The 144,179-nt window shown below is 44.1% G+C and overlaps 2 protein-coding genes across 2 annotated transcripts in view; one reads left to right on the top strand and one right to left on the bottom strand.

Annotated features, from left to right (window-relative positions):
- The first annotated feature begins 27,702 nt into the window (after positions 1 to 27,702).
- Positions 27,703 to 131,943, top strand: DLL3 (delta like canonical Notch ligand 3). The gene is made up of 9 exons (XM_069746512.1): positions 27,703 to 28,150; positions 29,240 to 29,479; positions 36,529 to 36,586; positions 60,453 to 60,710; positions 86,505 to 86,866; positions 119,756 to 119,975; positions 120,065 to 120,695; positions 124,859 to 124,970; positions 131,355 to 131,943. Exons 1-9 carry the CDS (start codon positions 28,100 to 28,102, stop codon positions 131,358 to 131,360), a joined length of 1,938 nt encoding a protein of 645 aa, XP_069602613.1. The 5' UTR covers positions 27,703 to 28,099; the 3' UTR covers positions 131,361 to 131,943.
- A 3,811-nt stretch (positions 131,944 to 135,754) lies between these two features.
- Positions 135,755 to 144,179, bottom strand: part of LOC138666226 (adenosine deaminase domain-containing protein 2-like) — a 16,436-nt gene continuing 8,011 nt past the window's right edge. The window contains exons 7-8 of the mRNA XM_069754461.1: positions 142,423 to 142,546; positions 135,755 to 136,022 (exon numbers count right to left, since the gene is read on the bottom strand). Of these exons, the coding sequence (XP_069610562.1) occupies positions 135,855 to 136,022; positions 142,423 to 142,546 (292 nt within the window). The 3' untranslated portion in view covers positions 135,755 to 135,854. The remainder of the gene's footprint in view (positions 136,023 to 142,422; positions 142,547 to 144,179) is intronic.

Here is a 144,179-nt window from a genome sequence, read left to right as displayed (position 1 = left end):
TCTGGATTAATCATTACTTAAAGAACTATTTCCCACCTGGCCCTGGAGACCGTTCATAATCTATAGGAGCCAAACGTGAAAAGTACTTTTTTTTTTTTTTTATACAATATGTCCCTGCCCCCGTATGTATGTGTATATATAAATAACATATTTTATTATATATAATTTTTTTTTCTCTTTCCTTTTTACAATTGACCTCAAATAGGAATTTTCATTATATCTATAATGAAAATTTCCTTAATTTGATGTTAATTGTTCAAAATAATTAAGTGTATTTGTGTATAATGCACACACGTGTGTGTGTATAATATATCTGTGTGTATTTATTTATTAAATTTTTTATATTTCGCTAAATCCAGAATTGAATATCTATCTATATATATATATAATTGTCTAAGGGTTTTTCCGTCTGTCCTGGAAATCCCTGCTCTCTGATTGGTCGAGGCCGCCAGGCCTCGACCAATCAGCAACGGGCACAGCGACGATGATGTCATAAAGGACATAGACATCCCGCGTCTCTGATTGGTCGAGGCCGCCAGGCCTCGACCAATCAGCAGCGGGCACAGCGACGATGATGTCATAATGGTTGCCATGGCGACGATGTCATAAAGGTTGCCTCGACCAATCAGCGATGGGCACAGTCTGCCGTGAATTCTGGAATCATCATTGTCCATATACTACGGGGACATGCATATTCTAGAATACCCGATGCGTTAGAATCGGGCCACAATCTAGTGTGTATATATATGTGTATATTTATATATTATTTTTTCTTTTTTTTCCTTATTTCCCTGGTGCAAAATATTTATATTTTGTACGACTTTCATGATTCCTATTTATTTATTTATTTTTTAAGTGAAGATAGATTTAAAAATGAATCTAATTCAAATGACATTTTAAAAATAAACTTAAAATGTTAAATGCATAAAAAAAAAATCAGCAATTTCTGAGAAAAAGATTGACATTAAGAAGTCATATATTTTTCTCCCAGTAATTTTGTTTACCAGTCTGTAGTTTCCCGGCTTCTCCTGTGACCTCCGCTGCATACAGCTGCTTCACTCTAATTTACTCAATTAGTTAAAAAAAAAAAGTTAAAAGAACAAAAAAAAAAAAAATAAGGATCTGAATGTGAGCGCGGAGCCCAGGGCAGGTTTATAGGTCTCTATGGTCAGAATAAATTTAGGAGTCAGTGGTAACAGCTGTCCCTCTATTGATGCAGGGGCTGAGGGTCAGTGTGCCGACAGCTGGACCCGGCTCCTTCTGTTTCAGGCCTGACATGGAGGGAGGCCGGGTCCCCAGAGGCAGATAATACGCTCATAGTTATCTGTGGAGGCTGTGGGGTCCAGGGGTTTAGGGATAAAAAGGAGGGGAACGGCCAAACTCGGGGTCACTGCACCTCTACTGGGGGTGGGTGTCATTACTCCATTATCTGGCTGATCTGTGTAACCCATCTCCTATCCTCCCAGAGGACAGGTGAACACTTGCAGACCGTTCCCGAGTCCTTCTCTACACGATTGCCGGTAAAAACAATCCCACAGAGAATGGAGCGGAGGTGCAGCCCCCGCTAAAATTCAGATGGGGGCATTTTAGAGACCAATTCTTGGAATCGATGAGGGTCCAGTAGTGGGGGCCACCACCACCCAACAAAATGAATAGGCAATAACTTTCAATGACCGGAATAGTACACATTAGGTTATTGTTGGTGGGATGGGTACCGTCTGGATGTATTGGGAAGGGTCTCCTAACTCTACCACCGAAAAAAGATGAGGGGAGAGAAGAGTTGAAATTAAAAAAAAAAAAAAAGCATTTTTCCTTGCCAAGATGGGTGCGAAATCCTTCAAGGTTAGTAGCAAAACTACTTCCATACAAAAACTCCAAATTAAGGGTAGCTCTCCAAAATCATACGGTGATAAGAAAAGACTCATTCTGGGCAAAAACGTGACAAGGGCTGATTAAAATCTTTTTTTTTTTTTTTTTTCATTATCTGACTTTGGAGAGCTGGTATGTAAAAGTTTGGACACCCCTGGTCAACATATTACTGTCATTTTGAACAGTTAATCAAAGTTGAAGATGAAATTATCTCTAAAAGGCCTAAAGATGACACATTTCATTTGAATATTAGTCAAGAAATATATATATATACTAGATGGTGGCCCGATTCTAACGCATCGGGTATTCTAGAATATGCATGTCCACGTAGTATATTTCCCAGCCACGTAGTATATTGCCCAGCCACGTAGTATATTGCCCAGTCACGTAGTATATTGCACAGCTACGTAGTATATTGCCCAGTCACGTAGTATATTGCACAGCTACGTAGTATATTGCCCAGTGATGTAGTATATTTCCCAGCCACGTAGTATATTGCCCAGAGACGTAGTATATTGCCCAGTCACGTAGTATATTGCACAGCTACGTAGTATATTGCCCAGCCACGTAGTATATTGCCCAGTGACGTAGTATATTGCCCAGCCACGTAGTATATTGCCCAGTGACGTAGTATATTGTCAGCCACATAGTATATTGCACAGCCCACGTAGTATACAGCACAGAGCCATGTAGTATATTACCCAGCCACGTATGTCACAGGTTAAAAAATAAACATACTCATCTAACGATCTGAGGGCCCCTTGTAGTTTAACATACTCACCATTCTTGTTGCTGCTCCTCAGCGTCCCGTCTCTCCGCCTCCTGGGATCCAACGGTGCTGTGTCGATGCGCGCGGCTGCCGCCATCTTCCGTTTCCAGGATGCCTTGCGAAATTACCCAGATGACTTAGCGGTCTTGCGAGACCGCTAGGTCTTCTGGGTAATTTCGCAATGCATCACTGGGAAAGGAAGATGGCGGCAGGCGCGAGCGTCTCAGCGGACAACGGAGGGTGAGTATAGCAGGTTTTTTGTTTTTTTACTATTTTTAACATTACTTTTTTTTTGCTATTGATGCTGCATAGGCAGCGTCAATAGTAAAAAGTTGGGGACACACAGGGTTAATAGCGGCGGTAACAGAGTGCATTACCCGCAGCATAACGCGGTCCGTTACCGCCGGCATTAACCCTGTGTTAGCGGTGACCGGAGGGGAGTATGCGGGCGCCGGGGACACTGACTGCGGGAAGCGGAGCGCCGGGGACACTGACTGCGGGGAGGAAGGAGCGGCCATTTTCTTCCGGACTGTGCCCGTCGCTGATTGGTCGCGGCAGCCATGACAGGCAGCTGGCGAGACCAATCAGCGAATGAATAACCGTGACAGAAGGACAGACAGACGGAAGTGACCCTTAGACAATTATATAGTAGATGCGTATATTTTACATTTTAAAAATGGCAAAAAGGAAAATGGGCCGATGCAAAAATTTGGGCACCCTTGGAGATTTGTGTTCTCAGATAAATTTGACCAAGGTTTGAAACCTTAATTAGCCTGTTAGGGCTCGTTCACACTTGAGATGTAAGGCTCTGTGCTCACGATGCGGATTTTGCTGCAGATCCGCAACAGTTTCCCGTGAGTTTACAGTACAATGTAAACCTATGGGAAACCGAAAACACTGTGCCCATGCTGCGGAAAAAAGCGCGCGGAAACGTAGCGGTTTACATTCCGCAGCATGTCAATTCTTTGCGGAATCTGCAGCGGTTTTACACCTGCTCCATAATAGAGAACCACAGGTGTAAAACCGCAGTGGAATCCGCACAAAAACCGCGGTAAATCCGCAGGAAAAACACAGCGTTTTTACCCTGCGGATTTATCAAATCCGCTCCAGAAAAATCCGCAGTGGACCATTCTACGTGTGCACATACCCTAATTGGACGAGTGTAATCTGATCAAAAATGGTAATGACCCTCAGCTCCTGCTCTGCGCTTCAATCCTCTTGCACGCGAGAAACCGTGCACAGCTGCTTTGGAGATTGAGAAAGTAATTTCTCCATCTCCATTGCCGACACCCGCGGGAAGTGCACTGCACTCAGGTGACATCCGAGTGCAGTGCGATGTTTCACACTCACCCATCGGCTTATATTGGGGCGTGCAATCCGATTCTCAGATGCAATCACAGTATGTTGCCAAATCGGCAAGAGAAAATTATCACAGATGTGAGCTGCCCCATAGGGTAACATTGGGCACAGTGCAATCTGATTTTTTTTTTTTGTGTGTTACAACAGTAGAGAAATGTTTCACCACCACTCCTGGGACACTTAGAAGAAATGGCCGCACCACTCGTTCGTTCCACAGCCAAACCTATGGAACACTGAAGCTGTTCGTGTACCAGGAATGAAAACTAAAGGGGTCCGGCTGCCATACATTATTCACCATAGTTCCAAAAGTACGTAGAATCGGTGAGATGTTCTCCAGACCAATCATCGGGTATCATTCAGACGAAAGTGAGACTCGTCTCTCATGAAGACAGACCTGCAGACCTACTCAAGCCTCCATTGCTGTCTTGCATTGCACATTGATAGCCATGGACGTCTGGCTCGTAGCTCAATGTTGTGCAAGTGCCTTTTGATGGTTTGAAGGGGATAATGTGTCACAATTTCGGCTTGGTATGTGACGACCAAATTTCACTTGTACAGGATGGACCAATCCTGCATCCAGTGTTGCAACCATTTCTCCAAAGTGCCCCAGGAGCCGTTTTCTCACAACTCCAGGCCTCATGTTGGTGGTGCCACTGTGAGCAGCCAAAACGTGCTATCATGGTCTACAGCGTCTCCGGACTCCCTCCCATTGAGATCATCTGGGACGTCATGGGTTGTTGATCACAAAGGAGCTGCCAGCAGAGGATCTCGATGATTTGCCCAAGTGCGTTCAGCTCCAGAACCTTGCTCAAACGACCAATAATATCCTCAGTGATAACAGCCGAGGCTGGAAGTGCCGGGATTTCTGCACAAGGCTCAGACTCCAGACTGAAGAAACTGAAGGGTACTGCAGGGGTGACCACAGACCATTTCTCTGTTCTCATCCTTTTTGGCAGTTTTTTTAGTCACTTTTGGATTTTGTCATTGCTCTCACCCCTAGAGGTTCAGTAGAATGAGGTGGTGTCTACAACCCACAGAGGTTGCTCAGGTAGTGCAGCTCATCCAGAATGGCGCATCAATGCGAGCTGTGGCAAGAAGGGTAGTTGTTAGTGATGAGCGAGTATACTCGTTGCTCATGTCTCCCCGAGCACACTCGGGTGATCTCCGAGTATTTGGATGTGCTCGGAGAATTAGTTTTCGTCGCCACAGCTGCATGATTTACGGCTGCTAGACAGGCTGAATACATGTGAGGAATGCCTGTTAGGGAATTCGCACATTTATTCAGGTTGTCCAGAAGCTGTAAATCATGCAGCTGAGGCCACAAAAACTAAATCTCTGAGCACATCCATATACTTGGAGATCATCCGAGCATGCTCGGGGAGACACGACTCGCCCATCACTAGTAGTTGTGTCTGTCAGCAGAGTGACCAGAGCATAGAGTAGATACCAGGAGACATGGAGGGGGCCGTAGGAGGGCCACAACCCAGCAGCAGGACCGCTACCTCGTCCTTTGTGCAATGAGGAGCAGTACCAGAGCCCTGCAAATTGACCTCTAGCATGTTACATCCATGTGTCTGCTCAAACTGACAGAAACAGACTCCTTGACAGTGGTATGAGGGCCTGACGTCAAGTGGGTGCTGTGCTTACAGTACATGGCGATTGGCGTTTGCCAGAGAACACCAAGATTGGTAGATTCAACATTGGCACCCTGTTTTCTTCACGGATTAGAGCAGGTTCACACTGGGCACATGTGACAGACGTGACAGTCTGGAGACGCCGTGGAGAGCGATCTGCTGCCTGCAACATCCTCCCGCAGTAACGGTATGGCAGTGGGTCAGTAATGGTGTGGGGTGGCATTTCTTTGGAGGGCCGCACAGCCCACCATGTGCTCTCCAGAGGTAGCCTGACTGCCATTAGGTGCCGAGATGAGACCCCTAGTGAGACCATATGCTGGTGCACTGGGCCCTGGCTTACTTCTGATGCTTGACAATGCCAGACCTCATGTGGCTGAAGTTTGTCAGCAGTTCCTGTTCCAAGACATTGAAGCTATGGACTGGCCCGCCCGTTCCCCAGAACTGAATCCAATCGAGCACCCTCAAGGGAACATCCGCCGCCGCATCAGGAGCATGCCCAGGCATTGTAGGGAGGTCATACTGGCACGTAGAGGCCACACACACTACTGAGCATCATTTCCTTGTTTTAAGGCCTTTCCACTGAAGTTGGATCATCCTGCAATTTGATTTTCCACTTTGATTTTGAGCATCATTCCAATTCCAGACCTCCATGGGATATTAATTTTGATTTACTTTGATCATTTTTATGTTTTATTGTTCTCAATGCATTCCACTATATAATGAATATAGATTTGCAACTGGAATATTTCATTCAGTGCCATCTTGGAAGTGGTAATTTAGCATTCCTTTTATTTTTTGAGCAGTGTATGTATGTATGTATGTGTGTATAAAATATATATATACAGTATGTCTGCTGGACATGAAAGGAACATCTTTAGCGATCATTCATTATCAGCCATTGTCACAGTCCCCCTGTAGTCATCATTAAGCAGTACATTTACACTAAACCAAAATGTTAGGATGTTGCTGGATAATTTCCCCTAATTCATGTGCTGTCTACAGTGTGTCCGGGTGTGAAGTGTGCACTCAGCAGTAAGGGACAGTGTGACATCTAACGCCTCACCAACATGGAGACCTGCAGTGACAAACTTCCCAGGATGTGCCGTGTAATTCTCTTGTATTGGCAAATGGGAACGTGATTAGATAGATAATAGCTAAGATAGATGATAGATAGAAAGATAGATAATAGATAGATGATAGAAAGATGGATAATAGATAGATGAAAGATAGAAAGATAGGTAATAGATAGATGATAGAAAGATGGATAATAGATAGATAATAGATAACAAGTAATAGATAATAGAAAGATGGATAATAGATAACAAGTAATAGATAATAGAAAGATGGATAATAGATAGATGATAGATAGAAAGATAGGTAATAGATAGATGATAGAAAGATGGATAATAGATAGATAATAGATAACAAGTAATAGATAATAGAAAGATAGATAATAGATAACATGTAATAGATAGATGATAGATAATAAATGATATATAGATAGATAAAAGAAAAATAGAGAACAGCACCTGAAAAAAATAGTCAAAGTTGGGTGCAAAGCTTCATAGTTACATACCAGTCTCTATAGTAGAAAAAAAAATTAGGAAGTGGCACATCATAGATTTAGGTTTTTTTGCGCTGTTTTAATGGCCCATTTATGCGACGTTTCGAGAGTAAGCCATCTTCAAGAAGACGACTCTCACAAAGAGCCGAAACGTCGCATAAATGGGCCATTAAAACAGCTTTTTTTTTGCACTAAATCTATGGTGTGCCGCTTCCTCATTTTTTTCTACTAGATAGATTATAGATAGATAATAGATAGATTATATCTATCTCGGATATAACAGGCCCTTGCTCTTCTGGGAAAGATTTCTACAAGATCTTGGAGGCGTCTATTGGAATTTTTGCCCTTTCATCCAGAAGAGATTCGTGAGGTCAGACTCTGTGTTCTAGGACTAGGTCATCCCAACGGTGTTGGATGGAGTTCAGGTCCGGTCTCTGTGCTGCCGGTTGTTAGGCTCAACTGCTGAGGTGAATCCACTAAGCCTCAGGTCAAGGTCGGCACACGGATCCCATGCATTGGTGCAGCAATGTACATGTGTACCAAGGTCTTGGCACGCTGGAAACAACAACAGGACAGGTACAGAAAGGCTGCGGGCAAGTCCGAAGCAGCAATGAAAGGATTCAGACAAATCATTGGTGCAGTGCAGGAATGATCAATATGAAGAGAGTCCAGCAACACCTCAGTAGTCCACTGAAAAAATCAAGGTGGTGGATGGCAATGTTACAAAGGTCCAGCAAGGCAAATATGACCTGAAGATGAAGTCTAGATCCTAACAGGTTTCTTGCGGTTTCTTACACTTCTTCATAATATCACTCACTGGTGATGCGGAAGATTCAGAAGGAAGAAACGTCATGAACGGACTTATTATACACAGATTTTACACACAGGGAGGCAAGGGGTGAGATGCTATACACCGGACTCTATAGTATAATGCACCTCCCGTTGGCAGACTCTATATAGTATAATGCATCTCCATAGTCAGACTCTATAGTACACTGCTCAAAAAAATAAAGGGAACACTCAAACAACATCCTAGATCTGAATGAATGAAATATTCTCATTGAATACTTTGTTCTGTACAAAGTTGAATGTGCTGACAACAAAATCACACAAAAATCATCAATGAAAATCAAATTTATTAACCAATGGAGGCCTGGATTTGGAACGATACTCAAAATCAAAGTGGAAAATCAAATTACAGGCTGATCCAACAGACGAAATGCCTCAAAACAAGGAAATGATGCTCAATAGTGTGTGTGGCCTCCACGTGCCTGTATGACCTCCATACAATGCCTGGGCATGCTCCTGATGAGGCGGCGGATGGTCTCCTGAGGGATCTCTTCCCAGACGTGGACTAAAGCATCTGGCAACTCCTGGACAGTCTGTGGTGCAATGTGACGTTGGTGGATGGTGCGAAACATGATGTCCCAGATGTGTTCAATCGGATTCAGGTCTGGGGAATGGGCGGGCAAATCCATAGCTTCAATGCCTTCATATTGCAGGAACTGCTGACACACTCCAGCCACATGAGGTCTGGCATTGTCCTGCATTAGGAGGAACCCAGGGCCAACCGCACCAGCATATGGTCTCACAAGGGGTCTGAGGATCTCATCTCGGTACCTAATGGCGGTCAGGCTACCTCTGGCGAGCACATGGAGGGCTGTGCTGCCCCCCAAAGAAATGCCACCCCACACCATTACTGACCCACTGCCAAACCGGTCATGCGGAAGGATGTTGCAGGCAGCAGATCGCTCTCCATGGCATCTCCAGACTCTGTCACGTCTGTCACATGTGCTCAGTGTGAACCTGCTTTCATCTGTGAAGAGCACAGGGCGCCAGTGGCGAATTTTCCAATCCTGGTGTTCTGTGGCAAATGCCAAGCGTCTTGCACGGTGTTGGGCTGTGAGCACAACCCCCGTCTGTGGACGTCGGGCCCTCAGACCATCCTCATGGAGTCGGTTTCTAACTGTGCAGACACATGCACATTTGTGACCTGCTGGAGGTCATTTTGCAGGGCTCTGGCAGTGATCCTCCTGTTCCTCCTTGCACAAAGGCGGAGGTAGCGGCCCTGCTGCTGGGTTACTGCCCTCTTACATCCCCTTCCACTTCTCCTGGTGTACTGGCCTGTCTCCTGGTAGCGCCTCCTGCCTCTGGACACAGAAAACCTTCTTGCCACAGCTCGCATTGATGTGCCATCCTGGATGAGCTGCACTACTTGAGCCACTTGTGTGGGTTGCAGAGTCCATCTCATGCTACCACGAGTGTGAAAGCACAACCAACATTGAAAAGTGACCAAAACGTCAGCCAGAAAACATTGGTACTGAGATGTGGTCTGTGGTCCCCACCTGCAGCACCACTCCTTTATTGAGGGTGTCTTGATAATTGCCAATAATTTCCATCTGTTGTCTATTCCATTTGCACAGCAGCATGTGAAATTGATTGTCAATCAGTGTTGTTCCTAAGTGGACAGTTTGATTTCACAGAAGTTTGATTTACTTGGAGTTATATTCTGTTGTTTAAGTGTTCCCTTTATTCTTTGAGCAGTGTATAAAGCACCCCCCATAGGCAGACTCTATATAGTATAATGAACCCCCCATAGGCAGACTCTATATAGTATAATGAACCCCCCGTAGGCAGACTCTATAGTATAATGAACCCCATAAAAAAATACAATACTCACCTTTCCTGCTTCTTCCCCCTCTGCTCCCAGATTCAGCACATCTCCGAACAGTGGGAGATAAGTACTGACGTCATTGCGCCCGCTGTCAGTGTCTGAGTCACTGACATCAGAGGCTGAGAGGGGGAATGATGGGAGAGGAAATGTAATGCTCCCTGTCTCATCAATGCGTCAACTGTATTAGCATCTAGCCGATACAGTTGAACTTGCGATGACGGGCGGGGGGGCCCACTGTTGGCACCGGAGCTCCCCTCCTGCTCAAGGGACCCCATAGCAGCCAGGTGGAAATGCAGGAAGATTGATTCTCCCTGCTCTGCTGCAGAGGGTAACTGTATGGGTGCGCTGTGCACGCTGATACAGTTACAGTAGCATAGCCCCGGGTAGCCCCCTCCGAACGTGTAATTGGGGCGACCTCCCCCTCTGCCTTTCCGGTAGCAACGCTACTCACCGAATATTATACTCCGGGAGCAGGGGGCTGAATGCTATGCAACGAGGGGGCAAGAGGCCAGATGTTTTACACCAGGGAGCAATGGAGCTGTAAGTTATACCTTTGGTTAATGGAGCTGGATGTTATACTCCGTGGGGGCAATGGGACTGAAAGAAAATTCTGAATTAAATTATTAAGATGCGAGTCTCAAAACATTTCTCCGTATTGTATAGATGGATATGCAGCGCCCCAGAGATCTGGTCGTTGCAGTATGACGCTCTGCCACTAAGGGGAGTGATGGTACGTCTGATGGCACTGAAGGAATTCTCCTGACCAGGTATCACCAAGCACACATTACACTTCACACTCCGGCCACTAGGGGGAGAAAAAGGCTTTATTTATTGGGCCACTCCTCACACTGGTAAAACTAGGGGTTGGATAGGAAGTTAGTCAGAAGCTGACTGGGTTGGATTAAGGCAACATCCCGTGGCAGGGGGTGTTGCAGGGAGAAGACACAGGGGGGTCCCTGTCAGGCGTGGGAACCTGGCAGGTGCCTAGCGAACAGAGCAGAACGTTACGGAACCGCGCCTGCACACCCCGCGGCGGTATCCTAAGAAAGTGACACGAAGGGAAGGATATTGTGGAACAGTGAGAAATTAGATCAAGCACAAAGGAGAACCAGTAGGAGTCGTGCCGTGAGATCGAGGCAACATCCTACTGAGGCGCGTAGCCGGTGGCTGGAACACCGCGGGAGTAACTGACTCTAGGCCTTACTTCGAACTCCGCAGGACAGTTAATTATAGGTTGGCTGTCTACCTTAAATTTCCTACGAAGACATAGGGGGCAACGCGTGGAGAGGGGCGTCTCTAGGGTCCCGGAAGAGCTCCGAGCCTTCCCATCATACGGGTGCGTCCTAGCCATAACATATCTGGGGGACGAGAAACTAGTAACATCTGAAACAAGCGAGAGAGAATTAGAAAGAACGAACGAACGAGAACAGCAATTGTGAGCACTATTCCGAATGCTCAGCAGGGTAGCACTACAACACACAGGCGCTAGTGGTAGGCAACGATTTTCACCTTATATTAAACCAATAACGACCCTTTATGTACAGTACTAATGATAACACAGATAAAATATAGCTTTTAATTAATATACCAATTAAAACCATGCCACAAATACAACCAGATAAACACATAAAACACACAACCGTGCACTCTAAATAACCCTGCCAGACAAAACCTCTAAGTGCTACCTACCTAGCAGTGAAGGTTGGCACCCTAAACACAGATACGAGATTGGCGCCCCCACTCACCGTCGGCTGTCCCTATATCTCCTAGTATGGATCCTAATATAGGTGTCACATATAGAGCAGCACTTATACTAGACAGGAAAGAGATAGGCAGACTAACTGACTGATTGTATATATATATATATATATATATATATATATATATATATATATATATATATATAATAGTTATATATATAAACTAGGTTTGTGGCAGGGTGAGATACACGGACTAAAGAAAAACAATGTGCATAACAAAAAAGTGCTCGTGTATTAAAAATGGGCCTCACTACCTCTGTACGCTACTGCTGTGCATCCTGTCTAGCTGTGGAGGTTGGCACCCTACTGGTCAGCGGAAATGGCGCCCCCACTCAGCGACGACTGACCCTGGGAAGCCCTAATATTAAATGCCAGACTGATAATGATCAGACTCAAGTGTGTGGATACACAAAAATGGCAAGGCACAAAAACATATATGTATAACTGCAGTAGAGAATAACGCTTATCTTCAGCCGAAGATAGCCTAGTGCTTAGATGTATGCATGGTAAACAGAGGGTGAGACCGATACTTAACAGTGTTGATATTTCAAATGCCTCTACGCGTTTCACCCCAGCGGATCATCAGGAGGCCTTGATATGTAGATGCACTGATTTCCACCTGCAAAGGGAACTCTGGAAGTGCCCATCGGACCGGCCGGTCTCTGATAGCCCTGTTAAGCGTGCTCTGGATTGCGGATCCTGAAGTCTTCAGTAAAGAGGTAAAGAGACTGCAACCTTGTGTCCTCGTTATTGACTGCACCTCGCACCATCTACCTTACTGGGAAGCCCTGGGGACATACTTCACCTGTGGGAAGGTATACCATCCAGCTGCCATTCCATCACCCCAGCGGACCCCATAGCAGCGTCGGTCACCCTGACCGAACACCACAGGTGGCGTCACGAATCCCTGACAGACTGTACCACCTTTATTGGACGCCCCTTAGCAGGGTCGCAGACCGGGTCTAGCCACCGTGACAGCCTAAGAACCAAACCAGAGAGGCCCGGTACCGAGAACTCGTGGCCCTGTGTCTGGGGGCGATCCAACTTGGCGTCACGAACAGGATCGTACTTAAGCCTGAGAAGCAGGTCATGTGTGCCTTGGAACTGTGATTGAAACGTGTTTGGACTGTGGTTATTGCAAAGACTGTGTATTGCAATCTGTCGCATGATTCCCGCCAAAACCGCTGCCATTGCAGCGCCACTAGGAGCGCAGGAGAAGAAGAAGGGCGTGGAAGTGGGCGTGAAAGAACTGAAGAGCACGAAAGATAATGGCCGCCCAGTCTAAATATTTCTGTACCTTGAGGACGTGTCCGTCAGCAGCTGAGATCCGCCTCCTGATCCTCAATGGAGGGCAGAGAAACAAGAAACGAAACCGCCCACGAAGGAGAGAGCGGGATAGAGACCAGGGAGTGACCCACGTGGAGGACGCCATGGCCGGCCGCTCAGACCCAGACTGCGGGGTTGAAGCAGAGGGCTCCCCCAGCTACCCGGACGAGCACAGCATCCAGAGCCTCACATCTGGGACCGGTCTCCTGCAGGGTGAGATGGAGGATCTTGTGGAGCAGCTTCTCCAGTGGCAGCTGGAGACCAAGGCCTCGTGCCAGGAGGCACCAGCGGAGGAACTCCCGACCCCGGATCCTTTGCCATCCTTGGAGTCGGCTGCAACGGAGGAAGTCGTGTCGGTCGGCGAGTCTGCTGACCCCGTCCCGCCGGCGGAGGATCTGCTGATAGGCCTCGTTGCGGCGCCCCCTTCCCTCGGGCCCCATGCTCGCAGGCCTCTTTCACACTGGGAACGGGCCACCGGCATGGAGCATTTCTACAAGGCCCCGATCTCGCCGATCGCCATGCCAGGCGATGTCTATGCCGAGCACACCATATGCTGCTGGGTGAACCTGGGATCGAATATCATGGGGTTCCCCGGGGTGAAGACGCAGGAAGGGGAAATGGTGGAGGCCCTTAGCTGGGAAGAATACCAGGCCCAGCTGGTTCGGCAGTGGGAGGAGCAGAAGAGACAGCACCAGGCCCAGCGAGAAGCCCACTACCGGCGGGACCTCGAGGTAAAAGATCGGGTCCGCAAGGTCCGCACCGCCCACCAGGACCCGCGCAGGCGGGGCACCGTTGTGGACTTCAAGCTCCGTGGGGGATGGGGCTTCATCAAGGAGCCGGATGTGTATTCCGAGGTTTTCGTTAACTGGAGGGATGTGGAGTCCCATCTCAGGGAAGGTCACCCGGACCGGGTTCACTTTCAATCTTTCCTGTCCTCAATCTCTATTAACATTATCAAACTTTTCTAAATTTCAACATTATCAACATTCCAACCTTTCCTAAGGCAACATGTAAACATTCCCTTTAAGAGGGAGCCGAGTCTCTAGGAGGTAGTGCAGATTCTCTCTGTCTGCAAGTCCAATGAAAGCAAGACCTTCTGCGTCATGTCCAGAAGCATTATCTTCGCAAAGTCTTCTTTCTTTTGTAAAACCAGTAGGGAGCACCTTTAAGAAGGTGCGAACTATATACAAAACAGTTTTGGAATCATTCACTGTTCATGATCCGGCAGTCTTTGAAAAACAATGATAACTTGTGCAAAAAAATAGAAAAAGAAATGTAAAACAATAGGGATCCCGGGTAAATGTAGGGGCCCCTTTAAGAGATAACCGTAGACGGGTTTAAAGCAAAGACAGGAAACAGTTAACTATTTACATACTCGGTTCTTCGAGGTTTATTTCTTTGACGTTGGTGGTTGTGACAACTCCACCAGCAGCAGTGGGCGGGGCCACCCCGCCGGATACTCGCGGGCACTCAGAGTGGTCATTGGAGATCCTGGGCTCCAGTCAGGGGTCTGTGTGGCAATTGTTCTGAACCTCGCAGCAACCGAGGTGCCAACCACTCCTGAGCCTGAGCTTTCTGCCACCACCGTAGTGGTAGTGTCCACGGTACAAGTGGTGGTTTTCACGATGGTGCATGTGGGGGTCACCACCGTAGTCTTAGTGATAGTCGTGGTCCGGTCACAAGGGGGCACCCTCGCTATGGGGGACGGCTTCTCCGACGCTTTGTCTGGCGATGTCATGGGGACTGGCCGCTTGCGTACATTCAGGGCGAACCACCCCCTCTCCCCAAAGTGCCGGGTGTAGGTGACCTTGTCCCCCGGGTAGAGATCCCGTAGGGGTTAGAGAGAGTCCTCCTGAGAACCGTAGAACGACAGTTGGTTGTTGAAAGAGAGACAATGACAGTAGGCCCGGCCCAGGAGCTAGGCGGTCCTGCATTGGTGAAGCTAGAAAGGGAAGACAAGTTGAGCTATTTTATAGTATTTTATAGTAGGCCTTTAGTGGGTTCAGCTTATACGCCCTTAAAGGAAAAGTTAAATTATTGTTCAGAATTTGCACTTAGTAGAATACCCGGCTGGGCAATGAGAGTTATTTATAGTATGTAGAATAGGATGTTATTTAAAAATATTTAAACCTTGTTTTGTTTGTAACGTTCAAGTGTCCTCACCTCCCATAAAGGGAAGCATTGTTCTATTTACTTGTTTTAAGCATTTCAAAAATTTTGAAATGGGGGGGTGCAGCGTCCCAGAGATCTGGTCGTTGCAGTATGACACTCTGCCGCTAAGGGGAGTGATGGTACGTCTGATGGCACTGAAGGAATTCTACTGACCAGGTATCACCAAGCACACATTACAGTTCACACTCCGGCCACTAGGGGGAGAAAAAGGCTTTATTTATTGGGCCACTCCTCACACTGGTAAAACTAGGGGTTGGATAGGAAGTTAGTCAGAAGCTGACCCGGTTGGATTCAGGCAACATCCCGTGGCAGGGGGTGTTGCAGGGAGAAGACACAGGGGGGTCCCTGTCAGGCGTGGGAACCTGGCAGGTGCCTAGCGTACAGAACAGAACGTGACGGAACCGCGCCTGCACACTCCGCGGCGGTATCCTAAGAAAGAGACACGAAAGGAAGGATATTGTGGAACAGTGAGAAACGAGATCAAGCACAAAGGAGAGCCAGTAGGAGTCGTGCCGTGAGACCGAGGCAACATCCTACTGAGGCGCGTAGCCGGTGGCCGGAACACCGCGGGAGTAACTGACTCTAGGCCTTACTTCAAACTCCGCAGGACAGTTAATTATAGGTTGGCTGTCTACCTTAAATTTCCTACGAAGACATAGGGGGCAACGCGTGGAGAGGGGCGTCTCTAGGGTCCCGGAAGAGCTCCGAGCCTTCCCGTCATACGGGTGCGTCCTAGCCATAACATATCTGGGGGACGAGAAACTAGTAACATCTGGAACAAGCAAGAGAGAATTAGAAAGAACGAACGAACGAGAACAGAAGTTGTGAGGACTATTCCGAATGCTCAGCAGGGTAGAACTACAACACACAGGCGCTAGTGGTAGGCACTGATTTCCACCTGCAAAGGGAACTCTGGATGTGCCCATTGGACCGGCCGGTCTCAGACAGCCCTGTTAAGCGTGCTCTGGATTGAGGATCCTGAAGTCTTCAGTAAAGAGGTAAAGAGACTGCAACCTTGTGTCCTCGTTATTGACTGCACCTCACACCATCACCATCCACCTTACTGGGAAGCCCTGGGGACACACTTCACCTGTTGGAAGGTATACCATCCAGCTGCCATTCCATCGCCCCAGCGGACCCCACAGCATCGTCGGTCACCCTGACCGAACACCACAGGTGGCGTCACGAACCCCTGATAGACTGCACCACCTTTATTGGACGCCCCTTAGCAGGGTCGCGGACCGGGTCTAGCCACCGTGACAGCTTCAGAACCGAACCAGAGAGGCCCGGTACCGAGAACGCGTGGCCCTGTGTTTGGGGGCGCTCCAGATACACACAGCTTAGGAAACGTCACAGCTTAGGAACGCATCCATTATATGGACCATTCACAAGATGATCTTGTAGTAGATGGAGCCGTTTCTCGTAAAATGTATGATTATTATATCTATATAATCTTCTCTTTGTTATTATATCGGTATAATATCCTCCTCAGTGATTATTATATCTGTATAATATCCTCCTCAGTGATTATTATATCGGTATAACATCCTCCACAGTGATTATTATATCGGTATAACATCCTCCTCAGTGATTATTATATTGGTATAATATCCTCCTTAGTGATTATTATATCGGTATAATATCCTCCTCAGTGATTATTATATCTGTATAACATCCTCCTCTGTGATTATTATATCTGTATAACATACTCCTCAGTGATTATTATATTGGTATAATATCCTCCTCAGTGATTATTATATCTGTATAACATACTCCTCAGTGATTATTATATCGGTATAACATCCTCCTCGGTGATTATTATATCGGTATAATATCCTCCTCGGTGATTATTATATCTGTATAATATCCTCCTCAGTGATTATTATATCGGTATAACATCCTCCACAGTGATTATTATATCGGTATAACATCCTCCTCAGTGATTATTATATTGGTATAATATCCTCCTTAGTGATTATTATATCGGTATAACATCCTCCTTCTCTTCAACATATTCATTAATGATCTGGTAGAAGGTTTACACAGTAAAATATCGATATTTGCAGATGATACAAAACTATGTAAAGCAGTTAATACAAGAGAAGATAGTATTCTGCTACAGATGGATCTGGATAAGTTGGAAACTTGGGCTGAAAGGTGGCAGATGAGGTTTAACAATGATAAATGTAAGGTTATACACATGGGAAGAGGGAATCAATATCACCATTACACACTGAACGGGAAACCACTGGGTAAATCTGACAGGGAGAAGGACTTGGGGATCCTAGTTAATGATAAACTTACCTGGAGCAGCCAGTGCCAGGCAGCAGCTGCCAAGGCAAACAGGATCATGGGGTGCATTAAAAGAGGTCTGGATACACATGATGAGAGCATTATACTGCCTCTGTACAAATCCCTAGTTAGACCGCACATGGAGTACTGTGTCCAGTTTTGGGCACCGGTGCTCAGGAAGGATATAATGGAACTAGAGAGAGTACAAAGGAGGGCAACAAAATTAATAAAGGGGATGGGAGAACTACAATACCCAGATAGATTAGCGAAATTAGGATTATTTAGTCTAGAAAAAAGACGACTGAGGGGCGATCTAATAACCATGTATAAGTATACAAGGGAACAATACAAATATCTCGCTGAGGATCTGTTTATACCAAGGAAGGTGACGGGCACAAGGGGGCATTCTTTGCGTCTGGAGGAGAGAAGGTTTTTCCACCAACATAGAAGAGGATTCTTTACTGTTAGGGCAGTGAGAATCTGGAATTGCTTGCCTGAGGAGGTGGTGATGGCGAACTCAGTCGAGGGGTTCAAGAGAGGCCTGGATGTCTTCCTGGAGCAGAACAATATTGTATCATACAATTATTAGGTTCTGTAGAAGGACGTAGATCTGGGGATTTATTATGATGGAATATAGGCTGAACTGGATGGACAAATGTCTTTTTTTGGGCCTTACTAACTATGTTACTATGTATTATTATATCGGTATAACATCCTCCTCAGTGATTATTATATCGGTATAATATCCTCCTCGGTGATTATTATATCGGTATAACATCCTCCTCGGTGATTATTATATCTGTATAACATCCTCCTCGGTGATTATTATATCGGTATAATATCCTCCTCAGTGATTATTATATCGGTATAATATCCTCCTCGGTGATTATTATATCGGTATAATATCCTCCTCAGTGATTATTACATCGGTATAATATCCTCCTCGGTGATTATAATATTGGTATAACATCCTCCTCGGTGATTATTATATCGGTATAACATCCTCCTCGGTGATTATTATATCGGTATAACATCCTCCTCGGTGATTATTATAGCGGTATAATATCCTCCTCAGTGATTATTATATCGGTATAACATCCTCCTCGGTGATTATTATAGCGGTATAATATCCTCCTCAGTGATTATTATATTGGTATAATATCCTCCTCAGTGATTATTATATCGGTATAATATCCTCCTCAGTGATTATTATATCGGTATAACATCCTCCTCGGTGATTATTATATCGGTATAATATCCTCCTCGGTGATTATTATATCGGTATAATATCCTCCTCAGTGATTATTATATCGGTATAACATCCTCCTCGGTGATTATTATATCGGTATAACATCCTCCTCGGTGATTATTATATCGGTATAACATCCTCCTCGGTGATTATTATAGCGGTATAATATCCTCCTCAGTGATTATTATATCGGTATAACATCCTCCTCGGTGATTATTATAGCGGTATAATATCCTCCTCAGTGATTATTATATCGGTATAATATCCTCCTCAGTGATTATTATATCGGTATAACATCCTCCTCAGTGATTATTATATCGGTATAACATCCTCCTCGGTGATTATTATATCGGTATAACATCCTCCTCAGTGATTATTATATCGGTATAATATCCTCCTCAGTGATTATTATATCGGTATAATATCCTCCTCGGTGATTATTATATCGGTATAATATCCTCCTCAGTGATTATTATATCGGTATAATATCCTCCTCAGTGATTATTATATCGGTATAATATCCTCCTCAGTGATTATTATATCGGTATAACATCCTCCTCGGTGATTATTATATCGGTATAATATCCTCCTCAGTGATTATTATATCGGTATAACATCCTCCTCAGTGATTATTATATCGGTATAACATCCTCCTCAGTGATTATTATATCGGTATAACATCCTCCTCAGTGATTATTATATCGGTATAACATCCTCCTCGGTGATTATTATATCGGTATAACATCCTCCTCAGTGATTATTATATCGGTATAACATCCTCCTCAGTGATTATTATATCGGTATAACATCCTCCTCAGTGATTATTATATCTGTATAACATACTCCTCAGTGATTATTATATTGGTATAACATACTCCTCAGTGATTATTATATCGGTATAATATCCTCCTCGGTGATTATTATATCGGTATAATATCCTCCTCAGTGATTATTATATCGGTATAACATCCTCCTCGGTGATTATTATATCGGTATAACATCCTCCTCGGTGATTATTATATCGTTATAACTTCCTCCTCGGTGATTATTATAGCGGTATAATATCCTCCTCAGTGATTATTATATCGGTATAACATCCTCCTCGGTGATTATTATAGCGGTATAATATCCTCCTCAGTGATTATTATATCGGTATAATATCCTCCTCAGTGATTATTATATCGGTATAACATCCTCCTCAGTGATTATTATATCGGTATAACATCCTCCTCGGTGATTATTATAGCGGTATAATATCCTCCTCAGTGATTATTATATCGGTATAACATCCTCCTCGGTGATTATTATAGCGGTATAATATCCTCCTCAGTGATTATTATATTGGTATAATATCCTCCTCAGTGATTATTATATCGGTATAATATCCTCCTCAGTGATTATTATATCGGTATAACATCCTCCTCAGTGATTATTATATCGGTATAATATCCTCCTCAGTGATTATTATATCGGTATAATATCCTCCTCGGTGATTATTATATCGGTATAATATCCTCCTCAGTGATTATATCGGTATAATATCCTCCTCAGTGATTATTATATCGGTATAATATCCTCCTCAGTGATTATTATATCGGTATAACATCCTCCTCGGTGATTATTATATCGGTATAATATCCTCCTCAGTGATTATTATATCGGTATAACATCCTCCTCAGTGATTATTATATCGGTATAACATCCTCCTCAGTGATTATTATATCGGTATAACATCCTCCTCAGTGATTATTATATCGGTATAACATCCTCCTCGGTGATTATTATATCGGTATAACATCCTCCTCGGTGATTATTATATCGGTATAATATCCTCCTCAGTGATTATTATATTGGTATAATATCCTCCTCAGTGATTATTATATCGGTATAATATCCTCCTCAGTGATTATTATATCGGTATAACATCCTCCTCGGTGATTATTATATCGGTATAATATCCTCCTCAGTGATTATTATATCGGTATAACATCCTCCTCAGTGATTATTATATCGGTATAACATCCTCCTCAGTGATTATTATATCGGTATAACATCCTCCTCAGTGATTATTATATCGGTATAACATCCTCCTCAGTGATTATTATATCGGTATAACATCCTCCTCAGTGATTATTATATCGGTATAATATCCTCCTCAGTGATTATTATATTGGTATAATATCCTCCTCAGTGATTATTATATCGGTATAATATCCTCCTCGGTGATTATTATATCGGTATAATATCCTCCTCAGTGATTATTATATCGGTATAACATCCTCCTCAGTGATTATTATATCTGTATAATATCCTCCTCAGTGATTATTATATCGGTATAATATCCTCCTCGGTGATTATTATATCTGTATAACATCCTCCTCAGTGATTATTATATCGGTATAACATCCTCCTCGGTGATTATTATATCGGTATAATATCCTCCTCAGTGATTATTATATCGGTATAACATCCTCCTCAGTGATTATTATATCGGTATAACATCCTCCTCAGTGATTATTATATCGGTATAACATCCTCCTCGGTGATTATTATATCGGTATAACATCCTCCTCAGTGATTATTATATCGGTATAACATCCTCCTCAGTGATTATTATATCGGTATAATATCCTCCTCAGTGATTATTATATTGGTATAATATCCTCCTCAGTGATTATTATATCGGTATAATATCCTCCTCAGTGATTATTATATTGGTATAATATCCTCCTCAGTGATTATTATATCGGTATAACATCCTCCTCAGTGATTATTATATCTGTATAATATCCTCCTCAGTGATTATTATATTGGTATAATATCCTCCTCAGTGATTATTATATCGGTATAACATCCTCCTCAGTGATTATTATATCTGTATAATATCCTCCTCAGTGATTATTATATTGGTATAATATCCTCCTCAGTGATTATTATATCGGTATAACATCCTCCTCAGTGATTATTATATCTGTATAATATCCTCCTCAGTGATTATTATATTGGTATAATATCCTCCTCAGTGATTATTATATCGGTATAACATCCTCCTCAGTGATTATTATATCTGTATAATATCCTCCTCAGTGATTATTATATTGGTATAATATCCTCCTCAGTGATTATTATATCCGTATAATATCCTCCTCAGTGATTATTATATCGGTATAACATCCTCCTCAGTGATTATTATATCGGTATAATATCCTCCTCAGTGATTATTATATTGGTATAATATCCTCCTCAGTGATTATTATATCGGTATAATATCCTCCTCAGTGATTATTATATTGGTATAATATCCTCCTCAGTGATTATTATATCGGTATAACATCCTCCTCAGTGATTATTATATCTGTATAATATCCTCCTCAGTGATTATTATATTGGTATAATATCCTCCTCAGTGATTATTATATCGGTATAACATCCTCCTCAGTGATTATTATATCGGTATAATATCCTCCTCAGTGATTATTATATCGGTATAATATCCTCCTCAGTGATTATTATATCGGTATAACATCCTCCTCAGTGATTATTATATCTGTATAATATCCTCCTCAGTGATTATTATATCGGTATAACATCCTCCTCAGTGATTATTATATCGGTATAATATCCTCCTCAGTGATTATTATATCGGTATAACATCCTCCACAGTGATTATTATATCGGTATAACATCCTCCTCGGTGATTATTATATCGGTATAACATCCTCCACAGTGATTATTATATCGGTATAACATCCTCCTCAGTGATTATTATATCTGTATAATATCCTCCTCAGTGATTATTATATTGGTATAATATCCTCCTCAGTGATTATTATATCCGTATAATATCCTCCTCAGTGATTATTATATCGGTATAACATCCTCCTCAGTGATTATTATATTGGTATAATATCCTCCTCAGTGATTATTATATCGGTATAACATCCTCCTCAGTGATTATTATATCTGTATAATATCCTCCTCAGTGATTATTATATTGGTATAATATCCTCCTCAGTGATTATTATATCCGTATAATATCCTCCTCAGTGATTATTATATCGGTATAACATCCTCCTCAGTGATTATTATATCGGTATAATATCCTCCTCAGTGATTATTATATTGGTATAATATCCTCCTCAGTGATTATTATATCGGTATAATATCCTCCTCAGTGATTATTATATTGGTATAATATCCTCCTCAGTGATTATTATATCGGTATAACATCCTCCTCAGTGATTATTATATCTGTATAATATCCTCCTCAGTGATTATTATATTGGTATAATATCCTCCTCAGTGATTATTATATCGGTATAACATCCTCCTCAGTGATTATTATATCGGTATAATATCCTCCTCAGTGATTATTATATCGGTATAATATCCTCCTCAGTGATTATTATATCGGTATAACATCCTCCTCAGTGATTATTATATCGGTATAATATCCTCCTCAGTGATTATTATATCGGTATAACATCCTCCTCGGTGATTATTATATCGGTATAATATCCTCCTCGGTGATTATTATATCGGTATAATATCCTCCTCAGTGATTATTATATCGGTATAACATCCTCCACAGTGATTATTATATCGGTATAACATCCTCCTCGGTGATTATTATATCGGTATAATATCCTCCTCAGTGATTATATCTGCACACTATCCCCTCGGGCGGACGCCACACTGTGGCTGCCATATTGCCGGGTGTTGTCGCCCGTCTGTGGCCGCGGACACGTGTTGCCCGGTAACCTGAGGCCCTGCTGCCGCCCGGTCCAGATGCTGGCGCTGGGCCGCTGGCCTTTGTTGTGGGGAGGATGGAGGAGGCCGCAGCTGAGACACGCGTCCCTGTCATTACCATTACAATGGGGACTTGAGAAGAACAACAGTTTGTCAATCTGCCCCCTCCCCGCCATGTGTCAGAGCTCCAGCAGCAGCCATGTGGCCCAGGGGACATCAATACCCCCCATCTCCTATACACAGGGCCAGACAAAAGACAGCGACCCCCCTGCTCCTCACCTCCTGCTACATGAGGGGGCTGCCCACCAACACTTACTACATGATTATATATATATATATATATATATATATATATATATATATATATATATATACCCAGCCTGTCATGGCCACGTCCCCCACATCAGGGATCACAGGATCGCTGCACCTTCCTGCAAAATTTACTGACGACTGGTTGATTCTCACCGAGGCCAAAATTACATAAATCGCAGGTAACCCGGGCCCGGTCGCCTCCTCAGGTGTTCTCATACCTCCCAAAAACTAAGCACGCAGAATTGGGGACCACCTCAAAGACTAACCATGCAGAATTGGGGACCACCACAAAGACTAACCAGGCAGAATTGGGGACCACCACAAAGACTAACCAGGCAGAATTGGGGACCACCACAAAGACTAACCACGCAGAATTGGGGACCACCACAAAGACTAACCACGCAGAATTGGGGACCACCACAAAGACTAACCACGCAGAATTGGGGACCACCACAAAGACTAACCACGCAGAATTGAGGACCACTACAAAGACTAACCATGCAGAATTGGGGACCACCACAAAGACTAACCATGCAGAATTGGGGACCACCACAAAGACTAAGCACGCAGAATTGGGGACCACCATAAAGACTAACCACACAGAATTGGGGACCATCACAAAGACTAAACACACAGAATTGGGGACCACCACAAAGACTAACCATGCAGAATTGGGGACCACCACAAAGACTAACCATGCAGAATTGGGGACCACCACAAAGACTAACCACGCAGAATTGGGGACCACCACAAAGACTAACCACGCAGAATTGGGGACCACCACAAAGACTAACCACGCAGAATTGGGGACCACAACAAAGACTAACCACGCAGAAGTGGGGACCACCACAAAGACTAACCACGCAGAAGTGGGGACCACCACAAAGACTAACCACGCAGAATTGGGGACCACCACAAAGACCTCACTGATTGGCTGCAGTGCTGCCACAATAACATTAGGGTTGCTTGCAGATAATAGCAGACACTGGGAGCAGCAGCAGAGTATTGGACCAGGTGAGGAGGAGTAAAGCAGCAAGTTTTGGAAAATCGCTTTCTGAATGAATAAAATATGTTTATCAGGAGGAATCGCTGTATTGACAACAAAACATTTTTTTAAAGTTTTCTTTAGGAATTTAGAGAGGAAAGCAGAGAAGGGGCCCCCTGGGAGTCTGTTGATCAAGGGTCCGCGTAAATCTGTAGTTGTCGCGGAGAGAGCACGGGGGTCTGCTGACGATGGCGTTGTGAAGGGTTTCATATAATGATAAAAATTAATGATCGCCGATCATCTTCCTACATTGTTGATCAGGGAAGGGGATCCTTACTTGGAGCCCCCCATAATTTAATGGGTGCAGTTTTAATGAATCCATGAGACCAAGTTTTGTGGGGGTCCACATTTGAGTTTTTTGGATAGGCTGAATATATCGGATCAGTACTTTGTGATGCAGCCGGGGAGCGATCTGATATAAGGACACCAGGAATAATCTGTCATTTATATGCAAACAATTGACTTTGGGGAAGGGCTCCACCACATATAGATGAGGGAGGGGGCTGTATATAGAGGGATTCCTCCCCCCATCAGGCGCACGTCCGGATAATTAATATTCAGAAGTTGGTCTGAGCTCTTTCTCTCTTTAGGAAACTAAATCGATCCCTATTATTCCCCTTAATCCCATTTTTAAGGCGCAGTGATAAACATAAGGGGACGACATGGAGGGGTCCCAACTTCATTTTGTTTTGTTGATCTAATGATGCAACATTATGATGCAACAGCAGGAGGGGAGCAGATTGTAGGTGTCGTTGAGGGGTACACTGTGGGTGGTGGCATAGGGGTTCAGCTCAATATTTGGGGTTGGAATTGAAGGAGCAAGAACCTGTGTATCTGGGGTCGGGGGTTTAGAGTTCATGTTCGGATGGGCTGTCACTGACATTCTAGGGGGCCCTGAACCCTGTAATAAGAGAACAAAAGGGGGACGCAAGATTTGCAGGGGCCGGGACAAAGACAAAGAGACAGAAGGAAGGAAGCAGGATGCTGGAGAAAGTGAGGTGAGACACAAGAAGTGTGCTGGGGTGAGAGGGACAGGTGCCCACTATTAGCATACAGCTGATACCCCCACCCCCATCCCTCTCATCCTATTCACTGGCTATAACAAAAGACCCCCAGCCAACCATAACAAGTTCTCTCCATTACAAAGAGTCCCCCCCCTTCATACACTCACCTCATTAACAAACACACACACCTTAATAATGGGGAGGTGAGCGTGACACACGTCAGGGGGAAGTGTGCGCATTGTGTAAGTAACGGGATAGGTGCAGCTCTTATGCATTATGGATAGTATCTGACATACGCCGTATAGATAATACGAGGCCGACAGTAGCCACAATGAGGCCGGGTTATGCGATATCCTATAGGAAGCTTCACCCGATACCTCCATCCTATACTACATATACTACTGATGCTTGTATAGTTCATGGACAACCCCAGAAACGAGCGCACTGTCCGGCGTACACCATATATACGTTCTCAGAAGTGCGGGCTATTCCAGAAGCGAAGGAGGCATGTTCGTCATCGGTCAGCCGAACCTCCAACCTTCTAAGTAAGAGGGTTTCCTCAATGAATGGAAAGGTCGGGCATGTTGGATCTCAATTTGCCCAATCCTTTTGTGCTCACTAGATAAAGCCAGTGTACTTGGCAGAGACTTATTTTACCTTTCTGTCTACAAAACATATGCATGTTTGAGAAGATTAGATGTTAACGTCAGGACTATCGAAGGTTGTATGGCCGGCTTTAGACTCCTTTCCCGGTACCAGAATGGGGTTAGGTCAAGCTTTCTGGTATAGCGGTCTGCAGTGTCCCAAATACCTGGATACTTGATGGATCCCAATAAAGTCAACATGGTCTTTTAAAAAGTAGATTGTGTGAACAAAAACTTAAAAGGGGTGTCCTGACCTTCCGGGGTTATCCGACCTGCCGAGTACTTCTGGAGAATAGCAGTTAATGTGCGCTATCTGGCAGTGGCCACTACACATTGCATGGTCACATATGGCTAATAATGGCTGATCGGGGCGGCTGCCACATGTCGGACCCCCTACTGATTAAGATATTAATGATACTTCTTCAAGAAAAGGTTCTAAACATCAACCAGTGTAAGAGTCTGATGGAAGGTTCTGTAAGGAAGCCTTCTCACCATTCATTCCGTGGAAACGACGGACCCCTCGGTAGAAAGTGATGGACAACAGGGTCCATCAGTGGGCATCGGTGCTGTTTATAGTGACACAGATCCAGCACCATATCATGGTATTTATTCAGAACAGAGCCTAGTAGAGGCGTTATGTGGTTCTAAAATGATGCCCGGAGCCACCGGTCCTATTTTTGTCAGGGTTCTCAATTCGGACCAATGTAAAAGACACTGATTTCTCCTACATCCAAGAAGGTAGAATTTTTCCTTAGGAATATCTTCCCCATTATTCACTTTTTGAGCCATATACAATCTCCCCAAAAATGAGGTCCCGATAAAGTGAAATGTTGGCACATTTTTGGGGGACGACTTTACATCGGTCAGGTTTCAACTTTTCACTCCAAAATTTCCAGGATTCCCTTTTTGCGCCGAAAGATTATGAAGCTCTTATTTTTAATGTTAATAATTCTGCAAATTGTCACATAGGAGGATAATATTACATCACGGTCCCATTTTTAGTCAATGCTTTGGCTTTGGATCTTCTGACAATACAGATCCCCAGGAGCTGTGGTCCGGGGTGAAGCCATTGCTCCTGTTGTTTAGGATAAGACTTTAATTTGTTTTCTTCATGGTTTTCGGAAAGCTGATCAAAGAAAAGTGTGATGTGAGGAGGAAAGGATGGAAAGGAGGGAGGAGGAGGAGGGGAGGCTACATTTGCAGGGGGGGGGGTGAGGGAGGGGGCTATGTAACACCAGGAGGCTCTGTATAAAGCCCCAGGATTGACTTAGAAGAACTTTAGTCACAGCCAAAGCAGACAAGCTCTGAGGACAAAAGACCACACAGGATTCAATAGAGAGCGTGCCCATCAGCGATGCCTGCCTGATCCGGAGGCATCACTTCTAAAGGAAAACTCATCCTGATGCCTACAAAGCCTGCCAGGCTGATATACTTTCTATTTCATAAACTTTCCTAGGCTGAGATATACTTTTGCCTGCCTGGCATTTATACCCTCTAGGTCTACCACCAGCTTGGATAACTCTTGACATTTACAGAAATACTCTTTATCCTTTTTTCATTACACGTTGCTTCGTGGAGACACCTGCCTTTAGTTCCTAATTCTTCAATTCAATCCCTCTAGTAGGACTACATTGACTTCAGCTTCAGCCCTGAGATTTACACGTGAACGTCGATACCATGACAGAAAACACTCCACTGTTCCTGGTGGTGCTACTGTTCCTGCCAATGGTGAGTACCAACCATCCCGAAATATACATACAACAGGGCAACTTTTGTAAGTTCAGTCGGTCTTGCCTGGTTACATCTACTCTATGTGATGATTTCATATTGAATACTTGTAATAACTTCCCCCCAATCGTCTATCCCCTTGCAACGTAGATGGTTTTGGTCCATATGTCCTGTGATCTAGATTAAATAGCTCCGGTGCAGTATATGGTTTGGCACTGTACACTGTAGCAAGACATGAGTAACAACTTCGACTAGTTGATCTTCAGTGTTTCTTATCTTGAAGAACCATCATCAGTTCTTGTCACTGACTACCTGGTGGTACAATGCATGGGCTTCAATTTTGACTAGTTGGTTTTCAGTGTTCCTTATCTTGAAGAACTGTCGTCAGCTCTTGACAATGACTACCTGGTGGTGCAATACACGGGGAACAATTTTGACTGGTTTGTCTTCAATGTTCTTTATGTTGAAGAACCATCATCAGCTCTTGTCTACGACTACCTAATGGTCCAATACAAGAGTAACAATTTTGACTTGTTGGTCTTCAGTGTTCCTTATCCTAAAGAATAATCATCAGCTCTGGTCAAGGACAACCTGGTGGTCCAATATATGAGTAAACATTTTGACTGGTTGGTTTTCAGTGTTCCTTATCCTAAAGAATCATCATCAGCTCTTCCCAAGGGCGAAGTGGTGGTCCAATACATGGGGAACAATTCTGACTGGTGGGTCTTCAATGTTCCTTATTCTAAAGAATCATCATCAGCTCTTCCCAAGGGCGAAGTGGTGGTCCAATACATGGGAAACAATTTTGACTGGTGGGTCTTCAATGTTCCTTATTCTAAAGAATCATCATCAGCTCTTCTCAAGGGTGAAGTGGTGGTCCAATACATGGGGAACAATTTTGACTGGTTGGTCTTCAATGTTCCTTATTCTAAAGAATCATCATCAGCTCTTGTCAACGGCGACCTGGTGGTCCAATTTTTGACTAACAATTTTGACAGTTTTTCCTTTAATGTTCCTTATCTTGAAGAAGCATCATCAGCTCTTGTCAATGACTACCTGCTGGTCCAATTACTGTCTCTATATTCCCAGGTGGAGGCAGCTGGAGTGTTTGAATTGAAGGTCCATTCTTTCAGCAGTCCCCGAAGTGTTTGCGTAGCTGGTCGCTCCTGTCACATCTTCTTCCGAGTGTGTCTCAAACATGCCCAGCCTGTGGTGTCTCCAGATCCTCCTTGCACATTTGGAACAGCCCTGGGCGACTTGATGGCTGTGGATCCAGCGGCCATAGCGGCCAGTAGCCCTGTACGAGTCCCCTTTCACTTCAAGTGGCCGGTGAGTAACATTACAGCTGTTGGGGTATTGTGATACTTCATGTAACGTCCCCTGTTTCAAGGCCAGGAGGCAGCGACATTGACCCGGCCAGGTGGCTTCTCTGCTGTTTTGTTCCTTTCTAGTTGACAGCTGGTTGCAGAAGTGGCAGCTGCTGACAAAATAAAGATTGATCTTTGACCCGCATAAAGTCTTTATAGACACTCGTAAGATAAATGCGATGTATTCTGTAGCCCAAGAAGTGATATTTAAGATGAACCGTAGAGGTACAGAAGTATCCCTTCTCAACTGGAAATTACATTTCCATCTTCTAGTAATGGGTCCTTGAGTCACTGGTGGTGGACTCTGTAGGATCTTCATCTACTACTTCCATTAGATTCCCATCTCCTCGAGCTTTTGGCTTGTCCTCACATCCACAATAACCTTTCTATATTAAAATGACCCTCGACCCCGAGACTGTGACTATACATTTATCGCGTATACCTCCTACAAAAATTTCCGTACTTTTACACACATCATCAATAAAACATCTAAGCCCCAATTCATCATTGTCTTTGAGCCTTTTTTCTGGTGTAAATAGTTGTTTTAGTTGCTTTACGTTTTATTCATCATTTATTTTGCGGCCTTTTTTTAAGTTAACTTTACCTGGTTTTGTCCTTTTTTTAATCTTTTATTAATTCTGTATTATGGGCGTAGTTTTGGTTAACCAGATGTTATAGCCTAATTCAACTTTTGCAACTTTAAAAGACGCAACATTTTTTATACACAACTGTACGCCAGTACCCTAGTGGTGGTAAAAAAACCTTTAGAATTTTATTTTTCTTCTAAGACTAACCTGTGCTGTTTTACAGGACAGTGCGACTTTTTGGTCACAAAAAATAGACAATAATACATAAAAAAAAATAGAGCATCTTTAATTTAGCCAAAAAATTCATCAAAATGGCTGAGCCACTTTAAAGAACTTGGCGTAAAAAAATAAATAAATGGCAATACCACAAAACAAAAATAAAAGTCACTGAAAAAAATGCAAATGATGAATTGAACCCTTAATTTTATTAATCATAGACTACAGTTATGCTTTATTAAAAATGTGTGGTAGTGCAGGACTCCAGAGATTTCGGAATATAATATTGGAAGTTTCTACCAGAGATTTACCATACATTTCTGACTACAAGATGCACTTTTTAGCAAGTTAACATCTTGCTAAAAATTGTGTGCAGTCAGGAAGGACAGCAGTGTCCGTCCTCTCCGACTGCTTCCTTAAAGGGAATCTATCACTAGTTTTTTGCCACCTAGTCAGAGAGCAGCATAATTTAGAGAGAGAGACCCTGATTTCACTGATGTGTTACTTACTGGGCTGCTTCCTGTAGTTTTGATAAAAGCACAGTTTTATCAGCAGGAGATTATCACTACAGGACTAGTAAACCTGCTGCCATGTAGTCCTCCATATACATGAGCTCTGTATAACCCTGCCCCCCACCACCAGCTTTCTACCTAAACATGTTGTACACAGAAAGCTGCTAATCAGTGGTGGGGGGCTGGGTTATACAGAGCTCAGCATTCAGAGAACTGGCAGATCTGAAGCAGAGATAACAGAGACTTTATCAAAATTGCAGCAAGCAGCCCATTAAGTGATACATCACTGGAATCAGGACATCATGGAGGACTCTATACCTTTTTGAGATGGTTCTAGTCCAAACATATAAATGGTACCTAGTGAATATAGAGGTAGTCATACTTGTCATGTATAGTCATCTTACCTGGTGCCCTGTTTACCTCTCATTGCCCTACTAAGTTCCTCCCGCTTCCAAGATGGCTGCTGCAGTGGCACGCGGAGTGCAGTAGTAAAGGCCCACCATGCACTTAAGTCAAAATTGGGCTGGCTAGCAATTGTTCACCTGTTGAAAGAGCATTTGTTAAAAAAAAAATCTCCGACATACCAGCCTTGATAAATTTTTTAGGTCAACAATCCAGCCAGTTCTTATCACTGGTGAAAAAAATCCAACATGCTCAATCGCAGTTTTGAAAGATAATGATCCCTTATCAGTCGGGCATCAATGATTCTTTACTATCAAAATTAGTAATTTTCACTCACTTTATGTGTATGGGGTATTTATGTCTGAACAACACCTTTCCTGTGCTGGGCAAATAGCCTCTACAGACAAACAGGGCAGAGACTCTGGAGCCACCTATTGGAGGTACCAACCCTAAAAGTCACCATCAACTCTTTAAAGGGCCTTGCCACATGATCGAAAATAGGAAGCCAGACCAGAAGATCCATTCTCAGCCATGTGTTTCTGAGTTTTTGCCCTTCATTAGTGCAAAACAAGAGGACTAGCTGGTTGGTCTCTGACGAGGCTATCTGAATATTAAAATTCTCAAAGGGTCGCTGCATGGGCTATAAGTCTCTCTACACCAATTTGGCGGTCTGTTCAAGGAGAAGTGTTACCCCTTATGCCCTTGTCATAAGTCTCTCACTCAGCCAAACAGTTCTCGTACTTTGCACAGACTAGGGGCTAAAACCCAGAAATATGTGTCTGCAAATGGATGTTTTGGTTTGGCTTCATATACTAAGTAATGTCCCAAGGGCCTTGACACATGACCAAAAATAGGACGCCAAACTAGAAGATCCATTTACAGACACGAGCTTCTGGATTTTTGCCCCTAATCAGTGCAAAGCAGTCTCTGAAAAGACTATCTGCATATGAAAAAATTCTCAAGGGGTCACTGCATGGGTTATAAGTTTCTCTACACAAACTTGGCACTCTGAACAATGAGACATTTTACCCCTTAAGCTCTCCGTCATAAGTCCCTCACCCAACCAACCAGTTCTCATCTGTCATGCTTTGCACTACTGAGGGGCAAAACCCCAGAAACATGTGTCTGCAAATGGATCTTTTGGTTTAGCTTGCTATACAAAGTCACGTGGCAAGGCATTTTAAAGGGTCAATATTGGCTTTTATGTTTGCTACCCCCAATATGTGGCGCTTGAATTCCTGTTGTCTTTCTCACTGAAGGAGCAATTTCCATATTTACATTTTCAGGGAAACATTGCATGGCCTATAAGTCTCCCTACCTCAATCTTGGGTTTTTCATAAGGAGAAATTTTATAATCTTTTGATTCTCTGTCCTGCGGAATAGGGAAGGCATGGCTTAGGTTTACCAGTAGAGTGCCCTTGCCACTGTGGTAGCTATATTACAAGCCAGTGAAAAGAAATGTCGATGTGAACAGAGGAGACAGGGGAAGCAAACAGAGGGCACCAGGCAAGGTGCAGTGGTAAAAGTCACTATACACATAAGACAAAGGTGGGCCGGCGAACGACACATCTTATACACAGCAGCCATGTTAGATTTTGTCGGTCGATTATACAGCCAGTGCTTATCATAGGGACAAACAATTTTGATCAGCGTTTTCAACGATAATGATCATTTATTCAGGCATCAGGCATAAGTTACTTCTCTCAGGTCAAAATAGGCTATTTTGGCTCATTTTTCTATTGTGTGTATGAGGTTCTCAAAGAGTTAACATCATTGAAATTTTAATAAAGTCAATAATACACATGGAAATAAGAAACTTTGTCATATATCTTATCAGAGAAATCTGCTTCTTTCTCCTTGTGTATGTATCTTTCACTCTCAATTCATGGGTAAAATCTGTATTCAATGAAGTCAGATTTTACCATTGATTAGATAGGAGATGGCAATTGGTGCCTTTAAAATTCTATGGAAGGGGAGGAGCTAGAGGAACACTGACATTCTCCTGCAAGTTCTCTTGACACAATACAGTTCTCCATAGAACTTTATGAGCACCGTCTGTCATCTCCTATCTCAGTAATGGGGAAATCTATATTCATTTAGGACAGATTTTACCTGTGAAGTGAGGATTTTGAGAATGAATATTCGGTCCAGGAGGAGAAAGAAGCAGTTTTGTCTAATAATACATTTTACAAAGTCATTTATCTTCACTTTAATTATCAATTTCTGAAAAAAAAAAACAATCACAACGACAATTACTTTATAAGGCTAAGGCTACATGTGACCGTTGCGTGACCGAAGTTTGTTTAGTGCTGCTGCATTGTACTGCTATACAAGGGAATAAGTCGCATTGTGATATTTACACTACCGAGACTGTGACAAGCAAGTTGGCAAAAATCAGACTCAGTTGGATTATTTGTGACTTGGTTGTTGCGGTAGCGTAGGTGAAGGGTCGCAGTGCGACTCCATGCACTTGTATAGTGTTGTAGCACAGCTCCGAACAAACTGTCATGCAACGTCTGTGGTGGCCACAGTCGCCATGTGGCCCTAGCCTTAAGGTACCTTCACACATAACGATTTCGTTAACGATATCGTTGCAACGTCACGCTTTTTGTGACATAGCAACGATCCCGCTAACGATCTCGTTATGTGTGACAGCGACCAACGATCAGGCCCCTGCTGGGAGATCGTTGGTCGCTGGGGAATGATCAGGACCTTTTTTTGGACGCTGATCACCCGCTGTCATCGCTGGATCGGCGTGTGTGACGCCGATCCAGCGATGTGTTCACTTGTAATCAGGGTAAACATCGGGTTACTAAGTGCAGGGCCGCGCTTAGTAACCCGATATTTACCCTGGTTACCATTGTAAAAGTAAAAAAAAAAAACAACAGTACATACTCACATTCCGATGTCTGTCACGTCCCCCGCCGTCAGCTTCCCTGCACTGACTGTCAGCGCCGGCCGTAAAGCAGAGCACAGCGGTGACGTCATCGCTGTGCTCTGCTTTATGGGCCGGCGCTGACACAGAAAGTGCAGGGAAGCTGACGGCGGGGGACGTGACAGACATCGGAATGTGAGTATGTACTGTTGTTTTTTTTTTTTACTTTTACAATGGTAACCAGGGTAAATATCGGGTTACTAAGCGCGGCCCTGCACTTAGTAACCCGATGTTTACCCTGGTTACCCGGGGACTTCGGCATCGTTGAAGACAGCTTCAACGATGCCGAAGTCGTTCCCCTGATCGTTGGTCGCTGGAGAGAGCTGTCTGTGTGACAGCTCCCCAGCGACCACACAACGACTTACCAACGATCACGGCCAGATCGTATCGCTGGTCATGATCGTTGGTAAGTCGTTTAGTGTAACGGTACCTTTAGTCTGAACCGCGCTTTCCCTGTGCTGTGCAGATATGTATAGACACTTTCCGGTTCCAGAATGGAGGGTCCCTTAACTCTTTAAAAGCAAATTGATCACTTAGTTGTCCTCCTATTATCTTCCTTTAAGGGGTCTTACCATCTCGTACGGTTACAACATATTCACGGAATATGCCATAAATGGGCAACAGATGCGAATCTCACTAATGGAACCCGCATCGGTCTCGCGAGACGGATCATAGGAGGGGTCTGAATTCCCAACTACTTACATGGGAATTCCATCCCCCACCCCCCTGCATTAACAGCGGCTCACAACGGGGTCCCGCACGAGAGAGAGATGCAGGTCCGATCGGTGGGATCCGCACCTACCTAACATTTATGCCAATTTTTGAGGCTATGACAGCAATTTAGTTGTTGGGAATAGCCCTTTAATGTATCGCCCAGTTTGTGTTTTGGAGACCAGACAGACGTTTCGCCGTCTACGAGGCATCTGTGTGGCATTCTAGTAAAGTTTCATAATTGACTATTTAGACTACTCCGCGATCCCAACATATTTACTTTCAGCCCCTAAATACTAACCGTCCTATAGTTCTCATTACAAGATGCTCTTCAGCTCTGAAAGTTGCCACATGGCACAAATGGTGGATCCAGAGCTTTGTGAAGGAATATCAGAGATGCTTCAAAGGTTTAGGATTAGATACCCTATATTACATTTCACATTTAGTAATGTATTATTTTATATATATATTTTCCTACCGAAGTGACGTCTTTAAATGAATGTTTGTTAGTCTTACGTCCGGCAGCCATATGCAAGAATACACTGTGGTGCCTGGAGGTCCAGGTAGTACAAGCATCACACAACGTATGCCTTAGAGAAGACGATGGTCAGAGCACTGATGGCTCATCTCGCAGTCACAGGGTTGAGTCCACTCTTTACCATTAGTCAGTCCATTAACAATTTGCAACTGGTCTTGGAATAAATCTCAAATTACGATTTCAGATGCTCGATACCAGCTCAGTGCTCTGGTCTTCACCAGGTTTGCTCTTGACTTTCATTCGGCCATGGTGACATTTTCTTATATATCCAAATTCTATCCCATGTAAAGACCTAGACAGTCCACTGACCATCTTCACACTATTTTACAAAAAGTTAATAAATGTAGAAAAACTATAATTCAGGACTAATCCTTTCCTCTGAGGGTTCCAGTCTCCGACTTTTCCTCTTGACCTCCATCGCAACACTATCCCCACTTTACCTTCATCTGGCATCTTTTTAAAGGTCACCCTCAAAATGGGATTTACCAGACCTGTAGAGGACTTAGACCCCATAAAACTCACACATGCACTACAGATTTACTTCTTTAGTTGGACGGAAAAATGATTTTATTTCATGTCAGTGAAGGCTCCATGGTGCACCCTGGTATTGACTTAGGAGGCGGAACCGTTCACTGAGCTCTTCGGCCACACCAAGGGTGCACAGAGGTCTCCACATTTGCATATGAAATAAAACCGTTTGTTCAACTAAAGAAGTAAAATCTGTACTGCAGGAAAGATATTTATAGAGGACTGAGTCCCCTACAGGATCCAGCAATGTATAACCTACTGGGCTGCTTTCTGCAGTTTTAATAAAATCACTGTTTTCTCCGCTGGAGATCTAGCAGTTCTCGGAATGCTGAGCCCTATATAAACCCCACCCCTATCACGGGTTGGCGGCTTTCTGTGTATATCGAAAGCTGCCAATCAGTGTCGGGGGCGGGGATATACAGGGCTTATGAATATGGAGGACTACATGGCAGGAGGTTTATAGTCCTCCACTAGTTTTTGGTTCTGCAGACGACCTCCATATTAAATTTTATAGGTCCCAAACACAATATCCATCTAGTACATGCCTGTGTTGTACTGACTCGGACACTTGTTTCGTTGCAGGGTGTTTTTTCACTTATCATTGAATCCTGGAGCACACACACAGCAGAGAAGTCTACAGGTAAGTGCACTTTGTAGAGTTACCCATATATCACAATGTCTAGTTCTATTGGTATTTGCATACCTCCCTCATTTTAAGGGGTTCAACTACCATCTTACAGGGGAAATATTTGTCCATTTTTTTATATGATTTTTCACTGCCAATATTGTATTTGTCCACTCTATGTCCTAAGGGAACCCATCAGGTGCCCGTAGGCTTCATTAAGATTAAATTGGTCTATTGCTATGTTACAACAGAGTCCTAGGCATGCACCGTGCTGAGATGAAGTGAACTCATTTCACTCCGCGAGTTCTGGACAGGATGCTAAGAGTAGACGTAGCACTGGAAAGATGTCAATCACACCCACAGGGGAATAATTACAGGAACTAAGACCCGAAGAGTTTCAGGGAAGAAACGCCCCACTGGACTAGTGTATGCGGCTTTCTTATTTTCCCCAACGGATGATATTGAAGGGAGCAATGAACGGGCACGTTGAATTTCATTCCCCGATTTTTATGTTCTCCCAAATAAGCCACTGCCTAAGGTTTATGGCAGCGGCCTACTCCTCTCTTTCCATTCAGAGCACATAGATGCCTAGCTGAACTGATCGTGCATGTATGATGGTCGGAAAGAATAGCTGTCTGCCAAATAAGCTCTCAGAGGAGAGACTCTGACCATTTACTGCTACATTAAATAGTGGACTGCATGGTCGAATGATGAAAGGTAGACACCTGAAAATTGTTGACAAATTAGACTCAAAAATTAAAAAGAAGTAGATTGTTGAGATTTACTACTTATATAAAGTAAGTTCTCAATTTCCACTCTCTTCTCTGTCCTATAGCTATGTACACTGCTTTCAGTCTAGTACCCATTATTTTTTTACCTATATTATATAATCGATCAGATCCATACAATGAGGTTAAAAATGATTGTCTGATATTGGGCAGCCCCAAATTACTTGGAAAAGAGTCCAGTCACTCATAGTGAAGGGTTGTATACTCTAATAAAGTATTTGAAGACTAAATTTCAACAGAGCCTAAAGTGTCTGCCATGGGGTCCATAAAGAGGCCTACCCCTTCCTAAAGCTGGCCCCTTCCCACTTTCCAATTGGCACCGTAAACTTGCTCCGGACTCTCTAAGGAAGAATTGAAATGAGCTATTATCTTTGCCTCATCTTTGTCATGTTTTTTTGTGTATTCTGTGATGCCAGCTTTGTTGTGTATAGGGATCCAGATGAGAAAGCTCTTGGCTAACAGCAGTCTAATGTATTTTGGGCTTCGAGGCCCCCATACACATTAGACTAACATTGTTCAAACCCGATATCATCAGGATCGGCCAACTTTTTAATTTGTATGCAGGCCTCCTGACTCCCCCAACAGGTGATGTCAGAAAAAGAAAAGATCTGGCATGCCAGATTTCTTACAGCTGATACTTTTGTTCTTTGTTAAATAAGCCACTGCCACAGTAGTCTGGCAGTGGCTCTATCATGGAAAACACAAACGCGCTTAGCAAAGATGAGGGTTCCCGTACATGGGGGACTCAGGATTGATAGCCAAACAATCATTTTGCCAACAGATATCTACTCTCTATGGGGCGCATTAAAGAGTCCTTTCAACCCTCAGTTACCTCAGGTCTATAAACTGAGATCAATTACTGGTACTTCTAATCCTTTCCATTTAATTAATATCTGATATTTATATAACAATTTCCCCAACGCCTATCATACAAGTTCCAGCAGTAATTTGGTATATGAGGTGTCTGGCTGTGGCTTTTTCCCAGAGTGAATGGCCATGTAGATTAGATAAAAGTTGGCCAAACCTGATTCTGGAAGGATTGGCCAACCATCTAACATGTACGATGAACCCTTAACTCTTCCAGTGATGTCGTTGTAAAGAAAGAATCGTTCTGCTGAATTTCATAAGTTCATCAGGGAAATAAGCCTCTGCCAGTAGTGTCTGACAGCAGATCTCTCATGGAAAACAGAGGAACACTTAGCCGAGTCGATCGTTACTGTGTATTGGGGAAGGGGGAGACAGATGTTGGCTGAATGATCATTCGGACAGGTATATAATGTGTATGGAGGGACTTAAGGGTTTGTTTACAGTACATTGAAGACTGGAACCTTCACTGTCCCCATTGTTAGAACGTTAATTTACATTCTTTTGGCTTATATGCCCAGAGATGTTACATCAGACTTTACTCATAGTCGTATTGTACATTTAAAAAAAGTAATTTTCATACACCCTATTAGGAAATTCACAGTTAGATGGCTATGGCCCAAATGGTAAGGTGCTCCATATCACCGTCTTGGTCAAACTGGCCTATGGTCTTTGGATGTTTCAGTCCAGACAGTGACCCGGATCAGCCAAAGGGCTGGAAACAAGGCGCTGTGCACCATGCGGCCGCTCTCCACCTGGCGTCTTAATTATCTGGCATCTCCACCTGATATCTCGTCTCGAGAGGCCATTTGGTATCTCGATCCATCCTCAGGATGTAGATACAGTGGAATGCAATGGTGGACCATTGGTTTCCTGTTCCACCATTCAATCTATGCATGGAGTCTCAGTGCAGCAGATACGATGATATCACTACATCGCGCCTGCTGGGCGGAGTCTCAGTCCACAAGCGGCACAGAGCGGAACAGTGCATTGAAGGAACAAGCCTAGATGAGGGTTTTTGTCAGTCAGTACTTATGGGGGGAAACTGTGAGGACATCTTACAATTTGGAGAGATGTGGGGGTTTCATACAGTGTGTTGGGACATCATAATGTTTGGGGTACTGTGGGTTCATCATAACGTGTCTGAGGATCCAGGGGTATTACCATATACCGTGTGTGAGAGTCAGTGGGCTCTACATCATACTGTATGTGGGGGTATGACACTGTGTGTGGGAACATCATACTGTGTGTGGGACTGTAAGTTCCATATTTGTGTTTGTGGGGATGTGGGTGTATCATACTGTGTGTGGGGGCACCATACTGTGTGTGGGGGGCATCATACTGTGTGTGGGGGCACTATATTGTGTGTGGGGGGCATCATACTGTGTGTGGGGGCATCATACTGTGTGGGGGCATCATACTGTGTGTGGGGGGCATCATACTGTGTGTGTGGGGGGCATCATACTGTGTGTAGGGGGCATCATACTGTGTGTGGGGGGGCATCATACTGTGTGTGGGGGGGCATCATACTGTGTGTGTGGGGGCATCATACTGTGTGTGGGGGGCATCATACTGTGTGTGGGGCTCATCATACTGTGTGTGGGGGGCATCATACTGTGTGAGGGGGCATCATACTGTGTGTGGGGGGCATCATACTGTGTGTGGGAACATCATACTGTGTGTGGGGGGCATCATACTGTGTGAGGGGGCATCATACTGTGTGTGGGGGGCATCATACTGTGTGTGGGGGGGCATCATACTGTGTGAGGGGGCATCATACTGTGTGTGGGGGGCATCATATTGTGTGTGGGGGGCATCATACTGTGTGTGGGAACATCATACTGTGTGTGGGGGGCATCATACTGTGTGTGGGACTGTGAGCTCCTTATTTGTGTGTGTGGGGATGTGGGTGTATCATACTGTGTGTGGGGGGCATCATACTGTGTGTGGGGGGCATCATACTGTGTGTGTAGGGGGCATCATACTGTGTGTGGGGGCATCATACTGTGTGTGGGGGGCATCATACTGTGTGTGGGGCTCATCATACTGTGTGTGGGGGGCATCATATACTGTGTGAGGGGGCATCATACTGTGTGTGGGGGGCATCATACTGTGTGTGGGGGGCATCATACTGTGTGTGGGAACATCATACTGTGTGTGGGGGGCATCATACTGTGTGAGAGGGCATCATACTGTGTGTGGGGGGCATCATACTGTGTGTGGGGGGCATCATACTGTGTGTGGGGGGGCATCATACTGTGTGAGGGGGCATCATACTGTGTGTGGGGGCATCATACTGTGTGTGGGGGGCATCATACTGTGTGTGGGGGGCATCATACTGTGTGTGGGGGGCATCATACTGTGTGTGGGGGGGCATCATACTGTGTGAGGGGGCATCATACTGTGTGTGGGGGGCATCATACTGTGTGTGGGGGGCATCATACTGTGTGTGGGGGGCATCATACTGTGTGTGGGAACATCATACTGTGTGTGGGGGGCATCATACTGTGTGTGGGGGCATCATACTGTGTGTGGGGGGCATCATACTGTGTGTGGGGGGCATCATACTGTGTGTGGGGGGCATCATACTGTGTGTGGGGGGGCATCATACTGTGTGAGGGGGCATCATACTGTGTGTGGGGGGCATCATACTGTGTGTGGGGGGCATCATACTGTGTGTGGGGGGCATCATACTGTGTGTGGGAACATCATACTGTGTGTGGGAACATCATACTGTGTGTGGGGGGCATCATACTGTGTGTGGGGGCATCATACTGTGTGTGGGGGGCATCATACTGTGTGTGGGGGGCATCATACTGTGTGTGGGGGGCATCATACTATGTGTGGGAACATCATACTGTGTGTGGGGGGCATCATACTGTGTGTGGGACTGTGAGCTCCATATTTGTGTGTGTGGGGATGTGGGTGCATCATACTGTGTGGGGGGGGGGCATCATACTGTGTGTGGGGGGCATCATACTTCGTGGGAGGCAGTGGCGTCTATCATACAGTGTGGAGGGCTGTGGACCCACATTACACTATTGTATGTGGCTTTGATTAGCTACTACTGATAAGAATAAATGCTACTACAAGCGCCATTGTAACATTTACTAACAATAGCTGTGAGTCAACATACTTACCGTATATACTCGAGTATTAGGCTTCTTTCACACTTCAGTTGTTTGGCGTCAGTCTGCTCCGACATCGTGACGGATCGACGGATCCGTCAGAATTGGTAACGAAACGGTTCTAACGGATCCGTTTTTTTTTATGGATCCGTTACACGAATGCGTCAAAAAACCGGATCCGTTAGAACCGTTGCGACCGTTTTTTACATCCGTTGGAACCGTTTTTTGACGGATCCGTTTTTTAAAAACCGAGGATCTCAATGTGATTGGCTAATACAAATTACTGGGAAATGTGACTGGCTACTGGAAACTACTGGGAAACTATATATACTGTGTATTTACACCACATCTTTGAAAGGAAGGTTGTAGAGAAAGTGGCAGAGATGGAAGGAGTACTGGCGAATATTGTGAAGATATGTGCGGATTTCACTTTTGAGGCTAATCGGTTGGCAGTCATCGTTCGGGACAAGGCGGAAGAAATACTGCGCATCCTGCGGCAGCGGCGGAAGAGAAGGCTGTGGATCCATCCTATCACAGCCCTGCTGGCAGGTTCTGTCTTGCTGGCTGGCACTGTGTTCTCTCTCTGCTTGATGGCACATTGAGGAATGAAGCCCACCTGTCCTGTTTATATAGTTTTGGGGTTGTCTGGGAAAAGTATCTACTTTTTGGAGCATGCTCAATTGACAAAGCGGATTGGGGCGACGGATCCGCCAAATGACGGATCGCGACGCATCCGTCGCCCAGAGGCGCCCATTCTAGGAAATGGCAGACGCGATGGATCCGTCGCGAACCGCCATTTCGGCGCAGACAAAAAAAGTTACAATGTCCGTCAATGTCTAGATGACGTCTGCCAAATTTCAACGGAGCCGTCACATGGCGGATGGAACGGACGACCATCCGCCACAATCCGTTGCTAATGCAAGTCTATGGGAAAATAGCGGATCAACAAAAAACAATGGCGGATCCGCTATTTGACGAAAACAGCGGATTCAAACTGACGCCAATAGACTGAAGTGTGAAAGAGGCCTAAGCCGACCCAAGTATAAGCCGACCCTCCTAATTTTGCCACAAAAAACTGGGAAAACGTATTGACTCGAGTATAAGCCTAGGGTGGAAAATGCAGCAGCTACCGGTAAATGTAAAAAATAAAAATAGATACCAATAAAAGTAAAATTAATTGAGACATCAGTAGGTTAAGTGTTTTTGAATATCCATATTGAACCAGGAGCCCCATATAATGCTCCATACAGTTTATGATGGCCCCATAAGATGCTCCATATTAAAATATGCCCCATATAATGCTGCACAAATGCTGATTATGGCCCCATAAGATGCTCCATAGAGATATTTGCCCCCATATAACGCTGCACATGGCCACATAAGATGCTCCATAGAGATATTTGCCCCCATATAACGCTGCACATGGCCACATAAGATGCTCCATAGAGATATCTGCCCCATATACTGTTGCTGCGATAAAAAAAAAATCACATACTCACCTCTTGTTGCTCAGGCCCCCAGCACTTGATATATTCACCTGTCCCACTTTCCACCGTCGGCGCCGCTCCATCTTCCGCGTTCTCTGGACTGATGGTTCAGGCAGAGGGCGGCGCGCACACTAATCGCGTCATCACGCCCTCTGACCTGAGCGTCACTGCAGAGGACACGGAAGATGGAGCGGCGCCAAGGGTGGAACGTGGGACAGGTGAATATGCCCCCGTTATACTCACCTGCTCCTGGCGCGGTCCCTGCAGGTCCCTGGTTCTCCAGCGTTGACGGCTTCTTCCTTTATTGAGCTCAATACAGTAATGAATATGTGGCTCCACCCCTATGGGAGTGGAGTGGGGTCCATATTCATTACTGTAATGAGCGGTACCATGTGACCGCTCAATACAGGAAGAAGCTGCCGGCGCCCGGAGAACCAGGGACCTGCAGGGACCGCGCCAGGAGCAGGTGAGTATGATTAGACAGCCCCCGCTCCCCCTCCCCTGCCGACCCCTGGGAATGACTCGACTATAAGCCGAGAGGGTTACTTTCAGCCTTAAAAAGTGGGCTGAAAATCTCGGCTTAAGGTACCGTCACACATAACGATTTCTTTAACGATATCGTTGCTTTTTGTGATGTAGCAACAATATCGTTAATGAAATCGTTATGTGTGACAGCGACCAATGATCAGGCCCCAGCTCGGAGATCGTTGGTCGCTGGGAATGATCAGGACCTTTTTTTTGGTCGCTGATCACCCGCTGTCATCGCTGGATCAACGTGTGTGACGCCGATCCAGCGATGTGTTCACTGGTAACCAGGGTAAATATCGGGTTACTAAGAGCAGGGCCGTGCTTAGTAACCCGATATTTACCCTGGTTACCATTGTAAAAGTAAAAAAAAAACACTACATACTCACATTCCGGTGTCTGTCACGTCCCCCGCCGTCAGCTTCCCGCACTGACTGTGAGCGCCGGCCGTAAAGCAGAGCACAGCGGTGACGTCACCGCTGTGCTCTGCTTTACGGCCGGCGCTGACACAGTGAGTGCGGGAAGCTGAAGGCGGGGGACGTGACAGACATCGGAATGTGAGTATGTAGTGTTTTTTTTTTACTTTTACAATGGTAACCAGGGTAAATATCGGGTTACCAAGCGCGGCCCTGCGCTTAGTAACCCGATGTTTACCCTGGCTACGTGGGGACTTCGGCATCATTGGTCGCTGGAGAGCTGTCTGTGTGACTGCTCCCCAGCGACCACACAACGACTTACCAACGATCACGGCCAGGTCGTATCGCTGGTCGTGATCATTGGTAAATCGTTTAGTGTAACGGTACCATTATACTCGAGTATATACAGTAATTCTGCTGAACATTTACGAGAAACTGTCGGCAGGATTTCACCCCACATACTGTTTATATGCACACGTAGCTCTTTCAAAGACAAGTCCAGCAACACCTTTACATGGCCGGTCCGTTCCTCCGTTATTGAGAAATCAACATTTGAATTGACACGGTGGCGCAGTGGTTAGCACTGCAGCCCTGCAGCGCTGGAGTCCTGGGTTCAAAATCCCACCAAGCACAACATCTGCAGAGAGTTTGTATGTTCTCTCCGTGTTTGCGTGGGTTTCCTCAGGGCACTCCGGTTTCCTCCCACATTCCAAAAACATACTGAAAGGGGAATTTATTAGAATTTAGATTGTGAGCCCTATTGGGGACAGCGATGATAATATGTGTAAAGCGCTGCGGAATATGTTAGCGTTATATAAAAATAAAGATTATTATATGCAAATGAGACTAAAGAGCTATGGTAGATTTGAAGCCCCTGTCACTCCAGCTCTATTTTCCCAGCCAGCGCCTCCTCCTCCTGTGTCAGTGACAGCTCCTTTGCCTGAAGTCACAGAACATAGAGGCGGACTGTCACAGTCAGGCAGGAGCAGGCGGCGCTGGAGTGACAGAGGCGTCAGATCTACCACAGCTCTTGAGTCTCATTAGCATATCAATACAAAAACTGATTTCTCAGTAATGGAGGAACAGACTGGACATGTAAAGGTATTGCTGGAGTGTCATCTGGAGTCCGGAAGAAAATGGCCATTCCTTACTCCCCGCAGTCAGTGCCCGGCGCCCGCTCCATACTCCCCTCCGGTCACCGCTAACACAGGGTTAATGCCGGCGGTAACTGACCGTGTTATGCCACGGGTAACGCACTCCGTTACCGCTGCTATTAACCCTGTGTGTCCCCAACTTTTTACTATTGACGCTGCCTACGCGGCATCAATAGTAAAAAAAGTAATCTTAAAAATAATAATAATAAAAAAAACCTGCTATACTCACCCTCCGTTGTACGCTGAGCCGCTCACGCCAGCCGCCATCTTCCTTTCCCAGCAATGCATTGCGAAATTACCCAGAAGACCTAGCAGTCTCGCGAGACTGCTAAGTCATCTGGGTAATTTCGCAATGCATCCTGGGAACGCAAAATGGCAGCAGCCGGGCGCCTATCGCCGGAGCTCTGCTAGACCCCAGGAGGTGGAGAGACAGGATGCTGAGGAGCAGCGACGTGAATTGTGAGTATGTTAGACTACAAGGGGCCCTCAGATCGTTAGGTGAGTATGTTTATTTTTTCTTTTGTAACCTGTGACATACGTGGCTGGACAATATACTACGTGGCTCTGTCCTGTATACTATGTCGCTGTGCAATATACTACGTGGCTCTGTGCTGTTTACTACATGGCTGGGCAATATACTACGTGACTGGGCAATATACTACATGGCTGGGCAATATACTACGTGGTTGGGCAATATATTACGTCACTGGGCAATATACTACGTGGCTGTGCAATATACTACGTCACTGGGCAATATACTACGTGGCTGGGCAATATACTACGTGGCTGGGCAATATACTACGTGACTGGGCAATATACTACGTGGCTGTGCAATATACTACGTCACTGGGCAATATACTACGTGGCTGGGCAATATACTACGTGGCTGGGCAATATACTACGTGGCTGGGCAATATACTACTTGGCTGGGCAATATACTACGTGGCTGGGCGATATACTACGTGGCTGGGCAATATATTACGTCACTGGGCAATATACTACGTGGCTGTGCAATATACTACGTCACTGGGCAATATACTACGTGGCTGGGCAATATACTACGTGGCTGGGCAATATACTACGTGGCTGGGCAATATACTACGTGGCTGGGCAATATATTACGTCACTGGGCAATATACTACGTCACTGGGCAATATAATAATAATAATATAATAATAATAATAATTTTTATTTATATAGCGCCAACATATTCCGCAGCGCTTTACAAATTCTAGAGGGGACTTGTACAGACAATAGACATTACAGCATAACAGAAATCACAGTTCAAAATAGATACCAAGAGGAGTGAGGGCCCTGCTCGCAAGCTACAAACTATGGGGAAAAGGGGAGACACGAGAGGTGGGCGATATACTACGTAGCTGGGCAATATACTACGTGGTTGGGCAATATATTACGTCACTGGGCAATATACTACGTGACTGGGCAATATACTACGTGACTGGGCAATATACTACGTGACTGGGCAATATACTACGTGACTGGGCAATATACTACGTGGCTGGGCAATATACTACGTGACTGGGCAATATACTACGTGGGCTGTGCAATATACTACGTGGGCTGTGCAATATACTACGTGGACATGCATATTCTAGAATACCCGGTGCGTTAGAATCGGGCCACCATCGAGTACACATATAAATAGGGGGCTGAAATCCTACTGTCAGATTTCCCTTTAACCCCTTCACTCCCAGAGCCATGACTTTTATTTTTCTGTCCACATAGACATATGAGGGCTTGTTTTTTGCAGGACGAGTTGTTCTTTTGAAAGACACCATTCTTTTTACCGCATAGTGGGAAATAAATTTCAAGTTCAGAGAAATTGTGAAGAAAAAAAAAATCGCAATTCTGACTGTTTTTTGGAATTGTTTTTAAGATGTACATTTTGTGCTAAACATAACCTTGCAATACGATTCTCCTCATCAATATGATTACGGCGATACCCAACATGGCCAGTTTTATTAATTACGTTAGAGGTGAAAAAAGCTTTGAAAAAAATAATTTGGGGGGTTGTGACGCCATTTTCCGAAACCCGTAACATTTTTATTTTTTCAGCCGGTGGAGTCGTGTGATGGCTTATTTTTTGCAGGGCGAGACCATGTTTTCTTTAATACCATTTTTTAGCACATCATAGGTTAAAATGAATGGTGTCATTCAATACTCATCCTGCAAAAAAAATAAGCTTTGTTGACAAAAAAATAAAAGGTTTTGGCTCTTGGAAAAGGGGAAGAAAAAACAAAAGCGCAACAATGGAACATTTCCTAGTCGGAAAGGGGTTAAGGTGGCCACACACCTTAAGGTACCTTCACACTGAGCAACTTTAGAATGATAACGATAGCGATCCGTGACGTTGCAGCGTCCTGGATAGCGATATCGTTGTGTTTGACACGCAGCAGCTTTCCTGCTGTGCCATCGTTGGTCGGAGCTAGAAGGCCAGAAATTTATTTCGTCGCTGGATCACCCGCTGACATCGCTGAATCGGCGTGTGTGACGCCGATTCAGCGATGTCTTCACTGGTAACCAGGGTAAACATCGGGTTACTAAGTGCAGGGCCGCGCTTACTAACCCGATGTTTACCCTGGTTACCAGTGTAAATGTAAAAAAAACACAAACACTACATACTTACCTTCTGGTATCTGTTGCGTCCCCCGGCGTTCTGATTCCCTGCACTGTCAGCGCCGGCTGGCCGTAAAGCAGAGCACAGCGGTGACGTCACCGCTCTGTTTTACGGCCGGCGCTTACACAGTGCAGGGAAGCGGACACCGGGGGACGCGACAGACACCGGAATGTAAGTATGTACTGTTTGTTTTTTTACTTAGTAACCCGATGTTTACCCTGGTTACCCGGGGACCTCGGCATCGTTGGTCGCTGGAGAGCTGTCTATGTGACAGCTCTCCAGCGACCACACAACGACGAAACAGCGACGCTGCAGCGATCTACATCGTTGTCTATATCGCTGCAGCGTCACTTAATGTGACGGTACCTTATGATAACGATTGGACATTCACTTCACTTGGGATCATGGGGGAAGACCTACCGGTTAGCCCTCCATGATCAGTATGGTATCTCCTATTCCATTGACCCCAGGTGATACCAAAATCAGGGTTCAGGAGCCCAAGAACCAGACTCTCTCATCGTGAATGGACCTGAGTTGAGCATACTTGACTCCTGCTCCACTCATTGTCTATGCGACTAGCAGAGAAAAGCCAAGTACAGCGATCAGCTATTTTCAGCAGCAGGGCCGGCTCCAGGTTTTTGAGGGCCCCGGGCGAAAGAGTCTCAGTGGGCCCCCCCTTTAACACATACCACGATTCATGATCGCATATAACACAGCCATGTAGTATATAACACAGCCCACGCAGTATATAGCACAGCCACGTAGCATATAACACAGCCATGTAGTATATAACAGCCCACGTAGCATATAACAGCCCATATAGTATATAGCACAGCCACATATTATATAACACAGCCCACATAGTATATAGAACAGCCATGTAGTATATAGCACAGCCCACGTAGCATATAACAGCGCATATAGTATATACCACAGCCACATAGTATATAACAAGGCCCACGTAGTTTATAGAACAGCCATGTAGTATATATCACAGCCCACGTAGCATGTAACAGCCCACGTAGAATATAACACGGCCCACGTAGTATATAGCACAGCCATGTAGTATATAGAACAGCCATGTAGTATATAGCACAGACATGGAGTATACAGCACAGCCCCCCTCCCCCCAAGAATGGCCCCATAGTCCAGGACCAGTACTCACTGTTATAGTTCCAAAAAAAAAAAAAAAAACACTCCTCACCTCTCACCGTTCCCGCGCCGCGCTGCTCCCTCCCTGCTCTGGTCTCGGCGGCTGCCGCTGCACTGCCTGACACACAGAGGGAGCGCGATGACGTCATCGCGCACCCGCAGCGGCAGTGTCAGAGGCAGAGTGGGGAAAGATTATTATTATTATTATTTATTATTATAGCGCCATTTATTCCATGGCGCTTTACATGTGAGGAGGGGTATACATAATAAAACAAGTACAATAATCTTGAAAAATACAAGTCACAACTGGTACAGGAGGAGAGAGGACCCTGCCCGCGAGGGCTCACAATCTACAAGGGATGGGTGAGGATACAGTAGGTGAGGATAGAGCTGGTCATGCAGCGGTTTGGGAGATGGGAGAGAGAGCGTCAGGTGACGCTTTCTCCTCCATAATTTGCTTTGAACTTTACCGGCAGATGCCGGTAAAGTTCAAAGCAGCGGCGGGGGGAGTTGGCGCTTGTGACAGGTGGGCCCCCCTGCCTCACAGGGGCCCCATAGCAGCTGCGTGATGTGCCGCTAGCTGAGGGCCCCTGGGGGAGTGGGGGCCCTAGGCACTAGCAGCTGCCTGCCCCTAATGTCGGCCCTGAATGGGCCCTCCTGTCTCGCCAGGGCCCCGGCACTTGCCCGGGTGCTGACGCCGACCCTGTTCAGCAGTCTCTAAGAGAATGAATGGGGAGGAGGACAAGTTTGCTCAACTCTGCTCCATTTAGGCCTCATTCACACGTCAGTATTTGGTCAGTATTTTGCATCAGTGTTTGTATTCCAAAGCCAGGAATGGAACTTACAGAGAAAAACTACAATTGAAAGATTAAAGATTAACATAGTAACATAGTTAGTAAGGCCGAAAAAAGACATTTGTCCATCCAGTTCAGCCTATATTCCATCATAATAAATCCCCAGATCTACGTCCTTCTACAGAACCTAATTGTATGATACAATATTGTTCTGCTCCAGGAAGACATCCAGGCCTCTCTTGAACCCCTCGACTGAGTTCGCCATCACCACCTCCTCAGGCAAGCAATTCCAGATTCTCACTGCCCTAACAGTAAAGAATCCTCTTCTATGTTGGTGGAAAAACCTTCTCTCCTCCAGACGCAAAGAATGCCCCCTTGTGCCCGTCACCTTCCTTGGTATAAACAGATCCTCAGCGAGATATTTGTATTGTCCCCTTATATACTTATACATGGTTATTAGATCGCCCCTCAGTCGTCTTTTTTCTAGACTAAATAATCCTAATTTCGCTAATCTATCTGGGTATTGTAGTTCTCCCATCCCCTTTATTAATTTTGTTGCCCTCCTTTGTACTCTCTCTAGTTCCATTATATCCTTCCTGAGCACCGGTGCCCAAAACTGGACACAGTACTCCATGTGCGGTCTAACTAGGGATTTGTACAGAGGCAGTATAATGCTCTCATCATGTGTATCCAGACCTCTTTTAATGCACCCCATGATCCTGTTTGCCTTGGCAGCTGCTGCCTGGCACTGGCTGCTCCAGGTAAGTTTATCATTAACTAGGATCCCCAAGTCCTTCTCCCTGTCAGATTTACCCAGTGGTTTCCCATTCAGTGTGTAATGGTGACATTGATTCCTTCTTCCCATGTATATAACCTTACATTTATCATTGTTAAACCTCATCTGCCACCTTTCAGCCCAAGTTTCCAACTTATCCAGATCCATCTGTAGCAGAATACTATCTTCTCTTGTATTAACTGCTTTACATAGTTTTGTATCATCTGCAAATATCGATATTTTACTGTGTAAACCTTCTACCAGATCATTAATGAATATGTTGAAGAGAACAGGTCCCAATACTGACCCCTGCGGTACCCCACTGGTCACAGCGACCCAGTTAGAGACTATACCATTTATAACCACCCTCTGCTTTCTATCACTAAGCCAGTTACTAACCCATTTACACACATGTTCCCCCAGACCAAGCATTCTCATTTTGTGTACCAACCTCTTGTGCGGCACGGTATCAAACGCTTTGGAAAAATCGAGATATACCACGTCCAATGACTCACCGTGGTCCAGTCTATAGCTTACCTCTTCATAAAAACTGATTAGATTGGTTTGACAGGAGCGATTTCTCATAAACCCATGCTGATATGGAGTTAAACAGTTATTCTCATTGAGATAATCCAGAATAACATCCCTCAGAAACCCTTCAAATATTTTACCAACAATAGAGGTTAGACTTACTGGCCTATAATTTCCAGGTTCCCTTTTAGAGCCCTTTTTGAATATTGGCACCACATTTGCTATGCGCCAGTCCTGCGGAACAGACCCTGTCGCTATAGAGTCCCTAAAAATAAGAAATAATGGTTTATCTATTACATTACTTAGTTCTCTTAGTACTCGTGGGTGTATGCCATCCGGACCCGGAGATTTATCTATTTTAATCTTATTTAGCCGGTTTCGCACCTCTTCTTGGGTTAGATTGGTGACCCTTAATATAGGGTTTTCATTGTTTCTTGGGATTTCACCTAGCATTTCATTTTCCACCGTGAATACCGTGGAGAAGAAGGTGTTTAATATGTTAGCTTTTTCCTCGTCATCTACAACCATTCTTTCCTCACTATTTTTTAAGGGGCCTACATTTTCAGTTTTTATTCTTTTACTATTGATATAGTTGAAGAACAGTTTGGGATTAGTTTTACTCTCCTTAGCAATGTGCTTCTCTGTTTCCTTTTTGGCAGCTTTAATTAGTTTTTTAGATAAAGTATTTTTCTCCCTATAGTTTTTTAGAGCTTCAATGGTGCCATCCTGCTTTAGTAGTGCAAATGCTTTCTTTTTACTGTTAATTGCCTGTCTTACTTCTTTGTTTAGCCACATTGGGTTTTTCCTATTTCTAGTCCTTTTATTCCCACAAGGTATAAACCGCTTACACTGCCTATTTAGGATGTTCTTAAACATTTCCCATTTATTATCTGTATTATTAGTTCTGAGGATATTGTCCCAGGATATTGACACCTGTTCTGTGTTTTGAAGACATTTCTGGTTTTGGCATACAAATACTGATGAAGTACTGACGGAGAAATACGGACGTGTGAATGAGCCCTTAAGATGAGAGATTCCTGGCCTCCAGATGTCAGGTTGGCAGGGGAAACAGGTGGTCAGACCCCAGTGATCAGTATGTTATCCCCCATCCTTTTGGATATAGGATAACTAAGGTCCCTTACACACTGGTGTGTTTCAAGTATGTGTGGTGACAGTTTTTACACATATTGGAGACTCTTACACAGGTATATCCATTAAAATGTATGGGGGTGTGCATATGTTTGTGTTTTCACACACACCGTGGGTCCATCTGACCCACACGTGGACATGTCCATTTTTTCCCGCAGCACAGACGTTAATATGTCCCGCACACGTGCACATGGATATCACAAAGTATGACATCCCTGTGCCGTCCATGTGACACGCACTGGAATAGAGTGCAGACAAGAAATGACGAGATGTTTAGGTGTTAGATGTGCAAAGATAGATAGATGATAGATAATAGATAGATAATGGATAAATAGATATGTAGGTAGATAGATAGATAATAGATAGATGATAGATAGAAAATGGATGGAAAGATAACAGATAATATAGATAGATAATAGATAAATAGATAATAGATAGATGATATATACATATGGTTTAGATAGATAGAAAGATATCCATGAGATATATAATTAGTGTCGTGTGTGTAGTTTACTGTGCTTGTATTTAGCTAATAAATAAATAATGGAAAAAAGCGATGTAAGGTCCCCCCTATTTTTGATAACCAGCCAAGGTAAAGCAGACAGCTGCTGGCTTCTATTATCAGGCTGTGAAGTTCCATGGTTATTGGGCTTTTCCCAGCCTAAAAATACCAGACTGCAACAGCCCCAGAATTGGCGCATCACATTAGATGCGCCAGTTATAGCACTTTGCCTGGCTCTTCCTGATTGCCGTGGTGCACTCGCAATCGGGGTAAAAAAATTTGGGATTGATGTCAGCTGTGTAATGTCAGCTGGCAAACAGTCCAAGGGTTAGTAATGGAGAGGGGTCTATCAGACACCCCAGTACTAATATGGTATGTTAAAAGAAAAGAAAGCTCAAAAATATGTAAAAAAAATACTCCCCGACTCCCTGGTTCACCAATTTATTAATTTAAAAAAAAGCCATGCTGGTTCAAAGTAGTTCAAGGATTTTGATGTAGTCCAAAAAATGGCAACCTGAAAGACATAAAAAGAGAGAATTAAGTAATTAAATAAAGACAAGAGACAGTTCCTCGATCACCAATTTATTAACTCCCACAGCTCCGACATAATTCATGGCGTTCCTATGACGTCTGCTGATTCTGTAGTACAACCTATGGAGGTTTGTCCCCAGAACCAAGCTTCCTAGGTCATTCCTGGTCAGGCTGTACTCTGTGTGACCCAGCAAGGGCGATGATGTCAGTAACAGTTCTGACGTCCACCACCGCTTTTGCTGGATCTGGTGGAGTGCAGCCTGACCGGCAGTGACCTATGAAGCTTTGTTCTCAGAACGAGGTTCCATAGGTTGTACTACAGATTCAGTGGATCTCATGGGAATGTCATGGATTACGTCGGAGCTGCAGGGTTAATAAATTGGTGATCGAGAGACGGTCTCTTGTCTTTAGTTAATTCTCTCTTTTCGGTATGGTGGAACGATGGTTAGTATAGGTTGTAGGCTTGTCGGAAGAGGTGGGTCTTCAGGTTCCTTTTGAAGGTTCCCATGGTAGGTGATCGGGAGACTAGGTCATAGATGTATGGAGGAGACAGGTTGTGGATGGCTTTGTACGTCATGGTTAGGGTTTTGAACTGGAGTCTCTGGGTAATTAGGAGTCAGTGGAAAGATTGACAGAGGGGAGAGGCCGGGGAATAGCTGGGGGACAGGTGGTTAGTCGGGCAGCAGAGTTTAGAATAGACTGGAGAGGTGCAAGAGTGTTAGAGGGGAGGCCACAAAGTAAGAGGTTGTAGTAGCCAAGGCGGGAGATGATGAGGTCATGGACTAGGGTTTTTGCAGATTTTTGTTTTAGGAATTTATGGATCTGAGAAATATTTTTGAGTTGGAGTCGGCAGGAAGCAGAGAGGGCTTGGATATGTGGTTTGATTACATAGCTAAAGCCTCCTGACAGATTCCCTTCAAGGTGGCCCAAAAATATACTGCCCGTTACATGTTAATATTTCCAGCAGGGAACTCTCTTTTGTAGAGGAAGGATTGGTGGCTAGTAGGAAAACATGCTGCTCTATATCCCAGTAGTCACATAAGTACAAGAGAATACACACTACAGGGGTTGTCTCATCTTCTGAAGGAGCTCATTGATCCTGAGGCTTCCTGCTTGTACGACAGCTGGGCCAGCGGCGTGACCACAAACTATGTTCTCTCCAGCCTCGGATCGGCAACATCAAAGAGACGCAGGGGCTCTGAAACTGGCTGGGATCTGGAGGTAACAGTGCACTCCAATGATCCGGCGAGCTTCCGAGCAGCGCTTACAAGCCCTATTGGCAATGAGCAGTAAACAATAAGAACAAAAATCACTACATTCTTCAGAAGTGAAATGTGCAGTTTGCAATTTTATCCATTAGCAAACATGCGAATAAAGCCGGCCATACACATTAGATGGCTGTTGGCCGAACAATGCTTCAGTTTGGCTATCGGTGATCTCGGAGGTTTCTCCCATTCTCAGGAGCACTCACATGGAAGAGCACTCCTGTGTTCTCTATGAGAAAGTTGCCGACAAGCAACACTCTCTGATGCCGGCTTATCTCCGGGAGAGTGAGGCGATTGACAGTCCGAAACTGGACATGTCGGATTGATATCTTCCCAACGATCAGTTGGCCGGAGCCCCCATACACATTAGACTGTAGGCAAAACTGGTCGATATTGGCAGGTTAGGCCGACATTAGTCTTATGCGTATAGGGGGCTTTAACTATTTAAATGACTTAACCTATCATTTTTTAATCTATCATTTTGTGCTACTCCAATGAGGGTACAATTGTAGTAGTTGGGTGGTAGCATCAGATGGAAGAATACAATCAGTTGACTTTAAGAAGGGGTAAAGTTGATCAGAGAGATGAAGGAAGGGCTAGTTCAGGGCTAGCTTCATCAGAAGATGGAGGGAGGGCTGAAGTCTATAGAAAAGTTGAAGAAGTTCCAAGCAGAAACAAGAAAAAGGATTAACAGTGAAGGCTTTTGTTGGTGTCCATAAACCTGAAGACAAATGTAGTAGACAAAAGAGTGAATGACTTGGAGGTCAAAGGAAACTACTGAACACTGCAAGAACAAATAAAGGGGAGGGAAAGAACAAAGTGAAAAACATTGGAAAGTCCTGTGAGCAAAAAAACAAGATGGAATAGAGAACAATGAAAAGTTTTAGGCTACTTTCACACATCAGGTTTTTGCCGTCAGGCACAATCCGTCGAATGTTGAAAAAAACGGATCCATCGCAGATTGTGAAAAACTGATGAGACGGATTTGTTTTTTTCGACGGATCCGACTACCATATCCAGATAATTGGAATAAAAAAAAATAAAAAATTGGAGCATACTCAGTTTAAAAAAACGGAATCCAGCATCGGAATCCATCATTTTCCGGATTCGGCACCTTCTGGCTCCCATAGGCTTCCATTCTAGCAAAAAGCCCGGCGCTTCCGGCTTTTTCGCTGGAGACAAAAAACGTTACTGTGTACATTTTTTTCAAATGCCGGAAACAACATTTTTGCCGGATCCGGAAGAAACGTAAGGTCATCCAGCGCAATCCGGCGCTAATACAAGTCTATGGGAAAAAACTGGATCCGGCAGCATCTTTCGCCTGATCCAGTTTTTAAAAAATTTGCCGAATTGCCGAATTGAGCCTGGCGGCGAAAGACTGATGTGTGAAAGTAGCCTTAGCTGCAAAGTTGAAGGATTATCTGGAATGAGGGATCCTAGAAGTTGGACAGATCACCCAACGAATGAGCAAAACACTTGTTTGTTGGCTGAAATGATCTTTTGCTTTGCCTAAAATTTCATTGCGTTCAGCAGTACATCGCCCTGTGTAAACTGGACCTGTGCTGCCGAGAATAAATGACAGCCTATGTGTACTGGACATCTGAAGTGGGGTTGGCCAGTGTAAATGTAATAATACATCCTATCCTATCCTATCTAATAATACATCCTATATTGATTCTTATGAGTGATCACAATACCGGGCAGATGCCGACAGTGTTTCATAGCAGGCATCTGCCTGCAACTGCAGCAACTGGAGTTTGCTCTGATTGCTGTAGTTTAAACAAAAATATACAAAAAAGTGAACTACACCTTTTTCCTCCTATTAAAACATACAAATAAAAATATTTAGTATCATAGCATCAGCAAAAGACTTATCTATCAAAATAAAAAGCTAATTCAGTAAACACCATCAAGAAAAAAAATAAAATGCCAGTTTTTTTTTTCCGATCTCTGCGTCTACACCAATAAGATCTAGCAAGTAAGAAGTGATCAAAGCTTCAAATCTACCCTAAAATGATCTCCATGCAAAAAAACAAGCCTTCACACAGCTTCATAGACGTAAAAATTAAAGTGTTACAAGACATGGGAGCTTGCTCATCTTCTCTCTAAATCACACCTCACCACTTGTGCGCTTAACCCCATCCCATCCCACCTCCTCCCCAACCTCACCACCACACTAATCCCATCCCTAACCCATCTCTTCAACCTTTCACTAACTTCTGGTACCTTCCCCTCAGCCTTCAAACATGCCACAATCACACCTATTCTCAAAAAGCCATCCCTAGACCCAAGCGCTATGTCCAGCTGTCGTCCCATATCTTTGCTCCCATTTGCTTCCAAACTCCTTGAGCAGCATGTCCATGCTGAACTTACCTCTCACTTTGCATCTAACTCTCTCTTCGACAACCTACAATCTGGCTTCCGTCCCCACCATTCCACTGAGACTGCCCTGACCAAAATTACTAACGACTTACTTACAGCCAAAGCTAACAGACAATTCTCTATACTCCTCCTAGACCTGTCCTCTGCCTTCGACACAGTTGACCACTGCCTCCTACTACAGATCCTCTCTTCCTTTGGGGTCAAAGACCTCGCCCTATCTTGGATCTCCTCATACCTTGCCAACCGCACATTTAGCGTTTCCTACTCCCATACCACCTCTTCATCTCGCCCCCTCTCTGTTGGAGTCCCCCAAGGCTCTGTCCTAGGACCCTTACTCTTCTCAACCTATACACTCGGCCTGGGACAACTCATAAGGTCCTATGGCTTCCAGTACCATCTATATGCCGATGACACTCAGATCTATCTCTCTGGCCCAGATGTCATCTCACTGCTCTCCAGAATCCCAGAGTGTCTATCAGCCATATCCTCCTTCTCCTCTCGCTTCCTCAGGCTCAATGTGGACAAATCTGAACTCATTATCTTTCATCCCTCTCGCATATCTTCCCTACCTGATCTATGTATCAACATAAATGAAATCACACTTTCCCCTATCCCCAAAATCCGCTGCCTCAGAGTAACCCTTGTCTCTGCCCTGTCCTTCAAACCGCACATCCAAGCTCTCGCCACCTCCTGTTGCCTCCAGCTCAAAAATGTTTCCAGAATCCGTCCTTTCCTCGACCCACACTCTACCAAAAAGCTCGTGCATGCCCTAATCATCTCCCGCCTCGACTACTGCAACATACTCATCTGTGGCCTACCTTCTAACACTCTCGCACCCCTCCAGTCCGTCCTTAACTCTGCTGCCCGACTAATTAATCTCTCTCCTCACTACACTCCTGCTTCACCTCTTTGCAAATCCCTTCACTGGCTCCCAATTTCCCAGTGTATCCAGTTTAAATTACTAACACTGACCTACAAAGCCATCCATAACCTTTCTCCTCCGTATATTTCCACACTAATCTCTCAATATCTTCCCTCACGTAATCTCCGGTCCTCCCAAGACCTCCTTCTCTCCTCCACGCTTATTCGCTCCTCACCCAATCACCTCCAAGACTTCTCCCGAATATCACCCATCCTCTGGAATTCAGTGCCCCAACACATCCGGTTATCCACTACTTTTGGATCCTTCAAAAGAAACCTGAAAACCCATCTCTTCAAGGAAGCTTGCAACCTGTAATGACCACACGGCCACCTCAACACGATCGGAGCTACTGCAACCCTCGACCTACTGTCTCCTTCCCCATAATCCTGTAGAATGTAAGCCCGCAAGGGCAGGGTCCTCGCCCCTCTATCAGTCTGTCATTGTTAGTTTTGTTTACTGTAAAGGCCCCTTCACATTAAGCGACGCTGCAGCGATACCGACAACGATCCGGATCGCTGCAGCATCGCTGTTTGGTCGCTGGAGAGCTGTCACACAGACCGCACTCCAGCGACCAACGATGCTGGTAACCAGGGTAAACATCGGGTAACTAAGCGCAGGGCCGCGCTTAGTAACCCGATGTGTACCCTGGTTACCATCCTAAAAGTAAAAAAAAACAAACAGTACATACTTACCTACAGCTGTCTGTCCTCCAGCGCTGTGCTTCTCTGTACTGGCTGTGTGAGCACAGCGGCTGTAAAGCAGAGCGGTGACGTCACCGCTCTGCTTTCCGGCTGACCGACGCTCACAGCCAGTACAGGAGGAGTGCAGAGCACAGCGCTGGAGGACAGACGGCTGTAGGTAAGTATGTAGTGTTTGTTTTTTTTTACTTTTAGGATGGTAACCAGGGAAAACATCGGGTTACTAAGCGCGGCCCTGCGCTTAGTTACCCGATGTTTACCCTGGTTACCAGTGAAGACTTCGCTGGATCGGTGTCACACACGCCGATCCAGCGATGTCAGCAGGAGTCCAGCGACGAAATAAAGTTCTGGACTTTATTCAGCGACCAACGATCTCCCAGCAGGGGCCTGATCGTTGGTTGCTGTCACACATAACGATTTCATTAACGATATCGTTGCTACGTCACAAAAAGCAACGATATCGTTAACAATATCGTTATGTGTGAAGGTACCTTAAGTGATATTTGTATTTTGATGTAACCCCTTCTCATGTACATCACCATGGAATTAATGCTGCTTTATAAATAAATAATAATAATAACTTGAAAAGTGGAGAAAAGAATAATTTTTTTTTACATTTCTGAAAATTTGTGCGCTATGTAAATAATAAAAAAACGAAAAGTTTGGTAGCGCCATAATGGGACTGACCTGTAAAATCGTGTACCCAGGTAATTTTTACAGCATAATGAATGAAAACATTTTTCACATTTACCGCAACACTGAATCTTGGAACATAAATGGAAAATTGATTTGTCAGGAAGGGGTTAAACCACTGTTGACTGACCGATCAGTTGTTGCTTAATGCCACCAATGAATTGGTTTAAAAGCACCCTGAAAAAGAGAAATTTGAGAAAGGGGACTTAATTACACTTTAACGGCCCATAGTAGATAAATGAGATTGTGCCTCTGTGGGAGAGAGGAGTTGGCGTCAGACACAGCCAGACTCCTCATAGAGAAGGCAGTGATGGTTTATTACCATCTTTGCCTTCCCGATAGCTGTATACACAGTGCTAAACAAGTACTGTGTACACAACAAATAGAAAACGCTAAAAGCGCTTCCTCCCTTGTACAGAGTAGTCAGCTCTGCTATGTGGCCGGGAGATTGAATTTCTTCTTTAACCGGGGCTAGTTTACCATCCCTAGTCACAGGGGAAATCAGGTAAAAAAAAAAAGTATTTGAATGCCCCTTAGATGTCCTTTATGACCTTATTGGGCACTATGTGAAATAACTGAACAAATAACTTGATAAACAAATAAAAAACAAGAAAAATAACAATTAAAAAAAAGCCTCGCCTCATAAAGGAAAAAAAGTGTTGAATATATAAAAAATATTTTTATGTAATAGGGAACAAACTTTATATTTTGGTGCTAAAAAAAGTGACAAACAGACACATTTTTCATCTGTTTTCCCATTGATGTGGAAAAAAAAATAGAGAATGTGAAAATAACAAAAAATTACTCACAATATATCACGAAAACAAGGTGCAACATTGTTTGAATATTCAAAATCGAACATTTGTTATAGTTCTTGAAACTGAATAAATGAAAAAAACCTGAAAACGTTCCCAGTCAGAGGGTAAATGGATTGATCTTGTATTGGTCTCTTTTTTCATGAGTCAATAGTACAAATTAAAATAAGAAACCTTGTAATATTTCTTATCAAACAAATCTGCTCCTTTCTCCTCCTGGTCTGATCATTTAGTCACAAAATTCTCAGTTCTTGGGTACAATGTGTCTTCAGTGAAAAGGAATGTTCCTATTACTGAGATAGGAGATGACAGTTGGTGCTCATAAAGTTCTATGGAACTAGCAGCGGAATGTCTGCGTCGGCCTCTGGCTCCTCCCCTCTCCATAGACATTTATGAGCACCAACCGTCATCTCTTATCTCAATAACCGGAAAATCTTTCTCCACTGAATACAGATTTCAGTGACAGATCAGTCACGGAGGAGAAAGAAGTAGATTTCTCTGATCTAAAATTTTCCTTTTAGGGCAATGCTTTCTTAGATGTCGTCATCGATGAATATGTCTGTACTGTACTTTTTAGAGCAAAGCAGTAATTGAAATATTCAAAATTCACGCTATAGAAAGGTTAAGCTGATGCTGTAATTACATGAAGTATGCATTTTCCATTCCTTGCAGAAAACCCCAACAACCTACTCAGCCGCCTGGCCACTCGTAGACGCCTATCTGTCGGCGAAGACTGGTCTCAGGACATACACCTCGGGCAGCAGAGTGAATTACGTTACTCCTATCATGTCACCTGTGACGAGCATTACTACGGGGACAGCTGTTCTGACTACTGCCGACCGCGGGATGACACTTTCGGACATTATGTTTGTGACCAAGAGGGAACGCGGTTATGTCTCAATGGATGGAAAGGAGAATACTGTGCTGAGCGTGAGTATCTCTGAATACCCACTATAACTTTGTGCCATTTTTTTGTCCTTCTCTTTTTATAATATCTGCTTTACCCATAACATAAAGTGTCAAAAGTCCCAAATACAGATTAAAATAAGGGCCTCAATACACATTAGACTGAAGTTGGTTGAACCCGCCAATATTGATGGATTCGGCCGATGGCCTAATGTGTATAGGGCAGCAGCCCACGGATGGTCAGGAGAGATGACAATCGGACATGTCCAATTTTGGACTGACGATCGTACTGATCTACCTAAGAAAAGCCGCCGCCGGTAAGTTAGTAGCTTTTTCATAGAGAACACAGGAGCGCTTGGCCGAACTAGCTCTCCTTTGTATGTGAGGGTCGTCTGAGATGGCGTATGACAGCCAACAGCCATCTACCTAAGGTCAACTGAACTTTCCCGAAATCGGCAGACTGTCCAAGGTGTATGGGAGCCTCCCGACTCTCTCCTAAGTGATGATTTTGGAGGACAGAAGGATCAGCAAAGATCGGTTTGATTTCCAATGGTTGAGTATTTTGATCTCCAGGTAACAAGATTCTGCCAAAGGAGTCTGGCAGTGGCTCTTTCGAAAAGAACACGGAGCCTGGTGTTCCTATGTATGGCAGAGGCGGGAGAGATGTCTAATGCCTCAATACATCCCATCAAGCCCGATAGAGGAGAAGGTGCTTTAGGCTAAGTGTTTATCTGATCCCTTTGGATGATGGGGCTTCCGTTGGCGCTCCACCGGCAGAACCGGGCAAACTGCAAGCCCTGATCTGGAACATAATCAATTCACATGTGGCAGTAATAGTTTCACTTGGAAACTGCTGACAATTTAGAAAAAAAGGTCCAATAATGGAGCGTATTGTACAACGCGTTTCAGACTCCTTCGTCGGTTACATATAAAGAAAGGGCTTGTTTTTATTATGTATACCCCTCCTCACATGTAAAGCGCCATGGAATAAATGGCGCTATAACAATAAATAATAATAATAATAATAATAAAGGGCAAACATACAACATTGTAATAAATCTTCTGCATAGGAATGTCAATTTTTACAAAAACATATAAGAAACAAATAAACACACTATTGTGCAAAAGTTTTAGGCAGGTGTAGATAAAATGTTGAAAAATCAGAATGCTTTTTAAAATGGAAGCGTTGATAGATTATTTTTTATCAATTAACAAAATAAAAAGTGAATGAAGAAAAATGAAAACTAAATGATATCAATATTTAGTGACCACCCGTTACCTTCAAAATAGCATCCATTCTTCTAGATTGGGATTTGTAAGATTATAGTCAGGTGTATAAATAACCAATTACAGCAAGTGAGTGATAATGATGTAGATTGAAAGACCAAGCTCTGCTATAAAGGTGAGGTTATGGAAAACAGTTTCATGTCACAAGTCACACACCATGGCAAGACTGAGCACAGCAACAAGATACAGGGTAGTTATACTGCATCAGCAAGGTCTCTCCCAAGCAAAAATTTCAAAGCAGACTGTGGTTTCAAGAAATGCTCTTCAAGCTATTTTGAAGAAGCATCAAGAAAGATGCAACAATGAGGACCGTAGACACAGAGATTCGGCCAAGTAAAGCAGATGAAAGACACATAAGGCTTACATCCCTTCTAAATCAGAAGATGACCAGCAGTGCCATCAGCTCAGACCAGGCAGCAACTACTGGGACCCAGATATTTATAAATAATAATGTTTAGAGATGTCGTCTATATGGAAGAATTGCGGCCAAAAAGCCATATCCTCCAGATGGAAACAAGGCTACGTGTCTCAGGGAGGACCCTGATTGGCCCCAAATCTATTCTGTAGCAGGACAATAACCCCAAACATACAGCCAATGTCATTAAGAATTTGTGCAGTTTTTGATGGAACTCAGCAGGAGTTTGTTCCAAACATGTTGAAGAACTAACCACAGATCTTCTGTAGATGTCGGATTGTGCAAATCCTTCGGTCTCTTCATCAAATACCAGGCAGACTCAATGATGTTGAGATCAGGGCTATATGGGTTCGTATAATCACTTCCAGTACTCAGTTTTCTTCTTCATGCTGAAGATAGTTCTTAATGACATTAGCTGTATATTTGCGGTCAACATCAACAGGAGATCTGTAGTTAGTTCACTAAGATGTTTTGGGACAGCCTTGCTGCCAAGTTCCATTACCAATTCTTAATGACATTGTCTGTATGTTTGGGGTGGTTGTCCGGCTGCAGACTAAATTTGGAGCCAATCAGACGTCTCCCTGATGGTATTACAGGATGGATAAGTATCAGACTCTATGGCTACGATCACACTATCAATATTTGACATCAGTATTTGTAAGCCATACCAGGAGATGGTCAAAAATGCAGAAGTGATGACGTGTTTCTCTGATACTTTTTCTCTGATTGTTCCTCACCTGGTTTTGGCTTACAAATACTGATGTAAAATACTGACCAAATACTGACCGTGTGCCGTAGCCTATTACTGATCATTGAGAACACCATTAATTCCTGCAAAGTCCACAACTCTATTTGCTGAAATGCAGCCCCAATCTTGCAGGTACCCTCCACCGTGCTTTACTGCTGCCTGCAGACGACACTTGTTATTGTACCGCTCTCCAGCCCTTTGGTGAACAAACTGCCTTCTGTTACAGCCAAATATTGACTTATCAGTACAGAGCATCTGCTGCTGTTTTTCTGCACCCCAGTTCTATTTTCATACATAGTTGAGTCAATTGGCCTTATTTCCATATTGAAAGGTAAGGCTTTTGGCCATAATTCTTCTGTGAAGCCCACTTCTAACCAGACGTCTCCTAATGGGTGTAGCTGGGTTCCACTGGTTGCTGCCAGTTCTGACTTGATGGCACTGCTGGACAAATTTTGAATTCGAAGGAAAGCAAGCATGTTGTGCCTTTCATCTGCTGCACCAAGTTTCCTTGGCCAACCACTGTGTCTGTGATCCTCACCACTGCCTATTTCTTGGTGCTTCTTCAAAAGAGCTTGAAGGGCACATCTTGAAACCCTGGTCTGCTTTGAAATCTCTGCCTGGGATGATGCAGTATAACTACCTTGTGTCTTGTGGCTGTGCTCAGTCTTGCCATGGCGTATAACTTGTAACATGAAACTGTTCTACATCCTCACCTTTGTAGCATAGTTTGGCTGTCTATCAGCTAGTCTTAAGCCTCCTACACAGCCATTTCTGCTTCTATTTATGACTATATTTCAACCTACATATGAAAATGATGATCATTATCCCGTTCGGAATAATCCTACAAATTACATGAGTTTGTGCAAATGCACCCAGAAAAATTGACTCTGTTTTGATGACAACGGGTGGTCACACGAAATATTGATATAATATTGATATAATTTACATTCTTCATTAGCTCATTCACATTTGAATTTTTGTTAATTGATAAAAATAAACAACGCTTCTATTTTTTTTAGGGCAGCATTTCTTCCACATCTGCCTAAAACTAGTCCACAAAAGAATAATGAATTTTGAAATTTTTTGGGAGGGTTTGTCAAATGGCCAGATTGTTGTTCCACCACCCCTAAACCCTGGACTACACTGCAACGTTTTTTTAATGCAACTTTATTTTTACAGCATATATGACACCCGTATCACATTATAAACACCCCTTCTCTTCCTCGTACATCTAAGTTTCTCGCCTAAAGCGATGACGATCTTATAATATAATCCTATAGGTTGCAAGCACAAAAGCCCCGTGCCCGCGACCAGCTGTGCATCGCGGAACCTGGAGCATTTCTATGAATGTAAACCGTGTCTTCGGATAATTGCCCCGAGCTTAAACCCTCGCTTGGTCTTTTCACACTGACTTTTCTCTCCAAAAATGAGTCCCAATTATCTGCGTCGCTCATTATGGGCCTGAATAAGCAAACAGGCATCACGTGAAGTCCTGCGGTGCTCCCAATTCACGAGCCAGAGAACTCTACGAATATAGCGCAACTTTTCGCGACTCAACGCCTCTGTAAATCTTCTGCATCTAACCTCGCCGTTGTTTGCTCATCTCTGGCTTCTCCCAATCCTTCCACAACTTTCTTCGAAGCTAAGCACATTGGACAGAGTAGATAAAAGACGAGAGGAGTTGGTCTGAGCACAAAGACCTAAAAGCAGCATATGGTGACTGGTTATGGGCCGTGCACCCTGCCAGACGGTCATCAAGGTAAATAGGAGTGTGTAGGGGGTTGGGGACATGTGGTTTTAACCAGATTTCATTGTGAGTAGGGAAGACAGATTAATAGCCCCCTCCTGGTTGGTCCCCACTCCCCAATTGTTCTGTGCACAATAGAGGCAGGCGGCGTGCATTAAGCACCCTCCATCCCCCCTTGGGCAGGTGCTGTTTGTGTATGGGGCTGATATCTGCAGTTACAACATCTCATCTGTCTGCCACTCAGCAGCCATACAGACAAAAATCTAATAGCGCAGGGGGGACTGATGAGGGACGATGTGATACAATGAGGGGCTGATGAGAGCTCGGGCTTCTGCCGCACATAATAAATGCAACGCCTCTTAACACATGCTAATAATGCATACTGTATTTGCTCCTCCAAACCAGTGATGATACAAATGTGGTTTATTCCGATTTTTATTTTTTATTTTTTTTAAGCAATGTTGAAAATAAGCCCAAAAAAAAGTGTTAAAAAAAAATAGAATAGTAAAAAAAAAATTAAAAAAAAAATTGAAATCAGATGGCAGAAACCGTGGAAAAAAAAAGAAGTCTTGTTTTAGATACTAACAAGTCCACAGATGTCTCTTACCCTGAATCAACTCAATGTGCTCGGTCTAAAAGCAGATGTAGCTGTCAAGAGGCCATTAATGAGAAGCCAAGCAAATAGGAAGAATGGTGGCACAAGGGCTGGAGAAGCCTGGACATCGGAGAATAGGAGGAAGGTTTTATGGACTGATGAGTCTAAATAGGAGATGGATTGAAGGGACAGAAGGAAGTGTGTCCACCCACCGCCGCAATGAAAGGCTTTTCACAGCGGGTCGTCTACGACCATCAGTTGGCCGTGGTGTGAGTTAAACAATATGTAGAACATCTGGAGTTGGTCACTGATTTTTAATGAAAGGGATCAGGAGAATTACTCGAAGAAGGCAAGATAAAGACTCAAAGACAACTGATGTGAAGAGCAAGCGTACAGAGGTGGTGGGGGGCCTCAAGTACTGATCAAAGCCCCCAATACACATTACATAGGCGGCAGGTATCTCGGCCGACTCCCAGATACAGGAGTGTTCACTCTCTTACAGAACAAAAGGGTCAGCAGTCCAAAAATCAGGATCCTTAAAGGGCTATTCTCATCTCCAAGATCCTAGCCCAATATGTAGTAGGTGTAATAACATTAGCAAATACATCCAAGTAGAAATGTAGTATAGTTTTTCTGATTTGCTCTTTCCTCATGTGTAGGCAGTGCAGGACCTAAGGTGTCCATGGTTACGACCACTAGCAACTAGCTGTCACTATATCAGTGATCGTAACCTTGGCTACCTAAGGTCCTGCAATGCCTGCACATGAGAAAAAAGACATGTCGAATCTGAAAATCTATGCTACATTTCTAATTAGAGGTATTTGCTAATATTATAATTATTACACCTACTACGTATTGGGCTAGGATCGATGAGATAGGAATACCCAGTTAACTCCCCTGACATTACCTGTCTAGGCCCCCAATATATAGACTATCAGGTGATCCTGTTGATATTGGTGGGTTCTGCTGAGGTTACTCTAATGCAGAGGTGCCCAACCTTTTTTGGTAAGAGTGATAAATTTTGTGATTGTACCACTCCCGAGGGCTTCATAAAATTTGGAAGGTTATCGTGATCCAAGACATGTTTCGATAGTGCTACACACCGCGTTCCAAATTATTATGCAAATGCTATTTTTGTTTGATTTTCCTAAAGGGTAGACGTAAATGAGTCAGAATAATGTCCAAATCATCAACCGTTACAGTATAAATCCCTTTTAGAAAACCTCACACTGAGATTTTTTGTCAAAACTTAAAAAAATCTCATAATGACACCATTCCAAATTACTCTGCACAACAGAGTTCTCAAACATTTCATAAGTTGTACAGAGCTTAAATGGTCATTTGTGGAACTTGCGGCATTAAGAGGTCACATTTACTGAAATCAAAAGCTTTTTTTTAATCAAAAACATGTAAACAGGCCAAGTTACATGGTAACCACAGGACCATTTCTTTAATGTCACCTTAGCAATTCTTGCATCCATTGAACTTGGGAGTTTTTGGAGAGTTTATGCTTGAATTTCTTTCCATGATGTCAGAATAGCCTCCCAGAGCCGCTGTTTTGATGAGATTGACCTCCCACTCTCATAGATCTTGCGATTGACCATACTCCAAAGGTTCTCAATAGGGCTGAGGTCAGGGGAGGATGGTGGCCACACCATGAGTTCGTCTGCCCACAACAGCCAATGACTCTGAGGCCTTTGCAGCATTAGATGGCGCATTGTCAGCACGAAGATGATTTTACTACCAAACGCACAGTTCTCCTTTTCATACCATAGAAGAAAGTGGTCGGTCAGAAATTCTATACACTTTGCTGAGATCATTTTCATACCTTCAGCGACCCTTAAAGGGGCTACCAGATCTCTCCCTATGATTCCGACCTAAAACATGACTCCGCCACCTCCTTGCTGATGTTGCAGTCGTTTTGGTACATGGTGGATATCCACCAAGCATGAGCTGCTCCATCCATCTGGGACGGCACTCATCAGTAAACAAGACTGTTAGTCTTCTTAGTCAATTAGTCTTCATGTTTGTCTGGGCCACTGCCACCGTTTGTGAGCACTGTTTAGGGTTGGCCAAATTGTAGGTATATGCACAACCAGGGGTGGATTAGAAGTAGCCATGGTCCCAGACAGTTTGGAAGGTGTAGGTCCTCCCCAGGTACTCGATGTATCACATGACATGTCCCTGTGATAGATCACGCGAGTAACACACAGGTTCTCTGATGCACATCTGTAGATGGAAAACGACAAAGATAGCATAACGTGTCATACAAATTTTTCCCTTATATACAGCACTATACAGAACATAGCGCTATACAAAATAGACCAGGGGTGGGAGAATAATTTTCCCAAGGGCCCACATGACAGACCGTGACTATTGTGGAGGCCGAACCAATAGGCATAAATTAATTCTGCTCAATATAAATATTAACATATTAATTATAATTATATTAATTGTATCTTATTATTGAACAGAATTAAGTATGCTGACATCCCCCTATATACAGTATGAGCCCCCACATAGCCCTCTACATGCAAGATGAGCCCCCTAGATACAGTACGGGTCCGCACACAACCACTACATACAGTATGAGCCCTCACATAGCTCCAATATGCAGCAAGAGCCACCAAATAGCCCTGTAGATACAGTATAAGCCCCCAGATAGTTACATACATACAGTAGGAGCTCTCACATAGCCCCTTAGATACAGTATGAGCAACCACATAACTCCCTATATACAGGATACGCCCCACATAGCTCCCTATATACAGCATGACCCTTAGATTCCAATATGCAGTATGATCCCTACATCCACCTATATACAGTGTGAACCCTCACATATGCTCCTATATACAGTATGAACCCTCACATACGCTCCTATATAGTGTGAACCCACACATATGCTCCTATATACAGTATGAACCCACACATACGCTCCTATATACAGTATGAACCCTCACATACGCTCCTATATACAGTATGAACCCTCACATATGCTCCTATATACAGTATGAACCCTCACATATGCTCCTATATACAGTATGAACCCACACATACGCTCCTATATACAGTATGAACCCTCACATACGCTCCTATATACAGTATGAACCCTCACATATGCTCCTATATACAGTATGAACCCTCACATACGCTCCTATACACAGTATGAACCCTCACATACGCTCCTATATACAGTATGAACCCTCACATACGCTCCTATACACAGTATGAACCCTCACATACGCTCCTATATACAGTATGAACCCTCACATACGCTCCTATATACAGTATGAACCCTCACATACGCTCTAATATACAGTATGAACCCTCACATACGCTCCTATATATAGTATGAACCCTCACATACGCTCCTATATACAGTATGAACCCTCACATACGCTCCTATATACAGTATGAACCCACACATACGCTCCTATACACAGTATGAACCCACACATACGCTCCTATATACAGTATGAACCCTCACATACGCTCCTATATACAGTATGAACCCTCACATACGCTCTAATATACAGTATGAACCCTCACATACGCTCCTATATACAGTATGAACCCTCACATACGCTCCTATATACAGTATGAACCCTCACATACGCTCCTATATACAGTATGAACCCTCACATACGCTCTAATATACAGTATGAACCCTCACATACGCTCCTACATATAGTATGAACCCTCACATACGCTCCTATATACAGTATGAACCCTCACATACGCTCCTATATACAGTATGAACCCTCACATATGCTCCTATATACAGTATGAACCCTCACATACACTCCTATATACAGTATGAACCCTCACATATGCTCCTATATACAGTATGAACCCTCACATACGCTCCTATATACAGTATGAACCCTCACATATGCTCCTATATACAGTATGAACCCTCACATATGCTCCTATATACAGTATGAACCCTCACATATGCTCCTATATACAGTATGAACCCTCACATATGCTCCTATATACAGTATGAACCCTCACATATGCTCCAATATACAGTATGAACCCACACATACGCTCCTATATACAGTATGAACCCTCACATATGCTCCTATATACAGTATGAACCCTCACATACGCTCCTATATACAGTATGAACCCTCACATACGCTCCTATATACAGTATGAACCCTCACATATGCTCCTATATACAGTATGAACCCTCACATATGCTCCTATATACAGTATGAACCCTCACATACGCTCCTATATACAGTATGAACCCTCACATATGCTCCTATATACAGTATGAACCCTCACATACGCTCCTATATACAGTATGAACCCTCACATACGCTCCTATATACAGTATGAACCCTCACATACGCTCCTATATACAGTATGAACCCTCACATATGCTCCTATATACAGTATGAACCCTCACATACGCTCCTATATACAGTATGAACCCTCACATATGCTCCTATATACAGTATGAACCCTCACATACGCTCCTATATACAGTATGAACCCTCACATATGCTCCTATATACAGTATGAACCCTCACATACGCTCCTATATACAGTATGAACCCTCACATACGCTCCTATATACAGTATGAACCCTCACATACGCTCCTATATACAGTATGAACCCTCACATATGCTCCTATATACAGTATGAACCCTCACATACGCTCCTATATACAGTATGACCCTTCACATATGCTCCTATATACAGTACGAGCCCTAACATAGCCTCTGTAGTGCAGAGGGGTTGGTGCAGTGTGACATAGAGGCAGTGACCACAGAAAAGTTCAAAACAAATGTCTTTTATTGTCCAAAGAAACTTACAACTGGAACACAAAAGGTATTCTCCGGATCGCAGCCGGGAAACAAGACAGTCTGTATCTGTAAGTGAGACATGTTGCTTACATTATGTTTTTATATAGTGCTTTACAGTTTGCACACATTATCCTCGCTGTCCCCGATGGGGCTCACAATCTAAATTCCCTATCAGTATGTATTTGGAATGTGGGAGGAAACCGGAGTGCCCGGAGGAAACCCACGCAAACACAGGGAGACCATACAAACTCCTTGCAGATGTTGTCCTTGGTGGTATTTAAACCCAGGACCCCAGCGCTGCAAGGCTGCAGTGCTAACCACTGAGCCACCGTGCTGTCCTACAGGATAAGCTCCACATAGCTCCCTATATACAGTATGACCCTCAGATTCCTATATACAGTATGATCCCTCACATAGTCCCCTTTACATAGTATGAGCCTGCACGTAGCTCCCTAAATACAGTATGGGCCCCCACATACAGTGGGTACGGAAAGTATTCAGACTCCTTTAAATTTTTCACTCTGCTTCATTGCAGCCATTTGGTAAACTCAAAAAAGTTCATTTTTTCTCATTAATGTACACTCTGCACTCCATCTTGACTGAACAAAACAGAAATGTAGAAATTTTTGCAAATTTATTAAAAAAGAAAAACTGAAATATCACATGGTCCTAAGTATTCAGACCCTTTGCTCAGTATTGAGGAGAAGCACCTTTTGAGCTAGTACAGCCATGAGTCTTCTTGGCAATGATGCAACAAGTTTTTCACACCAGGACTTGGGGATCCTCGGCCATTCTTCCTTGCAGATCCTCTCCAGTTCCGTCAGGTTGGATGGTGCACGTTGGTGGACAGCCATTTTCAGGTCTCTCCAGAGATGGTCCATTGGGTTTAGGTCAGGGCTCTGGCTGGGCCAGTCAAGAATGGTCACACAGTTGTTCTGAAGCCACTCCTTTGTTATTTTACCTGTGTGATTAGGGTCATTGTCTTGTTGGAAGGAGAACCTTTGGCCAAGTCTGAGGTCCAGAGCACACTGGAAGAGGTTTTCATCCAGGATATCTTTGTACTTAGCCGCATTCATATTTCCTTCAACGGCAACCAGTTGTCCTGTCCCTGTAGCTGAAAACCACCCCCATAGCATGATGCTGCCTCCACCATGTTTCACTGTTGGGATTGTATTGAGCAGGTGATGAGCTGTGCCTGGTTTTCTCCACACATTAGAATTCTCACCAAAAAGGTCTATCTTCATCTCATCACATCAGGCCAGAGAATCTTATTTCTCATAGTCTGGGAGTCTTTCATCTGTTTTTTTTTAGCAAACTCTATGCGGCTTTCATATGTCTTGCACTGAGGAGAGGCTTCCGTTGGGCCACTCTGCCATAAAGGCCCGACTGGCGGAGGGCTGCAGTGATAGTTGACTTTGTGGAACTTTCTCCCATCTCCCTACTGCATCTCTGGAGCTCAGCCACAGTGATCTTTGGGTTTTTCTTTATCTCTCTCACCAAGGCTCTTCTCCCACGATTGCTCAGTTTGGCTGGACGGCCAGGTTTAGGAAGACTTCTGGTGGTCCCAAACTTCTTCCATTTAAAGATTATGGAGGCCACTGTGCTCTTAGGAACCTTGAGTACTGCAGAAATTCTGTTGTAACCTTGGCCAGATCTGTGCCTTGCCACAATTCTGTCTCTGAGCTCCTTGGCCAGCTCCTTTGACCTCATGATTCTCATTTGGTCTGACATGCACTGTGAGTTGTGAGGTCTTATATAGACAGGTGTGCGCCTTTCCAAATCAAGTCCTATCAGTTTAATTAAACACAGCTGGACTCCAATGAAGGATTAGAACCATCTCAAGGAGGATCACAAGGAAATGGACAGCATGTGACTTAAATATAAGTGTCTGAGCAAATGGTCTGAATACTTATGACCATGTGATATTTCAGTTTTTCTTTTTTAATAAATGTGCAAACATTTCTACATTTCTGTTTTTTTTCAGTCAAGATGGGGTGCAAAGTGTACATTAATGAGAAAAAAAAAATAACTTATTTGAATTTACCAAATGGCTGCAATGAAGCAAAGAGTGAAAAATTTAAAGGGGCCTGAATACTTTCCGTACCCACTGTAGCCTCCTATATACAGTATGAGCCCTGACATAGCTCCTTAGATGCAATATGAGCCCAAACATAGCCTCCTATATAAGATACTAGCCGATGACCCCAACAAAGCCTCCTATATAAAATATGGGCCCCTATATACAGGTGCTTCTCACTAAATTAGAATATCATCAAAAAGTTAATTTATTTCAGTTCTTCAATACAAAAAGTGAAACTCATATATTATATAGATTCATTACAAACAGTATGAGCCCTCGCACAGCCCATATATATAGGCACAAATTCCATACACATATTAAAAAACCCCATATACTCCCTCGCTAGCCCAGATTTCCCTCATTATAATCTGCTTATGTGCCCCAACATAGCAACCTACAGTATATACAGTATGAGCCCTCACTTAGCCCATACATATAGGCACACATTCCATGCACATATTACAACATATACTCACCTTGCTCCCATTTCCTTGGTGCTCTGCTCCGGTCCCCGAGGCTCCACTTCTACTTAAGGCCAGGGCGTACATGTTGGCAGGTGGTGATGTCATTGCGCTGGCACATCACAGCAGATGGCGCTGCCATTCAGTATTGTCAACAGCGGAGCGCCAGGAAAGCCACCTGCCAGGATATGTGCGCCGCCATCCGCAGTGCACAAAACATTACAATGAGGGCAATCTGGCCATGGGACCCCCGGAAACACGGGCCTCGGGCGGTAGCCCAGATTTCCCTCAATACAATCTGCCTTTGTGCACAACTGTCAGCCTGTGGAGGATCCATCACTTTCATATTTGCAGGGCTCCAGAGGCACCAACAGCTTCAGATACCTCTTTGCTGCTTTGTAATGGTATTATAGCAGCTGCAAAGAATTTGTCTGGCAGAAACCTTCCTCATTATGCCTTTATCTGCACAAATCTGTCTCTGCTCTTTATAAGCCACAAATCTCTTCACCAGTACAATGATTATGCTTTTCATAACTTGTACAAGGCATTGCACTACTTGATGCTATTTGGCAGCAGAGAGATAATTTTTCTTCCCCATATTCCTTGAAACCTGTGGCTGCTTAATAATGTAGAGCATCCTTCTTAAGTAGTTTTCCTTTAAACTTGGCAAACTAATTATCACAAGTGTTTTGAGATTAAGTTAAGTGACCCAAAGAGCCTAAGACACAAAACATCCATGAGGTTATTTAAAAAAAACTAAAATTTACATATTTATGAATCTTGGAATGCCGTGTATATGCCCATAATTCCATCCTCTGCCCCCTATATAGCACTTAGAGAAAAGGAGTCTAGATGACCATACAATGAGTGCAGCTATCCAAATACTTTATGAGAGTTACTGAACACAGAGTAGTCAGAGATGGCTGGGGGGCTGCACAGAATGCCACCGCAGATCGCAGGTTGTGCACCCTTAGTCTATTGTGTACAGAGGCCTTAAAGAGGAACTGCCATCAGTTGACAAGTGCTCTCATTTTATTCCCACTGATCCCGAGTATTCAGGTGTTTTTTTTTAATTCTATTAAAATCCCCCATACAGCACCAGAGATATGTGCCTTTTTATTTAGTGGTGATTTTTGTTGTCTTTAGCAAAGGGGCGTAGCTCACTGGGTGATTATGCAAAACAACCTAAAGACACACCCCAGAGGATCCTGTAACCAACGCTCTCCCTAATTAAAGACCATAAAAATAAAAAGGCCCATTTCTCTGGAACTGTATTGAAGATTTTAATAAAACAAAAAATTCCAAAATACATAGCAGAGCATTGGGAATAAAATAATAGCAAGAGGTGGCCGTTTTTTTACCTGGTCAATCCTTTGTAACCTATGAGAGTGTTGACGCTACCAGACTCCTCTGGCAGCAGCTTATCTACCAAAAAAACAAAAGGATCAGCCTTTGTGATTCTTAGGAGCCGGATCCTTCTCTCCCTTGACATCATCAGTTAGGAAAGAGTCGGGGAGGGGGGCAATATTAGACTGTTGGCTGACCCAACCAATAGCAGGTTCGGGCCACTTTATTCTAATGTGAATGGGGGCCTTAGAAGGATTGTAAGAAACCTAATAGTCAATGACTATCTAATTTTAAAAGCTAACCACTTTTGTAATTAACATTAACTGAAAATTTCCTACTGTTCCCTGCTCCAATTTCCTGATTCAGAATTTTCTTTCACTTCCAATGAAGTTCCGTTCGAGTCTCCCAGCATGCACTGGGGAGTCTTAATTGGAATGTCATCAAGTGGCTGGGGCTGCGGTCACTCCCCACAGCTGTTTTAATCGCTCTGAAAACGGACATCCGTTTTGTGTACTGGACTTTTCTCTTCTACAGAACATGCGTTGGTTGTCAATTCTGATGCATGCACGGTATGCTCTGCCTGCTCTCTCCCTTTAATGTGCACTGGCAGTGTGCTCCCTCACTGGCTCGTCACTTCCGTTTACTGAGCATGAGTAAGTTGTAAGTTCTCTGCTCATTTTCCTATAATCCTTTCAATATGCACTCACAGTGCGCTCCCTCCTTGGCTCAAATTAGGAGCAATACGATAGGGGGGAATAATAGAGTGCACTGTCTATCAAAAGACAGCGATTATGACAAAGTGGGAGTGCACATTGAAATCAATAGGGAGAGCATACTGGGCATGTTTGGAACTAACAATCAGCGTGTGCTAAGAAGAATAAAGAACAGCCCATCCCTTAAAACGGACGTCACTGATGATGTCACTGATGAATGCAATAAAATCAGCTGTAGGGAGTGACCGCGGCACCTGCTCACTGATTACATCCCATTTGAGGGAGGTAAAAGAAGCGGTGGGTGTTATCGCAACCCCAGCCCTTTGATAATGTCCTGTATGAAACTCCAGAGTGCATTCTGGGAGAGTCAAGCAGAACATCTCCAGAGGTGAAAAAAAAAAATCCTGATACAGGAATTTGACGTATAGAGGGAACGGTAGTGAATTTTCAGTTGATGCCAGTTACAAAAGTGGCAAGCTTTTAAAATGAAATATACATTGACTATTAGGCTGGGGCTACACGGCGCCATGTGTTGCGTGACACTGAATCGCACCGACAAATTGCAAGATTGGATGTAATGGTTGTAATAATGCAGCGTGTAAGCGCATGTTCACACTGCACACTAAACACGGTCAAAACCCAAGATAAAAACATAACAATTAAATATCCTGCAGTAAACAAACAGGAATAGTGCCTGAAAACAATATAGGGTGCTCAGTTAACATAATTTTGATTAAAAAATAATGTAAAAGCTGTCCCACCACGTCATGGTGACCCTATTCGGGACAGTCCTAACCTCTAATATCTGCAACTTGGCTATTTTTGTTTTGCAGCAAAATGAGATATAAAAAATCGTCAAGCGACAGCAAGTTGTGACAAGTTTCACGTGTGTTTTTATCACGCGACTTTTCATGAAACCACTGTCGTGCAACACGTCTCGCTGTGTAACATTAATCTTAGGTTTCAAGCAAGCCTTTCTAGCTGCTGACAGGTAGGAGGCTTCTATACGTAAGAACAAAGGCATGTTCAACATTCAACATTCCGGTTCCTTCATCTACCTGACATCTGCAGAATGAATGCTGTCCAAATGGCTAATATAAATTAGATGATTGGACGGTGCTGCTGCAAAATGCCCAAGCGAGGTAGTTGTTGGCGAGCTTCTGCTCCCACTCGCTTTGGCATCCTACAGACATCTTGTTCTCCAGTCCCGGTGTGCTGCTGTGTGTGAGGTGCATCACACTTACTTCATGGCCTCAGGCCTCTTCTGACTCCAGGAATCCCTCTTCTGGAACCAAAGCAGCAATCAATCCAGGAGACACGAGGTTTATAAAAACATCCAAACTTTTACTTGGTGAATGGCAATATTTACAGGCAGATGTAGAGGATAAGGCCCAACAGGTTGTCATCTTTCCCACAGGTAGCGGACATTTCAGCCCTGGTTCTCGTTATAAGTAGAACATCCCTTTTACTATCTTCTCTAGCTCTTGGGGGATTTTTTCATTTTGAGATTTCTGGACCTATAGACTTCTACGTGTGACTTCCATCACGTGATGCCAATAACGGACACGTGAAGAGTCTTTATGTGTGCCGTGAAACCCACAAATACAAAATGTACGCGAAAAAATGATGAGTGAATGAGGCCTAACGTGTATGGCCAACCTTATAAGAATGATCAAGCCATCTAAGGGATTAAACTACAAACCTAATTAAATGGGTTTGCATTATAACAACCAAGAAATGTCACCAAACTCTCTCTCTATATATATAAATATACAGCGGTGCTTGAAAGTTTGTGAACCCTTCAGAATTTTCCATATTTCCTGAAAAATTTGACCTTAAACTACATCAGAATATCACAAAAATCGTAAAAGTAGATAATCAACCAAATCAAACAAGTGAGTGAAACATATAACACTTTGTCATTTTTGTATTGAGGAAAATGATCTAATATCACAAGTCTGTGAGTGGGGAAAGTAGGTGAACCCTAAGGATGCAGTCAGGCGGCCGTATAAATCAGAACGAGATCAAAGCACAGTGCACGGACTGTCCAGCAGCTCTCCCGACTCTCCCATCCCGAGTGTGATAGCTGCATAAAAATACAAGAAGCTGTCACGCTCGGGTTGGGAGAGCCGCCAGCCAGTCTGATGGCGTTCCGATTTATATGGTCGTGACTGCGCCCTTAGGATTAGCAGGTAATTTGAGATGTTTTCAATAAATGGGATACCAATCAGGTGTGAGTGGGTGACCAGTTTTATATAAAATAAGAGGGAGCTATAAAATTCTGATCTTCACAACATGTTTGTGGAAGTGTATCATTGGATGAAAAAAGGAGATTTCTGAAGACCGGTTTTCGGCTTCGGATTGGAGCCTTCATCATAAATTTAACGAAGACTCCAGTCTTGAGACAAAAAACAGTTTCTGACTTTGAAAACTCCTCAATAAAAGGTCCTTATTTTAATTACCGCATATTATTATTATTGTTATACATTTTTTAGAGCGCCATTTATTCCATGGCGCTTTACATGTGAAAAGGGGGCAAATGTAAACAAATACAATAAACATGAGCAAAAAAACAAGGCACTTACAGGTACAGAAGGAGGAAGTACCCTGCCCGCGAGGGCTCACAGTCTGCAGGGGATGAGTGAGATGGTTGTGCGGCGGTTCAGTAGGTTGAGGATCACCGCAGGCTGTAGGCTTGTCGGAAGAGGTGGGTCTTCAGGTTCTTTTTGAAGGTTTCTGGGGTAGGCGAGAGTCTGATGTGTTGGGGTAGAGAGTTCCAGAGTATGGAGGAAGCACAGGAGAAGTCTTGGATGTTGTTGTGGGAAGAGGAGATAAGAGGGGAGTAGAGAAGGAGATCTTGTGAGGATCGAAGGTTGCGTGTAGGTAAGTCCCGGGAGACCATGTCACAGATGTATGGAGGAGACAGATTGTGGATGGCTTTGTATGTCATCTTAAGGGTTTTGAACTGGAGTCTCTGGACGATAGGAAGCCAGTGACGGGCTTGACATAGGGGAGAGGCTGGGGAATAGTGGGGGGACAGGTAGATTAGTCGGGCAGCAGAGTGTAGGATGGATTGGATGGGTGCAAGAGTGCAAGTCGCAGCTCGCCGACAATACAGTTTATAATTTCTAAGGAATTCAAGGTAACCTCTAAGCAACTAAAGGCCTGTCTCACATTAACCAATGTTAATTTTCATGAGTCCGTCATAACGAGGACACTGAACAGCAATGGTATGTATGGCAGAATTGCAAAGAGAAAGACAATGCTATCAAAAAAGACCATTGCTGTCCCATCTGCAGTTTACTGAAGATCATGTAGACAAGCCAGAGAAGGCTACTGGAGTAATGTCTTTTGGACAGAAGAGACTGAACTAGAGCTTTTTAGTTTAAATGAAAAATGTTATGGGTGGCAGAGAGAGAAACACTGCATTACAGTATGAAACTTCATCCCATCTGCGAAACACGTTGGTGGTAGTAACATGATTTGGGCCAATTTTCCTACATCTGGGCCAGGATGTCTGCTATCATTGAGAGAACAATGAATTCCAAATTATAGCAGAAAATTTCAAAGGAAAATATCAGGGCGTCTATCAACGAGGTGACTCTCAAAAGAACGTGGGTAATGCAGCAAAAACAACACCCCAAAGCCACAATTTGTTCTACAAAAGAATGGTTAAAGAAGAGTAATGTTAGGGTCTTGGAATGGCCAAGTCAGAGACCTTAATCAGAGTCCTGACCTGAAGGGAGCAGTTCAGAGAAGAAAACCCACCAACACAACAGAGCTGAAGCTGTTTCAGAGGGAGGAATTGGCTAAAATTCCTTAAAACCAATATGACTTTTGTGAAATTATGATGTAGTTTTAGGTCAAATTTATGCAGAAATATGGAAAATTCTTAAGAGTTCACAAAAACTTTCAAGCGTCACAAAATCCCTGATATATGAGACTTTATTTATATACAGTGATACACATCAACTAATGGCGACAATGGTAAGAAAAAAAGGTATACCCTACAGTAGGGCATAAAGATCAAAGCTAATTATTAGGGTCCATTTACACTGCACTGTGTACAGCGTTAAATGGCCTCCAACATGTTTGCTGGTGGGTGGGCAGTTATTTAGTAACTTAGATATAGGCAGACTGTAATAGAGTGTTCAATGTGCATCGGCTGCCATTGTTCTCGGCATCGCAGGTCCTATTTACACAGGACGGACAATGTGCTTCCGAGAATGATTATGTTTTGTACAGCATAAAAAATAATTTCACCCGACGAACAATTGTTTTGCTTGTTTGTTAGGTGATCGACAGCCTGTTAGGACTGCATGATTACCGTGAAACGAGCATTCCTAGGATCCGTCATTTACAATAATCTTGCCATGTAAATGCACCATTTAGGCAGTGCAAACTTAAGGCGCATTTACACAGGAAGATTATCGTGAATGAGCATTTCTAAGAATGCGAAGTTTACAATAATATTTCAGTAAACGGGCTGCTGATCACCCGATGAACGAGCAAAACATTCAGATTAAAATATCAAAAGTTGTTGAGAACAATGGCAGCCGAAGCACTGAGTGATCTATTACAGATCGTTCAGTGCACATTGTTTACAGTGGTCTGTCTCTGTAAGCAGGCTATTAAACGACCACCAATTGCAAAATATTTATTGATGTGTGGTCGTTTAGTGCTGCCGGCTGGTCGTTGTAAATGGGCCTTTAGACTAGACAGTTATAAAATCTGCAAGATTTAAAGGGAACCCGTCAGCAGGATTGTGCTCAGTAACCTACACACACTGTCATGTCGGCGCCATTATACTGATTACATTGATACCTGGTGATGAAATCCGTCTTGTGGTTGTTGTGTAATCTTTATTTTCAGTATTCAGTTAATGAGATTCTCGTGCTCCGGGGTGGGGCTGTGTTTTTTTGTGGTGCTCTGCTTACATATTCATCCTTATGGCTTATGACAGATCACTGATCCCTCAGTGACCCACCCCTATTTTACATACTGTATATCTTATTGTTTGGAAAAAAAAATTACATTCATCATGCAGGTGTCGGCGGCCTGCGCTGTAGCATGATATAATCTATAATATCCATATTTTCTTTCTGCGACCTGTGGTACTCGGCCAGGGATGGCCTGTGCGGCTTAGAAGGATCCGCTGGGGCCGATGGTGATGCAGCTTAGATGGTTTTGTTCACCCCAGGTGGAGCGGAGGCCCCAGGGATACCAGGACAGTCTATGAGGGGTTGTGGATGTTGGGGTGCAGGAATAATCAGAAGACACAGGGACTGTAGTTTCTTTACCTTTAATTGTAGGTGCTGTCCAGAGCACAGGTGACAGGTGGTGTTGGAGGTCTGGGCAGCCTGGAAACAATTCAGAATCCCCCTAAGCAGGTGGATTTGGAGGCCTTCCTTACTGTGCTATTTTCAAGGTTCTTGATGCTTTATGCTCTATTCAAGTCCCTCTCTCTCCTTTAAGTGGAACACTACCCGCATGGCAGGCAGCACGAGCCTTTTCCAGGTGTCACTCTCTCTCGTGGTGACTCTGGGCTCTAGTTTGCTGCTGTGCCTTCAGGTCTCAGTTGTAGCCAGGAGACCTGCAATCTCTTGTCCTCCGGATTCAGTTGCGAGGCCTACAGTCCCCATACAGCTGACATGTGCCCGAAACAGCCGCGGGTGGAATCGCAATTCACCAGCGGCTGTTAACATGTTAAATACCGCAGTCAAACTTTGACAGCCGTATTTAACATGGATGCTCAGGAAGCGCGTCTTTACCCCCTCCCGTGTCACATGACCGCGGGTCGCCGATGGGTTGGCATTAGTGATGAGCGAGTATACTCATTACTCGAGATTTCCTGAGCATGCTCAGGTGATCTCCGAGTATTTTGAGCGTGCTCGAGAATTTAGTTTGTGTCTCCATAGCTGCATGATTTGCAGCTGCTAGCCAGCCTGGTTAAATGTGGGGATTGCTTGTTTGTTAGGGAATCATGTGTTCAGGCTGTCTAGCAGCCGCAAATCATGCAGCTATGGAGACAGAAACTAAATCTCCGAGAACGCCCAAATACTCGGTGATCACCCGAGCATGCTCAGGAAATCTCGTTAAGTATACTCGCTCATCATTAGTTGGCATGACAACCCATGGCATGACAACCCAGGGTCAGCAGGAGACCCCTGTGGTAGTTATTGCTGGATCGCTATGAGCGCTGCCTGGTGGTCGGCGCTTATAGCAAGTCAGCATATTTGCTACATAGAGCAGGGCTGCAGCCCTGCTCTATGTAGCAGAGGCGATCAGACAAGTGTAGCTTCTAGTCTTCCATGGAGACTATTGAAGCAAGTAAAGAAAAATGTTTTTAAAAATACAAAAAAAAAAAATATAAAAGTTCAAATCACCCCCCTTTCGCCCCATTCAAAATAAAACAATAAAAAAAATCAAATATACACATATTTGGTATTGCCGCATTCAGAATTGCATGCTCTATCAATATATAAAATGATTTAATCCAACCGGTAAACGGCGTCTTTTTTTTTTTTTTTTTACAAATTTTGGAATTTTTTTTCACCACTTAGATAAAAGAAAACCTAGACATGTTTGGTGTCTATGAACTCGTAATGACCTGGAGAACCATAATTGCAGGTCAGTTTTAGCATTTAGTGAACATGGTAAAAAAGCCAAATAAAAAACAAGTGTGGGATTGCACATTTTTTGCAATTTCAACGCACTTGGATTTTTTTTCCCAAATTCTATTACACGACATGGTAAAACCAATGGTGTCGTTCAAAAGTGCAACTTGTCCCACAAAAAAATAAGCCCTCACATGGCCATATTGACAGAAAAATAAAAAAGTTATGGCTCTGGGAAGGAGGGGAGCGAAAAATGAAAATGCGAAACCAAAAACACCCCTGGTCGTTAAGGGGTTAAATAATAAAGTATCATGCCAACAAAACATTTCCCCCCACACAGTAAGATACCTCCACAGTAAATTTCTCCACTGTGTCCTCCACATGCACAGCATGATGAGCCTACTATACCTCTCTCAACCCTCCTGGCAAAGTATGATTCCCCAACAGTGATCCCCACACAGCGCTCGATACAGTATAATGAGCTCCACATAGTCTTCCATACAGTATAATGGGCCCTGCATTGCCTTCCAAACAATATAATAGCCACACATAGTAGTCTAATCGGTATAATGAGCTCCACATAGTCCTCCAAAAATAATGGGCCATGCGTTGCCTTCCATACAGTATAACAGCCTCACATTGACCTCAATACAAAATAATGGGCCATGCATCGCCTTCCATACAGTATAACAGCCTCACATAGTCCTCCATACAAAATAATGGGCCATGCATTGCCTTCCATACAGTATAACAGCCTCACATAGTCCTCCATACAAAATAATGGGCCATGCATTGCCTTCCATACAGTATAACAGCCTCACATAGGCCTCGATACAAAATAATGGGCCATGCATCGCCTTCCATACAGTATAACAGCCTCACATAGTCCTCCATACAAAATAATGGGCCATGCATTGCCTTCCATACAGTATAACAGCCTCACATAGGCCTCGATACAAAATAATGGGCCATGCATCGCCTTCCATACAGTGTAACAGCCTCACATAGTCCTCCATACAAAATAATGGGCCATGCATTTGGAGCGCCCCCAGTAGGGCAGTGGGGTACTCGGATCCGGCCCTTCGGTTCTCAAGGGGGATGTCACGGTGGCTGACCCGGTCCATGGCCCTAGGGGACGTCCGTTGATAAAAGGGGGGAAAGGTTTTTAAAGGGGAAATGTTCGTGACGCCACCTGTGGTATTCGGTCAGAGTGACCGACGTGGCTTAGGGGTCCGCTGGGGGTGATGTGACGGCAGCTAGATGGTATACCTTCCCACAAGTGAAGTGTGTCCCCAGGGCTTCCCAGAGTGTAGATGGTGGATGGTGAAAGGCGCAGTGAAGAAGAGGACACAAGGTTGCAGTCTCTTTACCTTTACTGAAGGCTTCAACGTCCACAGTCCAGAGCACCAGATCACAGGGCAGGCAGAGTCCGACCAGTCTGAAGGCAAATCCAGAGTCCCCTTATCCAGGTGGAAATCAATAGCCTTCCTCTAGCGCCTGAGTGTTGTAGTCCCTCCATGCTGAGCTTCTCGGTGAGGTCCTCACAACTATTGTAGATGTTAAGTCTCTTTCTCTCTGTCCCCCTGATGGTAAGGATAGGACAAACCCATATGACTGATGGCCTGAGGCTTTTTACAGGGACCCTATCATGCCCCAGCCCCCACAAGTTGCCACTGTGCCTCCTGGGTATAAGGTCAGGCAGGCAACGTGGAATTAACTGTCCTGCCAGTCTCTGAAGTAAAGCATAGAGGTCCTTACTCCCTCGGTGTTCTGGCTACCGGCTTCTGCGACTCAGAAAGGAGGCAGCCTTTTACAGGGCAGAACTCCTTCTGGTTTCCTCTCCTGTGCTATGACTTCGTGTCTCACCCGTTACAACACAATTCTGTTCGAGTCCTTTCTTAGGATGCTGCCGCACGTGGGGCAGGCGCAGCTCCGTGGCCTTCTATCTAGGCCTCCGACAGGATCCCACCCCTGTCAGGGACCACTCTGTCTGCAGCCCTTAGATGTTCCTCCTTTCCCCTGTCTGCCTGACAGCTGCTGCCTGGGTGAAGCCCAGTCAGCTTCTGCCTAACTTCCTATCCAGCCCACCAGTTTTACCTAATTGTGAAGAGTGCCCTAATAGATAGGAGCATAACTCCACCTGGCGGACTGGAGTGTGAAGTGTGGTGTATGGTTTGTGATACTTGGTAAGAAGATTTCCTTTATTGCCATCAGACGTAACATTGCTCCCCCTTAGAGGAGAACGATATTACTGCAACGACCAGGACCCTGGGGCGCTGCACATTCCATATAGTATAACAGCCTCACATAGTCCTCCATACAAAATAATGGGCCAAGCATTGCCTTCCATACAGTATAACAGCCTCACATAGTCCTCCATACAAACTAATGGGCCAAGCATTGCCTTCCATACAGTTTAACATCACATAGTCCTCCATACAGTATAGTGGGGCCAGTATTGCTTTTAATACAATATTATGGGCTAGCATGGTGATCCATACAGTATAATAGCCCCACATAGTCCTCCATACATTATAATGTCCTCATATAGTCCTCCATAGAGTATAATGGGCTCTGCATTGCCTTCCATAAAGTATAATGGCTCTACATAGTCCTCCATACAGACTCTCTACCAGAGTCTTTTAAAAGGGTTCCTCAACCCCTTTGCATCACAAATAGTTTTGGCCGTTATGACAAACCATTTTTTTTCTTATTGTTTTTATTGTCACATTCCAGGAGCCATACCTTTTTTGACAACATAGTTGTTTATGAGATTATCTTTTTTTTTTTTTTTCGGAATGAGTTGCATCCGTCAGTGGATCCTATTGGGAAACCTCATTAACCCCTTCCCGACATTGGACGTTCTGGCGGACTTGAATTTTACTATATACTGTAATACTGTGGTTGCATTCGCTGGTTCAAAACCACTGGGGTGAACGGGGAAGGGGGGACTAAAACTTAAAGCGAAACTAAACATTTGTTTTTAAAAACATAAACAACAACACAAAACCTTGAATCACCACCCAACACCACCATTACAAATAAAGACATTTTAAAAAGCATTAAAAAATGAACATATTTGGTGATCGTGTAAAAATGAAAATTATACGAGTCTTGTAAACTAGCGGCAAAAATAATTTTTCTATTTTAATTTACAATTTTTTTCACTACTTAATAAAAAAAAAACATCCGGGTTTGGTATTGCCATAATTGGACTGATCTGGAGGATCATGTTGTCAGTTCACTTTTACAGCAGAATAAACATCGTAAAAACAAAACCAAAAAAATAATACAGTTTCAGAGATATGGACCATTTTATTTATTGTTAATTTTTAGGGTGTTTACAAGGGGGCGTGGCTCACAGGGTAATAATGCAGAACAGCCTAAAGACACGCCCCAGAGGATCCTGTGAGCCACGCCTCCTTAGTAAAATCATAAAACAATAATAAATAAAAAGGTCCATAGCTGTGGAACCGAATGGTGGACTTAAAACATAAAAAAAAAAAATAATTTAGGGGAATAGTGGGAATATTTTTATTGTGTTTCAAATTTTAGGCTATTCATTGGGCTGCAGAAATAAAGTGTTCTCAACTTTGTTTTGTAGGCAAAGCACGATTACGGTGATATAAAATTTATATGGTTTTCTTTATGTTTTATTACTTTTGAATGATAAATACACACTTTGAAAAAAAAAATTACTTGTTTTTATGATGACATATTCTAAACGTCAGAAACGTCAAAATTTTTCATCACTTATTTTTGGCGCGAATGATAGTCGTTGGTGTCATTTTGTGTTACAAGCAATGGAAAATAAATGAAATAACTTTCTGTATTTCATGTTTTTTTTATGACCACAAAGTACCATAGAAATACATTTAAAAATCTGTTTCCTTTTCTGTAACGATTATTTTTATATATATCGAATATATTTTTTTTTCCCCGACCAGGACATATTTATTGTTACATGCTTGTTATCCATTTATTTCACATATTGTGCTTCTTATACGGTCACAAAAGAACATTGAAGGGCACGTCAATATTTAAATATTGTTTTTTTTTACTTGATTTCCCCTGTAATGGGGGCTGGTATATCAGCCCTAGTGGCAGTGGAATTTCAGCCTTCAACCTGCATGGCGAAAGCTCAAAAATGAAATAAAACGTCCGGTCTTTCATGGGTTTAGTGAATAGGATATTGTAATGTTTCAGTTCATCCACTGGGGGCGCTGTTCTGTTTCTAATAAAGGAGATTAAAAGGAAAACTCACACAAAGGGAGATCACAGGTAAGGCTAGTTTCGCATTTGCGTTAAAAAATGCAGCGTTTTTAACGCAAACGCATGTGGTGCAAAAAACGCATGTAAACGCGTTAAAACGCTGCGTTTTTTAGACGCATGCGTTTTTGCATGTGGTAAAAAAAAACGCGGCGTTTTGACGCGTTTACATGCATTTTTTCCTGCATTTGCGTTTTTGAAACGCATGATGAGAAGTGTGTGACAGATGCCAATCATCAAAATCAACTAGAAAACCCACTATAAACAGAAATAGCTAGGGTTAGGGTTAGGATCCCTAGTAACTATAGGGATCCTAACCCTAGGGATCCTAACCCTAACCCTAGGGATCCTAACCCTAGGGTTAGGGTTGGGGGGTGGCTTATCAGTGTGTATTCTTGTGTTTTTCTATTGAAACGCATGCGTTTAAAGCTTAAAAACGCATGCGTTTACATAGACAGGAATGCGTTTTTTTGCCGCAAAAAAACGCCGCTAGAAATTACTACAGTTTGCATTTCCACAACAAAACGCAAGCATAGAAACGACGCATACGTCGGCAAAACGCGGCAAAACGCATGCAAAAAAACGCATGTGTTTTTAATGTTAAGTATAGAAAAAAAACGCATGCGTTTTTTTTGCGCTAAAACGCAGCGGCAAAAAACGCAAATGTGAAACCAGCCTTAGTGAATGCGCCTGGTAAACGTGTTTGCACTTTCTTTTACAGCTATCTGTCTGCCTAGCTGCAGCGAGTCGCATGGTTTCTGCGAGGTGCCTGGGGAGTGCAAGTGTCGTATGGGATGGCAAGGTCGGCTCTGTGATGACTGCGTACGTTACCCCGGCTGTCTGCACGGGTCGTGCTCGCAGCCATTTGAATGCACCTGTCAAGAAGGCTGGGGAGGACTGTTCTGCAATCAAGACCTGAACTACTGCACCAACCACAAACCGTGCCACAACGGGGCCAGCTGCACCAACACCGGTCAGGGGAGTTATTCCTGCAACTGCCGAGCGGGATACACGGGAACCAACTGTGAGATTGAGAGCAATGAATGTGCCAGTAACCCATGCAAAAATGGAGGCAGCTGCAACGTAAGTCAACACGCCCAGTCTTTTATCACTGTCCCGCTGGGCTCCGGCTACATTGCAGACTTTTGCACTGGTCCTGTGGCGTAAAGGCAGCTACACGGGAGCGAGGCATTCAGTATCTTCTTTAGCGTCTAGGTCAACTCCAAGTGGTTCCATCACTCCAAGCCGATGCCGATATAAAAGCGCAGCCGCTCCTCTGCCTAGACCGCAAAATCCTCAATGTAGCCCCAGACCAGCTGTGTCCTCATTACAGATCTTATTACTTATGGTTAAAAGGCAAACTCAAACCTCTAAATTAAAAAAAAACTCACCGAATACTCCACCGATCCAGCACAGAAACCCTGGCGGTCCCCAGTGGTTGGTAAGTAACCACTGCAGCTAATCAGTGGCCGCAGTAGTTGTGCACCGTGCTACCGCCATCATGGATTCTACCGCCGAGATGTCAGCAACTCGGTGATGAAGATGGATGGGAGCGTCGCAGCTTCTTTCCTGGATTGGTCGGGGAACATTTTCAGCTTTTTCTTTTTATTTAAAGGCTGGAGAAACCCTCTAAAGGAAAGCTGTGATCAGAATGTACTTACTGATTAAATCGGGATTTTGTGTTATGTGTATTTTATATGAGAAACTAGAAATAATAATTTAGCAATTTTCGCACTGGCAACCGAGGTTATTTTAGACTCATACTTCCTGTTCTTTCAGGAAGAGTTTTCAGCAGGCTCCTTATCATCAAAGGCAGGATTACAATAACAAGTAACACCTCAGTACACTGCTTATAGCACAGGATCCACCATTCACAGTAGGTGATGTCACAGCTCACCTCCTCCTCCTGTACAATGACTGATAGCACCTCTATATACAGTAGATAACACAGGATCCACCATTCACAATAGGTGATGTCACAGCTCACCTCCTCCTCCTGTACAATGACTGATAACACCTCTATATACAGTAGATAACACAGGATCCACCATTCACAATAGGTGATGTCACAGCTCACCTCCTCCTCCTGTACAATGACTGATAACACCTCTATATACAGTACATAACACAGGATCCACCATTCACAATAGATGATGTCACAGCTCACCTCCTCCTCCTGTACAATGACTGATAACACCTCTATATACAGTAGATAACACAGGATCCACCATTCACAATAGGTGATGTCACAGCTCACCTCCTCCTCCTGTACAATGACTGATAACACCTCTATATACAGTAGATAACACAGGATCCACCATTCACAATAGGAGATATCACAGCTCACCTCCTCCTCCTGTACAATGATTGATAACACCTCTACATACAGTATATAACACAGGATCCACCATTCACAATAGATGTCACAGCTCACCTCCTCCTCCTGTACAATGACTGATAACACCTCTATATACAGTAGACAACACAGGATCCATCATTCACAATAGGTGATGTCACAGCTCACCTCCTCTTCCTGTACAATGACTGATATCACCTCTATATACAGTACATAACACAGGATCCACCATTCACAATAGATGATGTCACAGCTCACCTCCTCCTCCTGTACAATGACTGATAACACTTCTATATACAGTAGACAACACAGGATCCAGCATTCACAATAGATGATGTCACAGCTCACCTCCTCCTCCTGTACAATGACTGATAACACCTCTATATACAGTAGATAACAGGATCCACCATTCACAATAGGTGATGTCACAGCTCACCTGCTCCTCCTCCTGTACAATGACTGATAACACCTCTATATACAGTAGATAACACAGAATCCACCACTCACAATAGCTGATGTCACAGCTCACCTCCTCCTCCTGTACAATGACTGATAACACCTCTATATACAGTAGATAACACAGGATCCGCCATTCACAATAGGTGATGTTACAGCTCACCTCCTCCTCCTGTACAATGACTGATAACACCTCTATATACAGTAGATAACACAGGATCCACCATTCACAATAGGTGATGTCACAGCTCACCTCCTCCTCCTCCTGCACAATGACTGATAAAACCTCTATATACAGTAGATAACACAGGATCCACCATTTACAATAGGTGATGTCACAGCTCACCTCCTCCTCCTGTTCAATGACTGATAACACCTCTATATACAGTAGATAACACAGGATCCACCATTTACAATATGTGATGTCACAGCTCACCTCCTCCTCCTGTATAATGACTGATAACACCTCTACATACAAGAGAAAAAGTAAGCAAAAACCCTGATGCAACTAAGTAAAAAAGCAAAAGTGCATTTAAATAACACACAGTTTTTAGTAATACTGTTTTTTGATAAAAAAAAAATAGCAAAAAAGCCATCCCACCGCTTCAAGGTAACTCTGATAGGGACAGTCCTACACTGTTCAATATTAAAACCTTACCATTTGTCAATGTTGACCTCAGTGTGAATAAGGGCAGACAAAAGGACTGGGCCCAACCAGGGAACACCAGACTGGGGAAGACTTATATACAATCTCTAGCTCAGAAACAGGGAGGCCACACCCCGGCTTGCACAGAATGCAACAAAAAGAAAAAAACACAAAAATTGAGCTTAACTTGAGTTGGTACACATGCAGAAGTTAAACGCATGTTCACATTGGCCACAAAACATTAAAACCTACAAGAGAAAAAGTAAGCAAAAACCCTGATGTAACTGAGTAAAAAAAAAAAAAACTTCTGCATGCGTACCAACTCAAGTTAAGCTCAATTTTGTGTTTTTTTTCACCTCTATATACAGTAGATTATACAGGATCCACCATACACAATAGGTGATGTCACAGCTCACCTCCTCCTCCTGTACAATGACTGATAACACCTCTATATACATTAGATAACACAGGATCCACCATTCACAATAGGTGATGTCACAGCTCACCTCCTCCTCCTGTACAATGACTGATAACACCTCTATATACAGTAGATAACACAGGATCCACCATTCACAATAGAGGATGTCACAGCTCACCTCCTCCTGTACAATGACTGATAACACCTCTATATACAGTAGATAACACATGATCCACCATTCACAATAGGTGATGTCACAGCTCACCTCCTCCTCCTGTACAATGACTGATAACTCCTCTATATACAGTAGATAACCCAGGATCCACCATTCACAATAGATTATATCACAGCTCACCTCCTCCTGTACAATGACTGATAACATCTCTATATACAGTAGATAACACAGGATCCACCATACACAATAGGTGATGTCACAGCTCACCTCCTCCTCCTGTACAATGACTGATAACACCTCTATATACAGTAGATAACACAGGATCCACCATTCACAATAGATGATGTCACAGCTCACCTCCTCCTGTACAATGACTGGTAACACCTCTAAATACAGTAGATAGCACAAGATCCACCATTCACAATAGATGATGTCACAGCTTACCTCCTCCTGTACAACGACTGATAACACCTCTATATACAGTACATAACACAGGATCCACCATTCACAATAGGTGATGGCACAGCTCACCTCCTCCTCCTGTACAATGACTGATAACACCTCTATATACAGTAGATGACACAGGATCCACCATTTTCCATAGGTGATGTCACAGCTCACCTCCTCGTCCTGTACAATGACTGATAACACCTCTATATACAGTAATGACACAGGATCCACCATTTTCCATAGGTGATGTCACAGCTCACCTCCTCGTCCCTTCACAATGACACACGTTTATTAGATGCTTCAATACAAAACATAGGGTGTGAGTCCATTTATTGCAGTTAATGTTTGTGTGTTGTGTCCTGAAACAGGAAGTTAGAGTCCAAAAAGCCCTAGTGGCCAGTGTAAGAATTTCAAGTTATATTTTATGTTTTCAATACAGATTGGGATAAAGAAAAAATACAAAACTCTGATTTAAACAATATTTGATTTTCCGATGAAGTTATGACCCTGACACCCATTTACTTCTCCGCAGGAGCTACGATCACCCTAAGTATTGCACTTTTAGAGGAACAATCCAGGCAAAAATTGGTCTTATGAAGGGGTATTCCTATTAAGTGAATGCTATCCTCTATCCATTGGATACTAGGATCTGACCACTGCAACACCCAACGATCTTGAGAGTGGGGCTTTGGATCTCCTAAGTGCCTTGGAGGTGCCCACACTCCATCTGAGCTCCATTCATTGTCTATGGGACTATCGGAGAAAGTCGAGCACTGCGCTCCGCTATTTCCATAAGTCCATAATCAATGAATGGAGTGGAAATAAAGGATGCACATTTCCACTGTACTTAGATGGGACTATGCAGACCAATATTTGTGGGCTCGCAGGGGGTCCAGCGGTCAGACCCCCAGCAATCTCCTATCCGATCAATAAGGGATATCTTCCAGTTGAGGTAATAACCCTTTAATGAAACGCTGCTCGGTCGAAAAGCAACAGAGCGGGAATATCCCCGGGTTATCGCTGCCACCGGAGCCCCTCCACTAGGCAATCCACAGCATATCTGTTTTGCCCCAAATGTTCCTTTATAGATCAGTATTGATCTTCATGCAAAGATTTATTTTTAACCTGTTGTTGGCAGGCGTGCAGAATGTAACTCGTTTTTTGTTTAGACTCTCTCCACAGCCTCTGTTCTCACATATTGAGCATTTTTTCTCCAGCAGGCCTGATATAAAGTCGTTCCATACTACAGGTCCTTCTCAAAAAATTAGCATATAGTGTTAAATTTCATTATTTACCATAATGTAATGATTACAATTAAACTTTCATATATTATAGATTCATTATCCACCAACTGAAATTTGTCAGGTCTTTTATTGTTTTAATACTGATGAATTTGGCATACAACTCCTGATAACCCAAAAAACCTGTCTCAATAAATTAGCATATCAAGAAAAGGTTCTCTAAACGACCTATTACCCTAATCTTCTGAATCAACTAATTAACTCTAAACACATGCAAAATATACCTGAGGCTTTTATAAACTCCCTGCCTGGTTCATTACTCAAAACCCCCATCATGGGTAAGACTAGCGACCTGACAGATGTCAAGAAGGCCATCATTGACACCCTCAAGCAAGAGGGTAAGACCCAGAAAGAAATTTCTCAACAAATAGGCTGTGCCCAGAGTGCTGTATCAAGGCACCTCAATGGTAAGTCTGTTGGAAGGAAACAATGTGGCAGAAAACGCTGTACAACGAGAAGAGGAGACCGGACCCTGAGGAAGATTGTGGAGAAGGACCGATTCCAGACCTTGGGGAACCTGAGGAAGCAGTGGACTGAGTCTGGTGTGGAAACATCCAGAGCCACCGTGCACAGGCGTGTGCAGGAAATGGGCTACAGGTGCCGCATTCCCCAGGTAAAGCCACTTTTGAACCATAAACAGCGGCAGAGGCGCCTGACCTGGGCTACAGAGAAGCAGCACTGGACTGTTGCTAAGTGGTCCCAAGTACTTTTTTCTGATGAAAGCAAATTTTGCATGTCATTCGGAAATCAAGGTGCCAGAGTCTGGAGGAAGACTGGGGAGAAGGAAATGCCAAAATGCCTGAAGTCCAGTGTCAAGTACCCACAGTCAGTGATGGTGTGGGGTGCCATGTCAGCTGCTGGTGTTGGTCCACTGTGTTTCATCAAGGGCAGGGTCAATGCAGCTAGCTATCAGGAGATTTTGGAGCACTTCATGCTTCCATCGGCTGAAATGCTTTATGGAGATGAAGATTTCATTTTTCAGCACGACCTGGCACCTGCTCACAGTGCCAAAACCACTGGTAAATGGTTTACTGACCATGGTATTACTGTGCTCAATTGGCCTGCCAACTCTCCTGACCTGAACCCCATAGAGAATCTGTGGGATATTGTGAAGAGAAAGTTGAGAGACGCAAGACCCAACACTCTGGATGAGCTTAAGGCCGCTATTGAAGCATCCTGGGCCTCCATAACATCTCAGCAGTGTCACAGGCTGATTGCCTCCATGCCACGCCGCATTGAAGCAGTCATTTCTGCCAAAGGATTCCCGACCAAGTATTGAGTGCATAACTGAACATTATTATTTGATGGTTTTTTTGTTTGTTATTAAAAAACACTTTTATTTGATTGGATGGGTGAAATATGCTAATTTGTTGAGACAGGTTTTTTGGGTTATCAGGAGTTGTATGCCAAAATCATCAGTATTAAAACAATAAAAGACCTGACAAATTTCAGTTGGTGGATAATGAATCTATAATATATGAAAGTTTAATTGTAATCATTACATTATGGTAAATAATGAAATTTAACACTATATGCTAATTTTTTGAGAAGGACCTGTATATATCTACTACTCAGCAGGAACGAGTAGTAAATCCTAGTTGAACGTCTATGTAATTAGCAGGCTTGGCAAATGTGCGGTTTTATAGCAGTTGTAAGTCAAGTGAGACCCTATCAGTTTGAAGGACCCTTTAAAGAAGAGGTTGTACAACACTTTTAGGTCTGTATCACACTTGGGTGAAACACGGAACGTGCTCGCATTGCAATATCCAGCCCGACAGGCGGGTTTCCTGACTTGAGCTAACTACCTCATAGGCATACAGTGGTGTTGAAAGTTTGTGAACCCTTCAGAATTTTCCATATTTCTGCTTAAATTTGTTATGAGTTCACCTGTTGAGGTGAATTCTCTAAGCTCTAGGGTGAAGTTGGACAACATGGACAGAAGGAGACGTTACAACGTTCAGGACTTGCCGGATGGTAAGTGGAACAGCGAGGACCACGGGCAACAGTGTTAGTAGTGTGAACAAGTTCAGTGAAGAGTTCCTTAAGATTACAGCAGACATAAATTTACCGGTTTGAACCAGGAAGTAAATGCAGATTTTAGAAACAAACAGGAATTTTCCGAGACGGTTACCAGCTGAGAAAACTGGGATGGCTAACTCCAAGTAACAGAACACAAAGCTAACTAATATTCAGACACATAAGTGTCCTCCTTGGCTTTAGGCCGGCGTCACACTTAGCGTAGGGAAATACGGTCCGTTTTTTACGGCCGTAATACGCACAAAAGCTCCTGAACATCGATTCGTATTCAATGCGAGGATGCAATTTTTTCTCCAAAAATGATCCGTGTGTCATCCGTATGGCGAGATAGAATGGATCCATGGCCTCAAATATTTGTGAAAACATATATACAGTCTATATATATATATATATGTCAGTGAGACACACATATATGTGTATATATATATATATATATATATACTAGATTGTGGCCCGATTCTAACGCATCGGGTATTCTAGAATATGCATGTCCCCGTAGTATATGGACAATGATGATTCCAGAATTCGCGGCAGACTGTGCCCGTCGCTGATTGGTCGAGGCAACCTTTATGACATCATCGTCGCCATGGAAACCATTATGACATCATCGTCGCTGTGCCCGTTGCTGATTGGTCGAAGCCTGGCGGCCTCGACCAATCAGACGCGGGATTTCTACGTCCTTTATGACATCATCGTCGCTGTGCCCGTTGCTGATTGGTCGAAGCCTGGCGGCCTCGACCAATCAGAGACGCGGGATTTCTACGTCGATGTTGTGCCGGTCTCTGATTGGTCGAGGCCTGGCGGCGCATCGGGTATTCTAGAATATGCATGTCCCTGTAATATATGGACAATGATGATTCCAGAATTCGCGGCAGACTGTGTCCGTCGCTGATTGATCGAGGCAACCTTTATGACATCATCGTCGCCATGGCAACCATTATGACATCATCGTCGCTGTGCCCGTTGCTGATTGGTCGAGGCCTGGCGGCCTCGACCAATCAGAGACGCAGGATGTCTACGTCCTTTATGACATCATCGTCGCTGTGCCCGTTGCTGATTGGTCGAGGCCTGGCGGCCTCGACCAATCAGAGAGCTGGGATTTCCAGGACAGACAGACAGACAGACAGAAAGACAGACAGACAGACAGACGGAAAAACCCTTAGACAATTATATATATAGATTTCATACAGCGCTAGATAGCAGAAAATTCAATTGCCGGCTTTTGCTATCTCCTTCCCAAACCCGACAGGATATGAGACATGGTTTACATGTAGTAAACCATTTCATATCCTTTTTTTTTTTTTTTACATGTTCCTCACTACTAATGTTAGAAGTGTATGTGTATAAAATTTTGTGGCTGTTAAAATAAAGGGATAAATCACGGAAAAAATTGGCGTGGGCTCCCGCGCAATTTTCTCCGCCAGAGTGGTAAAGCCAGTGACTGAGGGCAGATATTAATAGTCTAGAGAGGGACCATGGATATTGGCCCCCCCCTGGCTAAAAACATCTGCCCCCAGCCACCCCAGAAAAGGCACATCTGGAAGATGCGCCTATTCTGGCACTTAGCCTCTCTCTTCCCATTCCCCTGTAGTAGTGGGATATGGGGTAATGAAGGGTTAATGTCACCTTGCTATTGTAAGGTGACATTAAGCCTGGTTAATAATGGAGAGGTGTCAATAAGACACCTCTCCATTATTAATCCAATATTAATAAAGGGTTAAAAAAAACACAGATTTGAAAAAAAGTATTTTAATGAAATAAATACACATGGTGTTGTAATATCTTTATTATACGCTCAATCCAATTGAAGACCCTTGTCACCTGAAACAAAGTTAAAATAAAAAAACAACAATATCCCATACCTCTCAGGCGTTAGAGTCAAGTCCAACAATGTTAATCCATCTGAAGGGGTTAAATAATTTTACAAGCAGGAGCTCTGCTAATGCAGCTGTGCTTTTGCCGGTAAAAATTGGGGAATGAATGGAATGCAGTTCATAGGAGAAAACCCATCAACATACCAGAAGTAAAGCTTGTTTTCTAAAGAGGAATGGGCTAAGATGCCTCCAAATAGATGTTCAGAACTAATCAACAATTACCGAAAATGTTTAAATTCAGTTTTTGCTTTACAAGGAGGTCACATCAATACTGAAAGCAAAGGTTCACATTCTTTTACCACTCAGACATGTGATATCAGATCATTTTTCTCAATTATTATAATTTATATAGCGCCATTTATTCCATGGCGCTTTACATGTGAAGAGGGGCAAATATAGACAAGCAAAATAAACATGAGCAATATAAGGCATACACAAGTACAGGAGGAGAGAGGACCCTGCCCGCGAGGGCTCACAGTCTACAGGGGATGGGTGAGGATACACTATGAGAGGGTAGAGCTGGTCGTGCGGCGATTCAGCAGACTAAGGATCACTGCAGATTGTAGGCTTGTCGGAAGAGGTGGGTCTTCAGGTTCTTTTTGAAGGTTTCGGTGGTAGGCGAGAGTCTGATGTGTTGGGATAGAGAGTTCCAGAGTATGGGGGAAGCACGGGAGAAGTCTAGTATGTGGTTGTGGGAAGAAGAAATAAGAGGGGAGTAGAGAAGGAGATATTGTGAGGAACGAAGGTTGCGTGTAGGTATTTTCCTCAATGATAAAAACTGGGATCAATGATCATTCTAGGTGCAGCGACAACACCTCAAGTCAATAAGAGAATAGCTATGGGCAAATTAACAACAGAGTCAGTGGACAAGGTCTTTAAATCGAGGAACATTTCACTGGCGACGAAGACACGGCTCATACATAATCTGGTCTTTTCTGTAGTGACATATGGATGCAAAACCTGGACGATGAAAAAAGATAGAAGAAAAATCAACGCCTTCGAAATGTGGTGCTGGAGAAGAATCTTGTCAATAACATGGATCGCAAGAAGAACAAATAAATCAATTTTGGAACAAATCAAGCCAAACATGTCACTCGAAGCATGGATCACCAAGCTAGGACTTGCCTATTTTGGACACATCATACGAAGAGAGCAATCACTGGAGAGGGACATCATGGTGGGAAGAATAGAAGGAACAAGGTAAATAGAACACCAGCAACCCGATGGCTTGATACAATCAACATAATAGTTGAGAAGACCCCGATGGACCTATCTAAGCTTGACCAAGGTTGATCTTCCTAAAGAGCATTCATCCATCAAGTCACCATGGCTCGAGATCGAGCTAAAGGCCGATGATAATAATATTTTTTACTCATTTGTCTGATTTGGTTCTTTTTTTATCTACTTGAGGATTTGAGTGAAAATCTGATGTGGTTTTAGGACAAATTTATGTAGAAACATGGAAAATTCTGATAAGTTCACGAGCTTTTAAGCACTGCTGTACATGAAAAGTTGACGAAGGAGACAAGACGGTTGGCCGGGTATTGTGATATGAGAGTGGTTCGCTGTTTCACAGATGTGTGAAACCATGAAATCAGCCTTATTATGTGAGAGGTAATGCAAAGCATTGCAATTGTAAAGTACCTGGAGTGATCATAGAGACGCTACACTCCCATAAACACCGCACAACACATGCATGATGTCAGGTACGTATGTACTGTATACCTGCATCCTAACATCGATGTAGAGCACATACTACTACACATTAGCAAGTATAAAATCCATCCCTCCTTATAACTATGTGTCACATCACCATACGAAGCGTTCATGTTTACACCCTCGATGTGAATGGAGCCTTCTTCAGGCAGGTTTCACACATGCGACATTCACAAGTCAAATACAGACGCCATGTCTTGACCGGCCGCAGGTCTCCTGACCGAAACAGCTTTATACACAAGTATACAGTACAGACCAAAAGTTTGGACACACCTCATTTAAAGATTTTAAATGCAAAGCAGTCATCAAAGCAAAAGGTGGCTACTTTGAAGAACCTAGAATATAAGACATCATTTCAGTAGTTTCACACTTTTTTGTTAAGTATATAATTTCACGTGTTAATTCATAGTTTTGATGCCTTCAGTGTGAATGTACAATTTTCGTAGTCATGAAAATACAGAAAAATCTTTAAATGAGAAGGTGTGTCCAAACTTTTGCTCTGTACTGTATATATCAGGCTATTAAGTTCGGATCAGTAGACCTTTGCAGTCCGTACTCAGACCGTGAATGTCGCACATGTAAACCCAGCCTTAAAGGGATATTCCTATCTCAAAAACTAGGATATGTTCTTACTTTGTGACTGGTGGGGGTCCGACTCACTATTTCTAAGTACAAAAGGGACACAGCGATGTATATTGTTGTGATTGCTGGAGGTCCCAGATATCATAAAGTGGTGGTATTTCCTTTACGAGATGGAAATATTCATTTAAAGAGGTTTTCTGTAATCCTATTGTCTATTTTCTAATATACTTTGTTTTCTTAACTTTTTTACTAAGATCTTGCTCTCTGTGAACGATAAACATTAAGAGGATTGTTCACCTTCTGGGACAATTTCTACATCTTCTTTTGTACTTATGTGCATGTAACTGGGGCTAAAAATAATATTTGCAACTGGTTTTCACCAACAATTTTGCACAATTTGCCTTCTACAACCCGTGTGTTGCGCTGTCTATTGCTGGCTGCAGAATGAGTTATCTGAGAGTCCGTCTGATAGAGTTTGTAGCTCCTTCATTTGTCTGATTAATGACCACCGACCACAGAGAAGTTGATTGTAGAGAAAATTAGAGCCTGTAAAAGCCAAGCAGTGCAAAAATTTTTACGAAACCCACTCGCAAAAATTCTTTCGAGCCATAAATAAATGCATTTAAGAAGAAGAAAAAAAGAAATGGTCAACAAAAATGAGCAACTCCTTTAAGGCCATACACCCAGATAGAAGAAACATGTTTTTTTTTTTGTGCTTGCAAAAATCTGCTGCATTTTTCATGGAAAAACCTACCCACTGTCTGATTTTTTGGTGCATTTTTTCCCCTTTAGGCTATGTGCACACGTTGCTGAATTGCCGCGGAAACTTCCGCAGCAATTCCGCAACTCCCTGCGGCGGGTAAAACGCATGCAGAATTGGCATGCGTTTTCCCGCTAAACATAGTGTTTGACAAGTGTGACCAACTTTTTACTATTGATGCTGCCCATGCCTTCCGGCGGCCCCCGCAGCCTTCCCGATCCTCTCGCCAACTCCCGTTCCCAGCGATGATTCGAGGCAATGACCCAATATGACGTAGCATCACGCGAGACCGCTACGTCATCACAGGTCATTGTCACAACGCATCACTGGGAACGGGAGCTGCCGGAAGCATCGCTAAGGCCTGGGCTGGATCCGGGGGCTGCCAGAAGATGAGTATATAACTATTTTTTATTTTAATTCTTTTTTTAGGGCCTGGAGGAGTCTCCTCTCCTCCACCCTGGGTACCATCCGCACATGATCAGCTTACTTTGCGCATGGTGGGCATAGCCCCATGCAGGAAAGTAAGTGGATTAATGCATTCCTGTGTGCAGAATCCCCGAGATTCCGCACAAAGAATGAGCATGCTGTGTATTTTTCTGCTATGCGATTCCACCGCGAAAAAATACGCAGCATTAGCACAGCATTGCGGAATCCTATTGAGTTCAATGGGTTGTGTTGTGCATGCGTTTTCACGGCGAAAAACCGCGGCAAGAATGTTTACAATCCGCAACGTGTGCACATAGCCTCGGGCTTCTATCGGGAGCCGAAAAAACAGGATTTTTGTTTGCTTATCGTAAAATCTGTTTCTCGGAGCCTTCATTGGGGGACACAGGAACCATGGGGTGTATGCTGCTGCCACTAGGAGGCTGACACTATGCAAATAAAAAAGTTAGCTCCTCCTCTGCAGTGTACACCCCGACAGGAAGTAGGATATTCAGTTAGTGAGAAAGCCGTAGGAGAAGCAACGTGTAAAAGAGAAAGAATAATAATATAATAATAATCTTTATTTATATAGCGCCAACAAATTCCGCAGCGCTCCGCAGATTAACAATTTCAAACACTCAAAGAGTGTTCAAAGAACTCAAACGTTAACAGTATAACACAATAAACAGAGCTGTTCAACTTGGGAGGGTGCTGTGTCCCCCAATGAAGGCTCCGAGAAACAGATTTTACGGTAAGCAACCAAAAATCCTGTTTTCTATATCGCCTCTCATTGGGCGACACAGGAACCATGGGACGTCCCAAAGCAGTCCCTGGGGTGGGAAAAACAGACTTCCATCAGGTCAGAGGACTCACCACTGCCGCCTGCAGAATCCTTCTGCCCATGCTGGCGTCCGCCGAATCATAGGTATGGACCTTGTAAAATTTGGCGAACATGTGGATGGAAGACCAGGTTGCCGCTTTGCAAAACAAAGCCCTGTGGCGCACAGGAAGCGCCGACTGCCCGGGTAAAGTGAGTATTTATCCCAGGAGGGGGCACTCTGTTCTTGAGCCGGTAAGCCTCCAAAATTGCCGTTCTGATCCAGCGAGCAATAGTCGCCTTGGAAGCCGGCAGGCCTCTACGCGTGCCATCAAGGATGGCAAAAAGAGAATCTTTCTTTTGGAAAGCGGCCATGCTAGGCAGGGAGATCCTCACTGCCCTGACGAGGTCCAGCCTGTCCAACGATCGCTCCAGAGGATGAGTCGGAGCTGGACAAAAGGAAGGTAGAACGATGTCCTCGTTGAGGTGGAAGGTGAAAACCACGTTAGGAAGGAAGGAAGGAAGGCGGAGACCTGAGGACCACCTTGTCCTGGTGGATAACCAAGAAAGGAGGTCGGCAAGAAATGGCCGCCAACTCGGAAACGCGGCGGACCGAAGTTAAGGCCACAAGAAAAGCCACCTTCCGAGATAGAACTGACAGGGAAACTCCCTGAGAGGCTCAAAGGGGGAACCCCTCAGAACATCCAGCACAAGCTTTAAATCCCATGAATCCACAGAGGCCCTGTACTGAGGGACAGCGTGGGTTACTCCATGAAGGAAGGTCTTAACCTGTGGCTAAGATGATAACGTCTTCTGAAAGGGAAGAAGAGCGCAGAAACCTGGCCCTTTAGGAACTAAGAGCGAAGCCCGAATCCAGTCCTGCTTGATGGAAAACCAAAAGGGAAGGCAGGGAAAAGGACATAGGTGAAAAGCGGTTGGACTCGCACCAACGGAAGTAAGCCTTCCAGGTACGATAGTAGATCCTGGAAGACGAAGACTTCCTTGCCTGGATAATAGTGTGAATCGTCCGGACCGAAAGGCTGGACGCTTTTATAACTTCAGTGTCCACAGTCACGCCATTAAACTGAGCAACCGATAATTCAGGTGGCAGATCGGACACTGAGACAGCAGATCGGGTCTGTCTGGAAGGCGCCAGGGGGCATCCGCGAGAAGATTGACGATCTCTGCAAACCAAGAACTCCTGGGCCAATCCGGGACGATCAGAATCACCAGCACCACTTCCGCCTTGATCTTTTCCAACAGCTTGGAAAGCAAGGGAAGGGGTGGGAACCGATAGGGGAGCACGAACTGCGACCAAGGAATGGCCAGAGTGTCAACACTACTGTGAGAGGATCGCGTGACCTTGGGACGACCCGAGGGACCTTCCTGTTCAATCGGGACGCCGTGAGGTCCACTTCCCGGAGTCCTCCATCGAAGAGCAATCCGATGGGAGACCTCCTGAATTAAGGACAAGTCCCTCGCAGCTGAGGAAGTCGGCGGCCTAAATGTCCACGCCGGGGACATGCACTGCGGATCTCACCAGGACCGTTGCCTCTGCCCAAAGGAGGATCCTGGAAACCTCGGCCGAGGCCGGAGAACTCCAAGTCCACCCTTGGTGGTTGATATATGCCACTGCTGTGGCATTCTCTGTCTGGATTCGAATTGGCAGACTCCTGAGAATCCTCATCCAGTGAAGAAAAGACAAAGATAATCTGGAACTCGAGGACATTGATCGGCAGAGAGGACTTCTGCACCGACCAATGACCCCAAAAAAAACAGGTGACAAAAGCCCCGCACCTCAGCCGAGCAGGCTGGCGTCCGTGGTCACCACCTGCCAGAGAACTGGAAGGAAGGATCTTCTCTGAAGGATCTGCTCTGGGACATGAGAGGTGACCTCGGCCACCAGTCGAGGAACCGTTTGACCCGGAAAGAAAGCCGGATCGGACGATGCAGGGAAAGACAGACATGTCCCTGTGATAGAATAGCCTGCTGAAGAGATCTTGAATGAAATGGGCGAAGGGAAATCGCTTCCGATGTTGCAACCAACCTCCCCAGGACCTTCATGGCCCATCGGAAAGGAGGGAAGCCGAGAACCCTGGAGCACGCGAACTTCCCGACGAAGGAGGGATATCTTGTCTTTGGGAAGGAAGACTCAGGTCCGACAAGTGTTGAAGAACATGTCCAGAAATACGAAGCGCTGAGAAAGAACAAGATAGGACTTCTTCCTGTTGACGAGCCAACCGCAACGGCTAGAGTGTCGGGGACGATGGATAGACTTTGGGAGCCTGAAACCGAAATTCCTGAGCCTCCATGGAAGCAATTACTGAACAAAGGGATTCCATCCTGAAGTGCCTCAAACGAAACTTCTTGTTCAGCAATTTGAGATACAGACTGGGACGAACCTTGTTGTCCTTTTTCGGTACAAAGAGATTCGAAGAGAAGCCTGTGAACCGTTCCTGTTTTGGGATGGGAACGATTACCCCGGATTTAGGGAGGGAAACAATGGCTGTAAAGAAACCCGGGACTAGAGCGGGGTCTCTTGGAGGTCGGGATTTGAAGAAACGATCCCGGGGCCGTGAAATGAATCTATTTTGTATCCGGAGGATACAAGTTCCCTGACCCATGCGTCCTCTACTGAGGAGACCCAGACATCCCTGAGGAAGAGTAGACGGCTGCTCAGCCTGGGAAACGGGCTGGGGTCTAGTCGTGAGTCATGCCTAGGTGGGTCTTCCAGTCATAGATCTGGAGGATCCACCTTAGGAGTAGCGGGAACACCAGGAAGGAGTGAGTCCGAAGGATACGTCTTCTCTTAATGTGCCTGTGGCCTCTGCTGTTGGGAAGAGGAATCTGATGCCTCAAAATGACGAAAAAGGCCGAAAAGACTGAAGCTGCCGCCTAAGGGGAGGTAGGCGAGGTCTGGAGAAGGGAACTGGTGCCACCAGTGGCGTCCTTAATAATTTGGTCCAGCTTGGAACCGAAAAGACGTGATCCTTGAAAAAGGCAGACTGGTAAGGGACTTCTTTGATGACTCTTGAGCCAAACGGTGCGACGGCTGGCAACAGCATTACTGGGCGCCTGAGCGGCAGAAGACGCGGCGTCCAGGGAAGCGGAACCAATTATTCCCCGGCATGAGTAATCTGGGTGGCAAGTTCCGCCAACCGGTCTGGTGGAGCTCCGGCTTGAATGCCCCAACGGAGTTGTTTAGCCCCTTCAGATACAGACCTCGAAACCCAAGTGGAAGCAAAGGCCGGGCATAGGGATGATGTGGCAGCTTTGAAAGCCGACTTTGCGAAGGATTCCATGATCCTATCGATGGAATCTTTCAGAGATGCCCCACCGGACAGCATGTGGACTGTGTTGGTGGCAAGTCTAGCAGCCAGCGGATCCACAGAGGGAGAGGTCGTTCTCTATCGCCTCTCATTCCAGTTGGCTATGAGATCCGGAGGAAAGAGATATGAGACTCTAAGACACTTGCCTCTTTGAAAACGTCTGGTCGAATGCTCTCTTTCTCTGGCCAGAAACTCCTCGAATTCGGGATGAGGAGCGAATACCTTGGGAGGTAGTTTAGACCGTCTAAACGAAACCGCCTGATCTGCGAGTTCCGTAGAGGAATATTTGATGCCACAGGTCTGATTGGGCGCACCAATGAGGCTTTGAACCATGTCCCCCATGCTAGCGATTTGGTTCGAATCCGGCCTGAAATTATCCTCCGAAGGCGCATCAGAGAAAGCTTTGCCTGAATCCTTGGGGGGGGGGGGGGGAGGAGGTTGTATGGAGGACCGGAGGGATATCGACCACAGAGGAGGACCGTGGGGCGTGATGGACCGAGAAGAGAACTCAGGCGTTCCTGTCTGGATCTTTTGCGGCCTGTATTGGAAGTCTCGGACGGAGCTTCTTGCGACCCGCTGGCTACTACGGAAGGCTGCAGGGGCAACCGATCGAGCACGGACACAAGGGTCTGGGACACCCGTGTGAGATCCGCTACAGATAGAGACAGAGAGGAGGCCCAGCCTGGGGTGGGGACTTCACTCTCAGGCGGAACAGCATAGGGGTTCCTGGGTGGTGATCATAATGTGGGTTGCTGCAGGCCTGCCTGGGCTTGCGGTTACAAGACGAACACGCAAAGTGTTTCACTAAGGCACCGGAAGTAGGGGAAAATTAGGAGGCTGGGAGTGACCTCCCTTAAAATTAGACCGAACGGGCCCCTGAGGAAAATGTCAGAAGGTTAGGGGACAGGGGAGAGTGTCAGTCTGCAGTGCAGAGCTACTCACGGCAGACGCTGCGGTTTCCAGATGGAAGGCTGCACGGCTTGGAAGATCGTCCTCAGGAATGATACAGGCGGTCACATCTGGGGCACCCTCTTGTCTGAAACTTGTGGCCCTGACAGATGGGGAAGATGGCGAGGAAGCCAGGAATTAGCTCTCTTGAGAATGGGAAACTGCCTGATCTGCGCGACGAAAAGCATCCCTAGCGCAGAAATAAGTACCTGCAGCTGCACGGGGAGTGGTGGGCGGAGCTAACCGCCAGGCCAGGAGCACCACGATGGCACCAGTGGGTGGAGCTCGCCGATGAAAGTCGGGCGGGAGAAAAGCCCGCCCGAGGGAAAGGAAGTGAGGAGACGCGGCGCCGGAAGAACCCCGGTAGAAGCCGGGGCCTAAATTTGAGGCCGGCAGCCGCCGGGAAATGCGGAAGCCGGGAAAAACGGCCTTAACAAAAAAGGCGCAGTGTGCCCGCAGGAGAAGGTGGCGTGGTTGCCTGCAAGGCTGCCGCTCCGGGAGAGAAAATAGTGCGGCCACAAGAAAGCGGCGCGGCTGCCTGTGACAGAAAAGAAGTGCGGCTGAAGGAGGAAGCCGGTGCGGCTGCCTGTAAGGGTGGCAGCGCCGGGGGGAGGAAATGGCGCGGCTGGCTGCAAGGTCGCTGCGCCGTGTCAGAACACAGTGCGGCAGGAAAAAGGCAGCGCGGTTGCCTATAAGCCAGGCTCAGAGATGCGGCTGCCGAAGTAGCGCGGCTGCCATGCGTGGGGCCAATAAGGCGCCAACCAGACCAAGGCAGCCTGGAGAAAAACTGCACAGCACTGTGAACTAGGACTGCTGGATCCCCAAGGACCCCCCAATGACCACCCGGATTAGTGGAGGGGGTATGTGGAATACTCACCTAAAACTGTTATGACCTGGTGGTAAGGACAATAATGGACCTGGTGGTTAAGAGCACACGGAATGACCTGATAGTTACTAATAATATAGGACGAGCTCTGAGACGTGGGAACTCTGCTGACCGCAATCCCTAATCCTATCACACACACTAGAAATAGCCGTGGATTGCTCCTAACGCTCCCTATGCAACTCGACACAGCCTAAGAAACTAGCTAGCCTGTTATGAAAGGTAATTCAGTACCACAATGGACATAGAGGTCAGCGCACATACAGTGACCTGGCAATAACCCAAAAAACAAGAACGAGCTCTGAGACGTTGGAACTCTGTTGACCGCAATCCCTAATCCTCTCCAACCACACTAAAGGCAGCTGTGGATTGCGCCTAACGCTCCCTATGCTATAGAAGATGCTAAGCACAGCCTAAATAGGGGAGGTGCACAGTCATAGGTGCCCAAACCTGAACGTATACAATATAAAGTGACTAGCACACTCCAGGGTGTTGTGATGCAAAAAAGTGGGGATTTATTACATACAGTAAATCACAAACGTTTCGGTCGATACTGGACCTTCATCAGTGTGCTAGGTATAATTGTATACTTGTATGGCCCCAAAAACAATAGAATACTCGGATTTGCATCAATCAGACATGCTGGAAAAAAAAGGCAACAAGCCGGGAAGAAACAGAACCAGGCTGGTCAACTGACGGTGAGTCAGAATAATAGGTGGCGCTGAGGCTTAAAAGAGCTGTCAGTATGCCGGGACACTAGGGATAAATGCGGTATCCGCCGCTAATAGAGTGTGACACACTGACATACGGTGAGTCAGAATAATAGGTGGCGCTGAGGCTTAAAAGAGCTGTCAGTATGCCGGGACACTAGGGATAAATGCGGTATCCGCCGCTAATAGAGTGTGACACACTCTATTAGCGGCGGATACCGCATTTATCCCTAGTGTCCCGGCATACTGACAGCTCTTTTAAGCCTCAGCGCCACCTATTATTCTGACTCACCGTCAGTTGACCAGCCTGGTTCTGTTTCTTCCCGGGTTGTTGCCTTTTTTTTCCAGCATGTCTGATTGATGCAAATCCGAGTATTCTATTGTTTTTGGGGCCATACAAGTATACAATTATACCTAGCACACTGATGAAGGTCCAGTATCGACCGAAACGTTTGTGATTTACTGTATGTAATAAATCCCCACTTTTTTGCATCACAACACCCTGGAGTGTGCTAGTCACTTTATATTGTAACGCTCCCTATGCAACTCGGCACGGCCTGAGAAACTAGCTAGCCTGAAGATAGAAAATAAGCCTACCTTGCCTCAGAGAAATACCCCAAAGGAAAAGGCAGCCCCCACATATAATGACTGTGAGTTAAGATGAAAAGACAAACGTAGAGATGAAATAGATTAAGCAAAGTGAGGCCCAACTTTCTGAACAGAGCGAGGATAGGAAAGGTAACTTTGCGGTCAACACAAAACCCTACAAAAACCACGCAAAGGGGGCAAAAAGACCCTTCGTACCGAACTAACGGCACGGAGGTACACCCTCTGCGTCCCAGAGCTTCCAGCAAGCAGTAAAAAACAAATTGACAAGCTGGACAGAAAAAAACAGCAAACAAATAGCAAAGAGTAACTTAGCTATGCAGAGCAGCAGGCCACAGGAACGATCCAGGAGGAAACAGGTCCAATACTAGAACATTGACTGGAGGCCAGGATCAAAGCACTAGGTGGAGTTAAATAGAGCAGCACCTAACGACTTCACCACATCACCTGAGGAAGGAAACTCAGAAGCCGCAGTACCACTTTCCTCCACCAACGGAAGCTCACAGAGAGAACCAGCCGAAGTACCACTTGTGACCACAGGAGGGAGCTCTGCCACAGAATTCACAACAGTACCCCCCCCTTGAGGAGGGGTCACCGAACCCTCACCAGAGCTCCCAGGACGACCAGGATGAGCCATATGAAAGGCACGAACAAGATCGGGAGCATGGACATCAGAGGCAAAGACCCAGGAATTATCTTCCTGAGCATAACCCTTCCACTTAACCAGATACTGGAGTTTCCGCCTTGAAACACGAGAATCCAAAATCTTCTCCACAATATACTCCAACTCCCACTCCACCAAAACCGGGGCAGGAGGATCAACAGATGGAACCATAGGTGCCACGTATCTCCGCAACAATGACCTATGGAATACGTTATGTATGGAAAAAGAATCTGGAAGGGTCAGACGAAAAGACACAGGATTAAGAACCTCAGAAATCCTATACGGACCAATAAAACGAGGTGTAAACTTAGGAGAGGAAACCTTCATAGGAATATGACGAGAAGATAACCAAACCAAGTCCCCAACCTGAAGTCGGGGACCCACACAGCGTCTGCGATTAGCGAAACGTTGAGCCTTCCCCTGGGACAAAGTCAAATTGTCCACTACATGAGTCCAAATCTGCTGCAACCTGTCCACCACATTATCCACACCAGGACAGTCCGAAGACTCAACCTGCCCTGAAGAGAAACGAGGATGGAACCCAGAGTTGCAGAAAAACGGTGAAACCAAGGTAGCCGAGCTGGCCCGATTATTAAGGGCGAACTCAGCCAAAGGCAAAAAGGACACCCAGTCATCCTGATCAGCAGAAACAAAGCATCTCAGATATGTTTCCAAGGTCTGATTGGTTCGTTTGGTCTGGCCATTAGTCTGAGGATGGAAAGCCGAGGAGAAAGACAAGTCAATGCCCATCCTACCACAAAAGGCTCGCCAAAACCTCGAAACAAACTGGGAACCTCTGTCAGAAACGATATTCTCTGGAATGCCATGTAAACGAACCACATGCTGGAAAAACAATGGCACCAAATCAGAGGAGGAAGGCAATTTAGACAAGGGTACCAAATGGACCATCTTAGAGAAGCGATCACAGACCACCCAAATGACTGACATCTTTTGAGAGACGGGAAGATCTGAAATAAAATCCATAGAGATATGTGTCCAAGGCCTCTTCGGGACCGGCAAGGGCAAAAGCAACCCACTGGCACGAGAACAGCAGGGCTTAGCCCGAGCACAAATCCCACAGGACTGCACAAAAGTACGCACATCCCGCGACAGAGATGGCCACCAAAAGGATCTAGCCACTAACTCTCTGGTACCAAAGATTCCAGGATGACCAGCCAACACCGAACAATGAACCTCAGAGATAACTTTATTCGTCCACCTATCAGGGACAAACAGTTTCTCCGCTGGGCAACGATCAGGTTTATTAGCCTGAAATTTTTGCAGCACCCGCCGCAAATCAGGGGAGATGGCAGACACAATTACTCCCTCTTTGAGGATACCCGCCGGCTCAGATACACCCGGAGAGTCGGGCACAAAACTCCTAGACAGAGCATCCGCCTTCACATTTTTAGAGCCCGGAAGGTACGAAATCACAAAGTCAAAACGGGCAAAAAACAGCGACCAACGAGCCTGTCTAGGATTCAACCGCTTGGCAGACTCGAGATAAGTCAAGTTCTTATGATCAGTCAAGACCACCACGCGATGCTTAGCTCCTTCAAGCCAATGACGCCACTCCTCGAATGCCCACTTCATGGCCAACAACTCTCGATTGCCAACATCATAATTTCGCTCGGCAGGCGAAAACTTCCTGGAAAAGAAGGCGCATGGTTTCATCACCGAGCAATCAGAACTTCTCTGCGACAAAACAGCCCCTGCTCCAATCTCAGAAGCATCAACCTCGACCTGGAACGGAAGCGAAACATCTGGTTGACACAACACAGGGGCAGAAGAAAAACGACGCTTCAACTCTTGAAAAGCTTCCACCGCAGCAGAAGACCAATTGACCAAATCAGCACCTTTCTTGGTCAAATCAGTCAATGGTTTAGCAATACTAGAAAAATTGCAGATGAAGCGACGATAAAAATTAGCAAAGCCCAGGAACTTTTGCAGACTTTTCAGAGATGTCGGCTGAGTCCAATTATGGATGGCTTGGACCTTAACAGGGTCCATCTCGATAGTAGAAGGGGAAAAGATGAACCCCAAAAATGAAACCTTCTGAACACCAAAGAGACACTTTGATCCCTTCACAAACAGAATTAGCACGCAGGACCTGAAACACCGTTCTGACCTGCTTCACATGAGACTCCCAATCATCCGAGAAGATCAAAATGTCATCCAAGTACACAATCAGGAATTTATCCAGGTACTCTCGGAAGATGTCATGCATAAAGGACTGAAACACTGATGGAGCATTGGCAAGTCCGAATGGCATTACTAGATACTCAAAATGGCCCTCGGGCGTATTAAATGCAGTTTTGCACTCATCGCCTCGCTTAATACGCACAAGATTATACGCACCACGAAGATCTATCTTGGTGAACCAACTAGCCCCCTTAATCCGAGCAAACAAATCAGATAACAATGGCAAGGGGTACTGAAATTTAACCGTGATCTTATTTAGAAGGCGGTAATCTATACAAGGTCTCAGTGAACCATCCTTCTTGGCTACAAAAAAGAACCCTGCTCCTAATGGCGACGATGACGGGCGAATATGCCCCTTCTCCAAAGACTCCTTCACATAACTCCGCATAGCGGCGTGCTCAGGCACAGATAAATTAAACAGTCAACCTTTTGGGAATTTACTACCAGGAATCAAATCGATAGCACAATCACAATCCCTATGCGGAGGTAGGGTATCGGACTTGGGCTCATCAAATAAATCCCGGTAATCAGACAAGAACTCAGGAACCTCAAAAGGGGTGGATGACGAAATAGTCAGAAATGGGACATCACCATGTACCCCCTGACAACCCCAGCTGGACACAGACATGGATTTCCAATCTAATACTGGATTATGGACTTGTAGCCATGGCAACCCCAACACGACCACATCATGCAGATTATGCAACACCAGAAAGCGAATAACCTCCTGATGTGCAGGAGCCATGCACATGGTCAGCTGGGTCCAGTACTGAGGCTTATTCTTGGCCAAAGGCGTAGCATCAATTCCTCTCAATAGAATAGGACACTGCAAGGGCTCCAAGAAAAACCCACAACGCCTAGCATACTCCAAGTCCATCAAATTCAGAGCAGCGCCTGAGTCCACAAATGCCATGACAGAATACGATGACAAAGAGCAGATCAAGGTAACAGACAGAAGAAATTTTGACTGTACCGTACCAATGGTGGCAGACCTAGCGAACCGCTTAGTGCGCTTAGGACAATCAGAGATAGCATGAGTGGAATCACCACAGTAGAAACACAGCCCATTCAGATGTCTGTGTTCTTGCCGTTCAACTCTGGGCAAAGTCCTATCGCACTGCATAGGCTCAGGTTTAAGCTCAGGTAATACCGCCAAATGGTGCACAGATTTACGCTCGCGCAAGCGTCGACCGATCTGAATGGCCAAAGACATAGACTCATTCAGACCAGCAGGCATAGGAAATCCCACCATGACATCCTTAAGGGCTTCAGAGAGACCTTTTCTGAAAATAGCTGCGAGCGCACCTTCATTCCACTGAGTGAGTACGGACCACTTTCTAAATTTCTGACAATATACCTCTATTTCATCCTGACCCTGACACAGAGCCAGCAAATTCTTCTCTGCCTGATCCACAGAATTAGGCTCATCGTACAGCAATCCGAGCGCCAGGAAAAATGCATCGATATTACTTAATGCAGGATCTCCTGACGCAAGAGAAAATGCCCAGTCCTGAGGGTCGCCACGCAAAAAAAAAATAACGATCCTAACTTGTTGAACTGGGTCACCAGAGGAGCGAGGTTTCAAAGCCAGAAATAGTTTACAATTATTTTTGAAACTCAGAAATTTAGTTCTATCTCCAAAAAACAAATCAGGAATAGGAATTCTCGGTTCTAACATAGAATTCTGAACCACAAAGTCTTGAATACTTTGTACTCTTGTCGTGAGCTGATCCACACATGAAGACAGACCTTTAATGTCCATTGCTACACCTGTGTCCTGAACCACCCAAATGTCTAGGGGGAAAAAAAGGCAAAACACAGTGCAAAGAAAAAAAAATGGTCTCAGAACTTCTTTTTTCCCTCTATTGGGAATCATTAGTACTTTGGGCCTCCAGTACTGTTATGAAAGGTAATTCAGTACCACAATGGACATAGAGGTCAGCGCACATACAGTGACCTGGCAATAACCCAAAAAACAAGAACGAGCTCTGAGACGTGGGAACTCTGTTGACCGCAATCCCTAATCCTCTCCAACCACACTAAAGGCAGCCGTGGATTGCGCCTAACGCTCCCTATGTAACTCGGCACGGCCTGAGAAACTAGCTAGCCTGAAGATAGAAAATAAGCCTACCTTGCCTCAGAGAAATACCCCAAAGGAAAAGGCAGCCCCCACATATAATGACTGTGAGTTAAGATGAAAAGACAAACGTAGAGATGAAATAGATTAAGCAAAGTGAGGCCCAACTTTCTGAACAGAGCGAGGATAGGAAAGGTAACTTTGCGGTCAACACAAAACCCTACAAAAACCACGCAAAGGGGGCAAAAAGACCCTCTGTACCGAACTAACGGAGGTACACGGAGGTACACCCTCTGCGTCTCAGAGCTTCCAGCAAGCAGTAAAAAACAAATTGACAAGCTGGACAGAAAAAAATAGTAAACAAATAGCAAAGAGTAACTTAGCTATGCAGAGCAGCAGGCCACAGGAACGATCCAGGAGGAAACAGGTCCAATACTAGAACATTGACTGGAGGCCAGGATCAAAGCACTAGGTGGAGTTAAATAGAGCAGCACCTAACGACTTCACCACATCACCTGAGGAAGGAAACTCAGAAGCCACAGTACCACTTTCCTCCACCAACGGAAGCTCACAGAGAGAACCAGCCGAAGTACCACTTGTGACCACAGGAGGGAGCTCTGCCACAGAATTCACAACACTAGCCCTAGAGATAGAAAAATAAAGCCTACCTTGCCTCAGAGAAATTCCCCAAAGGAAAAGGCAGCCCCCCACATATAATGACTGTGAGTAAAGATGAAAATTACAAACACAGAGATGAAATAGATTTAGCAAAGTGAGGCCTGACTTACTGAACAGACAGAGGATAGGAAAGGTAACTTTGTGGTCAGCACAAAAAACTACAAAAAGACCACGCAGAGAGCGCAAAAAGACCCTCCGCACCGACTCACGGTGCGGAGGCGCTCCCTCTGCGTCCCAGAGCTTCCAGCAAGCAAGACAAAAATCAAAATAGCAAGCTGGACAGAAAAATAGCAAACCAGAGAAAAACAAGCAGGAACTTAACTTCTGCTGGGAAGACAGGTCACAAGAACGATCCAGGAGAGAACTAGACCAATACTGGAACATTGACAGGTGGCATGGAGCAATGATCTAAGTGGAGTTAAATAGAGCAGCCAGCTAACGAATTAACCTCGTCACCTGTGGAAGGAAACTCAGAAGCCGCAGCTCCACTCATAACCACCAGAGGAAGCCCATGGACAGAACCAGCCGAAGTAAGATTCACGACCACAGGAGGGAGCCCAACAACAGAATTCACAACATAAAACATCCCACGCCGTCCATACTAACCTCAATCCGGGGAAGATATCAGACGTCCAGGGAGCTGATGGACGTCCTCGTCTCCTCCAACCGACAGGCTCTGGTGGGCGAGTGGGTGGGGGACGGAGCCAGGACCGGACTTCTGAGCACGCTTGTGTGCTAGGATCATGGTCCTGTTGAGGGATCTATGAGGATACGGGGTGGCAGTACACGCCGTACTCATAGTCCGTATTGTGGGATTACAGGTGTGACTGTTCACCCTGTATCCCTCCGGAAAAACCTGAAAGGAAACAACGCACATTGAGGTAGATAAGGGTTTAATGAGAGACCCGTGTCCACCTCCTACTGACACTAAGCTAAACTGAATATCCTACTTCCTGTCGGTAGGGTGTACACTGCAGAGGAGGAGCTAACTTTTTTATTTGCATAGTGTCAGTCTCCTAGTGGCAGCATACACCCCATGGTTCCTGTGTCCCCCAATGAGAGGCGATAGAGAAACACATGTAAAAAAAACACATTGTGTTTTTAGTGCAGATTCCCAGTGTTTCTGCACTTATAAAATGCAAAGACAAAGGGGAAAAACAGCAAAACCAAAATGATCAAAGCAGATTGCTATTGTGAATCATGGTGCGGAATCCTGCAGAAGAAAAATGCAGCGTTTCCGCACATGGGAACTTGGTCTCTTAACATCTGTGGGGTGAAAGCGTCCCAAAAATTTTCTGCCAAGGTATGTGTACATGACGCCTTAATTCCAAAGGGGGAATTGTCAAGGTTTTCCAAGTTGAAACCGCGTCAGGAAAAAGCCATTATCCTGAAGCAGCATTGCCGCTAGTTGGTTTGCCGATCTTTGCGGTGGCTACACTGCCGATGGCTTTTTCCTAGCGGAAGCCTCCCGGCAGATGAAAATTTTAAATACTTCAAGGTTTCTGAACCCTAAAGCAGTTAAAAAAGTAACAGAGAAAAGAACACATGCACAGCCATGTCGTTTTTACATTGCTGTGCACTATGTCCATTTTTTTTTCCCAACAGTTTTGCCTTAAAAAAAATTCTGCGCGCACATACCCTCAGAGTGAATCAGAGATCTCAACAGGTTTTTCTTTTACAATAAATATCCATTCCATTCACTTCCAGCAGAGCTTTTCAAAATTGTTTATTAGAAACTTGCAAAACTTTTTATTTTACAGTGGATACAGAAAACCTCTCTCTTTAGGAGAAATGTTAAAAAAAAACTAGTGCAAATAAAAATAGTGATGTTACTATCAATTAAGCCATAGGAAACTTGTCAGGGCCCCTAACCGTTAGAAACCGCCATTATACTTACAGAGTACCAGGCAACAGTTTTAGGCTGGTGTGGCAGAATGGCTGCTCTCAAAAATAGAAGCGTTAATTGTTTGTTTTAGCTATTTGTAAAGTGAAAGAACAAAAGATAAATCTAAATCACATTAATATTTGGTGACTGCCTTTTTTCCTTCTAAACAGCATCAGATATGAGCATCAACATGATAATGCGAGATCGGGGCTCTGTGTGGGCCGGATCATCTGTTCCAGGACTCCTTGATCTTCTTTACACTCCATTTGCTCAAAAGCAGCCCCAAACTTGCTAGAAACCTTCATCATTCTTCACTATTACCTGCAGATACAAGTGCTTCTCACTAAATTTTGATATTATAACGTTAGTTTATTTCAGTTCTTCAATGCAAAAAAGTGAAACTCATATGTTCTATAGAGTAGTTACAAACAGAGTGATCTATTTCAAGTGTTTATTTCTGTTAATGTTGATGATTATGGCTTACAGCCAATGAAAACCAAAAAGTCATTATTTCAGTAAATTAGAATAATTAACAAAAGCACATGTAAAGGCTTCCTAAGCCTTTAAAAAGGTCCTTTAGTCTGTTTCAGTAGCTCCACAATCATGGGGAAGACTGCTGACCTGACAGATGTCCAGAAGACAGTCACTGACACACTCTACAAGGAGGGGAAGCCACAAAAGGTCATTCCTTAAGAAGCTGGCTGTTCACAGAGTGCTGTATCCAAGAATATTAATGGACAGTTGAGTTGAAGGAAAAAGTGTGGTAGAAAAAGGTGCACAAACAACCGGGATAGCCGCAGCCTTGAAAGGATTGTTAAGAAAAGGCCATTCAAAATATTTGGGGGAGATTCACAAGGAGTGGACTGCTGCTGGAGTCATTGCTTCAAGAGCCACCACACACAGACATGTCCAGGACATGGGCTACAAGTGTCACATTCCTTGTGTCCGGCCACTCATGACCAATAGACAACACCAGAAGCGTCTTACCTGGGCCAAGGAGAAAAAGAACTGGACTGTTGTCAGTGGTCCAAGGTGTTATTTTCAGATTAAAGTAAATTTTGCATTTCATTTGGAAATCAAGGTCCCAGAGTCTGGAGGAAGAGTGGAGAGGCCACAATCCAAGCTGCTGGAGGTCTATTGTGAAGTCTCCACAATCAGTGATGGTTTGGGAGCCATGTCATCTGCTGGTGTAGGTCCACTGTGTTTTATCAAGACCAAAGTCAGCGCAGCCGTCTATCAGGACATTGTAGAGCACTTCATGCTTCCCTCTGCCGACAAGCTTTTTGTAGATGGAAATGTCATTCTCCAGCAGGACTTGGCCCCTGTCCACACGGCCAAAAGTACCAATACCTGGTTTACACACAACAGTATCACTGTGCTTGATGAGCAGAAAACTCGCCTCACCTTAGCCCCATAGAGAATCTATGGAGTATTGTCAAGAGGAAGATGAGAGACACCAGACCCAACAATGCAGACGAGCTGAAGGCTGCTATCAAAGCAACCTGGGCTTCCATAACCACTCAGCACTGCCACAGGCTGATCACCTGCATGCCACGCAGCATTGATGACAAAAAGAAAAAGAACCAACTGACCAAAAAGTCCAAAATAGAAAATAAATATTTTATTAAGTAATGCTGACGATATTAAAAACAATAATAGGAGCCGAAAGGACAATGTATGTAATAAAAGTTTAAATAGTAAGGCCGCATAGATGCAGTAATTGATGCTAAAGGAGCCCTGACCAAGTACTGAGTGCATTAACTGAACATACAGGGTGGGCCATTTATATGGATAGACCTGGGTGGGCCATGTAAATGGATACACCTTAATAAAATGGGAATGGTTGGTGATATCAACTTCCTGTTTGTGGCACATTAGTATATGGGAGGGGGAAAACTTTTTAAGACGGGTGGTGACCATGGTGGCCATTTTGAAGTCAGCCATTTTGGATCCAACTTTATAAATGGCCCACCCAAGTGTACCCATATAAAATGGCCCACCCTGTACATTTCAGTAGGCCAACATTTCTGATTTTAAAATCATTTTTCAAGCTAGTGTTATAAAGTATTCTAATTTACTGAGATAATGACTTTTGGGTTTTCATTGGCTGTAAGCCATAATCATCAACATTAACATAAATAAACACTTGAAATAGATCATTCTATGTGTAATGAATGACTTTTCAATGATATTCTAATTTAGTTAGAAGCACTTGTATATAGGGGCTCATATTGTATATAGGAGACTATGTGGGGGCTCATACTGTATATAGGAGCTATGTGCGGGCTCATACTGTATATTGGGAGCTATGTGCGGGCTCATACTGTATATAGGAGGCTATGTGCAGGCTTTTCAATGATATTCTAATTTATTGAGTAGCACTTGTACATTACAGCTGTATACAGTCACATGGCAGCTATTAATATGCCTTCCACGCACTAGCAACTCCGACTATCCGTTCCCAGACTGACACCCTTTAAAGGGAATCTGGCACCAGGCCTTTGTCACCCCATCTGAGGGCAGCATAGTGTTGGGGAAGAGACCCTAATTTCAAGGATGTATCAATTACTGGGCTACTTGCTGTGGTTTTGATAAAATCACGCTTTTCTCCGCTGCAGTTCACTGAATGCTGAGCCCTGTACAACCTCGCCCAAACCACTGGATTGGCAGTTTGCTGTGTACACTGTGCGTATGCAGAAATCTCCCAATCATTAGTCTGAGCGGAGGTTATACAGAGCTCAGGACTATGAAGGACTACGTGGCAGCAGGTTTACTAGTCCTCTAGTGATAATCTACTGATAAAACCAGTGATTTTTATCAAATTACTGCAAGAAGCCGAGTAAGTGACACATTACTGGAATCAGGCTCTCTGTCTGTACATTAGAGTGCTGCCAGATTTAGTAGCAAAAACCTAGAGCAGAGCTCAGTCAGTCACTGAAACAGGTTGGTAGAAGCGGTCAGGTCAGGCATCAGGACAAAGAGGGCAGACAAGGAACAAAATCAAAACATGGAAAAATAGTCAGGAAATGGGCTGAGACTAGAATGGGAATAACACAGGCTAAACAGGAGCTGGACTAGAATGTGAACCAGGGCAAGTAAAACTATAACTGGCAGTAAGTTAGGAGGTTTAGTAAGGTGTAGTGCTATCTCATTGGCCAAAGCAGGGAGCTGATTACTGCAGTCGGACAGTACACACATGCCAATCTGCCAGACTTCTCTGGTGCAGGCTCTATCCAGCCAACCCAGAGCCTTCACCACCCCGAGCTACTGCTCCCAACATCTCCTCCATCACTAGAATGAATACGGCAACACATGGAGACAGACGCACGTTACAGCAGACACTCATTATTCTACTGCTTCAAGCCCTTCAACGAATAAACTGCTTTTTGTTCACAGCCATACCGTATTTCTCATTTTGACTCACCAGTCCTGAGAAGCGACTGCTATTTTTCTGCACACCATTTCCTATGTTTTCATACATAGTTGAGTCACTTTTCCTTCTTTCCACGTTGAAAGTATGGTTTTTTGGCAGCAATTCTTCTATGAAGACCACTTCTGGCTCGACTTCTCCGAACAGTAGATGGGTGTAACTGCGTCTCACTGGTTTCTGACCCGATTGTTCTGTTGGACATCTTCCAATTTCCAAGAGAAGTAAGCATGACGGGTCTTTCATCTGCTGATCTAAGTTTCCTTTACCAACCACAGAATATTTCATTCTTAAGGATGCCCATTTCTAATGCTGTTCAAAAGCTTTTGACACTATCTTGAAACCACAGTTTGCTTTGAACTATTTGCCTGGTAAAGACCTTGCTGATGCAGTATAAGTACCTTGTTTCTTGTTACGATTTATGACATGAAACTGTCTTCCAACACCTCACCTTTATAACAGAGTTTAAGTGTTCCTCACCCAGTCTTACGCCTCCCACAGACATGTTTCTAGTTCAGTAAATGACTGAGATTCAACCTACATCTGAAATTAATGATCATTACCACCTGTTTGGTATAATAGGTTACTCATACACCTGACTACAAGCCTTCAAGATCTCTTACTTTGTGCAAGAGTGCCTAGAAGAATTGATGCTTTTTTGAAGGCAAAGAGTGGTATTTTGGTCATTTTTTCCCTTTTGTTCCTTCACTTTACAGTTTCAGTGATAAAATATACCATTAGCCCTTCTATTTTTGAAAACATTCTTGCTATAACCATTTTTTTCCACACCTACCTAACACTTTTGCAGAGTGCAGTAAATATGCTGAGAGGAGCCTTTGCAGTTTTAATCGAACATTTCTGTGTTTTTTTTTTAAAAAAAGGTATTTTATATTGGATCTTGTCAAATGTAAATGGACCAGGATTCTTTCGACAAGGTATCAATTCCCCTAGACTAGTTCTGGTTCTGATCCTCAAATCAAGTCCCCCTGGTTGTGATTGTCATCCCACATACAATCTACTTCATTGGAGAGTTGTTCAAAGTCTAAAGCAATGTACAGGCAGTCCTACAATGAGCTGCATAAAATAAAGTATGTCGATTATGCACTACTTAACGATAAGGGAGCCGGCAAGTAGCGCGCATGCACATGATTTCTCACGGTCTTGCCATTAAGTAGATTGTATGGAGGATATCAATCACACCGAGCCGGGAACAGACTCACTGAACCTTATGCCCCATTTACAGAGGCTGATATGTCAGATTCTACTGCTAACGACTAGTGATGAATGCAAGTGCTCATCTTTCGAGTTTGACTAGGGTGCTCGGGTATGGACCAAGTATCGCAGGTGCTCGAGTCACATGTTTGAGTCCCCACAACCACTTGTTTTACAGCCATAAAACATGTGGAGGATTGCCCATGTTTGTCAGGCAATCCACAAATGTTTTGTGGCTGCCTAACAGCCGCGAAACATGAGGTCGCGGGGACTCAAACATTTCACCCTAGTATCCGCAATACTTGATGCATACCCAAGCACCCCAGGCAAACTCGAGTGACGAACACTTGCACTCATCACCACTAACAACCTATCATTCATGATAATTGTGCAATGTGAAATGGGTTGAGCGACTGAAAAAATTCTCGTTCAATTTTCGAAAACTGTGAAATGTAAACGGAGATTGATCGTTCAAAAGTTTGACCGACAAAAAGGAGTGGAAATTCAAGTCCTAAATAGGGTTGACTGCGTTCAACATTTCAGTAGCAGTTGATGCATTGGAACGAGTACATTTTGACAGATGGGGCGAGTTCATGTTCTTAATTAGCGAAAAGTTTTTAGCTTCGTTAATTCAATTAAATATTCTTTATATGGTATGAACAGAAATGTTTGTACAATACTTTGTGAATTTATGCATTCAAAATAATTACGGGATATGACCATTGAAGACGCCTACACTTCGGATTATTTGTCTGTGTCCACAGAGTGCACAACGTTCGATGTTACGATCTCTATTCAACCACTTAATTCACGGTTCTTCTCCTGTATAAAGACTCGTCTGAAATTGTTTGTTGGTCGTGAGATGCGATCATATCCTTCATCGTTAACGGTTATCTGCTCATGTAAATGAAACCTTGGTCTGTGGCAAGTGACACCCCACCAGAAAAAAAAAAAAATCACAGAAATGTTGAATTGAGACTTCAAAGGCTTTATTATAATGCTGATATATGTTTTTGTAACTAAAGTCAACTCTCCTATTTTTCTTTTGCACTAGGTTTTACGTTGTACCCCAATATGTGAACGTATGTGTAGACATTGTCAAATACATCCTTATTAACAACTCCTTTTTCCCCCTCTGTGTCCATTATCTTCTCCTTATTTCACCCATCATTTTCCTTTCATGCGCTCTGTCTATTATTTTCCTTAATTGGCTTCCACTTTGTCTAAACTTCTATTTTTTTTTGTACTCTCAATTAAACTATACCTTTCTCTCTCCAAATGTCTTCCTGCTCATTATCCCCCTTCTCTGATTCCATTGCCCCTTACCCTTCCCATCTCAGGACTTGGAAAATGACTACAAATGTGTATGTCCTCGAGGTTTTTATGGAAAGAACTGTGACATAAGTGCCATGACGTGTGCCGATGGCCCTTGCTTTAATGGTGGCACCTGCGTAGAGAAAAGCATTGTGGGTGGTTATGTCTGCCGTTGCCCCATCAATTACCATGGATCCAACTGTGAGAAAAAAATTGATCGTTGCACCAACAACCCGTGTCTGAATGGTGAGTCTTCACCACTACATATTTCTTGTGATTTTTTTTTCCTTCTTCTTTAGGGTAACATCCTACAACTTTGTAAAATTTCTTCGTAGGTGGCCATTGTTTGGATGTTGGGCGTAACGCAGTGTGCAAATGTCGCGTAGGCTTTTCAGGCTCTCGGTGTGAAGTAAATGTCGACGACTGTGCCATCAACCTCTGTGCCAATGGCGGCACCTGCGTAGATGGGCTGAACACCTACACCTGTTCCTGTACTCTTGGTTATGGTGGAAAAGATTGTATCCAACGAGTAGATGCCTGCAGTACCAAGCCCTGCCTTAATGGAGGCACCTGCTTCACCCACTTCAGTGGCCATGTCTGCCAGTGTTCCTCTGGCTTCATGGGTTCCAGTTGTGAGTTCAGGGTGCAAGAACCAACTTCATCTTCTTACTATGCTGATCCTCCATCCAACGTAGCCCTGACGGCTTGCTTAGGGGTGATCACATTGAGCTTGCTCGTGTGCGGTCTGTTCCTCCTTATGAGAGGTCTTAAGAAAGGTTTCCTCAAGCAAAAAGGGATAGTCACCAATGACTTAGAGCACAAGAATAACCTAAAAGAGAAGGAGCCATTTCTTATCTCACCTCCACATTTCAAGATGCCCAATCAGGACTGCCTTAGGGAAAAATCTAGAAGCAAGCAGAAGCTACTCCCGGCCTCAGACTTAGAGGAGGAGAAAGATGTCCGCCGGTGAGTTGCTCTAACATTACAGATGTACGGATAATGTATCATCATAATTCATCATAGAGCCGTAGTTTTTTTTTTACTTTGTTGAAATTGCCGTACGGGGGCTTGTTTTTTATAGGATGTGTTCTAGTTTTGAAATACATCATTCATTTCATCATATAATGTACTGAAGAATGGGAGAAAAAAAATCAAAGTGTGGTGAAAAAAAAATGTATAATTCTACTATTATTTTTGGGGGGTTTTCGCCCCATTAATTGTGGGGTAACAATGAACTGGCAACAGGATTCTCCAGATCAGTACAATTATGGCGATACCAATTTTTTTCAACTGTTTTTTTTTTTTTTAGCTTTTTATTTTAACCGTGGACTTTTTTTTCTCCCAAGGACTTAGGAAAAATAAAATTTGGTTTGTGTCGCCATTTTCTAAGACTTTTTATTTATCCAGCAATAGACCTGTGTGAAAGCTTGATTTTTTCAGTGCCGAGCTGTAGTTTTTGATACGATTTTGGGGTACCTATGATGTTCTGATTGCTTTTTATTGCATTTTTGGGAGGAAATGTGTGTAAACCAAAAACCAGCAATTCTGGAGATTATTCTTTTTATATGAAGTTTACCATATGGATTAAATATACACCGCGTTCCAAATTATTTTGCAAATGATATTATTCTCTGATTTTTCTAAGAGTTCGATGGAAATGAGTCAGTATAATGTCCAAATCATCAACCATTAAAAGTATAAATCAGGTTTTATTGGACGAACCTCTCAGTAATAGCAGTATATTTTTTGCACAACTAAAAAAACTCATAATGCACTACTCCAAATTATTAAGCACAACAGAGTTTCCAAACATTTTTTTGGTTGTAAAGAACTGAAAATGGTCATTTATTGAATTTGCGGAATTAAGAGGTCACCTTTAGTGAAATCAAAAGCTTTTCTAATCAAAAACATCTTAACAGGCCAAGTTACATGGTAACAACAGGACCCATTCTTTGATATCTCCTTGACAATTCTTGCATCTATTGAACTTATGAGTTTTTGGATAGTTTGGACTTTAATTTCTTTCCATGATATCAGACTAGCCTCCCAGAGCCGCTGTCTTGATGTAAACGGCCTCTCTCCTGTTGTGAATTCTGTTATCGAACTCCCTCCTGTGGTCATGAATGGTACTTCGGCGAGTTCTGTCCATGGACTCCCTCTGGTGGCTGTGAGTGGAGCTGCTGCTTCTGAGGTTCCTTCCACAGGTGACGTAGTTTATTCTTTGGCTGGCTGCTCTATTTAACTCCACTCAGATCGTTACTCCATGCCAGCTGTCAATGTTCTTGTACTGGTTCAGTTCGCTCTTAGATCTTTCTGGTGACCTGTCTACTCCAGCAGAAGCTAAGTCCCTGCTAGTTATTTATTTGTTCATTGTTTCCTTGTCCAGCTTGCTATCATGATTTTGCCTTACTAGCTGGAAGCTCTGGGATGCAGAGTGGCACCTCCGCACCGTGAGTCGGTGCGGAGGTCTTTTTGCACACTCTGCGTGGTCTTTTTGTAGTTTTTGTGCTGACCGCAAATATACCTTTCCTATCCTCAGTCTGTTTAGTAAGTCTGGCCTCCCTTTGCTGAAACCTGTTTCATTTCTGTTTGTGACTTTCATCTTTACTCACAGTCAATATATGTGGGGGGCTGCCTTTTCCTTTGGGGAATTTCTCTGAGGCAAGGTAGGCTTTATTTTCTATCTCTAGGGCTAGTTAGCTTTTAGGCTGTGAAGAGGCGTCTGTTGTGAATTCTGTGGCTGAATTCACTTCTGTGGTCACAAGTGGTATTGCAGTCTCTGGGCTTCCTCCCTCAGGTGTTTTGGTGAGCTCGTTGGCTGCCTTGCTATTTAGCTCCACCTGAGTCTGTCTTCCTTGCTCCTTGTCAATGTTCCAGTGTTGGATCTGAGCTACTGCATCTTTCCTTGGGCCTGCTGCTCTGCTAGATAAGTGCTTCTAGTTTGTTTTCTGTTTTTTCTGTCCAGCTTGCTATTTTCTTTTGCTGGAAGCTCTGAGAAGCAAAGGGGTGCACCGCCGTGCTGTTAGTTCGGCACGGTGGGTCTTTTTGCCCCTTTGCGTGGTTTTCGTTTTAGGGTTTTTTGTAGACTGCATAGTTCTCTTTGCTATCCTCGCTCTGTCTAGAATATCGGGCCTCACTTTGCTGAATCTATTTCATTCCTACGTTTGTCTTTTCATCTTGCTAACAGTCATTATATGTGGGGGGCTGCCTATTCCTTTGGGGTATTTCTCTGAGGTAAGTCAGGCTTGTATTTCTATCTTCAGGCTAGTCAGCTCCTCAGGCAGTGCCGAGTTGCATAGGTAGTGATAGGCGCAATCCACTGCTGCTTATAGTTGTGTGAGGATAGATCAGGTACTGCAGTCTACAGAGATTCCACGTCTCAGAGCTCGTCCTATTGTTTTTGGTTATTGCCAGATCTCTGTATGTGCGCTGATTACTGCACGCTGTGTTGCCTGATTGCCAGCCATAACAGGCGTCTAGGTAGAGTTAGGTACGCTCCACGGCTATTTCTAGTTGTGTGATAGGATTAGGGGTTGCGGTCAGCAGAGCTCCCACTTCCCAGAGCTTGTCCTGTGTGAGTTTAACCATCAGGTCGTTCCGGGTGCTCCTAACCACCAGGTCCATAACACTCTCCCTCATAGATCATTTGCTTGATGATACTCCAAAGGTTCTTAATAGGGCTGAGGTCACTGGAAGATGGTGGCCACCCATGAGATTCTCTACCTTTATGCCCATAGCAGCCAATAGCTCAGAGGTCTTTACAGCATGAAGATGATCTTGTTACAGATGGCACAGTTCTTTCAGTAACAGGAAGAAAGTGGTCAGTCATAAATACTATATACTTCGCCAAGGTCATTTTCACACCTTCAAGGACCCTAAAAGAGCCTACCAGATCTCGCATCATGATTCCGACCCAAAACATGTCAAACATTACTCCGCCACCTCTTTAATGATGTTGCAACCTTGTTGGGACATGGTGGCCGTCCATCAACCCATCCACTACTGCATCCATCTGTACCAACCAGGGTTGCCCTGCACTCATTAGTAAGCAAGACTGTTTTAAAATTAGTCTTCATGTATGTCTGGACCCACTAAAACAGTTTCTGCTTGTGAGCACTGTTTAGGGGCAGCTGAATATTAGTTTTCTGCACGACAACAAGCCCTGGAGGATCCTACATCTTGAGATTTATGGGGCTCCAGAGGCACCAGCAGCTTCAAATACCTGTTTGCTGCTTTGTAATGGTATTTTTGCAGCTACATTCTTAATCCAATTAATTTGTCTGGCAGAAACCTTCCTCATTATGCCTTTATCTGCACAAAACGGTCTGTGCTTTGTGTCAGCCTCAAATCTTTTCACTGTACAATGATCATGCTTACGCTTTTGTGAAATATCTAATGTTTTCATACCATGTACAAAGCATTGAACTATTTAACGCTTTTCGTCAGCAGTCAGAGCCTTTTTCTTTCCCATATTGCTTGAAATCTGTGGCCTGCTTAATAATGTTGAACGTTCTTATTAAGTAGTTTTCTTTTAATTGGACCTCACCTGGCAAACTTATTATCCCAAGGTGTTTTATTTCTAAAGAGATCGAGACACAAACCATCCCTGGAGGTTATTTGAAAAAAAAAAAGAAACCTTTTTGATATAGAAATCCAATTTCCATATAACAATTTGGAACACTGTGTAATAATATGTTGATAGATGAGACATTTATGGACGTGGCAATACCGAATGTTAATTTTATTTTTTACAGTCTTTATTTTTACATAGGGAAATGGAAGCGAGTGGGGTGTGTGATTCGAACTTGTATGTTTTTTTATTTTATGTCTTTATTTAATTTTTTTTAAGTCTCCCTAGGAGATTTGAACCTGCGATTGTTCTATATACTGTTATATCACAGAATTGCAATATATAGCTAAAATCATGATCTCCTATAAAGTCCAGCTGTGACTGGGCTTCAGGAGTGCAGCCACGCAGATACCGGTTCATACGCTCCATACACTCGCACGCATCTTACATGTACAGCGGATGTTGGGAAGGGGTTAATACTAGTGGTATTATCGGTAAGTAGTAATATATATCTCCAGTATCCCCTATACCTTTTATAACAATTGTGTTTTTCTTTTAGCGCAAAGTCAGATGTCAGACACAGCAATGCCATAGGGCAGAACCAAGATGCTGTTTGTCATCCAATATACCTCCTTCCTGGCTCCTCTGAGCAGTGTGTGTTCGCCACTGAGGTACCAATCCTTCATTTCATCCATATAACAGAAAAAAATTCACTTTTTATAAGACTTCTTTGCAAAGGTTATGCAGCTGACAGCTTGGCTGAGCCCTCACGTGTCTTTTATGGGGAAGGCGGGCAATGTCACTTCCGTACATGCCAGCGGCATGAGGAGCAAAATAATACTAAGTTTTAATACAAAACTTCCATTTCTTGACTCACCCCATATCATCTTCCATGGGAAAGTTGGAAGGACCCCACATAAATAATCAGTGGGTCTGAAATTGGCAGGCTTTGGTCTTTGACTTTGGAGCTCGAGAATTTGACAATATTCAGCTGCAATCAAAATTATTCACACTTCCATTGCAAATGAGATTTTTTCGAAATGTGCAAATTTTCTGCAGTATAGCAATAAAACAAGAACAACTTAAATTCCTAAAAAGTTGGGATGTGGTGTAAAATGTAAAGAAAAAGAGAATGCGATGACTGGAAATCTCTTCTCGACATATTTTATTGACAATAGAACGTAAATCACAGATGAGAAGTTGAACATTTTTCCATTTCATTTTTAAAAATTAACTCATTTAGAAATTGACGGCAGCGACACATCTCAAAAAAGTTGTGCCCGGCCGGGAGGTGTCCACCATTATGCGGCATCCCCTCTTCTATTCATAACAAGTCTGTTAACGTAGGGGAAGGGAGGAGACAATTTTAGCTTTGAGAGAGGAATGTTGTCCCATGGTTTTGCTAACCCTGTCTCAACTATCCTGAGATAGGTCACCACCATCAATGAGTTACATTTTTTCAACTGAGATGAATGCCCACCGTTCAACTTCTGATCTGTGTCCTATGTTTTGCTATTAATAAAATATGTAGATAAAGAAATTTCCAAATCATTGCATTCTTGCAATTTTACACGGCGTCCCAAATTTTTTCGGAGCTGGGGTTCTGTATAAATGGCTCAACACAACTAATATAACAATTGGTTCCCCAAAAATAGATCACAAAATTTCCACTTTTGCTGACTACCGCAGGCACAAAATTAATCTACTTCTTCATTACAAGCTTCTTTAGAACTTAGTAGAGGCCCTCTATGACCTGCTGCAGATGTGATGCATAGTCAGACACCGACTTATAGCAGCAATCCCGAGGAATCTTAGCCTATTCCTCATTAGCAATGGCCTGCAGATAAGTAATATTCTTGGGTTTGCTTCCTTCAAATGCTTTCTTCAAATCCCAACAAAGATTTTCTATGGAGGTTCAAGCTAGGTGACTGTGATGGCCACTCCAGAAGGTCTTCCGTATTCAAGCCTTGGTAGACTGTGAGGTATGTTTGGGATGACTGTCCTGTCGTAAGATCCTAGGTCGCCCAATCTTCATGTTCCTCACAGAAGGTATGATGTTTTATCATAGGATTTCCTGACACTTGATTAAATGCATCTTGCCCTCCACACACTGCAGGTTTCCAGTGCCGGAGTAAGCAAAGCAGCCCCACGGCTTTACCAAGTCACTGCCAAACATACCCGAGTCCTTGACGTGCTTCTCTGTAGGCATCCCTGAGCCCCCGTCATGCTTCACTGTAGACATCACCGAGCCCCTGTCATGTTTCACTGTAGGCTTCACTGAAGCAACGCTATGCTTCACTATAGGCATCACTAAGTCCTCCCCCCACGATGCTTCACTGTAAGCATCATAGAGCCATCAGCATACTTTACTATAGACATCAACTAGCCCCCACAATGCTTCACGTAGGCATCACTGAGCCCCCACCATGCTTCCCTGTAGGCATCAATAGGCCACTGCTACTCTTCAATGTAGACATCACCTATCCACGTCCATGCTTCACTGTAGGTTAAGTGTCCTTTTTAATTGTATGCATAATTTGTCCTCCTCCAGACATTCCATTAATTAATCCATCTTAATTTTGTTTCATTAGTCCACAGAACAAAACCTAAAATCTTCTGAGGCTTATTTATATGGTTTTGAGCATATTGGATATTACTCTTGTACATCTTGGAATTCGGGTATGGAGACTCTTGTACATCTTGGAATTCTTTTGCCACCTCAGAAATCTGGTGGCAGTTGGAGACTCCTTTCTGTCACGTACAGATATTCTACTCGCTTTTCAATAATTTCGAGCTTGAGAATTCCACTTCCTTTTCCTTGTTTGTGCAAGGCAATGATCTCTTCTCTTAACTTTTTGGGTCACTCTTTTGGCTTACCCATATTTCTACCATGCAGTCAAACATCACAGTCAACAAACCACCCCTAGTCATACCTGGACTGTTATTTGTTGTGTTGTATCTCAAGCTAACCTGATCCAACTAATGAAGTCCTTAATTATTATATCATGCCATGTTTCACTGTAGGCAACACAGAACTTTTTTACTTATTTCTTTTTTCGTTCATTCTATAAAACTGCCATAATAAAGTATTACAATATATAGTCCTAATCATGATTTCCTATGAAACTTAAACATCTTGTGGGCTTTACGTAACTACCAGCATAGCAGCAACAATAGGAAACCATCAGCACCCTTATCGCATCGCACTGGTGAGCTGAGGGCTCGGAACAGACTCTCAAACAGGTTGCCACATCTTAAATGCAAATGTCAGTGACTTGACAGCTGCGTTTAATGGGTTAACAGCAGCAAGCTGAGCTGACTTATCTGTCATAGAGCATTACATGGTTAAAAGTGGAATTTTGTGAATTTAGAAAAAATACTTGTTATATTAGTAGTGTTGAGCGATATGAATTGTTCTTTTTCGATAGGTTCATTGCAAACAGCAGGAGGTTTGTAAATTTAGGGTAGTCAGGTCTATGGCAAAGAAACCAAACCAAACAAAGAACCTTCTACAGGTAAAGCAATGCAGTAAGGACAACCCGCTTTACTACTTAAGACCAGGTTCAGGTAGCTGTATTTCACAGTACATCTAAGAACTGCAATACCTGGACTGTCTGCAGGTCTCCTGACCCAAAATTACAGCCTCACATAATCTTATATGGTTGCAAGTTCCAGTAAGAGACTAGCGGTCAGCCAAAGCACTGCTTAGCTTCTGACAGAGATTAGTCTGACAGAGGGAGATCACTCCCTCAGTCAATCCATCGGTACCCTCCACACCATGATCAGGGGATGCCAATTGTTGAATACGGCACCCGGAGGTCTAGTAATGGCCTCTTGAGAATGCTTTATACCACCGCTATCAAAACTGGCCAGAGGAGTGGTGTAATAGGCTACTTATCAGTATAGTACTCGCAGGCTTACAATTGTTCTCAAAAGTTTACATACCCCATCAGAATTTTTGCCTTCTTGGCCTTTTTTCAGAGAATATGAATGACAACACCAAAACTTTTTCTCCACTCATGGTTAGTGGTTGGGTGAAGCCATTTATTGTCAAACCACTGTGCTTTCTCTTTTTAAATCATAATGACAACTCAAAACATCCAAATGAGCCTGATCAAAAGTTTGCAAACCCAAATTTCACAAATTATTGTGTCGTTATTTATCCCTTACAAAAATAAAAAAAGTTATGGGTACCACAACATGACAACGCAATAACAGAAAAATTTGTTTGTGCAAAATTAGCACAAAAAAAATTAAATAAAAAATCTATCTAAAGTTGGCGATACTGTTGTATCGAATCCCAGAATAAAAATAAAACATTACCGGTAATTAAATTATACCAAATGGTGTTTAGAATAACTAGAATTGCTGATTTTTTTTGTTCATTTTGCCTCCTAAAGAATGTAATAAACAGTGATCAAAAGGACAAAAATGCCATAAAATGGTATCAATGAAGCTTGTCACACAAAAATGAAATCCTCAAACAGCTCCATAGACAAAACATGATAAAACTTGTGGCTTTCAAAATATGGTGAAAAAGTAAAATATAAAAAAAAGTTTTTATAGATAAAGTCAAAACTCGGAAGGAGTTAAAAAGTTAATTCTGCCAAAAATCAAGTTATCCCCTATTCATAGGATAGGTAATAACTTGTTGATTGCTGTGGGTCCGGCCGCTGGGGCCCCCAGCGATCCTGAATAAGGGCTCTACAGCCCCATCTTGATAGAGCAGAGGTGCACATGCGCAGTGTCTATGGGACTGACGAAACTGGCCAAGCGCAGTGCTCGGCAGCCACAAAGATAATAGTGTGCAGGCTGCGCAAGCGCACCTCTTGTCCTTTGTGATGGGTTGTAAGAATCCAGTTCTAAGGATTTCAGAGTCCCAATTTCGGTATCGCTCGAAGTCCCAGCATTTAGATTCTCACCAATCTGCAAGTTATCCTCTATCCCTGATTTTTTTTGGGAATAACGGCTCAAGATCTTCGCAGGAAGTGATGTCGCGTTACCTTTTGAAATAAACAGGTGCGAGACTATTGCAGGACATAAAGATCCTGTCGATCAATCTCATGCACATAAAAGTTTATGCTCATCTTATAGTGACGGCATGTCGCTAGGATGGACAATAACTTAATGATCGGTGTGGAGCTGAACTCTAGGACCCCCGCTGATTCTTATAATGAAGGGGCCGCAGCTGTAAAGGGACAAGCAGCTGACCCTGTTCTGGACTGTGAAGGGGACCTAACACTGAAGCTGCACTACAGCCAAACCATTTTCAGGATTAGTGGGGGTCCCAGCGGCAGCCATCACCCCTTTAGGCACAATAAACAGTATAAAATATCTGACTCTGTTAAAGTACTAACGAAAAAGTCACAAACCTAAAACCTCCAGATATATGTAAGGAAAAGTCAACACTTATTATCCAGAGTCCACAGGCTAACCCATATGGCTCCCTAAGTCAAAGCATTCACGTAGAGGAGTGTGAATATTACATGTAGCACAAAAGCTTCATCAGCGGTGCTGTGCATCCCCAAGCAAAGTGGCTTCATCAGGGGTGCTGTGTATCGCCATGCAAAGTGGCTTCATCAGGGGTGCTGTGTATCGCCATGCAAAGTGGCTTCATCAGGGGTGCAGTGTATCGCCATGCAAAGTGGCTTCATCAGGGGTGCTGTGTATCACTATGCAAAGTGGCTTCATCAGGGGTGCTGTGTATCACCATGCAAAGTGGCTTCATCAGGGGTGCTGTGTATCGCCATGCAAAGTGGCTTAATCAGGGGTGCTGTGTATCGCTATGCAAAGTGGCTTCATCAGGGGTGCTGTGTATCGCCATGCAAAGTGGCTTCATCAGGGGTGCTGTGTATCACTATGCAAAGTGGCTTCATCAGGGGTGCTGTGTATCGCCATGCAAAGGGGCTTAATCAGGGGTGCTGTGAATCGCCATGCAAAGTGGCTTCATCAGGGGTGCTGTGTATCACCATGCAAAGTGGCTTCATCGGGGTGCTGTGTATCGCCATGCAAAGTGGCTTCATCAGGGGTACTGTGTATCACCATGCAAAGTGGCTTCATCAGGGGTGCTGTGTATTGCCATGCAAAGTGGCTTCATCAGGGGTGCTGTGCATCACCATGCAAAGGGGTTTAATCAGGGGTGCTGTGCATCACCATGCAAATTAGCTTCCTCAGGGGTGCTGTGCATCACCATGAAAATTAGCTTCTTCAGGGGTACTCCCACATGAAAGCAACAGGATGAGTAATTTGGAACCGACTAGTGTTTACACATATGGTTGTTTCTCTGAATATTGCTGTTTGGCCACTTTTTTATGCACTTTATTGAAACCACATTCTATTACTTTGTGCGTTGTGCCGCAAATTATAGTATTGGTATGGAGATGAGCTTTTCTGTTGCATGTAATATTCACACTTATTATCTAAGTGTACGCTTTTTCTTTGGGGGCCGTGAAGGATGCTTACTATCTAAGTGTACGCTTTTTCTTTGGGGGCCGTGAAGGATGGTCTGGACTTTATCGTGGGTCTGAACGCTATAAGATTTTATAATTGTGTGTATTTGACTCCTATTTCTTCTGTCTGGATAATAATAAAATAATGACATTTTCTGACATATAACTTAACATGTAACCTTGTTTATTACCGTAATTGTATGTGACTTTCTCTGTTGGTACTTTATGCCACGGTCTTCATACATTGACTGGCATTCCACATTTAATGCCAGTACCTACTTGATACTTAAAGGGGTTATTTCACAAAACAAAGAAGTTATTCCCCCCCATCTACAGCATAGGGTATAACTTGCTGACTGAAGAGACCCCTGGAAATACCGAGATCAGGGTTCTGCATCCCCAACCTGAGCTCATGCACGGCCAACACTCCACTCATTGTCTACTGGACTAATGGAAATGACCAAGAAGCCCCATAGACAATGCATGGAGCAGAGGCCGCACATGAACTTCCAGGGAATAACAACAATAACCCTTTAATTGCTTATACAACTTTGTTCACACTTTATTTCTGCCATTTATATATTAACCTGAATTCTCCTACCTTAGGTGTAACCTGCTCCCGACACAAGACTGACCGTCATCCTTTATTCTTCCGTGGAAAAAAAAATACTACCTTTTTACCATCTTCACTTTTTTTTTTTTTTAAGGCGCTATTTATTTTTTAGCTTTCCTTGTAAATATTCCAACAGATGTATATATATTTTTATATTTATTATCTGCGCTGCTGCTGCTAAAAAGAAGAAACGCGACAACAAAAAACGGACTGCCGAAAAAAAAAAAAAATTATCATTCCATTGCCAAAGGCTTCAGGACCGATGGGTTCTGGTGACTCCCTCCATTTGCCGGACGCTGTGGTGACCCTGCCCTCCCCTCAGTACGGCAGTGATTGTACTGGGGGGGCGGAGAAAAAAAATGGAAGGGAGCTTCGAAGAGGACACAAGTAATAATGCAAGACCCTGGCGTGACTCTTCCGACTTCCGAAGAAAACCTCATGGATGGACTTTTTTTTATTTATGCGGGCTCTGACCCTGTGACTTGTTTTTGATCCAAAGACTGCTTCTATTTTCTTCCGACTGGTTATAGCTTTCTCATGTTTGTACAATTCAGACTTAATAAATGTATATTTAATGCACCCAATTCTGGTGAAGTGCCCTCTAGATGCCGCAGCCTTCATACGCCGCTCACACAACGCTAGACGTGATGTATACGGGTGGAGCTCACCCTCCCCGGGTCCAGCCCCGACTCTCTGCCACTCCTCTGGTCTCTGTGTTTCAGATTCAGCAGTGTCCTCACACCAACAGCACACATCACCGCTGCAGCCAATCACTGAGTGCAGTGGTTCTGCTGCGGTAGAAGGCATGAGCCACTAAGCTCAGTGATTAGCTTCTTTTCAGGAGAGAATGATCAGGTACTGGTAACACTCTGGGAGGGCAAATGTCTTCTGTCAGGTTACCCACCGCAGAGCTAAGTGTAGTCTCCTCTCCGGACAGGTCTGCATCTCATAACATAACAATTCTCAATCAATTATATGACTAAAGGGAATGTGTCATCACAAAATTTGTTGTGTAAACCAAGTTTTTTTTTTTTTTTATATTTTTTATATCATAATCTGCTTTTAAAAAAATAAATCTTGTAATTTCACCCTGGTCACTGGGATTGTTCTAGACTCAAAATTCCTGTTTCAGGAAATTTACATGTACATCAGAAGAAACAGACTTATATTGACCCTATTAATGGTATTAAAGTATCTAAGGAGGAGGAGGTGAGCTGTGACATCAACTATTGTGAATGGTGGATCCTGTGTTATCTACTGTATATAGAAGTGTTATCAGTCATTGTACAGGAGGAGGAGGTGAGCTGTGACATCACCTATTGTGAATGGTGGATCCTGTGTTATCTACTGTATATAGAGGTGTTATCAGTCATTGTACAGGAGGAGGAGGTGAGCTGTGACATCACCTATTGTGAATGGTGGATCCTGTGTTATCTACTGTATATAGAGGTGGTATCAGTCATTGTACAGGAGGAGGAGGTGAGCTGTGACATCACCTATTGTGAATGGTGGATCCTGTGTTATCTACTGTATATAGAGGTGTTATCAGTCATTGTACAGGAGGAGGAGGAGGTGAGCTGTGACATCACCTATTGTGAATGGTGGATCCTGTGTTATCTACTGTATATAGAGGTGTTATCAGTCATTGTACAGGAGGAGGAGGTGAGCTGTGACATCAACTATTGTGAATGTGGATCCTGTGTTATCTACTGTATATAGAGGTGTTATCAGTCATTGTACAGGAGGAGGAGGAGGTGAGCTGTGACATCACCTATTGTGAATGGTGGATCCTGTGTTATCTACTGTATATAGAGGTGTTATCAGTCATTGTACAGGAGGAGGAGGTGAACTGTGATATCACCTATTGTGAATGTGGATCCTGTGTTATCTACTGTATATAGAGGTGTTATCAGTCATTGTACAGGAGGAGGAGGTGAGCTGTGACATCACCTATTGTGAATGGTGGATCCTGTGTTATCTACTGTATATAGAGGTGTTATCAGTCATTGTACAGGAGGAGGAGGTGAGCTGTGACATCACCTATTGTGAATGGCAGGTCCTGTGTTATATACTGTATATAGAGGTGTTATCAGTCATTGTACAGGAGGAGGAGGAGGTGAACCATAACAACATTGTTAATGGTGGATCCTGTGTTATCTACTATATACAGATGTACCAATGCTGGAGTAGCCACAAACCATCAAAAAATCTTTACAATTATTCTTACTGAAGCATAATAAAAAGAAAATGGGTACACGCCTAGCATAGTGGTCTAATGAGGGAAAAGTGATGGTGGAACATCAATATCCTGAAGCACACACAAGTAAGGCGTAATTACAGCTAATTCATATTATAATAAATGCTGCTGGAGAGAGAGCGCAAATAGGGTCTTATCTGGGAAAAATAGGGTTAATACAATTGGATTGTACTCACCAGACTGAGCTATTTTTATAGCACGTAGAATTATCCGCCGCAGCAGAGCCACAGGTCCACAAACGACCAAACCATAGAAACAAAAGGGGTAAGCGTGGATATAATCTGTGCTGCCGAATGACTAAAGATCCAGATGTATTTTCATAAAGAAGTGTGGTTTATTCAACGCGTTTCAGAGCTCTAAGACTTCTTCATCAGGAGGAACCACAAACATGGAGATGTCAGTGTGGCGGATCCATCAGCCCTGATACACCATGGGTAAGCAGTACATTTGGCATTAATTCATACATCTCTTTCTGGGATGTGTATGCAGGTGGGTGTTTATGTGTGATAACAATACATGTTAGATGACCGCATGGACTTTTTTGCACTTGCTCACTTCTGTGTTTATATGGTATATTTAAAGGGAACCTGTCACCCCAAAAATCGTGGGTGAGGTAAGCCCACCGGCATCAGGGGCTTATCTGCAGCATTCTGTAATGCTGTAGATAAGCCCCCGATGTTACCTGAAAGAGGAGAAAAAGAGGTTAGATTATACTCACCCAGGGGCGGTCCCGCTGCTGATCAGGTCGGATGGGCGTCTCCGGTCCGCAGCGGCGCCTCCCATCTTCATTACAAGACGTCCTCTTCTGATCTTCAGCCACGGCTCCGGCGCAGGCGTACTTTGCTCTGCCCTGTTGAGGGCAGAGGATAGTACTGCAGTGCGCAGGCGCCGGAAAGGTCAGAGGCCCTGCAGTAATTTGTCTGCCCTCAACAGGGCAGAGCAAAGTACGCCTGCGCCGGAGCCGTGGCTGGAGATCAGAAGAGGACGTCATGGTATGAAGATGGGAGGCGCCGCAGCGGACCAGAGACATCCATCTGACCTGACCAGCAGCGGGACCGCCCCTGGGTGAGTATAATATAACCTCTTTTTCTCCTCTTTCAGGTAACATCGGGGGCTTATCTACAGCATTACAGAATGCTGCAGATAAGCCCCTGATGCCGGTGGGCTTACCTCACCCGCGATTTTCGGGGTGACAGGTTCCCTTTAAAATCTGCCAAAACCTTTGGCCCCAAACTTACTGAAATGGTCAGGATATGCCTAGTATGTAAATGCCTTCCAAACTAAAATGGCACCACATCCTATCTAACAAAAGGGCAACGGAGCTCTGAACTTGCAGCTGCACAAGCAGGAAAGTAACAGAGACCAAGATTAAGTCAATACGATAAACCTTGTCCAGATAACACAGATCAAAATCTAAAAAAATATCAAAACAATACGGGTAATTAGGAACGCTAAAATTAATGACAAATGTAAACCAAAAGAAAAAAAACACAGCATTTGTCAACCCACATGATTTTTTGCAGTTTCTGAACCGGTTTTGTGACCACATATGCAATTTTTTGAGCCAAAGCATACATATATCTTTACAGGGAGAGGGGTGGTGACAATGCTGTCCTGGTCCACTACAGCAGACTTGCAACCTAATTTTCAGACTCCTTGGCGAGACTGTGGGTGACTTTGAAGGCGTTGGCTCTGCCCCACCATTGCCTGACTTTTAACGGAAGCGCTCCTCTAAATTGGCTGTACTTGGGGAATGGCCACTGAGCTCTGAACTTGCAGCTCCACAAGCAGGCATGGCCTAAATATCAATTAATGCGGTTTATATTGGGGAGATGATGACTACTTGTAAACATGTGATACGTATTAACCCTGTGCTGTCCACAATACACAAGGGGTCAGATACTGATCATTAAATATTCACAGCCTACTGAGCTCTGAACTTGCAGCTCCTCAAGCAGGCATGTTCTTAATATTACCTAATGTGGTATAGATTGGGGAGAAGATGAGTATTTATAATCGTAGGATACTTTACTAACACTGTGCTGTCAATAACACACTGGGGGCATGTTGACGATCACTGTTTATTCACAGCACAAACATGGGAAATTACCCAAAACTCGAATGTAGATTTGAAAGAAGCACAGAACAGATTTCTTTTTCTCCTTCATGGCGAGAGGGTTTAACAAAAGGTAAAAACAAAAATAAACAATAGGACTAAACCGATTACCAGTAGTGATCAATGACGCTCCAAGTAAAACTGAATCCATAAGTCTCCGTCCTGTCCCTGCCATGGAGAGGCTTTGAAACTGTCGACACAAAGCTTTCGGGGCCACATGCCATAACTGTATTCATACAGCTGAGTGTACAGCAGATCCTTCACACGCTTGTACTGGTCTGAGGAAGCCTGGCACATAGGAAGAGAACGCTTACAGTTATTATATAGATATACGTACACAGAAAAACTGTTTCTAACTCTCTCATATACTTTGTCTTTTTGTCATAACAAAGCATCCACTTGTCACAAGTTTACCACGACAGAGAGGGGCCAGAAGACGGCAGCATCTGATTTCACATACTCCTGCACTCATTAGACGCACTTCTCCTTCAAACGGTGCACGTTTCTGCTAACAGCGCAGGTGTTAAACTGTTCAGCATAGAGTCTCTGAAGCTTGGATGATATCAGCTGCTCAGTGTTGGTCACTCCTCTCTCCTGTATATACTCGCCACTGGCAATGTGGATTGCCAGTGTTAGACAGACTGCCGTATTTCTCGTGCGAGAATCGCATTGTAAACCTCGTACTGGCTGTTGGCTCTCCTGACCTGAGCTTGACAGCTGCATAGAAATACATCATACTGTCTTGAGAGGTGTCAGGCCAGTCCATGCACGAGAAATACGGCAGTCTGTCTCTGTCTTTAGTCTTAAACTGCCTGGTGTGGAATCAAGGTGTCGGTTGTTGGTAGAGGCGTTTGGAGTGTTGATCTATGACTGTTGCTTGGTGTTTCAGCTGTGTGCAAATCCTCATCCTCTCCAATTTGGTTTACCTTCCTTTTCTGCCTAGTGTAACTTTTTCTTGTCTATGAGTGCATATTTGTATGTTTGATATTTTCATTTATCCCTGTTTTTAGTCTGGTTTATGTATATACAAACACTATTACTCCCCACTTCCCTGGGGGCAGAGGTAAGATATAGGGCTCATTCAGGATTTCAGCAAGATAAGTGGCCCTGGCATCTTCACCACGAGAAGTAATCTGGAGAAAAGGGATAGCTAGGGGGCCCTTAGCACTAGGGACAGGGAAGGAGCCCCTGGCCCGAGGTATTCCGACAACAGAGTTGTGTCATTAACACTGGCCCATACTATTTTTTCATTCAATCACATGGATCTTATTACTGCTCAGGCTGGGCAACTGCAGCCGCTCAGCATGGAGGTGGCCGATCTTCGCTCTGTTGTTACACAATACTCAAACACGGCTGGTCTGGGGACTGCAACTCCCAGACAGCCCCAGGTGGAGCCCAAGATCATTTTGCCTGACAGGTTCTCTGGGGTTGGGAAAAGTTTGTTGTGTTCAGGGAGGCCTGTAAGCTACACTTTAAATTACGTCCTCACTCCTCTGGAACTGAGAAGCAACGGGTGGAGATCGTAATTTCGCTACTTCAGGGCGACTCTCAAGCATGGCCATTTTCACTTCCAGCCGACTCTCAGTCACTTCAGACGGTTGAGTATTTTTTTCAGGTGGTGGGTCACATATACGGTGACCCCGACCCTGGCTGAGTCTATACTTTAGCAGGGAGATTGGCCAGGGGAGCAGTATTGCTGAGTTTCAGACGTGGTCTACCGATACTAAGTGGAATGATCTCGCACTCTGTAGCCAGTTCTATCAAGGGATATCTGTGATGGTAAAGGATGCCATTGCCCTGCATGAGACTCAGGTCTCCCTTGAGGCTGCCATGTCTCTGGCCACTCGTGTGGACCACCGTCTTCGTCAGAGACATAAGGAGACACTCCAATTTGCAGGGGGCCTGGAGTCCAGGGAACCTGGGTCTGAGTCAACAGAGGAACCAATGCAGTTGGGTGGGGCGGCACGTTGTTGGTCCAATGGTAGTTCGGTGTAAAGCGGGAGTGTATTTCTTCTGTAGTGGAAAGTGTCATTTTGTTGGGGTTTGTCCTTTTATATCCTACCATAAACAGCTGCTAGTAAACTAAGCCAGGGTTGCGGGGAGGTCGGCAATATGGGTGTACTTCTTTCCTCCATTGGTAGATCTCAATTTTTTCTACTGGCCAAGATCCATCTTGGCAAAGTTAAGGTGGTCATTTCTGCCTTTCTGGACAGTGAGGTGAAGTTTAATTTGATCAACGCTCATGGCCTCAAACAATAAATATTGTCTAGATCAATGCCAATTATTGCTATTGACTCTGCACCCTTGAGCCAGGGGTATTTTACTCAGGTCATTCGTATGTTGCATTTACAGGTAGGGGCCATGCACTCTGAGGTTACAGACTGTTACGTGATAGAGTACTTGCTCTCTCCTGTGGTTCTTGGACTACATTGGCTTACACTGCACAACCCTGTGGTAGACTGGCATACTCGGGAGATGGTGAAATGGAGCGAGTATTGCCAAGAACACTGCTTTGGTACCCGGCTAGCCAATATCTGCCTGAATACCTGACCTCTGATATGTGTTTTCGGAACAGGGATATGTCAAGAACGTCCTCCACATCGTTCTTATGATTGCGCTGTTAATCTGATTCCTGGGACCAAGTTGCCAAAGAGCAGGCTAAAAGATATCTCTGGTCCAGGGAGGTAGGCCATGAAGGACTATACCGTTGAATGTCTGGCAAAAGGGTCATATCAGACCTTGTTCATCTCCCGTTACTGCAGGGTTTTTCTCTTTAAGAAAATAAGACGGGGGGGTTATGCCCGTACATAAACTTTCGCAAACAATTGGATCACTGTCCAGGATTCATACCCTCTCCCTCTTATCCCAGACCTCTTTATTCAGATTGTAGGAGCCAAATGGTTTTCTAAACTGGATTTCAGGGGGATTCTAATCTCATTCGCATAAAGGAGGGAGATGAATGGAAAACAGCATTCAATTCGAGTAAGGAACACTATGAGAACCTGGTGATGACTTTTGTGTTGACTAATGCTCCCGCCATCTTTCAACACTTTGTTAATGACATTTTTAGACATATGGCAGGTAGGTTTGTTGTGATTTACCTTGATGACATTTTGATTTATTCACCTGAACTCAAGTCACATCAGGTACATGTCAGGCAGGTTTTTCAGATACTCAAGAGTCAAATTATTTGTCAAACCAGAGAAATTCATGTTCTTGGTTCAGGAGATCCCTTTACAGGGTTATTTTTTATCATCCACCGGTTTTCGCATGGATCTGGTGAACGTCCGGGTGGGTACTGGATTGGGATTGTCCTGAGGACCTAAAGGCCTTACAAAGCTTTTGGAGTTTCGCCAACGACAACCGAAAGTCCATCAAAAACTTTTCGACTGTGGCCAAACCCCTGAAGGACTTTTACAAAATGTTCCAGTCTGGCCCGGGAGGCTTTTGATACCTTGAAAAGATGATTTGCAATTGTGCCAATCCTTATACAGCCTGACGTGACTGAACAATTGTAGAAGTTGACGTGTCTGAACTGGGGGCTGTATTATCCCAGGATGCATCTCCTAGTAAATGGCATCCATGTGAAATATTAATTATTAATTTACTTATTCTCAATTCTGTACTGAGTACATTGTCTCTCGCTGACTTTACACGTGCATATTTTTCTAAGAAACTATTATTCGCTGAGAAAAACTATGACACTGGTAACAGGGAACTCTGGGCAATTAAGTGGGCTTTTGAAGAGTGGCGACATTTTCTGGATGGGGCAGTTCATCCGCTCATGGTAATCACTGATCATATAAATCTTTTATATGTAGAATCTGCTAAGCGTCTGCCGCCTAGACAGGCAAGGTGGTCTTTGTTCTTCGCCAGATTTCACTTTTAATTGAAATATAGGCCAGGGTTAGGAATATTAAGGCGGATGACATCCCACGGTGGAGATAATTGTGAACCGGCCCCTATAGGAGCTATTGCTGCTGTAAGTTCTGACCTTGGGAAAGAGGTTGTAGAGGCTCAGGGGGACGCCCCTGCTGCCGGTCCTTTAGGGAAACTGTTCGTGAACATCATGATTTGGTCTTGGCCAGACACCCTGGTAGTAAAGCCTTGCTTTGCCACCTACTTGTAGGATTCATAATGTGTTTCACCTACACCTCCATCTCCTGTTGATGGAAATTTGGAGTTTCAGATAGCAAACATCGTGGATTCTCGCTTGGTTCGTTGGTCTCTTCAGTATCTGCTACCCTGGAAGGGTTACGGTCCTGAAGAGAGAATGTGGGTATCAGCATCTGATGTCCATGCGGTCAGGTTAATCCGGTCCTTTCAAGCTGCACATCCTTATAGACCTGGCCCTGAGGTTCCGGAGGTCCCTCTTACAAGGGAGAGGGGGCACTGTTACGGGTTTACCGCGACATAGAGGGGTCAGAATACTGCAAAGTCTGATTTTGCGTACTCCTGCACTGATTAGAAGCACTTCTCCTTCATATTAAATGGTGCAGGTTTCTGTTAGCAGTACAGGGGTTAATCTGTTCAGCTTAGACTCTGAAGCTTGGATGATCTCAGCTGCTCAGTGTTGGCCACTCCCCCCATACTGTCTGCGGGCAATGTGGATTGCCAAGGTTAGTCTGCCTGGTGTGAAGTAGAGGTGTCGGTTGTTGGTAGAGGCATTTGGAGTGTTGATCTGTGACTGTTGCTTGGCGTTTCGGCTATGTGCAAATCCTCATTCTCTCTTATTTGGTTTTCCTTCCTGGTATTTTCATTTATCCTTGTACATTCTCCCTTGTTGGTCTGGTTTGTGTATATACATACACTATTCCCTGGGTGGGGGAGCGGGACATTTATACGGCTGCTTCAGGAGTTCAGCAAGGTATATGGCCCCGGCGTCTTCAACATTAGAAGTAATCCAGGAAGCAGGGATAGCTAGGGCCCACCTAGCGTTAGGGACAGGGAAGGAGCCCATGACCCCGGTTATTCCGACACCAGAATTGTGACACCACCATTTACAAGAGGTGATGTCACAGCTCACCTCAACCTCCTGCACAATGACTGATAACACCTCTATATACAGTAGATCACACAGGATCCACCATTCACAATAGATGATGTCACAGCTCACCTCCTCCTCCTGTACAATGACTGATAACACCTCTATATACAGTAGATCACACAGGATCCACCATTCACAATAGGTGATGTCACAGCTCACTTCCTCATCCTCCGGTACAATGACTGATAACACCTCTATATACTGTAAATCAGGGGTCCCCAACTCCAGTCCTCAAGGCCCACCAACAGGTCATGTTTTCAGGATTTCCTTTGCATTGCACAGGTGATGCAATTATTACCTGGGCAAGACTAAGGAAATCCTGAAAACATGACATGTTGGTGGGCCTTGAGGACTGGAGTTGGGGACCCCTGCTGTAAATAACACAGGACCCACCACTCACAACAGGTGTCACAGCTCACCTCCTCTCTTTCCCTATGCAATAAACTTTGCCCAGATTAGAAGTTCAGATAACGTTTCTATACAAAAAATGTGGTCTGACTCAGAGTATTGCTGCTAATCTAGGCGGCCATTGAGTCAACTGTGTGATTTTTTTCCTTTAAATAGAGTGACATGAAAAATAAAAAAGTAAAACTTTAAAAAAAAAAAAAATACATTTAATATTAAAAAACTTAACTTAAACAAAAGGTCATTTTCTGATATGCATTCGCTTTAACCCCTTCACGACATGCGCCGTACATGTACTACGCATGTCGTGTCCCTCACATTGGATGTGGGCTCCGGCGCTGAGCCCACATCTTTCCTGGCATATGTCAGCTATTTTGAACAGCTGACATGTGCCCCTAACAGCCACGGATGGAATCGCGATCCACCCGCGGCTGATAACCCGTTAAATGCCGCTGTCAATCTCTGACAGCGGCATTGAATGTGATTGCACCGGAAGTGTGTCATTAATCCCGCCTATTGGTGACCCCATCACATGATCGCGGGTCACCGATGGGTCGGCATGACAACCAGAGGTCTCCAGCAGACCTCTATGGTTGTCATAGCCAGATTGCTATGAGCGCCGCCCGGTAGTCGGTGCTCATAGCAAGTGAGCATTTCTGCTACACACAGGCGATCTGATCATATATGTGGGTATGTTCCCACGGTCAGTAAACGTTGCGGGTCGGACGTCCAACTCGCAGCAGCCAGATGTTACAGCATAGTAGACGGGATTTGAAGAAATGCCATCTCCGCAATGCGTGCCTCCGGCGTCCCTGCAATTTATCTTTAGGAGACGCTCAGTCTCCGCAAGATAAATATCACCCGTACAATGTATTGGGCGCGAGGATTCTGCTCGGATCAGTGAACACATGCGGAATCACCTGCGTTTAAACAGGATACCTCTAAGTGATTGTGGCTATTCTGTGCAATTCAATAACTGCCCACTAGATGGCATCACCATAAATCAGCAATGGAATACTGACACTGCTGAGACCTGAAGAATCTGCATTTCTATGTTCACAGAAAACCTCTCATACATAATGCAAGATCGTGAGTAAGTAGCATTGCCACGTTTTATGACAGGCCCCTTTACAGAAGCGGCCTCCTTCAAAATTATCCTGTATGGACGTCCTATTAAATAAGGGAGCCGTTCTTACAAAATGTGCAGGAAGACTACGGGCCACAAGCCTTGCTTACCTTAGCATGGAAATAGCTGTCCTGAATCTGCGCTTTCCCTAGTAATCCCTGGACATTCATGTAGTACACAAGCATGGCTGCTTTACAAAGTCGGCTCCCAGAAGAAGGCGGCAGGCTGAAATGACTGTCAATGTGATAAGAGGGAAAATAAAATACTGGTGTGCATCATTAGTGACAACGGCGGGGAGCGATTACAGCAGCCACTCACAATATCGTCAGTATCACCGACAGCCGGCGTCTCCAAGGAAGTTAATTTCCTCCCAGTAGCCGCACTTTCAGTAAGGCGGCTGGGCAGCATTTTAACACTATTTACCTGCAGATTATTTATATACCTGCAGATAAATGGCATTTTTTCACCAGATTGATGGGTTAACAGAGTAGTTTGGATGATCAGGCATGTTATATTCCTATATAACTATGTCCCGGCGCCCAGTCACCTACTTTTTTTTTTTTTTTATTTTATTTTTTTATAAATAACAGTATTTTTATTGAAATTTTCCCACAATTTTTAAACAAACATAGCACACAATCAAAAACCATGAATAAAGACGCTGCGTACAGGCATTTCTCACAAAATTAGAATATCATCAAAAAGTTAATTTATTTCAGTTCTTCAAAAAGTAAAACTCATTATATAAAGTCATTAGAGAGTGATCTATTTCACATGTTTATTTCTGTTAATGTTGATGATTATGGCTTACAGCCAATGAAAACCCAAAAGTCGTTATCTCAGTAAATTAGAATAATTAACAAAAACACCTGTAAAGGCTTCCTAAGTGTTTATAAAGGTCTCTTAGGCCATGTTCACACGATCCTTTTTTTCATGCGGAATTGCCGCGATTTTCCCGCTGCAGATCCGCAGCTGTTTTCCATGCAGGGTACATTACATTGTACCCTATGGAAAACAGGAACTGCTGTGCCCACAATGCGGAAAATAAAAAAAAAAGCCGCGCTGAATAGCTGCGGGAAAAAAGAAGTACCATGTCACTTCTTTTTTCGGAGCTGCAGCGGTTCTGCACCCATTGACCTCCATTGTGAGGTCAAACCCGCAGTAAAACCCGCAGATGAAAAAAATATCTGTGGGTTTTACTGCGGTTTGTGGTGCAGAACCGCTGCAGCAGGAAGTGCGGGGAAGCGGGCGGAAGTGCGTGGGCGGAGTGTGGCTGCCCCCCCGTGCTCCGATCCCGCCCCCCCGTGCTCCGATGCCCCCCCCCAGTGCTCCGATGCCCCCCCGTGCCCTAATCTCCCCCCCTTATACTTACCCGGCGTCCCGGTGTCCGTCCGGCCGTCTTCTCCCTGGGCGCCGCCATCTTGCAAAATGGCGGGCGCATGCGCAGTGCGCCCGCCGAATCTGCCGGCCGGCAGATTCATTCCAAAGTGCATTTTGATCACTGAGATATAATCTATCTCAGTGATCAAAATAAAAAAAAAATAGTAAATGACACCCCTTCCCCTTTGTCACCCCCATAGGTAGGGACAATAAAAAAAAATTAAGAATTTTTTTTTTTTTTCCACTAAGGTTAGAATAGGGGTAGGGGTAGGGTTAGGGTTAGGGGTAGGGTTAGGGTTAGGGGTAGGGTTAGGGTATTTTCAGCCATTTTAACCCTAAAAAACTTCCTAGAAAACACACAGACTCTGCATAGAAAACTGCATAAAAAAAAGGATCAAAAAAAGGATCAAAAAACGCATCAAAAAAAGGACCAAAAAAAGGACCTGCGTTTTCTGCCAAGAGCTGCAGTTTTTTAAAAAACAGTCCT

The sequence above is a fragment of the Ranitomeya imitator genome, chromosome 2 (assembly GCF_032444005.1).
Source record: "Ranitomeya imitator isolate aRanImi1 chromosome 2, aRanImi1.pri, whole genome shotgun sequence".
NCBI lineage: Eukaryota > Metazoa > Chordata > Amphibia > Anura > Dendrobatidae > Ranitomeya > Ranitomeya imitator.
Note: the sequence above shows the minus strand (reverse complement) of the source record. Positions and strands in the feature narration are given on the sequence as shown.

Excerpts from the sequence above, each read along its gene's own strand:
- DLL3 (XM_069746512.1), top strand. The coding sequence starts at position 28,100 with ATGACAGAAAACACTCCACTGTTCCTGGTGGTGCTACTGTTCCTGCCA. Across the intron at positions 28,151-29,239 it reads TGCTACTGTTCCTGCCAATG|GTGGAGGCAGCTGGAGTGTT; the intron begins GTGAGTACCAAC and ends CTATATTCCCAG. Across the intron at positions 119,976-120,064 it reads CAACAACCCGTGTCTGAATG|GTGGCCATTGTTTGGATGTT; the intron begins GTGAGTCTTCAC and ends ATTTCTTCGTAG.